The following is a 144179-nucleotide window of genomic DNA, read 5'->3' as shown; positions in this document are numbered from 1 at the left end:
GTTTTTTTTTTTAATATATATGTATCAGAGAAAACAAGGCACTTTGGGAGCGTTACAGCTCACTCTCTTACACATACATCATTTTAGACAGAAAGTAAAAGCTGGTTAGTTTCTCAAATGAGTTAACTGAGTAAAGTTAATACAATAACAAAATTGCTCCCTAGCCCTTCCTGAGGCACGGGATGAGGTGCATCTCTGGGCAACACCTGGTATCCCAGGTCAGCTGGACCCCGGCAGAGCTCAAAGGCTGATGAGCCCAGGGAGCCTGACAGCTCTCCTGAGCAAAAGCCCCTAGCCTTGGGGCACTGCCCTCCTCCCCAAGCAGGTGGGGGGGGGGGAGGCTGCAGTGGGAGGCAGGCAGAGAGCAGAGCTGGGACACGGTGGGAATGCTTAAGCAGGGTCACCAAAGCCACAGAGACCTCAATCTGTCCGAGCTGGCACCGCAGAGCCGGAGGATCGGCGCCACAGCAAGAGATTTTACATTAGCCCTGACAACACCGCCTCAGCTCTGCAGTAACATTGGCCAGGGTCGTTTCTGAGGGGCGTGCGAGCTTCCGTTGGAGGCGAGCTGGAGCTCAGGCCAGTTGCTCTGAGCCTCCAAGGGATCGCTGAGCCTGCCCCCTTCCCATGGCTGTTCCTTTGGAATGTACTCATCTCACAACCAACGCAGAGCCACAAGTCGCTTCTGACACTGCCAACTGGAAGCTGGGCCCCTGGGCCACAGGAATGGGGGCAGGTCCCCTGGGCTGGGCAGAACAGGGAAGGGAGGCAGCTCCTTGCCTTCAGCCCTCAGAGTCCTTAGGGGCCATTGCTCCACACCCTCACCAGCCTCAGCCCAGTTTAAATAATCACTAAACGGCATTCTACAATTACAGAATTCCAAAGACACACAATTACCTGCACAGGGTCCTTTATCATCTTAAAGGCCTCTGGGTTTAAAGAAGCTTTTTTTTTTTTTCCTCAGTGTCAGGAGTTAGAGATGGTCTAGATAAGTATTTTTAAGAGCCCTGGTCTCAAGGCACAGGGAAAGAAAATCAAGTTCTAACAAATGGCGGCATGTCTAAACCACATGGTGGCCAGACAAAGCAAAGTGGCCATCAAAAATCACTACACAGATCACAGAGTTAAAACACACACATATAAACCTGGCAGTCCTCATCAAAGTGAAAGTGAAGTCGCTCAGTCGTATCAGACTGTTTGTGACCTGTGGACTGTAGCCCACCAAGCCTTTTCGTAACATCAAAGATTTTAAGTGAGGAAAGGAAGCCAGGTTGAAAGAAGAAGGGGGAGGAGGCAGGAGAGGGGGCAAAAGGGGTGGCCTTACTGACGTCTCCTGCCACCTACAGATACCCAGGTGTTTCGGGACTTTTCCTTGGGCTTCCAGAGGAGGGAGGACTGGAACTCGGCCCTGCCAGAAATCAGAACCAGAATTCGAGTTCTCTGCCAAGAGGAGGTGATCAGTCTCCAATCCTCAGCTCAGGCTGAGGTCCCTTCGACCAGATTTTTGCATCCAGGACCAGGGGACTAGAAAAACAGGGAAGGATAGGAAGGGTTAAGGAGAGGAAAGAGAGAGGGAAGGAGACAGGGATCAATAAAGTCTCTTGTTTCTTACCGGTCGGGGCACTCTGGCCAGTTGTCTGCATCAGGAGGAGACCAGGGACAAAAGGGTCCCAGTTGCGGCTGCTGGGTCTGGTCCATTGGCAGGCAAGCTGGCCCCTGAGTACCCCAAGTGGTCAGGATGTCAGTCTCGGCTTTTCCACCAATCCTGGCAGGACGTCCACAGAGCCAGCCGCCTCCCCAGCACAATGCCAGGCCTCGGCCTTACGCTGGTCTTAACCAGAAAACAGAGCCAGCCGCCCCCCCCAGCATGATGCTGGGCCTCAGCCTTACGCTGGACTTAACCAGAAAACAGAGCCAGCCACCTCCCCAGCACGATGCTGGGCCTCAGCCTTACGCTGGTCTTAACCAGAAAACAGAGCCAGCCGCCCCCCCCAGCATGATGCTGGGCCTCGGCCTTACGCTGGACTTAACCAGAAAACACCAGTGTTCAGAGATCTCTCCTCCTAGTGAGGAAAGCCCTGCTGCCAGGAGAGTGTTATTCTTCCCAGTTAAAGGGATCCCAGACGAGCCCCCAAATGTTATGCCCAGAGTCCGAGTCCCCAAAACTGAGAGAATAAGACGTCCACAGCAATGCAAAAGCATAAAGGGGTTTATTACTAGCTCGAGCCAGGGCCCAGGTTTCGTCCAGCACAGTGGAATCCGACAAGGGCCCCGAGCTCTGAATCACATATACTTTTCTACAGACGGTTCTTTGTTTCTGTAACAGCATAGCTGATTGGTTAAACCGTATGCGCGCACAGGACTTTTAAACCTCGCATCCCTATCTGGATTGGCTCGGGTCTGGCGCGGGGGGGGGGGGGGGCTACGGGGATTTTTCTGATTGGTCTAGCTACACTGCCTGTGGGAGTTCCCAGAGCCTCAGCTTTCCTCAGGCCTAGCCTACCGCTTAGAGCCTGTCCTGGCTTCAGTTTGGTCCTAACACTGCTAATGTACAGGACACTGCTGCACAGCCCACTTGCAATGCCTACCAGCCCTGCTCTAGGACATGATTTCTCCTGGTTCTGTTCTTCACATACTTTATATCCTGTGCTTGATGGGAGTATGCGACATGCTGCTCCAACACTATTCAATTAGCATTTGTCTTTACACTGGTGCCCTTGCTTACTGTATATGTTGTTTACAGCAGCAGTTTCAGGGTTTCTGTAGGGCTGGAGAAAGCATTCATTCAGGAGGCCTGTGTGCAGTGGATAACAGACCAGTTACATGCCTTATGAGGGTAGTCAGGAGACAGATCTGTAGGTTTGTTTCTCCACATTCTGATACCACAAGCTAAGGGGAACAATGTTTAAGGGGTCTTAGTGTGCTAATGGGCTTCCCAGGTGGCTCAGTATAAAGAACCTGCCTGCAATGCAGGAGATACCAGAGACATGGATTCATTCCTAGGTTGGGAAGATCCCCTTGGAGGAGGGTATGGCAACCCACTACAGTACTCTTACCTGGAAAATCCCATGGACAGAGGAGCCTGGCAGGCTACAGTCTATAGGTCACAAAGAGTCTGACATGACTGAAGTGACTGAGCCCAGCACAGTACTAACTACATAGTTTGTTGACCCTGGGGAAGCAGTTGTGCAACAACAGTAGGATTTATGGTTGATACTGTATTGCCCATATTGGAGAAATTTCTCCCGGTGGGCTTAAGCATAAAATAAAAAATTGGACAGTTGATTCTGCCTTGGAGCACCTTCACTGATTATTCACTTTGTTGTTTTCCTCTCTACTTCCTTAGTTAACACAGACCATTGTTTTTCCTTTATAGAAACTACAAGTGTCTTTAACAAGATTCTCCCTCTTCCAGTGGTTAATGACGGGTGAGTGCACCTAGCTTTTTTTTTTTTTTTTTAAATCTTTAAGCCTATCAATTTGTTCTGATTCTTACTCTGTTTTTATTCTAAGACTCTTTTCAATATGCTCAGCAAAGTGTTTTAAATTAAAGCCCATGTCATATTAAATTAAATCCCATGTCATTGGCTTAAGGCCATGCCCAAAAAGGTAGGAGAGAACTGGATCATATCCACTTAAGAATCTACTAAGATGGGCTTCCCTTGTGGCTCAGGTGGTAAAGAATCCACCTACAATGCTGGAGACCTGGGTTCAATCCCTAGGTAAAAAAGATCCCCTGGAAAAGGGAATGGCTATCCACTCCAGTATTCTTGCCTGGAGAATTCCATGGACAGAGGAGCCTAGCAGGCTACAGTCTATGGGGTCACAAAGAATCAGAGACAACTGAGCGACTAACACACAAGATATTAAAAAGCTGATCCTTGACATCTCAAATTGTACTCATTCTTTCTCTGCTTACAGGACTGAAACAGTCCAGCCTATTTTCACAGGGAACACTTCAGAATAGTCTCCAAAAGAACAGGCACATCTTCTATATAGCTTTTAGAAATTCCTCTAATTTCTTGCACAATCATCTTTTAAGCCACCTCAGTGTCATCTTAGTGTGCCTTTTCCATCCAGTTATTTTGTATCTGAGGTTTCCTCCAAAATTGCCCTATGATGCATTTTAACAATAATGTAAATTTCTTTGCAGATATCTGTCAGTTTCACCTAAACTTCCAAAAGTCTTAAAATAGATCTGAGGTCAAAATGAGATTAGGGAATAAAATCAACCACAAATGATTTTTCCTATTTTCAGTTAAGAGATAAATGGTGTTTGTGGGGTTTCCCAAGAGGGAAGGGGAGCCAACAAGAGACACAGGACAGAGGGAAACGGAGGAGCAGCAAGAGTAGGATGAAGGCCATTAGGTTCTATTGGGATTTGTGAAAATTATGTATGGTTAGTCACTAAGTCGTATCTGGCTCTTTGCAACACCATGGACTGTAGCCTGCTAGGCTCCTCTGTCCGTTTCTGCTTTTCACAATTTTGTTTTATGCTGTGGTCAAGCAAACCCTTCAGGAAGTAATTTTGGGATCTGAATTTCTTTGGGTACTTCTTTATACCAAGCCAAAAACTGAACATTGGATAAATAGAACACTGGATGTTTTAGACTTCGTTCTCTTTTATTCTAAGTGAAAGTGAAAGTGAAGTCACTCAGTCATGTCTGACTCTTCGCGACCCCATGAACTGTAGCCTACAACACTCCTCCGTCCATGGGATTTTCCAGGCAAGAGTACTGGAGTGGGTTGCCATTTCCTTCTCCAGAGGATCTTCCCAACCCAGGGATCAAACCTGGGTCTCCCGCATTGTAGGCAGATGCTTTACCATCTGAGCCACTAGGGAAGTGTTTTATTCTAAAGTATCTCTCAAATGAACAATTTTGTCCACATCAAAGTGTTCCCAAAGTAGCTACTATAATGCTAAATTATCACTGGTGAAATTGTGCATTTAGAAAAATAAGTATACAAGATTATGTTACAGCACAAACATATGTAAAAAGTAGGAATCTGGCTCAAAGAATGTATGAACTCTAATTTAGACCAGAGTGGGCAGCTCATTGGTTATTCATAGAAATAAAGTTTTATTGGAACTTGTCCATTTATGGCTGTACAAATAAGGACAATGGCAGAGTTGAGTAATTAGACGAGAGGGTGCATGGCCCACAAGTCTGTAATATCTGAAACTTGACCTTTTACAGAAAAAGTTAGCAGGTCCTCAGTTTAGACTAAGACAAACCCAGAAGAGCCTGGAAATGGTCAGCTGTTGTTGCAATTAGATCAGCTGACTCTGGCCACACCATTGTGACCCTTAGAACAAGTTACTATATAATGTTTTTGGCTTTGGGGGCCATAGTGTGCCTTTTACCACCAAAGCCACTCAACAAAGGGTGTTTGCTGGACTTGCCACACTTTGTACCATGCACAAGAATCTGGTATTGTTGAGCTTGGAACAACCTTCCTAAAAGTCAGCTCAGAGAGACTGTATCTTCCTCACCTCCTCCTAGTCTCTGAATTCAGCTGTCTCCAGAAAGGAATCTTCATCTCTCAGCGGCTTCCAGGGTAATGGCCAGGATAAAAGGGGTGTGAGTTTATACAAACCCATTTTGATAATCCAGGATTCAACACTGATCCCTGGGCTTGCTTCTTTCTTTCATTCATGACAACCTCAGGTTGGCCTGATGTATACATCTTCCAGGAAAAATGCCCAGCCAGAAAAGAGCCTGGGCATCCAAGCTACTTCTGGTTCAGTCCCCTGGATTCTCCTGTTGGATCAATATTGTCGTACATCATTAGGATAATAATCATTTTGTTGAATACGCTGCTCACTGAATTCTTCCATAGCAGCACAGACGAGTCAAAGTAGGGGATATAACAAGTATCTGTGATTTTTGTTTTTTTTTAACTTTTAGCTCTGCTTGGTCTTCGTTGCTATGTTCAGGCTTTCTCTAGTTGCGGAGAATGGGGGCTACTCTTTGCAGTGACTTCTCTTGTGGAGAATGGGCTGTAGAGTCCTGGGTCAGTAGTTGTGGCGCTGGGGATTAGCTGCTTCGCAGCATGTGGGATCTTCCCGGACCAGAGAACTAACCTTTGTCATCTGCTTTGGCAGGCAGATTCTTAACCACTGGACTACCAGGGAAGCCCTTCTGTGATTTTTATAAAAATCCTTTGTCTGTCTTGTGACTGAGGCTTTCAGACAAAATGTTTGTGTGCAGTGGAGGCCGACTGGGGAAGATGGGAGTGATGTTATAGATACTGGAATAGGTCACACTGGTTTTGTGCTGGTGGAGGGAGAATAGCACCTTGGCCCTTAGGAGGGACCACCTCAGACTCCAGAGTTATGGAGGAGGAGGAGGAGCATTAATGATCTTTGTGTTTTATTAATAGAATCACCCTAGGGGGTCTTCTTCAAAAAGAAAAATGCCCCATTTATAAGCAGGAAAAAATACCATGTTAGAAACGGTTACAAGCACCTTCAATTTAACTTGCTGGAGGCTTTGTCCTCCCTTAACTGATGGCTCTGACAATGATTTGATTGCCATTCCCCTTAACCTTATCAAAAACTTTGTGAGAAAAAGCAGAGGATGACCCCAGATCCTGCATCTCCCATTCAAATTACAAAGTACTTCCTCTGGTGTCTTCCCCATTTCCATTCTGTCATTTTGTATGGTAGACAGATGTCTCCTAGCTGATGGCTGGACAAGCAGAACAGGTTGCACTGATTACCTTCAAATAGTTCCTCGAAAGATAAGGATTAGATTCCATCACTGAAACTAAACTGAGAAATTAGGGCTGGTCAGGTGGTCTGGTATTCTCATCTCTTTCAGAATTTTCCACAGTTTATTGTGATCCACACAGTCAAAGGCTTTGGCATAGTTAATAAAGCAGAAATAGATGTTTTTCTGGAACTCTCTTCCTTTTTCCATGATCCAGCAGATGTTGGGAATTTGATCTCTGGTTCCTCTGCCTTTTCCAAAACCAGCTTGAACATCTGGAAGTTCACGGTTCATGTATTGCTGAAGCCTGGCTTGGAGAATTTTGAGCATTACTTTACTAGCATGTGAGATGAGTGCAATTGTGTGGTAGTTTGAGCATTCCTTGGCATTGCCTTTCTTTGGGTTTGGAATGAAAACTGGCATTTTCCAGTCCGGTGGCCACTGCTGAATTTTCCAAATTTGCTGGCATATTGAGTGCAGCACTTTCACAGCATCATCTTTCAGGATTTGAAATAGCTCAACTGGAATTCCATCACCTCCACTAGCTTTGTTTGTAGTGATGCTTCCTAAGGCCCACTTGACTTCACATTCCAGGATGTCTGGCTCTAGGTGAGTGATCACACCATTGTGATTACCTGGATCATGAAGATCTTTTTGGTACAGTTCTTCTGTGTATTCTTGCCACCTCTTCTTAATATCTTCTGCTTCTGTTAGGTCCTTACCATTTCTGCCCTTTATCGAGCCCATCTTCACATGAAATGTTCCCTTGGTATCTCTAATTTTCTTGAAGAGATCTCTAGTCTTTCCCATTCTGTTGTTCTCCTCTATTTCTTTGCATTGATCGCTGAGGAAGGCTTTCTTATCTCTCCTTGCTATTCTTTGGAACTCTGCATTCAAATGGGTATATCTTTCCTTTTCTCATTTGCTTTTTGCTTCCCTTCTTTTCACAGCTATTTGTAAGGCCTCCTCAGAAACCTGTATGCAGGTTAGGAAGCAACAGTTAGAACTGGACATGGGTCGACAGACTGGTTCCAAATAGGAAAAGGAGTACGTCAAGGCTGTATATTGTCACCCTGCTTATTTAACTTCTATGCAGAGTACATCATGAGAAATGCTCGGCTGGAGGAAGCACAAGCTGGAATCAAGATTGCTGGGAGAAATATCAATAACCGCAGATATGCAGATGACACCACCCTTATGGCAGAAAGTGAAGAAAAACTAAAAAGCCTCTTGATGAAAGTGAGGGAGGAGAGTGAAAAAGTTGGCTTAAATCTCAACATTCAGAAAACTAAGATCACGGCATCTGGTCCTATCACTTCATGGCAAATGGATGGGGAGACAGTGGAAACAGTGGATGACTTTATTTTTCTGGGCTCCAAAATCACTGCAGATGGTGATTGCAGCCATGAAATTAAAAGACGCTTACTCCTTGGAAGGAAAGTTATGACCAACCTAGACAGCATATTAAAAAGCAGAGACATTGCTTTGCCAACAAAGGTCCGTCTAGTCAAGGCTATGGTTTTTCCTGTGGTCATGTATGGATGTGAGAGTTGGACTATAAAGACAGCTGAGTGCAGAAGAATTTTCTCCAACACCACAGTTCAAAAGCACCAATTCTTCTTTTGAACTGTGGTGTTGGAGAAGACTCTTGAGAGTCCCTTGGACTGCAAGGAGATCCAATCAGTTCATCCTAAAGGAGATCAGTCCTGGGTGTTCATTGGAGGGACTGATGTTGAAGCTGAAACTCCAATACTTTGGCCACCTGATGCCAAGAGCTGACTCATTTGAAAAGACCCTGATGCTGGGAAAAATTGAGTGCAGGAGAAGAAGGGGACGACAGAGGATGAGATGGCTGGATGGCATCACCGACTCAATGGACATGGGTTTGGGTGGACTCTGGGAGTTGGTGATGGACAGGGAGGCCTGGTGTGCTGTGATTCATGGGGTTGCAAAGAGTCGGACATGACTGAGGGACTGAACTGAACTGAAGGCTTGTCAGGTGACAGGGACTCTACATGGAGGTGCTGTCACCCTGTGCCCTGGATTGATGTAAGTCTCACTTGAAGAAACCTAACAACGATAAACAATATTTTCCTTCCTCCAGGACTGCAATTCTTGTGCAGGAGCCAGGCATTAACTTGCCTCTCAAAATCAGGATGACTTTGCTCCTGAGGGTGGTCATAAGACACCTTCAGGTTTTTAAGGAAACGTCCCCACTTAATCATGTAGCCTTCAGATGATTATGAAGATCAGTCCAAAAAGAGGCTGCCCTGGATTACTGGGAGGGGTCTCCCAGGGAGTCAACAGACTCATTATTTATGTGCATCCTTGCAGGTGTTATCCCTATAAGGGATATCACTGAATTAGAAAAGGCTGTGTAAAATTTGTCCTAGAATTTAGCCACATGATCAATGACATGCTGGGGTTGAAACTGAGCTGTAGTTTCAGGTGGACCTCTATGGCCTGTGCTCTTTCTATGTAGAATGCTGCTGCTGACCTTGCTGGCATGAGGTTGTATGCTAGGCAGTCTGACCTTATTATGGCAGGTCTGGGATAACATCACAACAGGTTAATGTAGGAAGTCCAGGTGTGCATAGAGAGAGCTGGAGGTACAGGTTCACAAAGTTGGCCAACTAGTAATGGTCCAGGGCACTTCCTTGAGGATCCAGTGGTTAAGAATCCACCTTGCTATGCAGGGGATGCAGGTCCAATCCCTGGTCACGGATGCAAGATCCCACATGCCTCTGAGCAATTAAGCAAGCCCATATGCTGCAAATAAGACCTGATTCAGCCAAATAAATAATTTTTTTAAAAAAGAAAAAACTAGTAATGAGCCCAGGACTCTTTCTTTTGCCTTGTAGCAAGGCCAAGCACAATGAATATGTTGAAACCTTGCCCCCTGACCTGGCTGTCCTCCTGCAGACTGTGTTTACATGCTAAGGAGAATAGCTCCCTGAGTCTGCCTTTAGGTATTTGCAGATATGCAACTTATCACAGTACTGGTCAGTGGCTGGACACTTGAGAAAAGAGACTAGAAGCATAGGAATGCAATCTATAGTTCTAGTAAAGGGATTTGTTCTAAGGTATAGAGAGAATCACAGTTAGATAGTGGGTGAATTCAACTGGCCAGGAAGTAAGGAGGAGTACACAGGCATTCCTCTGGTATGTGGTTAAATCCATTTGTCTACAGCAACTGGACTGGAGGAGTTATGGTAAAACAGTAGACATGTATTGGGGAAAACTTGAAACTGATCTCCAAAACATGGCTACAAATTAGAGATCCTGGTCTGAGATGATGGACTTGGGGAAACCAGTGAGTTGGAAGATCTTTAATGAGATCCATCTGTGTTATCGAGAAGTTATAGGGATCTTAAGCAATAGAGAGTCCCTTGGACTGCAAGGAGATCCAACCAGTCCATTCTAAAGGAGATCAGCCCTAGGATTTCTTTGGAAGGAATGATGCTAAAGCTGAAACTCCAACACTTTGGCCACCTGATGTGAAGAGTTGACTCACTGGAAAAGACTCTGATGCTGGGAGGAATTGGGGGCAGGAGGAAAGGGGGACGACAGAGGATGAGATGGCTGGATGGCATCACCAACTCGATGGATGTGAGTTTGAGTGAACTCCGGGATTTGGTGATGGACAGGGAGGCCTGGCATGCTGCGATTCATGGGGTCTCAAAGAGTTGGACACGACTGAGCGACTGAACTGAACTGAACTGAACTGAAGCAATAGATGTGGCCATTTGGATGCTATTAACCAAGACCAGGTTGGCACTGTGGCCCTGGCCTGGGCAAAGTGAACAGATTATACTTGTTTTCTTCTTCTCTCTGGAAATCTGTTGGAAGGTCACCTCAGAAAGTTCTCATCACCAAGGAAGTCAACACAGTAGAAATTAGTAGGCAGAAAGTAAAATCTGACAGAATACTTACTGGAAGCCCCCATCCCACACCCAAGAGTGCTATGAAAAAACTTCTGAACGTTATTATTTCCAAGCAGGGAGCTGGAAGTGAGAGCAGGTGAGCCTGCCATGGGTCATGTGTTGCATGGTGAGGAGACCATATAGCTAAGGCTGCAAAGGGCAGGCCCAAACCCAGGACCAGGCTGAAGTACGAGAAGGGCCGGGGCTGCCTAGTTGGCTGAGGAAAACTGACAGCCTCCCCTTAAATAGTCTTGCTGCATTGTCAAGGTTGAAGACACAGACAAGTATACAAGCAGTCACTTCAGTTGTGTCTGACTCTTTGCGATCCTATGGAATATAGCCCACCAACTTCCTCAGTCCATGGGCTTTCCAGGCAATAATATTGGAGTAGGTTGCCATACCCTCCTCCAGGGGATCTTCCCAACCCAGGGATTGAACCCACGTCACTTTTGTCTCCTGCACTGCAGGCAATTCTTTTCTTCTTAGCCAACAGGGAAGCCTTTCTTGGCCACCCTGATCATCCTGTTTAAAACCAAGGTCCTCCCATCCCCTGAACCCCTGACATGCTTCAGCCTGCTCTAGCTTTTCTCTGGCAGTTTTCACCTTCTAACATACTATGTCATCTACTTCTTTATGGGGAATATGATTAACAGTCCATCTGCTCACTCCCCTAGAGCAGGAAACTATTTTTTTCCTGATGTATCCAAAATACCTGGTACATCAGTTCAGTTCAGTTCAGTTCAGTCGCTCAGTCGTGTCCAGCTCTTTGCAACCCCATGAACTGCAGCACGCTATGCCTCCCTGTCCATCACCAACTCCCGGGGTTCACTCAAACTCACGTCCATCGAGTCGGTAATGCCATCCAGCCATCTCATCCTCTGTCGTCCCCTTCTCCTCCTGCCCCCAATCCCTCCCATCATCAGGGTCTTTTCCAGTGAGTCAACTCTTCACATGAGGTGGCCAAAGTAATGGAGTTTCAGCCTCAGCATCAGTCCTTCCAATGAACACCCAGGACTGACCTCCTTTAGGATGGACTGGTTGGATCTCCTTGCAGTCCGAGGGACTCTCAAGAGTTTTCTCCAACACCACAGTTCAAAAGCATCAATTCTTCGGTGCTCAGCTTTCTTCACGGTCCATCTCTCACATCCATACATGACTACTGGAAAAACCATAATCTTGACTAGATGGACCTTTTTTGGCAAAGTAACATCTCTGCTTTTGAATATGCTATCTAGGTTGGTCATAACTTTCCTTCCAAGAGTAAGCGTCTTTTAATTTCATGGCTGCAATCACCTTCTGTAGTGATTTTGGAGCCCCCAAAAATAAAGTCAGCTACTGTTTCCACTGTTTCCCTATCTATTTCCCATGAAGTGATGGGACCAGATGCCATGATCTTCATAGGTGCTTTAAAAATATCTGTTGAACAAGTAAAGAACTTAAAAAAAAAAAAATACTTGACTTGTCCACGTCCATCCAGGGTGCTGTAACAAAATATCACAGACTAAGTTGGTTATAAACAACAGAAATTTATTGTTCACAGTTCTGGGGGCTAGAAGCCTGAGACCAGAGTGCCAGTATGTTTCGGTAAGGGCCTTCTTCTGATGACAGAATTGTAGTTGTGTCCTACACGGCCTTAGGGACAAGGGCGCTCTCTCAGGCCTTTTTTATATGGGTATTAATTTCATTCACAAGGGCTCTGCCTTCGGGATATACTCACCTCCCAAATGCCCCAACTCCTAATACTATCACTTTGGGGGTTTGGCATTTCAACATATGAAGTGAGGGGTGGCAGGGAACACAAACGTTCATGCCATTTGTTGTTCAATGCTAGTCGTGTCCGACTTTGTGACCCTGTGGACTGCAGCATGCCAGGCTCCTCCGTCCGCCGCTTTCTCCCTTTGCTCATGTTCATGTTCACTGAGTTGGTAATGCTATCTAACCATCTCCTCCTCTGCCACCCCATTCTCCTTTTGCCTTCCATCTTCCCTGGCATCAGGGTTGTCAGTGCTATATAAGTGTTAGTTCTCAAGGGAAAGAAAGTTCTAGATGAAAAGAAAGAAGAAAGTTCTAGAGGAAAAGTAAGAAGAAAAAAAGAAATTTTGAACACAAATATAAAATTCTTGTTGTTAAATTAGCAAACCTAACCCTTCCTTAATTCACTTTAATTTAGGAGAAGCCAGTTGGTAAAGTTACACTTTCACACAATCGAAAAGAGTTTTGTTTCTTACAACCGTAAACAGCAATTCATTTAACAGAATGTCTAGACAGCAGTTCCTCTGGATCTGCCTTAATAACATACTTTAATTAGTAGATACTGGCATATAAACAAGAACAGAGTCAAAGCCGTTCATCACATTCCTTTTCAGATATAGAGAGAAAGCTGATACCTTAAAAACATCATCTCTATAGCAACACAAATTGTGTTAGTTTGCTAGGGCTGCCATAACAATGCACCACAGATTGAGTGGCTTAAACAGCAATGACTTTTCTCACAATTCTGGAAGCCAAAAGTCTGAGATCAAGGTGTCATCCAGGTTAGTTTCTTTTGAGGCTTTTCTTCTTGGCTTGTAGGTGGCTGTCTTCTCCCTGTCTTCACATGATCTTTCTTCATGTATGTCTGGTTTCAGATTTCCTCTTATAAGGATACCAGTCATACTAGATTAGGGCCCACTCTCATTTTAACTTAATTATCCACTTAAAAGACTATCTCCAGGTACATTCTATTCTGAGGTACTGCAGGTTAGGGATTCAACATATAAATTTGGGAAAGGCATCGCTCCTAACACTAGTAAAATTTAAAAAGAAAAATATTTGTATTGACAAAGGATAAAATTAAGCAAGATCTTTCCTTAGCTAAGCTTAATTGGACAAAGAATATAAGGTATCATGCAGGTCTCTTTTGAAATCTGTTCAAGGTAGTCAACTTCAAAGTACATATTTGGAACAAACTGAAAATTTCTTCAATGTTTTTTGCCTATAACTGTACACTGTACCTAGGCAATGCTAATTTTTAGGAGCATTATTTGAGCAGCTTCTGAAATTTTAAAGAAAAGACTGTTATTTGAGGAAGAGAATGCTTTTTGTAAATGCCATAAAGTTTTTTCTCTATTAAAACAATAAAGAAAATAGATGATTTTAAAATATCTTTGTTTCCAGAATTTATACACTTTCATAGATATCAGACATTTTTTTGATTCAAGAAGTGTGGTTGTCTTTTTAAAGTCATTATTAGTAAGTAACATATATTTAGCTCTCTAACCATTAGAGGTCTGTGATCTCTAGAGTAATTGTGTATACCTCCCAATGATAGAAGGAAATAACATAATAACTATACAATGGTAGTAAATCTCTATTTGATCTGTCTGCCCTATCCAGTCCCCTCTCTGGGAATTGTCCTTTTCCCCATTTCATATGGTTACATAGGGAGCAACTGCCAATGTTGCTCCATCATCTGAAAAATTGACACCTGTGTAAACTGACCCAGTGACCCAGTGATCTGGCATCCAGATCACAGTCTATTCAGGTGTTAAGAAACAAAAAGACAATCCCAGCGTGGGAGAAAATATTCGCAAATCATATATCTGACATAAGAGGCTTGTATCCAAAATATATAAGGAGCTCTTATACTCAACAAATGTCCCATGGGAAATAGATCTGAATAGAAATTTCTTCAAAGAAGTTATTCAAATAGCCAATAAGCACATGAAAAACTATCAAACATCATTAGTCATCAGGGAAATGCAAGTCAAAACCACAAAGAAATGCTGTTTCACATCCACTAGTATGACTGTAATAAAAAAAGACAACAAATAATAAGAGTTGGCAGGGATGTGGAGAAATTGGAACCCTCGTAAATTGCTGGTGGGATTTGAAAAATGGTGCAGCCACTCAGGAAAACATGGATGAACCTCGAAAACATGATACTAACTGGAAGAACCAAGACATAAAAGGTCATATATGATTCTGTTTATATGAAACATCCAGAATAGGCAGATTTTAGAGACAGAAACATATTAGTGGTTGCAAGGAGCTGGGCGTAAAGAGGAATGACTACTAATGGGTATAGGGTTTCTTTTTGGAATTATGAGAATGTTCTGCAATTAGATATTGGTGATTGAGGTATAATTTCGTGAATACACAATAGATTCTTCTTTTTTGTAGTAGTTCTATTCTGTAAAGTTGCCACAAATGCTGAATTAGTGACTACTACAATTGAGTTCCCAAAGTTTCTGATCATAACATTTGCATCTATCAGTCTTACAAAAGCTTGTTTTGTGTGTGTTTCTGTTTAAAGACACCTTACTTAATATAGATTTCTTATAATTAATTTTATTTAATATTACTTTATACTAAAACACTGGCCAGGAAGAGTTCAACATTTTCTTCACCCTGGATAATGTGACAGACCATTTCTTTGGCTTTCCATGTCACAACTATGCTACCTAATATAGTTTGTGCTTTTTTTTAAAGTTGGTTATCATCTCATGAATCTACCAATTTAGCCGCTTTTCCATCACCTCATCACACACTATAAGTGTACCATCAGTACTTGGCAGATTTCTTCTTTCTTTGTCTGGAGGTACAACATTGTTGTTTAATTAACATTGACCTCATAACCAAGAGCACTATAACGCATGCCTGAAAAACAATTATCAAACATGTGTTTTCTCTGTCATATCCCTCCCAGCCTTCCTGTGTTTAGAAACACTAGACAGCACTTCAGCACTTTGAGCACTCCATAGTTGAAGACCATTCTAAATAGCAATTATCACTAACAAAAAGCACAAAAGTGTTAAAAATGTGCCCTCAATAGACTACAGGAAGGGTACTTGGCTTCTAGTATCAGAGTGTGTGTTCAGCAATTCAGATTTTTCACCATTCTGCTCAGACCCATGAATGAGCAACTAGATCAAAAACCACTGAGTTTTACACTTTAAAAGTGAACTTTATAATATTGTTGAACCCAAGTTTACATGCCTGAAGTATGGTAAACCCAAATAAACCAAGGCATCAGAGTTTGGAGCAGAGAAAGTTTCATTGCAGGGCCAAACAAGAAGACTGGCTAGGTCAGGCTCAAAAAGCCCAAACTCCCCAGTGGTTTTCAGGGGAGTTTTTATAGGGAAAACTTGTGGGGAGGTCTGCAGGATGTGTTATCTTTCTCTGATTGGTTGGCTGATGAGGAGGTAACAGGGCCATATTCCAGGAATCTCTATCATCAGCCTTCTGGTTCCTAGCAGTCTGGGGTCCAAAACTTGCTTCTGTTCAGCCTGAGGTTACAATCCTCAATCTGGGTGGGGGCCTTAGTTCCTATAGAAGAACTCAAAGATACATATCAGATTATTATGTGCATTTCTTGAGGAAGAATCAGGACCCTGCCTCATCATTGTACTATTGTGTCGTGTATGGATGTGAGAGTTGGACCATGAAGAAGACTGAGCCCCAAAGAACTGATGCTTTCAAACTGCAGTGCTGGAGAAGACTCCTGAGAGTCCCTTGGACTGCAAGGAGATCCAACCAGTCCGTCCTATATCAGTCCTGAGTGTTCATTGGAAGGATTGATGCTGAAGCTGAAATGCCAATACTTTGGCCACCTGATGCGAAGAGCTGACTCATTTGAAAAGACCCTGATGCTGGGAAAGATTGAAGGTGAGAGGAGAAGGGGACAAGAGAAGATGAGATGGTTGGATGGCATCACTGACTCAATGGACATGGGTTTGGGTGGACTCCAAGAGATAGGGAAGGACAGGGAAGCCTGGCATGCTGCAGTCCATGGGGTTGCAAAGAGTCAGACATGACTTAGTCACTGAACAACAACAAGAAATTGTTTCTTGACTACCTTTCCTTTGTTTTTGCATTTCCTCACTCCCCTAATTACTAACTTCTTGAATCTGCCTTTGGAACTCAGGAAGGTTGAAGCCTTTCCCTACAAACGAATAACAGGGAATATGAAAAGGCTTTTGTACAGTAAGTCCCCTACATACAAATAAGTTCCATTCCAAGAGTGAATTCATAGGTTCAATTTGTTTGTAAATCCTTCGAAGTTAGTCTAGGTACTCAACTAACACAATTGGCTATATAGTACTGTACTGTAGTAGGTTTATAATATTTTCACACATATAATACATAAAAAACAAATAAATACAAAAAATAAAGAAAACATTTTTAACCTCACAGTACAATACCTTGAAAAGTACAGTAGCACAGTACAACAGCTGGTATACAGGAGCTAGCATCTAGTGAACAGGAAAGAAGAGCTACTGACTGACTGAGGGAGAGGAGTTGGGAGATGGTAGAGTTGAAGGATTGTCAGCAATAGAAGATGAAAGACAGACTGCAATTTCACTCATACCTGATGCTGATGGAATGCATGTTCATATCTTTGAAAGTTTGCAACTTGAAGTTTCATGTGTAGGGGACTCACTGTACCTGGGAGGGCCCAATATGGTCCTACTCAGCTTCAATAATATGTGAATTTTAAAATTATGTCTCACTGAAGCTGTTTTGTCTTGATTTTTTTACCTAAAAAATATCAAGTATGTCAGTGGGCAATTCTACACATAACACATAGCACTCATGATATATAGCTTTTTTTTTCTCCCATGTATCCTGTGAAACAGAAAAATACCATTCTATTCCATGAAAAAAAAAGAATGAGATTGACTAGCAGAGAGAAATAGACAAAAAAGAAACCCAGCAAGAGGACTTTCTGGGATCTTTACAGTGCTCCAGACCCTGATTTCTATCCTTTGGAGGCCTGCTTGCCCAGTTCTTTCTTTGATCCCACTGTAACCAATGCTCCCTTCTTCCTTAAGCTGGCTCAGGTAGATTCTATTTCTTGCAACCAAAATAATTCAAATTAATATGATAACTTCTTTTAGAGTTTATATATATAGTTTATTGTTCTTGCTCAATCACTAAGTTGTGTCCAACTCTGTGACCCCATGAACTGCAGCATGCCAGGCTTCCGTCCTTCACTATCTCCTGGAGTTTGCTCAAGCTCATGTCCTTTGAGTTGGTGATGCCATCCAACCATCTCATCCTCTGTTGCCCCCTTCTCCTCCTGCCCTCAATCTTTCCCAGCAACAGGGTCTTTTCCAATGAGTCAACTCTTCATATTAGGTGGCCAAATTATTGGAGCTTCAGCTTCAGCATCAGTCCTTCCAATGAATATTCAGGGTTGATTTCCTTTAGGACTGACTGGTTTGATCTCCTTTCTGTTCAAGGGACTCTCAAGAGTCTATATAGCATATATATAAAGTTTTTTAGAGTTTATATATAGTATTAGAGTTTATATATATATGATATAATATTATTTATAAATAATTTTTCTAGAATCTTTTGATCAAATGATGAGTGAGTTTAATTAGGTCAACTAGAACTTGAATGAATATTGAGATGGCTGTGAACCATAAGACTGAATTTCTTGAGAGCAAGCTGGCATCTTGGTTTGGTCTATTCAGTCTAGTCCTACCATCCATTCCCTGTATGAGAAATGTTGAGTGCTGTAAGGTATTCCTGGCACCGCAGTGTATTAGGATCCCTAGAACAAGCTCTCTTCAGGATAAGTAACAACTTGATTTGTGGTCCTGACTCTATCACAGTGAGACGTCTGTAAAAGGAGGAGATCAGAAAAACAATCAGTCCTTAAGGCCTCTTGCAGCTCTGATATTTTTTGTTATATAAATTAAACATACTTCTTAAAATAGTTCATACACTATAGATTATCTTACTAAACCCTCCTTAATGGCCATCATAGAAGATAAAGGTCAACTCAGGCTGACTCAGCCCAGTGTCTCCAGATCAAGTTACAGTGTCCAAACAAGCTCTATTCCAGCTCTCAGCTGAGTTAGCGAATCCCTATAAAAGATTATAATTGATAATTTAAGTGCTATTTTTGCAGAGAGACCTTGGGGCATTTTAATCTTGATAATACAGGAAAGGGATTGTAAGCCTCTTTTTCCCTCTCTCCTCACAAATATTCAAACTCTTCACTGTCCAAGAGCCCAAATGAGATTTCCCAAGTGATTTGAGCCATTGGTATACAGCGACCTGGGAGGGTCTGGGTGGAGCAGTGGTTCTCAGACTTTCAGTTCAGTTCAGTTACTCAGTCGTGTCCAACTCTGTGTGACCCCATGGACTGCAGCACGCCAGGCCTCCCTGTCCATCACCAACTCCCGGAGTTCACCCAAACTCATGTCCATTAAGTCAGTGATGCCATTCAACCATCTCATCCTCTGTTGTTCCTTTTTCTCCCACCCTCAATCTTTCCCAGCATCAGTATCTTTTCAAATGAGTCAGCTATTGGCATCAGGTGGCCAAAGTATTGGAGTTTCAGCTTCAACATCAATCCTTCCAATGAACACTCAGGACTGATTTCCTTTAGGATGAACTGATTGGATCTCCTTGTAGTCTAAAGGACTCTCAAGAGTCTTCTCCAACACCACAGTTCAAAGCATCAACTCTTCGGCACTCAGCTTTCTTTATAGTCCAACTCTCACATCCATACATGACCACTGGAGAAACCATAGCCTTGACTAGATGGACCTTTGTTGACAAAGTAATGTCTCTGCTTTTTAATATGCTGTCTAGGTTAGTCATAGCTTTCCTGCCAAGGAGCAAGCATCTTTTAATTTCATGGCTGCAGTCACCATCTGCAGTGATTTTGGAGCCCCCCAAAATTAAGTCTGTTGATGTTTTCACTGTTTCCCCATCTATTTGCCATGAAGTGATGGGACTGGATGCTGTGATCTTAGTTTTCTGAATGTTGAGCTTTAAGCCAACTTTTTCACTCTCCTTTTTCACTTTCATCAAGAGACTCTTTAGTTCTTTACTTTCTGCTGTAAGGGTGGTGTCATCTGCATATCTGAGGTTATTGATATTTCTCCCAGCAATCTTGATTCCAGCTTGTGCTTCCTCCAGCGTTTCTCATGATGTACTCTGCATATAAGTTAAATAAGCAGAGTGACAATATATAGCCTTGATGTACTCTTTTCCCTATTTGGAACCAGTCTGTTGTTCCATGTCCAGTTCTAACTGTTGCTTCCTGACCTGCATACAGGTTTCTCAAGAAGCAGGTCAGATAGTCTGGTATTCTCATCTCTTTCAGAATTTTCCACAGTTTATTGTGATGCACACAGTTAAAGGCTTTGGCATAGTCAATAAAGCAGAAATAGATGTTTTTCTGGAACTTTCTTGCTTTTTCGATGATCCAGCAGATGTTGGTAATTTGATCTGTGGTTCCTCTGCCTTTTCTACATACAGCTTGAATATCTGGAAGTTCACGGTTCACGTATTGCTGAAGCCTGGCTTGGAGAATTTTGAGCATTACTTTGCTAGCGTGTGAGATGAGTGCAATTGTGCAGTAGTTTCAGCATTCTTTGGCATTGACTTTCTCGCAGCTCTCAGAGTTTAGCCTGTAGCAGAATACCCTGGAGAGCTTGTTAAAAAACAGATTGCTAGGCTCCACCCGAGTCTCTGATTCAGCAGGTCCCAGAAGGGTCAGAAATTTTACATTTCTAGCTGGTTCCCAAGCAACATGGACTCTAGGTTATTAGTTCAGAAACAAACTTTGAGAACCATGGAGGGGAAAATTCTCAAAGAGTCAATGTTTGGAGTCAGGTGTTTTTGCCCCTGAGAGGTTGTCAATTTGGAGAATTGTTGTAACAGACATCTCAGAGCCTCCATGTTGGTTTTCACTTGACCTTCATCTTTCCTGTTTTTAGCTTTCCTTGTGGCTCAGCTGTTAAAGAATCTGCCCCCAGTGTGGGAGACCTGGGTTCGATCCCTGGGTTGGGAAGATACCCTGGAGAAGGGAAAGGCTAACCACTCCAGTATTCTGGCCTAGAGAATTCCATGGTCTGTATAGTCCATGGAGTTGCAAAGAGTCAGACACAACTAAGCAACTTTCACTTCACTTCATCTTTCCTATTCTTAGCTTTCCTAGAGAGATAGGGAGCTTCTCTTAAGAGCTTTCTAAAGCATTTGGTATATCTCCTTTCAAAGTCCCATGAAATGACATTCCTGAAGCATCTGCCTGATTGATATGTAATGTGAGAATAGTTGCTTAATGAAACTGGTACATTCAAGCCTTACATGAATATTTTATGCTGTATTCTTTACCAAGGGTGACTCCCATCCCTTTAGGTTAATCTTAGAGATGCAATTTTCTGATACTCTTTGATGAGTGCCTAATATGCACAAGGTACCAGATTAAGGGCTATGAATGCATGCCTACATATACTGGCCACAATGTACTTATCATGGCGCTATAGAACTCAGGGTATAAAGTAGAAGATGGGTTGTGGCATTAGCAGGGCCTGGGCAAAATTCTGTCAAGGTCTAGAAGTGATCTCAACTGGTTTTGGCTTAAGGTTGTGCACTTCTGGAAATCTGGCACTCTGTCACTTCAGTGCTTTTATGTCTAGTGCTTTTATGCTACTATGAGGGCTTCCCAGGTGGCTCAGTGGGTGATGAATCCATCTGCAATGTAGGAGATATGAATTCAATCCCTGGGTTGGGAAGATCCCCTGGAGGAGGGCATGGCAACGCAGTATTCTTGCCTGGAGAATCCCATGGACAGAGGAGCCTGGTGGTCTACAGTCATAAGGTTGCAAAGAATTGGACCCGACTGAAGCAACTGAGCACACACGTACATGGTACTGTGAATGACTACTCTAACATTTAGTGGTATAACATTGTCTCTCTAAAAAATATAAAGAGAGTTAGCAGCATAGAACCAAAGAAAACAAAGGGCCACTTATGGAATAAGAACCAGGAAGTGACAGTAAGGTGACTGGCCACCCTTAGCGGTTCAGTGGAACTCCCTTCCCTAAACTTGTCTCTTCTTCTTCCATCTCTCTCTCACACACCTCAGACCACACTGTCCCTTTTCAGCCTATCCATGGACTAACCAAGCTGGACAATTTGCAGTTTTAGAAAGGACAGAGAAAAAGAGCACGAAAATAGCTCACTCACCTTATCATTTGCAGCTGTTGGAACAAACATCTTTGCAATTCCACTGGGATCTGCATTTATTTTTAGTCTTAGAATCAGGTGGTCTGGTATTCCAATCTCTTTCAGAATTTTCCACAGTTTATTGTGATCCACACAGTCAAAGGCTTTGGCATAGTCAATAAAGCAGAAATAGATGTTTTTCTGGAACTCTCTTGCTTTTTTGATGATCCAGCAGATGTTGGCAATTTGATCTCTGGTTCCTCTGCCTTTTCTAAACACAGCTTGAATATCTGGAAGTTCATGGTTCAAGTATTGCTGAAGCCTGGCTTGAAGAATTTTGAGCATTGCTTTGTTAGCATGTGCTGCTGCTGCTGCTGCTGCTAAGTAGCTTCAGTTGTGTCCGACTCTGTTCCACCCCATAGACAGCAGCCCACCAGGCCCCTCTGTCCATGGGATTTTCCAAGCAAAAGTACTGGAGTGGGGTGCCATTGCCTTCTCTGGCTAGTGTGTGAGATGAGTGCAATTGTGCAGTAGTTTGAGCATTCTTTGGCATTGCCTTTCTTTGGGATTGGAATGAAAACTGACCTTTTCCAGTCCTGTGGCCACTGCTGAGTTTTCCAAATTTGCTGACATATGTGGATCACAATAAACTATGGAAAATTCTGAAAGAGATGGGAATACCAGACCACCTGACCTGCCTTTTGAGAAACCTGTATTCAGGACAGGAAGCAACAGTTAGAACTGGACATGGAACAACAGACTGGTTCCAAATAGGAAAAGAAGTACGTCAAGGCTATATATTGTCACTCTGCTTATTTAACTTCTATGCAGAGTACGTCATGAGAAATGCTGGACTGGATAAAAGCACAAGCTGGAATCAAGATTGCTGGGAGAAATATCAATAACCTCAGATATGCAGATGACACCACCCTTATGGCAGAAGGTGAAGAGGAACTAAAGAGCCTCTTGATGAGAGTGAAAAAGGAGAGTGAAAAGTTGGCTTAAAACTCAACATTCAGAAAACGAAGATCATGGCATCTGGTCCCATCGCTTCAGGCAAATAGATGGGGAAACAGTGGAAACAGTGGCTGACTTTTTCTGGGCTCCAAAATCACTGCAGATGGTGACTGCAGCCATGAAATTAAAAGATGCTTACTCCTTGAAAGGAAAGTTATGACCAACCTAGACAGCATTTTAAATAGCAGAGACATCACTTCGTCAACAAAGGTCCATCTAGTCAACGCTATGGTTTTTCCAGTGGTCATGTATAGATGTGAGAGTTGGACTATAAAGAAAGCTGAATACCAAAGAATTGATGCTTTTGAACTGTGGTGTTGGAGAAGACTCTTGAGAGTCCCTTGGACTGCAAGGAGATCCAACCAGTCTATCCTAAAGGAAATCAGTCCTGGGTGTTCATTGGAAGGACTGATGTTGAGGCTGAAACTGCAGTATTTGGCCACCTGATGCAAAGAGCTGACTCATTTGAAAAGACCCTGATGCTGGGAAAGATTGAGGACAGGAGGAGAAGGGGATGACAGAGGATGAGATGACTGGATGGCATCACTGACTCAATGGACATGGGTTTGGGTGAACTCCGGGAGTTGGTGATGGACAGGGAGGCCTGACATGCTGCAGTTCATGGGGTTGCGAAGAGTCGGACACAACTGAGCGACTGAGCTTAACTGAACTTAAACAACTTTATGCATACCAATCTCTAGAGTATTTCAAAACAGATATAAATGAGAATGTGTGTGAAATCCAAACTGTGACATAACTTTCTACTCAATATATATTTAGTTAGGTTAGATACAAGTTTCTGCTCATACTTAAAATTGAGTTGGAAGATATCTTAATCCTTTAAAATTAAGATATAACTGACATTAAATTGTCTTAGTTTCAGGTATCCAAATAATGATTCAGTGTAGGTATATGCTGCAAAATGATCATGGCAGTAAGTCTAGTTAATACACATCATCGCACATCTTTTTTCTTGTGTTGAGAACTTTAAAGACTTTCTTAGCTACTTTCAAATATACAATACAGCATTATTAACTATAGTCACCATGCTATACATTACATCCCCAGCATTTACTTATTTTGTAACTGGAATTTTATACCTTTGACCCTCTTCACCTCTTTTGCCCATCCCCGACTCCTACCTCCAGAAACCATCGATCTGTCCTCTATAATCTAAGAGTTAGTTGGGGTTTTTTTTTGTTTCTTCAGATTCCACATAAAAGTAAGATCATATGGAATCTGCCTTTCTTTTTCTGACTTACTTCATGAAAAGTATCTTAAATTTTTAGCAGCAAGTGGGGGGAAAAAATGTACCTATATCCAAATTATTATAATAATAAAGAAAAATGTAAATGTACTCTCAATACATGTGCATGCATGCTCAGTCATGTCCAATTCTTTGTGACCCCATGAACTGTAGCCCACCAGGTTCCTCTGTCCAGGAGAGTTTCCAGGCAAGAATGCTGGAGTGGGTTGCCATTTCCTTCTCCACTCAATACACAATGCTATGATTTTTTTTCTAAAAAAGATCTATTCTAAGTATATTTCTTTTCAATAGTCAGAGCAAAAGAGACTGTGATAAATACTGTTAGTTCTTTTTTTTTTTTTCCAGCCATGCCTGCAGCTGGTGGGATCTTTTTTCCTAGATTAGGGATTGAACCCAGGTCCGAGAAGTGGAAGTGCCAAGTCCTAATGCCTGGACTGTCAGAGAATTCTCTATTTTATTTTTTAAACCAAGTGCATGATCTTTCAGTTTCATTTTAATTCTAAATCCTGAGAGACTGCACCAACACACCCCTAACCTTTTATCTAAATGATTTTTTGAGGCATTTATGATCTTACCTCTTAACTGCTGCTGTTGATTAGGCATACTGTTCCATTCAGAGCTAAGCTTCCCTCTTATACAAGATCTGAGAAAAAATATTTTGAAGTTACTTATAGAGCAGTGTCAATGGAGCTGAGGCTATAGTAACATTAACTGAAATATGTGTGATATAATAGAAAGCACAATAGTAAGTTCTGGCATTAACTAGCTGTAAGACTTTGAATAGCAAGCTTACTTCAAATCTCTGGGTTTTAGTCTCTTCATCTATGAAATAGAGTGACTGGACTTGATAAGTAGCTCTGAACTAGAATCACCTGGGAGCTTCTCAAAAGCATCCAAGCCCAACCCCCATACCTAAGCTCTTATACTCCAGACCACCCCAGCCAAAGCCCAGCAGGTATGTTCTGAAAAAGCTTTCCAGGTCATTCGGGATGGTCTTCTGGATCCTCCCTCTTCTAAAGATTCTCCAAGGCTATGAAATATATCTTTATTTTTTTAATCACTTTATCTCTAAGGGAAGCCAAGTAAGAGAAACACTTAAAGCCCCTCAATAAAAGTTTGGATATTTATTAATATTTTTAAAAGATGACTGGACTGGACTTATTTTGATTGAAACCTTAGAATTTCAAGCTCCCAGAAACCATTATAAATGTAGCTATCCCCAAAGCTTTAAAAATAAGACTGGATTCTATATTGTTCTAAAACTGCCCAAACTTTATTGACCTCAACATTTGGCTTATTTTCATACTGGAAAGTCCTCTCTCCCTCTTTTTTTTCTTAACTTTGTTAGGAAAAATGGAAAAAAGAAGTATCCTTTCTAGCTTAGAGTTATTTAATTATAATCAAAACATTTGTTAAGTACCTTTTGTGTCTGATACAATGCTAGAAGATACATAAAGCAAGTTAAAAAGAAATCATTGCTGCTCTCTGAAAATCCATTCCAAAATCAGTAGCATTAAAAGCAAACTGTTAAGGTTTATGGTTTCATGACTCGAGGTATAGAATATTCTCTTGATCCATCATGTACTTCTTATTTTCTAAAATACTTGCGTCTTTTTTCCCACATACTCAGAATGCATTTTTATTCTGATTCAATAAACAAACTAAAAAACAGATTGGATCCCTTGTCTTCTGAAGCACCTTGAGTCCAGGAAATGTGGATAATCATTGTAGCTTCAATGCCTAGCACCCTGCCAAGCACAAAGTAGGTGCCCAATAAATGCTGGACACGTGAATAAATGGGTGTGTTAACCCCTTCCTCTGGCCAATTCTCCAAGGCAAAGGCAGAAAAAGCAACTGAGGTGGCAGGTTGCCTCAGCTACTCTGAATCTTCACACAGGGCACTGGGAGAGTGAGCGGCCATCTTTCCTGGATCTAAGTTTCTCATTTCTGAAGTTTCCTTCCTAGGAGTGATGCGGTGAGAAGAGCCTGAGAGACGCTGTGGCTACACAACCACATGACTGATTATTTTCATTGACTTTGTCTTTTAATTCTTCAATTAATTGCCTCCTGATTTCTGAGGCTGCCCCCAACCTTGCTTATTTTGGTTTTTTTTAGATACTGATGTTTATTTATTATTATGAGATTTAAAAAAATAATTCTAGGGGTTACTTTACAATGTTGTGTTAGTTTCTGCTATACTCAGCCATAGAAAAGAATGAAAATTGAGTCATTTGTAGAGACATGGATGGACCTAGAATCCATCATATGGAGTGAAGTAAGTCAGAGAAACAATTAATCATATATTAATGCATATATGCTATATATATGAAATCTAGAAAAATGGTGTTGATGAACCTATTTGCAAGGCAGGAATAGAAACATGGATGTAGAGACCAGGGTGTGGACACAAGGGTGGGGAAAGGGAAATGAATGGGGAGATTGGGGTTGACATATACACACTGCTGCTGCTGCTAAGTCGCTTCAGTCGTGTCCGACTCTGTGCGACCCTATAGATGGCAGCCACCAGGCTCCCCTATCCCTGGGATTCTCCAGGCAAGAATACTGCCATGGGTAAAATAGATAGCTAGTGGGAACTTGCTATATAGAACAGGGAGCTCAGCCTGGTGCTCTGTGGTAAACGTGCTTAGTTTTATAGCAACTGCAGTGGTGACAGCCTCCAAACAGTTCACCGCTGCTAACTGCTGTTCACACTTACTCAGCTTTGTATACTTGGTATCTCACAGAGCACCTGGATTGAGGATCAGTAGGGTTCATTGCAGAGGCTGCTATATCTAAAAAATACACATGTTTGGGTCCCAATTAAATCAGGTTCTAATTGAACTGGTCTTGAGAGCCACCTCACATCAGAATGTCTAAAATTTTGACAGTTGATCAGAAGGTGCAGCCAAGCACCTATGGGACAGACTTCACACACTTATTAAGAGGGAGATGAGTTGTTCATCAGAAGCCATGAGGTGGCTAGGATTTTTCCTAGCTTCCTTTTAGGATATTTCCCTTTGATGGAGTCAGAATTCAAAGTGTAGAAATAGGGGTTGCTACAGAGAGAAATGGGCTTCTCTTGTGGCCCAGATGGTAAAGAATCTGCCAGGATTGCAGGAGACCTGGGTTTGATCCTTGGGTCAAGAAGATCCCTGGAGAAGGGATGGCAACCCACTCCAGTATTCTTGCCTGGAGAATTCCATGGACAGAGGAGCATGGTGGGCTATAGTCCATGAGGTCGCAAAGTGTCAGACACAACTGAGTGACTAACACAAAGAGAAATGGGCATCACGGTCACCCCTTTATGCACACCTCTCAATGGCTCACGTTGATCCTGAAGTAAGATTCAAAATTCTTATACTGTCTTGCAAATCCCTATCAGGACCCCACCCTGGCTTTCTCACCTCAACTGGTGCTCCCTCACCTTCTCTAGAGCAGCCTTCTTTCAGCTCTCAACTGCCATGCCTCTCCTCACTTCAGACCGTCCCAGCTGTTGTACCTTCTTCCTTGAATACTGCCCACTCCTCATCCTGACTCCCAGCCAAGCCATTTGCTCATCCATTTGCCTCAATAACTCATATGCAGTGTTGAGGCCCACGATTAAATGTTCCTTGGTCAGGGGAGAATGTTTTCTTTGACCTTCAGACTAGGGGCTATGTTCTCAGCACATAGGATGACACTCTTAAGGCTATCATCAATTATTTATTTGGTTAATTGTTCAATTTCTGTCTTCTCTCTGCAGGGGTGGGATGGAATCTGTCTGGCTCACCCTTCGGGGGCTCTGTGGTCAAATCATTCTGTAACCCTTGGCATATTATTTAACCTTGCCAAGCTTCAAGTTTCTAATTGGTGAAGTGTTCATGTCAATAGCGCCCATGTCATAGGACTGTGTAGGAATTAAATGAGGTCGTTCATGCAGAGGCTAGTGATTTGATGCCAATCACATAATAAATGATAAGAAAATTGTTAAGTATGTTTATTTTGTGGGGAAGATGTGGGGCTTCCCTGGTTGCTCAGATGGTAAAGAATCTGCGTGCAATGAGGGAGACCAAGGTTCGATCCCTGGGTTGGGAAGATCCCCTGGAAAGGGAATGGCTACCCACTTTAGTATTCTTGCCTGGAGAATTCCATGGAGAGAGGAGCCTGGTGGGCAGGAGTCTGGCAGACTACAGTCCATGGGATCACAAAGAGTCAGACACAACTGAGTGACTTTCACACTTTTTAGCTTAGATATGGTTCCACATGACCTCTTGGGGTTCCTTCCGAATCTCCTCTTACAATTGTGTGATATCACACGGTTTTGGAGTTTGTGCTGTGCTGTGCTAAGTTGATTCAGTCATGTCCATCTCTGTTGGACTCTGGACTGTAGTCCGCCAGGCTCCTCTATGGGATTCTCCAGGTAAGAATACTGGAGTGGGTTGCCATTCCCTACTTCAGGGGATCTTCCTGACCCAGGGATAGAACCCACGTCTCTTACATCTCCCGCATTGGCAGGCGGGTTCTTTACCACTAGCGCCACCTGGGAAGCCCCGTTGGCATTTAGGGACTAAATAAACAAGAGCTCTTTTCCTCCTTTCCAAAATCTGCAACCAAATAAGAAAGAAAACGTGAGAGAGAAAAATAAACACCTGTTAACTTAATAACAGGCAAAGCAGATGGGACAAGGTGATTATAGCTGTGAAGCCAAAGGAGTTTATAAGACCCTTCCCAAAATCCATTCATGCCAACTCTGAAATAGCAGACCTCATCTTAGGTGCAGAGCTGCCTCAGTGAGCAGACCACAGAGAAGAGCAGAAGATATCGGTGTCCCAGAGACAGACTGGCCCAGAAAGATAAAACCCCAAAGGGCCAGAGCCAAGCCCAGTCACCAATCAGGTTAAGCTATCCAATCTCCCTGGGAGAGGGGAGGATGGGGGACAAAGATAAAAGGAGTCCTGATGTGCCTATTCCTCCTGACAAGGAAATGGACCAACCATCCCTGAGTGGAAACATGAGGAATGGGAAATAAATACTGTCTCTTTCACAACATAGAATTTTTTAAAGCTCTTTTTAAAAATAAATATTTATTTTTATTTACTTATTTATTTGGCTGTTCTAGGTCTTAGTTGTGGTGTGCAGAATCTTTTCTTTTTTTCCTTTGGTAACTTTAAATGTTTTATTTTGTATTGGGTTATAGCCAATTAACAATGTCGTGGTAGTTTTAGGTGAACAGTGAAGGGACTCAGCCATACATACACATGTATCCATTCCCCCAAACCCCTCCCAGGCATTTTTTTTTTTCACTTGCGGTGTGAAAACTCTTAGTTGCAGCATGGAGGCTACAGTTCCTTGACCAGGGATCGAACCTATGCCTCCTGCATTAGCAGCACAAAGTCTTAAACCACTGAACCACCAGGGAGGTCCTGAGTGCCAGTTGAATGACATTTTCCACAAAATAACTGGAAACTTTACTTTGAAAAAAGTCAGTTCCTAGCGCACTACAGGAGGCATGTAAAAAGAAGTTTGGTGAATAACTGGTTATATCTATAGATATAACAGAATTTGAAGACAGCATCAAAAGTCTAAAGTTGAGGACTTTCATGAAGTTCAGGCCCAAGCCGATGCTGAGTCCTTACTCTTGCCCCTTCTTTGAGAGAGAACCTGATTTTCAGATGAATGCAGGTCTCTGACAAGGTTTTCACCTGTTAATATCAAAATAAGAAAAATAAGTTATATAACTGGTTTTCTACTAAAATTAAATGCTTGTGAGACCTTATCAAGACTTATCACATAGTTTTGAAAATCATGGACTCTGAAGAAATGAATTCAATCTGTACCCTTACTGTGTTACTTTGGACATATTACCTCTTTGTACCTCAATATCCTCATCCATAAAATGGGGATAATAATCGTATCTATCTCACAAGGTTGTATGAACAAAATAGTACAGTCAAATGGCTTAAAACAGTACCTTGCATATAATATGTTCAATAGCTTCATTGACTGTTATTCATTTTGAAAGATCAGTCTTTATTCTGAAATTATATCTACTCTTTTATTTTGGTATTCAAATGTCTTTATTCATGAAATGATAGCAATAGTTTGTAGTCAATCTCTTTTTCAATTTCCTTACTTGACAAATAGGCAAAAAAGTTGGCAATCTTATATTAGTCCTTCCAATCTTGTTTTTAAATTTAACTGACTCATGAAAAAAAATCTAGAAATCACTAAACTTTAGTACCCTGACTCCACTTTCTTTTTTTGAAGACCTTTAAGGTAAAAGGACAGAGAAATATATTTTTAAATTAAATAACAGAATATTACCAACTCTCTTGCCCCTTTATCTACATAACTTATCTTTGTTGCAAATTACCAAAGATCCATTTGGGTATTACCCAAAGGTCTGTGAAATTGTCTGTGTGTTTAACAGGCTTAACTCATAGACAATTATTTTGCCTGTCTGTCTTGCTTGGCAACACACAGAGGTGAATTTATGATAAACACTACTCAGTGTTGATGATGTTGTTTCTGTCACCCAATTTGAGGCAGTGGAGGCACTGAATGAACAAACTACTCATACACAAATTGACTGAATGACAGCAGAAGATACCAAGTGAAAACAAACCTCATTTCTCTCCAGGCCTGACTTTATGAAATTGCCATCACTGTAATGCTCACTAGTGGGAGGTAAACTCTTTTTTTGTTTGTTTGTTTTTCCTCCAGTATTATTGAGATATAATTGACATACAACACTGTATAAGTTTAAGAGGTACAGCATAATGATCTGATTTACATACATCAAGAAGTGATTATCCCAGTAAGGTTCAATTCAGTTCAGCAACAGCAGCAGCAGCAGCAGCAGTTCAGTTCAGTTTAGTTGCTCAGTCATGTCCGACTCTTTGCGACCCCATGAATCGCAGCACGCCAGGCCTTCCTGTCCATCACCAACTCCCGGAGTTCACCCAAACTTACGTCCATCAAGTCGGTGATGCCATCCAGCCATCTCATCCTCGGTCGTCCCCTTCTCCTCCTGCCCCCAATCCCTCCCAGCATCAGAGTCTTTTCCAATGAGTCAACTCTTCGCATGAGGTGGCCAAAGTATTGGAGTTTCAGCTTTAGCATCATTCCTTCCAAAGAACACCCAGGCCTGATCTCCTTTAGAATGGACTGGTTGGATGTCTTTGCAGTCCAAGGGACTCTCAGGAGTCTTCTGCAACATGACAGTTCAAAAGCATCAATTCTTCAGCACTCAGCTTTCTTCACAGTCCAACTCTCACATCCATACATGACCACAGGAAAAACCATAGCCTTGACTAGACGGACCTTTGTTGGCAAAATAATGTCTCTGCTTTTCAATATGCTATCTAGGTTGGTCATAGCTTTCCTGCCAAGGAGTAAGCGTCTTTTAATTTCATGGCTGCAGTCACCATCTGCACTGATTTTGGAGCCCCAAAAAAACAAAGTCTGGCACTGTTTCCACTGTTTCCCCATCTATTTCCCATGAAGTGATGGGACCAGATTCCATGATCTTCGTTTTCTGAATGTTGAGCTTTAAGCCAACTTTTCACTCTCCTTTTTCACTTTCATCAAGAGGCTCTTTAGTTCCTCTTCACTTTCTGTCATAAGGGTGGTGTCATCTTCATATCTGAGGTTATTGATATTTCTCCTGGAAATCTTGATTCCAGCTTGTGCTTCCTCCAGCCCAGCATTTCTCATGATGTACTCTGCATATAAGTTAAATAAGCAGGGTGACAATATACAGCTTTGACATACTCCTTTTCTTATTTGGAACCAGTCTGTTGTTCCATGTCCAGTTCTAACTGTTTCTTCCTGACCTGCATACAGGTTTCTCAAGAGGCAGGTCAGGTGGTCTGGTATTCTCATCTCTTTCAGAATTTTCCACAGTTTATTGTGATCCATACAGTCAAAGGCTTTGGCATAGTCAATAAAGCAGAAATAAATGTTTTTCTGGAACTCTCTTGCTTTTTCGATGATCCAGCAGATGTTGGCAATTTGATCTCTATAAGGTTAATGAACATCTATCATCTCATATAGGTATAAAATTAAAGAAATAGAAAAAAGGTTTTTTCTTTTGGGATGAGAACTCAGGGTTCACACTCTTAACAACGGTCATATGTAACACACAGTTGTGTTTATATTTATCATGGATATTACAGAATTTCTTATCTTATTGGGAGTCAGTGAAATTATTGAATCTATAAATTAGTATCTCTCAATAATTCTGAAATATCTTAGCCATTATCTCTGAAATTTTGCCTCTGATGCATTCTTTTTCTCTTCTAAGGGATTGTTGTTGTTCAGTCACTAAGTTGTGTCTGATTACTTGCAACCCCATAGACTACAGCATGCCAAGGTTCTCTGTCCTTCATTATCTCTTGCAGTTTACTCAAACTCATGTCCATTGACTTGGTGATGCCATCCAACCATCTCAACCTCTATCCCCCTTCTCCTCCTGCCCTCAGTCCTTCCCAGCATCAGGGTCTTTTCCAGTGAGTTGGCTCTTCACATCAGGTGGCCAAAGTATTAGAGCTTCAGCATCAGTACATTCAATGAGTATTCAGCATTGATTTCCTTTAGGCTTGGCTTGCTTGATCTCCTTGCTGTCCAAGTGACTCTCAAGAGTCTTCTCCAGCACCACAATTCAAAAGCATCAATTCTTTGGGACTCAGCCTTCTTTATGGTCCAACTCTCACATCATATATGACTACTAGAAAAACCATAGCTTTAGGGAAAACCCCATCAAAAATTTAGATCACACAAAAAGACAAATATTGTATGATTCCACAATGTGCATGCATGCATGCTAAACTGCTTCAGTTGTGCCCAACTCTTTGCGACCCTATGGACTGTAGCCTGCCAAGCTCATCTGTCCATGGGATTCTCTGGGCAAGAATACTGGAGAGGGTTGCCATGTCCTCCTCCAGGGGATCTTCCCAACCTAAGGATTGAACCCGTGTCTCTTACGTCTCCTGCATTGGCAGGTGTGTTCTTTACCACTGCTGCCACTTGGAAGCCCATGATTCCACAATAGAGGTAGTCAAGTTCATAGAGACTAAACTCTTATTTTGAAATAAGTTGGTAATTAAATAAGGGAATGAGAACCTATTTAGTATGGAAGTGAAAATCCATGTCAGCAATAACACCCAGGAGTTCTAGAAATTCTCTTGAAATAAATTTGCAAAGTTCAGGACACTTTCTCAAGACCCCCTATTTGCTTACACTGCAGCAATGCAGATTAAAACTGTGATTGATCCTAGCCATAACTACACTTAAGCGGTAATGTTTACTACAAACATAGAAGCCTTTCCTCAAAACCAATGTGTGGAAGTTTGCATTTGTATGAAAATAAGCTGGTTTCCTCCAGCGAACTCTGGGCATCTGGCACATCTTCACCAGTGGGCAGAGGATGATGCCAAAGCAGCAGCCTCTTATCGGAACTCTTGATCTGCCTCCCCAGACAGCCTTCTTGGAGAGGACTGGAGAGATAAGGGAGATGCCTGACTTCTGAGAATGTGACAAGTGACAGTTTCTATCAGCATTTACTGCTACTTGGCAAAATAAGGGAAGTCTAAATGCAGGCTTCTGCGAAACATGCTGGCAATCATAGACCATTCTGAGCTGTGCCTTTGAATCCAGGAATGTAAGCATTTCATCTCTCATAGACAGATAACAAGCCTTATGAGCTACTGGAATCTGAACCTTCCTTCCCTGAAATAAGGACTTCCCTGCTGGCTCAGTCAGTAAAGAATTTGCCTGTAATGTGGGAGACCCGGGTTCAATCCCTGGGTGGGGAAGATGCCCTGGAGAAGGGAAAGGCTACTCACTCCAGTATTTTGAACTGGAGAATCCCATGGACAGAGCCTGGTAGGCTACAGTCCATGGGGTCGCAAAGAGCTGAACATGACTAAGTGACTAACACTTCACTAAAATAAAAGCTATCGTTTATTGACCAAACGATTTATATGCATTGTCTTTAACTGTTACAAGTACCTCTCAGATGAGTATTGCTACCCCTGTTTTCTGTCTGAAGGAAACCAGCTGAGGAAGATTGGGTCATCTTGCATAAGAGCACACAGCTGGTAAACAGAGGGCTCAAAGCTTCAACTCAGGGGTTTCTGGCTCCAAGCCTCAGGCTCTGGCCGCTGAGCTAATGGACTGCTTGCTGTCTTAGCAAGTCTGCGTAAAGTAAGGTTGCTCTCTGCAAGACTGGACCTGGACCATGTTTGTGAACCTTTCTAATTAACCTCTTTTCTGAAATGTTTCTCAGAAAGGACAACACCATTCTTAAGCATTTGGCCAGCTTGTTTCTTCCTGTCATTTTTCCAAAATCTAAAGCTTGCAATGATGTGTTTTTATTTCCATTTCCTCTTTGAAGTTGATTCATCTTAACTCTCACAAAAGTGAGTGATAGAGTGACTTACTTGGGAGAGCCTTCCAAGCAAGTTTTGTCAGTTTTCAGTCAATAACGTTTTTGCTAATAATTCTTAAGAAGCACCTAATTCTAAATGTGTGTTCTTCTGACAGTCACCTAGAAAAATGGAGGTGAAAAAAAATTGTTTTATTTCAATGAACTAAGCATCAGTGATGTGTGTGTGCTCGGTCATGTCCTAATCTTTGCGACCCCATGGACTGGAGCCTGCCAGGCTCCTCTGTCCATGAGACTTCCCAGGCAAGAATACTGGAGTGGGTTGCCATTTTCTACTCCAAGGGATCTTCCTGGCCCAGGGATTTAATGTGTGTCTCCTGCATTTCCTGCATTGGCAGGCAGATTCTTTACCACAGCACCACCTGGGAAGCCCAACCATCAGTAATGACAGGACTACAAATAAACTATTGAAAAGAGGTTTTTATAGAATTACAATTAGCACCCCAAATATAGCATTTTTTTCAATAAATAAAGACAAGTAGAGGAAATTCAATTAGCTTAAATGTCTTTATTTGGTTTCTACCCTCAAAGCTGACCTCCATCACTTTAACAAACTCAATCAAGGTCCTTGTGTCTGGAAAACAATATATCAAAGGGAGGTCCTAGGGCTCAGCAAATGCATCCAGAATCTGACCAAAGGTAAAGACATGAGATCAGGAAAGCTGATCTCAGAGATTGGTGCCAAAGTTCAGAATAATAGCCAATCGGCTGAGGGTTGACTAAGCCAATGCAGAGGCATTGGGACAAGCTAAGTCTCATAAGGAGACACTAATCAGGTGTAGGCAGATCAGGCAAAACAATGGGAGCCTGAGAACATTCTAGGTGTGTGCTGAGAACATTCCCTGGGTACTGACCCTGACCCAAGAAACTGGGCCAAAGCTTGAATAGAAGGATCTAACTATGATGGAAGATCTTAGAGGTAAGACTGTGTCCTGGACTGAATGTTTATGTCCCCCTAAAATTCATATGTTGAGATCCTGACCCCTGACGTGATCATATTAGGAGATGGTGGTGAGTGATTAGGTCATGAAGGTAGAGCCCTTGTGAGTGGGATTAGTGCCCTTATAAAAGAGGCCCAAGAGGGACTTCCCTCGTGGTCCAATGCAGTGCACAAGATGCAGTTTCAAACCTTGATCAGGGAACTAAGACTCCACAGGCCTCAGAGGAACCAAGCCCAAGAGCTGCAACTAGAGAGTCTGCGAGCCCCAGTGAGAGATCCCACATGATGCAACTGAGTTCCCTCATGTCTCAACTAAGACTTGACACAGCCAAATTAATTAATTAATTACTTTTTAAAAAAAGAAACAAGAAAATAGGGCACAAGTTTCAGAAGGATAGAAGCAAAAATTGAGAGCCTCTGCCTTATGACACATAAGTCACATGGGCTTGGATGCCATGTAGAAGAACCGTCTTTTGGGACCCCAGTACCAGGAACTCCTGCTGGGGCAGCGCTCCCTACCCTTATCCTCCAGAGGCTTTGCCAATGTGAATTGATGCATGAAGTTGGCCAGGATTGTATTTCATTTAGCAAGAGCTACAATATGACATTTCTTTCAGACTCTTAAATTCTGAAAATTCCTTTTCAAGAACACTAAAGCCTGAACACTGGAAAGGACAGAGTCAGAGCAGCTGGAAGGGGAATATAAAACACAGTAAGATAAGAGAAGAAGGGAAAAATGAGAGAAGCATAGAGATAACAATTAAGATCATGCAAGCAGTCACTAAGCCATATCCAATGTCTCCCTAACCCTCAGGACACTCTGTTTCAATAGCTTTAGTTCCCTCTGGGTTAACATAACAAATCAGTTTAATTGCTTACATCGTGGTTAGTGCTAACAATGGCATGCCAGATGCCCTCTATTTGGCAAGAGTCAAAAATCTTACATAGTCACAGATATCAAATTTGGGAGTAGGTAAATTAATCACAGAGGATCATAGCTAGACACAACCTTAGCTCATTTTCCTCCTATTGCAGATGAGAAAAGTCAGACCCTGCGAGACTGAAAGGGTTGCCAGAGGTCACGAGTCTAGTTAGTGGCAGATCTGAGTCTAAAATCCCAGTTTTCTAATTTCTTGTCCCATACTTATTCCACTCTGTCAGTCCCACATGCTACCATTCACTCCACATCTTGGAATACACATGCTTTCCCTGATCTCTGGCAGTTGTACCAACTTTTATCCTTCCATTTCTGTGAAGGACCCTGCTAAGGACTGCTGGGATCCACAAGGCCGACTGCTGCTGCAGCTAAGTCACTTCAGTCATGTCTGACTCTGCGCGACCCCATAGACGGCAGCCCACCAGGCTCACCCGTCCCTGGGACTCTCCAGGCAAGAGTACTGGAGTGGGTTGCCATTTCCTTCTCCAAAGCATGAAAGTGAAAAGTGAAAGTGAAGTCGCTCAGTTTTGTCCAACCCTCAGCGACCCCATGGGCTGCAGCCCACCAGGCTCCTCCGTCCATGGGATTTTCCAGGCAAGAGAACTGGAGTGGGGTGCCACCACCTTCTCCTAAGGCCGACTGCACCCACCTACAAAAAGAAAGAGGAAGTTGCTGTAGCCCAAATACTACTTTTGCACACCTAGCGCTCTGCCTGGAAAAGTTCTGTAAAATACTTCCATATAAGAGTAATAAACAATAATAATAAAACAGCCAATTAGCTCTCTAGTCATCTGAGTACAGCTGACGGGCCAGACGACAGCAGGGTAAAGGGTAAGCCATCATTGCATAACCACGTCCATGGTATGCTGTAGAGAACATGGTTAAAGCATAGGAAGTAAACAGAAGAAATCTGAGCAGGAAAATGGGGCTTTGCTCAATATTATTGCCAATCAAATTGAATTGCTTTTCAGTTATTTCTGTGAAAGAAAGAACAATATTTACGTTCATTTGGGGAAAGTCATCTAAGAGGTTGCAATATCTTTAAAAATATGTATCTGAAAACTCTTTGTTCTTGGAGTAAAGCCAAACTTCAGGAACTCTCATTAAGGTAGGCTATCTTTGCAACGAAGCAGGACCATTAAAAATGGATAGCATTGACATTTTAAGGAGGCTGAGAAAAATTGTTCCTCATGGGTCATAAACATTGAGAAAAAATTAAAGCAAAGCACTTTCTGAAAATGGAAATGCCCTAATTCTTGATGCTGGTGCCTCCTAGCTTTTGTGGAAAGACAACATTTCTGTAGAAGGACACCTCTGCTCAATTTGAGAAATGTGCTCAGGGCTGGTCTTGTGTGATATCCACTTACACAGATCCTCATGATACATTAGCATCACTTATCAAGCAGCGTGGTCTACTGAGAGATGGTATAATGGATGGAAGCAGGTGGTACATAATTCAGTCCTTCCTCATGGGTTTTTCCAAAGTTAGATTTCCAACAACATGCCTGCACAGACCATCTTTGGAACTGTTCCCTTGTCTTTACAATTGTTGTAGACAATCTCATCTTCTTTAATCCATCCTTTTCCCCATTGACTAATTAATCTCCCTTTTAAAAAGAGGGAGAGGGCTGAGATGATGTTACTGCTAAAAAAAAATATTCTATCAGTGTGTTCCTAGTATTACAGAATAAATTCTAGCTGCACGAGGACAGTACTTGAGCGCCTCTATGATCTAGCACAAACAAACTTTGCTTGACACAAGTGGAAAGTAGTTATTGTTTTACCTTATATTTGGTTTTGTTAATGTGCCAAATGAAACTTTTATCCAATTCTTTTAATCATTTTTAAGCTTTCATTCCCCCTTCAGCTAATTTTCTGTTCGTAGATTTTGCCCAGTGTTTTTGATGGGAGCTTATTAGCTTTTCCAATCTACAAATAGGAACTCTTTATCTATGTGATTTATAATTCATGTCAGTCATCTTTATGACAACTTTTCCAGTTTGTTGATATTAACTTATGGGTGAATTTAGAGAGTCAAAGCATTTACTGCTTAATTGATAGGGCCAGAGTTTGTCTTCCACACAACTCATGTCTAGAATCTCTTTTGGGAAGCTTCCTCTCTCACCTTCTGTCCTTCCTGTTTTCTACCAGATTCATATGGAACCATTATGGAGCATTTTTTGGCTCCAGACCTTTCATACACTGACATTGATTGGTCTTATGAGTTTCAACTCTTTGTGCCTTTACCAATTTGATAAACTATTGTAAATTTATAGAGTTAATGGGGGAAAGGTCATCTTTTTTTCCTTCTGGATGGTAGAGCTTCCTCTGTGCCCACAATGCCCTAGCTGAGCCTGGGTCCTACTATTTTTCAACCCTGGATTAGTGTGATATAGTAGAAAATATGGTCTCTGCCCACTCTCCCCCTTGCTCCCCGCCTCAGTTCCTGGCACTGAGCTCCTGAAACACTTGTAATCTCCTGGGTGATAGGAGTGCCTTTTGCTTTAATAAAGAGATTCTGATTCAGCTTCTGGGTGTCTTCTGGATGAGGGCTGGCTGCCCTAAAAACTGAGCCTTAATTAGAAGCTTAGTGTTTTCAGACCTGCCCCTACCCCTTCATTCTCTTGGGAAGGGAGAAGGAATGAAAATGGAGTTAGTGATTGATCTTGCCTCTGTGATGAGGTCTCCATAAAATCCCAAATGTACAGGATTAAGAGAGCTTCTCAGTTGGTGAAAACGTGGAGATGCCGGGAGAGGACCTGGGAGCTCCAGGCCCCTTGCCACATCCCTTGCCCTTCGTATCTCTTCATCTGACTGTTCACTTGTATCCTTTGTCATATCCTTTAATAAACTGGTAAACATTTCCTTGAGATCTATGAGCCATTCAAGCAAATCAATCAAAATCTAGGGGGAACTTCCCTGGTGGTCCAGTAGTTAAGAATTCACCTTGCAGTGCAGAAGACTCAGGATCATTCCTTGGTCAGGGAACTAAGATCTCACATGCTGCAGAGCAACTAAGCCCATGCATCGTGACTACTGAGTCTGCAAGCTCCAGATCCCAACTAGAGAGTCTGTGCACCGCAAGGAAAAATCCTGCATAATGCAAGGAAGATCCCATGTGCTGCAACTAAGACTCAACAAGGCCAAAATAAAATAAATAAATAAATATTTTAAAAAACATTGTAAGAATCTCAGATTTGAAGCCAAATTAGTCAGAAGTGGTGAATGCCCTGGAGACCTGCTTCTTGCAGTCCGCATCTGAAATGTGGGGGTTGGGACAGCTTGCGGGATGGAGCTCTTAACTTACAGGATCTGACACCATCTCCAGGTAGAGAGTGTCAGAACTGAGTTAAAGTGTCACCCAACTGATGTCATGGAGAATTTCTTGGTGTGGGGGAAACCTCCATACATTCAGGGGCCAGAAGTGCCTGAAGTGAAGTTTCTGTGTGAAGATAAAGGGGACACAGTGGGGAGAAAGGCAGTAGGGAAGAACTGGGTTTTTCCCTACATAAGAGGAAGGGGCAAGTTGAGGGCTTTCCTATGTGGTGAGAAAGTTGTCATTTAAGAGTTGCAGTTTCTCTTGTACCCAGAAGTGAGGCTTCTTTCTTTGCCTTTGTAGAAGACTATTCCTTTGTTCTTGGGAGAAACCATTAAGATACTTGACCTTTTTCATATATTAACTTGACCACAGATGCTAGATGTTCTGATCACATACTGTTCTATGCTAGTGGATTCCAAGCTTTATCTTCCTCTTTTATGTTGGGAAGGGGAAAGACACAGAGAAGAGAAGAGCTGACAGTTGTCCTTGGGGACTGCAAATTGAAGGGAGAGGATGAAGGGGAAGCTTTGTGACTCTAGGCAGAGTCTTTAAGTTGCAGGTGGATGATGTAGCTTAGAGCCCAGAATAGGGCTGATATCTCCTCCCCCTAATTCAGCCTGGCGCTGTTCTCAGACCTGAATGGTGGAGGCTCTGGAAGAGTCCAAAGACAATGACTTGGTAAACCTACCACCAATAATCAGGAAGGGACAGAACATTAGCAAGGTGACAATAAGGTCCCTTCAAGATTCTTGGAGGTCAGTAAGGGCATGTGGGTAGACACAGTGTTACCAGAGTGGGAGAAATGGAAAGTGGTGGGCGAGGATGATTATTGCAGTGGACAGAACAAATTGTAAGCAGATGTAAGCTATCCTTCTGGGGGTAACAGGAAACACAGGAGAAATGACTGACTAAAGGTTAAGTCAGTAGGAGCTCAAGTTATAATTTGGGCATTAAAAACTTAATATGACCTCATTTATGCTTAGTCCAAAGCCTGACCATACCAGTTGTATACATTTTAAGGATACATATACAAGAATAATACTCCTACCTTTATTATATAACTCAAGAAAGTGCTTCAAATTATGGGCATATATCAGACAAGATAGGAAAGGAGAACCCACCACAGCAGGCCATTGAAGAAATATTTTGAATCAGTTTGAGCTTTGCAATGTCCTTCCCATCAAAATTGAACAAAGAGGATAAGCCCCTGGTGGGACATTATGAAAAAGATGATAATATCTGTAGAATATTTTTAAATTATGCAGGTAACATACAAATGTATGCTTATATAAAGTTCAATTAATATAGAACTTAAAGTCCAACTTCATTTTCTCTCCACCACACAGAAGTAACAATATGGGTAATTTACAGCTTATCCTTTTAAACTTTTCCAATTATTTACACATATGTAGGTGAATATATGGTTTCCCAGGTGACCCAGTGGTAAAGAATCTGCCTGCCAATTCAGGAGACAAGAGTTTGATCCCTGGGTTGGGAAGATCCCCTGGAGGAGGAAATGGCAACCCACTCCAATATTCTTGCCTGGGAAATCCTATGGACAGAGAAGCCTGGTGGGCTACAGTGCATGGGGTTGCAAAAGTATCAGACAAAACTTAGCAATAAAACAACAACAAAGGTGAATATATACAAACATGTATCTATATACACATATATAGAGTGTGGGTTTATTTGTGTGTTTAATGTAAAAATGCAATCAAACCATAGGTCATTCTTCTGTAACTCATTATTTTCACTTAGTAATATGACTTAGAGATCTTTCTGTGCCAGTACCTTCTTTTTAATTGCTGTTTGCTTAATATTCTATAGTTTCACAGGTGCACAATAGATTATTTAACTATTCTTCTACTTTTATTTCAATACCAAAATACTTCCTATTCTGGGTTGCTTTTTTGTTTTGCTTGTTCTTACTGTGTTGTTTTCAAAACAGAGATAATATACTATGTCTCTGTTTGTAAGCGTTTAGAAAAGATAATCTCTCTCCCATCTCTCCCATCCCCCCACAAAAGCTCTGTAGAAAACCTGTGACTTCTCTGAGAAGTTTCAGAAAAGACTATCCAAGTAAAGTATTACAAAAATATATTTATCATCTAAAATTCTAAAGATGAAAATAAGTAATTCCCTTTGCTAAATAATGTTCTATTTCCTGGTTTACATATAAAGAAACATCAATAACTGTTCATTTTACCAAGACCATGGACCATGTAACTAATCTACTGGAAAGTTCAGAGCCAAATTGTGGTTCGTCTCTGTTTCACAAATATATCAGATTTAATCTAGTTTTAGTTCCTGACTTCTTATTTTTCTAAACTCACTTTTCCCCTTTATCTAATTTTTTAACTTATACTCATTGTTTTGAATGCACTTTTAGAAATCACTTTAAATTCTTGTTGAATAGGTGAGAGGATGAACAGATTATTGGAAGGGTGGAGAACGGAAACAGTTGAATGGGTCAAAAACCACTTTTTTGAGCTGCCTCTGCAGATATCATTTTTGTTTTCTAACAAATAACTGCCCTTACTGTAGTAAACATTTTGCAAAGTCTCCTTGGTACCATATGCTTTTTAGTATTTGGAATGTTGAACTCCTGAATCTGTATTTATGATTTTACATTTACCATTTTCATTTAAATATACAAGAGTTGTCCAAGTAAAAATTCATCTAGACATTGTTTATATATATATGTTCAACAAAGTTGTTTAAACACTTGATTGCATACTCACTGTCTGTAGTGGGTTGAATAGTGTCTCCTCTAAAATTCTTGTCCACCTGAAACATTAGAATGTGACCTTTCTTGGAAATAGAGTCTTTGCAGATACAATGATTTAAGATGAGGTCATACTGGATTAGAGTGGGACCTAAATCCAAAGACTAGTGTCCTTATAAAAAGAGGAGAGGACACACAGCAACAGACACACACAAGGGAGAGGCCCACATGAAGATGGAGTGATTGAATTGATGCAGCTATAAACCCAAAGACTGCCAGCAACCGGTGGGAGCTAGGAGAGGCATGGAACAGTTTCTTCCTTAGAGCTTCCAGAAGGAAGCTGCCCTGATGAGACCCTGACTTTGAACTTCTAGAATTCGAAATTAGGAGAGAATAAGTTTCTATTGTTTCAAGCCACACAGTTTGTGAAATTAATTACAGCAGCTCTAGGAAATGAATTGGAGAAGGGAATGGCACCCAACTCCAGAACTCTTGCCTGGAGAATTCCATGGACAGAGGAGCCTGGCAGGCTACAGTCCATGGGGTCTCAAAGAGTCAGACACAACTGAGTGACTAACACAACACTTTAGGAAATGAATACACAATCCTTCTATACCTTCATTAAAATTATCTCAAGAGCACCTGTGGATTATAGTTTCTAACCTGGAAATACAGTAATATGAGTGCCAAGGTTTACAATTTCCAATTTGAGAAGTGTGGTGATACAAATAACCTGATGAAGAACTTTTTGTTCACCATCACTGCTAATTAAGTACTAGGTTGAATCCGAAGTGCCAAACATAAGAAGTGAAGAAAGAAAGAATATAATGACAAGGCCATTGTCATGCATTTCTTTTTTTTTTTAATTATCTCATTGCACTAAGTCTTTGTTGCTGTGCACGGGCTTCCTCTAGTTGCCTCAAGCGGGGGCTCCTCTTCCTTGTAGCTTGTGGGCTTCTCTTACTGCAGAGCACAGGCTCTATCTAGGGTGCAGGTTTCTGTAGTTGCAGCACACAGGCTCAGTAGTTGAAGTTCCTGGGCTCTAGAACACACAGGCTTCGGTAACTGCAGCAGACAGGCTCTGTAGCTGTGGCTTGCAGGCTCTACAGCACAGGGCTCAGACGCTATGGTACAGGAGCTTAGTTGCTCCACAGCAATATGGGATCTTCCTGGACCAGGGATAGAATCTGTGTCCCCTGCATTGGCAGACAGATTCTTATCCACTGCACCGTGAGAGAAGTCCTATACTCATTTCTTGTATTTAAAATAGAGGTTGTTAATCTTGAAGTTTATATTTCTGAAGAAATTTGCTTTTTTACCATCCTATTTTATTAATGACCTCACACTAGCAACTATTTAGCATGTTTCAAAAAGCCAATAGGAAAGCTGTGAAAGAGCTTGAGTCTAGAATTATATATTGTTCAAACTGAAACCTTATATGTTAAGTGCTGATAAATATACTTTCTTAAGCAGCAGTGGCAAAAACAGTGAATTGATTCTGCCATTCAGTCCTTTAAAAACTCAGCAAATCACCCAGAGTTACTCTAATGGAAATCTCTATTGAAACATAGTTTCTTTCTTCTCTCCTTTTTCTCTTGTCCTATGAAAACCAGAATAAACTGGACGCATACAAGATTCTGCTTTAAGATTAGGCTGATTCTTTCTCAGCCTAATAGTATGCCTATTCATTATTTTGCATTGAATACCCACATGAGTTATATACTATATACTTTGTGAATATATAACTAAGTCCTTTCAGTTTAGCCTCAGGGTGAGCTAGGAAAGAATCCTAAAGCACCAAAGTCATCAAATGCATCTATAATGGATACATAATGTGGACCTCACAGCAGCCTATGGTTATAGTCCAACTCACTTTTATATAATGAAAGATCAGGGAGATAGCCAATCTCCTCTTTCTGATATAAATAAGTTGATGATGATTTTTGTGGCTGCCACCATTAAGTATGCAATACTGTATTGATCTACTGTATTGATCTACCTTTTCTTTCATTTGGATACATACCTTCAATATAAACTTTTTCATTTTAATATATACCTTCAATACCATTGACCTTTATGTCCAGAAGAAATATTTTTTAAATGTATGAGGTTTTGATAAGTATAGTTTTGCGGGAAGACCTCTTACAAATCTTTAAGTAAATGGATTTAGTAATTCTACATCTTAAGTGTGACTTCAATTAAACATAAAAACAACAAACCATCAGTAAAATAGCTCTAGATAAATATTTATTGAATGAATAAACAAAAGGATGAATGACTTTATTCATTATGTATTTTTGTTATTTCTGCTTGCCTAGCTGCCTTTTGATTGTAACTCAGCTTCCTATATTGATTTGCCTTTAAGGAAATAGTGACTCTTGTGGTCATTCTGGAATTACAGTAATTTTCCTCACAGGAACTAAAGAGTTGGCATTCTGGGTTTATCTAAAGATACCTCTATATGTTGCAATGTGGCTGCAGTCTGAATCTGCCTGCAATGTGGGAGACCCAGGTTCAATCCCTGGGTTGGGAAGATCCCCTGGAGAAGTGAATGGCAATCCACTCCAGTATCCTTGCCTGGAGAATCCCATGGACAGAGAAACCTGGCGGGCTGAAGTCCATGGGGTTGTAGAGTCAGACATGACTGAGCGACTAACACTTTATAGATGTTGACTTCTTCACTGTAGGGTCTAACACAGTGCCTGAAACTCTATAGACATCTTATACAGGTTCAATGAGTATTTCCTGCTTCAGGCTAGTTATCATTGCATTTAGTCTGTGACCAAAGAAACTCTCTGCTATGGTCTTAATGTTTGTGTCTCTCCAAAATTTATGTGTTGAAATCCTAATCCCCAAGGTGATGATGTTAGGATGTGGGATCTTTGAAAGGTGACTAGGTCATGAAAACCTTTATAAAGAAGCCTCACAGAGCTCCTCAGCCTCTTCCAAAAGTGAAAACCTGGTGAAAAGACAACCATCTATGAACCAGGAAACTCTCACCAGACACAGTATCTGTCAGCATCATGATCTTGAATTTACCAGCCTCCTGATCTATAAGAAATAAATGTTATTTATAAGCCACTAGTTTATTATATTTTGTCATAGCACCCTGATGGGACGAAGACACTCACATTTTAAGGAATTAAATGAATTCTAATCCTAAAAATAAAAAATAAAATATAAATTTTAATGTAGCAGATGGCTTATCAAATAGGAAATACAGAAGTTGAAGGGTACGGTTATATCACTTTCTTCACTCTAAATATTCTGTCATATACTTTGGACAAAGTTATTTCAAGTGAAAGTGTGGGTTGTTGACTCAATAAATTATATGGTATAAGTCTAACTCTAATAATTTTACACAGATGAAAATGAATTAAAATGGACAATAGGGACAACCTTTAAGAGAGAAGAAAAGGAGCATGGCCATGAAATTGCACATGTAACTTCTGAGAAGTGGTGAGGGGCAGATGGCTGTTATTGCAAGATAGCCCCTGCCCTGTGCCCAACAGTGAAGGGAGGATGGCAGGATGTGCAGAGGAGATGCTTCAGTCTCTTATACTACAAACCAGCTGGCTCTTCCTCTTTTTCTTTCCCCTACCGAAAGAACTTTCCAGACTTGGCTCCACATCTGCCCGGTCACTGTGGCACCATGGGTCCACAAATGCCGAAAGTCTGAATCAATCGTATTTATTTGGCTTATGTGAAGAAGCTGTGGTCTTGGGTAATTATTAAAATAAAATAGAATGCTTTACATACAACAATGGAAGTTCAGATACTGTTGTGCGAATCACATACACTAATAAGGTAGAATAGTAAGGAGTCACCTGACACCTGTTTCAACAGGTGGGGACTGGAATAGAGGAACACTTCCCCCTCAAGATTATATGATCTGAAAAGATAGTCTAGAAAGCAAAGGTAGGATAGTGGTAGCAGGTAGAATCAGATAGAAGATGACTTCTTAAAGCAGAAAACGTTGAATAGAGCATCTTTGTGGCTTTGGCCTCAATATGGCTAAGGAATAACAATGAAATAAACACATACAGTTATGTGAAATTAGATATTACACTTTCAAATATCTTTTACTCACTGTCAGCCTGAAGTTGACTACATGGTTCTTTCCTAGAACCAGCTCATTTCCAAAGGGCAGAGGCAATCTCAATTCCCACAAATACTGGTTGACAAGTGCCTTCACCAAAGTCTAAATCAAAATAGTGAGGTCAGGAAATAACCTGAGGTTCCCTGTTCCTGCCAATTGGATTGTGATTTTTTTCATCATCTCTGAGGATCAACATCTTTAAGAAATATCATGCACCCTAAAGGAGTGTGGCCTTATGCAATGAACCCCAACAGGATAGTATAACCTATACTATCAATATACTATCAATATAACCTAAAAAGCACAACACTGAAACAATAGAAACATTCATTTAATACAGAGGAGGGAATATTTTTCTGCCGGGGTCCAGCCCCCGCAGGATCCAGGGAAACCTGAAGGAGAAATGGCGTCAGCGATTGATTGAGAGAGAGATAAGGAAAGAATGTTGAAGATAAGAAAATAGAGGAGAGAAAGAGGCTGATATTCCTTGGTTTACATAGAAAGCCAATAAATCTCCGAGACAAGGACTTTGCCCTGTTCATGGAGGCCACAGGTGCCCTCCCGGACTCCCAAGGGAGTGAAGACGCAGAACATCTTCCCGTTCAGGTCTTAGAAACCCAGGCAGATAAGTGAACACAGGGAGCCTCTATGCTCCAAGGGATCAGCCTGAAAAAGAGAGGGAGAGGGAGAGAGAGAGAATGATTGACACAGGGAGACCAAGCTGCTTCGGTGAGTGAGGCTCCTTTACTTTAATTCAAAAGGGTCTTTTCTACCTTCACTTGTACATAGAGGGAAATGAAAGATGCAAGGTCATACAGAGTCAGCCCAAATATTCCAGCAGTTTTGCCCTTATCGAAACCAGGATTTTTTCTGCATACCTTTCCCACAAATGATGTTGTGTACAGTATCTACTGGCCTTGGAGGCCTGTGAACATTTTATGTCCCTCTTTTGATAAAGGCTGCTCAACCAGAAAACTTACTTTCCCTCAAAGTGTTTTTTCTTTATATTTCTAATCTATGTCAGCCTCAGAAAATGCTAAACAGAGTTACATTTTTCACAGAGCAAAGGTGCAGTGAGTTACAAGAAAGAACCAATTAGCTCAAAAGTCTGATGTGGTTAATTTCAAGGCTACACTTGTTTTTCTTACTTTCCAACTATGTTAACTAATGCACTCCCAGGTGCACAGTGGATAAGAGATATGGGAACTTAGCAACAAGCATTGGCCCAGGAATGAAATCCTACACCAGCTCTACTCTAATAACTTTTAACTCTTTGAAAGGCTCTGTGTTTTAGGCTTTCCATGCCTCTCACAGTTGGGAGGCTGTAAATAATCATATGCATAGGTGCAAGAGTGTGGATAGACCTGCCAAGCAAGCTAGAATGCTAACAGAGGGGATTTGATTTGAAATATTCCTCTCATGTCCAGGAGACTTATTAACTATAGCCCTAAGTTGATTTTCTCCAGAGAAAGGTGGTCAGGGATAGCTAGCTCCCTGTTAATGTCAGAGGAGTTGGTGAAAGTCACGAAATAGTAAAACAGACAGATTCTGGTTTTGGGGTAGATGCTCAAGAAAGCCTAGGGAGCACCTTGAGTCCTGAAGCCTTGCTTAACAGTTCTCTTCCACATGACCTTGTCATGGATGAGATCTCCCGTGGTGGCTCCTGGCAATTTTCTTTCTTTCTTTTCCCAGAGGATAATACACTAGTGGGAACTGTGCTGTCCTCAAGAGCTAGACTTGGATACTCTGATCAGAGTGCCGTACAGGTAGTCCATCAAGAAACCTAAAGATGGGGGCTGTGCTTCTGGTGGTCCATTGGTTAAGAATCCACCTGCCAATGCAGGGAACATAGATTTGATCCCTGCTGTGGGACGATCCCAATGGTGCATGTCAACTAAGCCTGTGTGCCACAGCTACTGAAGCCTAAATGCCTAGAGTTCATGCTCCACAAAAGAATCCAAGAGAAGCCTGTGCACAGTAGCTCTCACTCACTGCAACTAGAGAAAGCCCGTGCACAGCAACAAAGAACCAGAGCGACCAACATTAAATAAATAAAAACATAAGTAAGTGGTTTTATAAAAAAAGAAAGGAAATCAAAGAGGATAGGGATATTTTAAATGTTGTGATATGCCTTATAATAAATGACCTTTATAGTACTTTGCTCAAACAAACCTTGTCCACACCAGGACTCAGAGACCCCACAGAGACTGAGACAGAACTGTGTTTGAATGTCTCCTGCAGAGGTACAGGTCAGCAGTGGACTGCTGCAGGGGCAAGGGCTCTGGGTGCAATAGACCTGAGGATGGCATAAGCCCTCATGGAGGAGGTTGCCATTAACCCCACCACAGAACCACCAGAACTTACACAGGACTGGGGAAACAGACTCTTGGAGGGCACAAACAAAACTTTGTGTGCACCGGCACCCAGGAGAAAGGAGCAGTGACCCCACAAGAGACTAACCTAGACTTGCTCATTAGTGTACAGGAGTCTCTAGCAGAGGCATGGGTCAGCGGTGGTCTGCTGCAGGGTTGGGGGCACTGAGAACACAGCCCTGCCCAAGAACAGAAAACTGGACTAAAGATTTACTGAGCATGCCCCCGCCCATCCAAATAAGACCGAGTTTCCCCCTCAGTCTCTCTGATCAGGAAGCTTCCATAAGCCTCTTATCCTTTTCCATCAGAGGGCAGACAGAATGAAAACCACAATCACAGAAAACTAACCAATATCACATGGACCACAGCCTTGTCTAACTCAATACAACCATTAAAGCCATGAAGCCATGCCATGTAGGGCCATCCAAGACAGACAAGTCATGGACAGGTCAAAGTTCTAACAAAATGTGGTCCACTGGAGAAGGGAATGGCAAACCACTTCAGTATCCTTGCCTTGAGAACCCCATAACAGCATGAAAGGCAAAAAGATATGACACTGAAAGATGAACTCCTCAGGTCGGTAGGTGCCCAATATGCTATTGGAGATCAGTGGAGAAATAACGCCAGAAAGAATGAAGAGACAGAGCCAAAGCAGAAACAACATGCAGGTGTGGATGTAACTAGTGGTGGAAGGAAAGTCCAATGCTGTAAAGAGCAATATTGCATAGGAACCTGGAATGTTAGGTCCATGATCAAGGCAAATTGGAAGTGGTCAAACAGGAGATGGCAAGAATGAACGTCAATATTTTAGGAATCAGTGAACTAAAATGGACTGGAATGAGTGAATTTAACTCAGATGACCATTATAGCTACTACTGTGGGCAAGAATCCCTTTGAAGAAATGGAGTAACCATCATAGTCAACAAGAGTCAAAAATGCAGTACTTGGATGCAATCTCAAAAACCACAGAATGATCTCTGTTCATTTCCAAGGCAAACCATTCAATATCACAGTAATGCAAGTCTATGTCCCAACCAGTAATGCTGAAGAAGCTGAAGTTGAACAGTTCTATGACCTTCTAGAACTAACACACAAGAAAGATGTCCTTTTCATTATAGGGGACTGGAATACAAGAGTAGGAAGTCAAGAAATACCTGGAGTAACAGACAAATTTGGCTTTGGAGTACAGAATGAAGCAGGGCAGAGGCTAATAGAGTTTTGCCAAGAGAATGCACTGGTCACAGCAAACACCCTCTTTCAATAACACAAGAGAAGACTATACACATGGACATCACCAGATGGTCAATACCAAAATTAGATTGATTATATTCTTTGCAGCCAAAGATGGAGAAGCTGTATACAGTCAGCAAAAACAAGACTGGGAGCTGACTGTGGCTCAGATCATGAACTCCTTATTGCCAAATTCAGACTTGAAGAAACTAGGGAAAACCACTAGACCATTCAGGTATGACCTAAATCAAATCCCTTATAATAATACAATTAGTAGAAGAGACAAATAGATTCAAGGAATTAGATCTAATAGACAGAGTGCCTGAAGAACTATGGATGGAGGTTCATAACACTGTACAAGAGACAGGGATCAAGACCATCCCCAAGAAGAAGAAACGCAAAAAGGCAAAATGGTTGTCTGAGGAGGCCTTACAAATAGCTGAGAAAAGAAGAGAAGTGAAAGGCAAAGGAGGAAAGGAAAGATATACCCATTTGAATGCAGAGTTCCAAAGAATAGCAAGGAGAGATAAGAAAGCCTTCCCCTGCAATCAATGCAAAGAAATAGAGAAAAGCAATAGAATGGGAAAGAGTAGAGATCTCTTCAAGAAAATTAGAGATATCAAAGGAATATTTCATGCAAAGATGGGCTCAATAAAGGACAGAAATGGTATGCACCTAACAGAAGCAGAAGATATTAAGATGAGGTGGCAACAATACACAGAAGAATTATGCAAAAAAGACCTTCATGAGCCAGATAAACCACAATGATGTGATCACTCACCTAGAGCCAGATATCCTGGAATTCGAAGTCAAGTGGGCCTTAGGAAGCATCACTACAAGCAAAGGTAGTGGAGATGATGGAATTCCAGCTGAGCTATTTCAAATCCTAAAAGATGACATTGTGAAAGTGCTCCACTCAATATACCAGAAACTTTGGAAAACTCAGCAATGACCACAGTACTGGAAAAGGTCAGTTTTCATCCAATCCCTGAAAAAGCAATACCAAAGAATGCTCAAACTACTGCACAATTGCACTCATCTCACACGCTAGCAAAGTAATTCTCAAAATTCTCCAAGCCAGGCTTCAATAGTACGTGAACCATGAACATCCAGATGTTCAAGCTGGATTTAGAAAAGGCAGAGGAACCAGAGATCAAATTGCCAACACCCACTGGATCATCGAAAAAGCAAGAGAGTTCCAGAAAAATGTCTATTTCTGCTTTATTGACTATGCCAAAGCCTTTGACTGTGTGGATCATAAAAAACTGCGGAAAATTCTGAAAGAGATGGATATACCAGATCACCTGACCTGCCTCCTGAGAAATCTGTATGCAGGTCAGGAAGCAGCAGTTAGAACTGGACATGGAACAACAGACTGGTTCTATATAGGAAAAGGAGTGTATATTGTCACCTTGCTTATTTAACTTATATGCAGAGTACATCATGAGAAATGCTGGAATGGATAAAGTACAAGCTGGAATCAAGATTGCCGGGAGAAATATCAATAACCTCAGATATGCAGATGATACCACTCTTATAGCAGAAAGTGAAGAGGAACTAAAGAGCCTCTTGATGAAAGTGAAGAGGAGAGTGAAAAAGTTGGCTTAAAACTCAACATCCAAATCAGTTCTAATGAGGTGGATGAAACTGGAGCCTATTATACAGAGTGAAGTAAGCCAGAAAGAAAAACACCAATACAGTATACTAACACATATATATGGAATTTAGAAAGATGGTAATGATAACCCTGTATGCGAGACAGCAAAAGAGACACAGATGTATAGAGTAGTCTTTTGAACTCTGTGGGAGAGGGAGAGGGTGGGATGATTTGGGAGAATGGCACTGAAACATGCATATCATATATGAAATGAATCGCCAGTCCAGGTTCGATGCATGATACTGGATGCTTGGGGCTGGTGCACTGAGATGACCCAGAGGGATGGTATGGGAAGGGAGAAGGGAGGGGTGTTCAGGATGGCGAACACGTGTATACCTGTGGTGGATTCATGTTGATGTATGGCAAAACCAATACAATATTGTAAAGTAATTAACCTCCAATTAAAATAAATACATTTACATTTTTTAAAAAACTCAACATCCAGAAAACTAAGATCAAAGCACCTGGTCCCATCACTTCATGGCAAATAGATGGGAAAACAATGGAAACAGTGAGTGACTTTATTTTTCTGGGCTCCAAAATCACTGCAGATGGTGACTGCAGCCATTAAATTAAAAGACACTTGCTCCTTGGAAGAAAAGTTACAACCAACCTAGGAAGCATATTAAAAAGCAGAGACATTACTTTGCCAACAAAGGTCCATCTAGCCAAAACTATGGTTTTTCCAGTAGTCCTGTATGGATGTGAGGGTTGGACTGTAAAGAAAGCTGTGCAAAGAATTGATCCTTTGAACTGTGGTATTGGAAGAGACTCTTTAGAGTCCCTTGGATTACTAGGAGATCAAACCAGTCCATCCTGAAGGAAATCAGTCCTGAATATTCAGTGAAAGGTCTGATGTTGAAGCTGAAACTCCAATACTTTGGCCACCTGATGTGAAGAAGTGACTCACTGGAAAAGATCCTAATGCTGGGAAAGACTGAAGGCGGGAGGAGAATGGGACAACAGAGGATGAGATGGTTGGATGCCATCACTGACTCAATCGACATGAGTTTGAGTAAGCTCTGGAAGTTGGTGATGGACAGGGAGGCCTGGCGTGCTTCAGTCCAATGGGTGACAAAGAGTCGGACACAACTGAGTGACTGAACTGAACTTATAGTACTTTGCACAGGCTTCCCAGGTGGCACTAGCAGTAAAGAACACACCTGCCAGTGCAGGAGATGTAACAGACTTGGATTCAATCCCTGGATCAGGAAGATCCCCTGGAGGAGGGCATGGCAACCCACTCCAGTACTCTTGCCTGGAGAATCCCTTGGACAGAGGAGCTTGGTGGGCTGCAGTCCATTGGGTGGCAAAAAGTCAGACACAACTGAAGCAACTTAGCGTGCACACACACACACACACACACACACACACACACACACAGTACTTTGCACTCTACTATACCATATATGTTTACTTGTATGTATCCCCCACTGGGCAGTAAGATCCTTGAAGGAACTGAGTCTCTCCCATTCTCTTTGAATTAGAATCTAGCACATTTAGATTCTGCTGCATGGGTGACATCAAAACACTGTAGAATTAATGCTATAATGGATAACAAATAGATCAAAGGTAGGACCTTATTTCAGATTCTGAAAATTGTCAATAGAAAAGACTGGGGAAGAAATTGACACACAAGGGTACTCAGAAAGCAACATAAACAGAAACAAGTGCTCTGATCTTACATGCTCTGAGTCAGGGCTGCAATGTCCAGCTGGTTTTTCATTGTGCAAGATTATCCAGCCAAGGGCACAAATTGGAGCAGATACCGTACCTAAGTTCTACTTACCAAGCCATGAACCTCAATAGTACTTTGTATCTGCCCATGGGAAACAATGCCATTTTAAAAGAGAATTTAAATTATCTTTTAAATAATTAAAATGTCCTTTAAATAATGACAGGTTAGATCTTGAGAGAAAGGAAAAATTCTCTATCAGTCTGATTCCACCACAGATGGGGATGGGGGGGGGAGAAACTGAATATTGGGACTTCCCTGGCAATCCAGTGGTTAGGACTTCACCTTCCAATGCACGGGGTGCAGGTTCAATTCCTGGTCAGGGAACTAAGATCCCACATGCCTCAGGGCCAAAAAACCAAAACATAAAATAGGAGTAATGAGTAACTACTTCCATCAATGGTGCACATCAAAAAATCTTAAAAACAAAAAGCTGAATATTGTCTGATCTTGAGAATACTGATGTTAGAGATTGTTTTTCTCTGGATTCTCAACATAGGGTAATTGGATTTATAAGCTTTTTTTTTTTTTTTTTTTTTTTTTAGTGTCATTTTTTTTCTTTAGTGTCAAAGAATCACATAGGGGAGCTTCAGCATTTAGCCTGTTCCAGAAAAGGAGCCACAGAACCAGAGATGCATAGAGAACAGGAAGAAAACTTGAAGGTTACAGAATCACATTGCTATGAGACTTTTTTCAAGAGATCACCTAGTTCAATAATTAATTTTACAGATGAGGAAACCAGAAAGATGGAGGTTAAGTAACTAGCCGTAGCTAGTTATCAAAACTAATTCTAGAACCTGATTTTCTGGTTTTCGATTTAGTAATCTATCATAACTGGCTGGACTTGACGTTATTATAATCAACATTGACTGTGCATCCACTGTGGGAGAGATTGAGACATACAGACTCGGTCTCCAACAGGGGCCTCACGACGTTGAGAAAACAGGAAATAAGTATTGAAAGACAAACAATAATACCAGACGGCATATGAACGCAGATCTAGACCTGGGTTTGAGTGGGAGTGGAGACGCCACATTAGGAATCAGTGGGCAAGGAGTGGAGTGTCCTCGGGTGGGCCAATTCTAAAAGGACTGGAGCCAGGTGGCTGATAAGGTCCACCCAGGGCTGCAGGCAGGCCTAAGGTCACAGAAGCAGTGTCAGGAGAATCCAATTTCCCGGGGCCCTCTCGAAGGGTAGCTTAAGCCTTGGCTCGTGACCCAGATTGCAAGAATGAATCCGGTAAAGCCTCTCCACACCTGGGCTCTGACCCTCAGTAGGGCGGGGGCCGAGGCAGCAGCGCCGCAGGGAAATGGGAGCGGAGGCGAGGAGAACTGAAAAATCCTGGGCTGATCGGGATGTCGCGGCGGGAGAAGCAACGGGCGCCACGCCCGCGCTACGCGGGTTGAGAAGGGGTTTCCGGGACGGCGCGCGCGGCCGGCGGGGCGGGGCCCAGGGGCAAGCACCGCCTACGTCGGGCTGCGTGACAATGGGGCGGGCGGCGGCACGCGGCTGCGGCGGCTGGGGGCCTCAGGGGGGGCGGAGCCGCCGCTGCCGCTACCGCCGCAGCCCCCTTCGGGATTTGAAAGATTAAAAACTCCAGGTGGAGAGGGCCGCGACGTTGAATGTGTGGCGGAAGCGCTGGGGACCACGGCTCAGCGCCGAGCCGGGCGGCCGGCGGCGTCTCCACAGCATGAATTACCCGGGCCACGGGTCTTCGCGGAGCTCCGAGCGTAACGGCGGCCGGGGCGGCGACGGCGCCGCCTGGGAGCTGGGCTCGGACACGGAACCGGCGTTCGGGGGCAGCGTCTGCCGCTTCGACCACCTGCCCGCCGGGGACCCTGGCGATGACGAGGTGCCCCTGGCCCTGCTGCGCGGGGAGCCGGGGCTGCACTTGGCGCCGGGAGCGGAGGATCACAGCCATCACCTGGCGCTGGACCCCTGCCTCAGTGACGATAACTATGACTTCAGCTCGGCCGAGTCGGGCTCCTCGCTGCGCTACTACAGCGAGGGCGAGAGTGGAGGCGGCGGCAGCTCCTCGTCGCTGCACCCGCCTCAGCAGCCGCCGCTGGTCCCGTCGAACTCGGGGGGCGGCGGGGCGGCTGGAGGAGGCCCCGGGGAGAGGAAGCGCACCCGGCCCGGCGGCGCGGCCGCCCGGCACAGATACGAGGTGGTGACGGAGCTGGGCCCGGAGGAGGTGCGCTGGTTCTACAAGGAGGACAAGAAGACCTGGAAGCCCTTCATCGGCTACGACTCGCTCCGCATCGAGCTCGCCTTCCGAACACTGCTGCAGGCCACGGGGGCCCGAGCCCGGGCCCAAGACCCGGACGGCGACCATGTGTGCGGCCCGGCCTCCCCCGTGGGTCCGGCCTCCAGCTCGGTGGAGGACGAAGACGAGGACCGCGTCTGCGGCTTCTGCCGGCGCATTGCGGGGCACGGGCGCGAGATGGAGGAGCTGGTGAACATCGAGCGGGTGTGTGTGCGGGGCGGCCTCTACGAGGTGGATGTGACCCAAGGAGAATGCTACCCGGTGTACTGGAACCGTGAGTAGCCGGCCGGGGGAGGGAGCGGGACGGGCTGCCTCTGCAGGGGCCGACACGCACCCGGGTGGGTTTGGAACTTAACTGCGGGGAGAGCGAGGCGCGTGAGGCCTGGCGATTGGTCCGAGCAGGATGGAGACCGTGCAGGCAAGCTCCGGCAGGTGAAGGGTAAAGCGAGCAGACGGCAAAAGCCCAGTCGCCCGGGGTCAGGAGGAGAGGATACTGCCGAGGTAGCGCCTCCTGGGTAAGCCGGGTGCTGCAGCCACCCCCTGGGGGTGATCCAGGAATGGATGGCCAACCCGAAAGGTTTAATTTCGTGATTCCTACCTGAGCTTTGTCCATCCAGGGATCTGATTCGGTCTCGTTTACCCTGCACTGCTTATGGTTTAAATACCGGTTTGGCTTCTGGACTGGAAATGTTTGAGAGAATCTGAATAACGGTTCCGTTATGGATTTGGGGGAAGAAAATTAATCCCTGGCGGGAAGGGAAGGGATAGAGGTTGTCCTCACCGGTGCGTTCAGGAGAGGTGGAAAAGCACTTCTCGAAGCAGTTGTGACAAGTGGGTCCGCTCACACTATGTGGAATGCTCATATTTCTCTCTCCGGTCCTTGCTTACATATTTTCATTTTTGCCTCTTAACGTTGAAAAGTTTCAAGGCCCGGGCCTTGGTTTTCTCATCTGTAAAACAGGGATAATTGTATCTATGTCGTAGGGTTGTTACGGAAATTAAATGAGGTAATATGCTTAAGGGCCTGGGAGCTGTGTTTGGCACACATGTAAGTCCTTATTCGTAGATAACAATGCAGTTAGGTTTGTAATTAGATTAAGGAGGAAGGCTGTCAGAAATATCTGCCATTGCATGTAACAGACGTTTTATATGTAAAATAAATATTCGATGGTACATAAGCTATTGGCGCCCAGTAATTTGTAATATATAGCTGTAATTTTTATGGGCCCAGTGCCCTAGCTCAGATGTCTTCTTTTATTGTCACTAGCCTTAGGTCTTCCATACACCTTATAACATTCTGCCTTGTATTAATTACATGTATTGATGACTTAGCTTCCTTTCTGTATGTTTAGCATCTAATGGGAAAATCCATCATCTTTATCTTCATGTTTTCATTGGGCCTAGTGCAGAAAATTTTTTAAAAACAGGTATTGAATTGTATATGTGATTCTAATAATGTTAAAACATTCACATGTTAAGCATGGGTCACTAAGACAGCAATTACAACACGTATCAAATCACCGAATAAAACAAGCATAGCAGGAAATTCAGTTTCTTACTTCCCTTTAAGATGACATTGAAGGCATTTGTTACCACTTTCATAAAGCCAGATTCATCTAGGACCCACCATGTCACTCACTTTTTTTGATTATAAGCTCACAAAGGACAAGATATGCTTGCATTCACTCATTCATTCATCTTTTTCCTTTTTGCCAGTATTTGTGCATCACAGAGTACTCTTGTGAAGGCAGTAGGAAAGGTGGAGGAAAGGACAGTCCTTACCTTTGAGGAGCTTCCCACGAAGTCTTTTTCTTCAGATGACCTAGACATCATGATAGATTTTTATCTTTTGAAGACAGAAGGACAAGGACTTATTGGAGTCAGAAAGTGGGATAAAATGCAGGGCATTCTTGGAGAGGGGGCTGGAAACCAAGAGATGAATCTTACCCTTTTAGGTTAACTAAAGTATAGTTACCAAGAATACTGTGTGCTCTTTTGATTTATGATAAGATTGTTAATGCTTGCATAGTGCTTGACTGTCTACAAAGCGACTTTTCGCATTCATTATTTCATAGTGATAGCAAATGAGTGCTAATGTTCTTTATATGAAGAAGCAGGGTTCAGCGAAGTTAATGAACTTGCCCAAGGTCACCCAGCTGGAAAGTGGTAAAACAGAAAGGCATATGCAATGATACAGAAGCATGAAACTGCATGGCATTTTGAAGAAACTAGGGCTGTACCTGCAGGGGTCAAAACACAGAGCTAAGCTTTGGAGTTTGACCACCACAGAGATAGAGGTGTTTGATCAGAGACAAGAGATTGTGAAGGAAGCCCCTGCCTTGTGAGTGCTACGCTTAGGAGAGTAGCTAGAAAAGGAGGAGCGCGGGTATGCAGTGCTAGGGAATTTGGACTTTACCCTGCTGAGCGTCAGGGAACCAAACGCTTGAAGGCTGTCTATTACTTAAGTGACTAGGGACAACACAAAGGCTGAATTGGACAGGTAGAGAAGATCATTAGAATGCTAGTGTCATGAATCAAGCAACAGTAAGGGCCTACAAAAATTAACCTGGAAGGAAAAGTGGTCTTAGTCCTCTCAAATCATCTTTCCTAAATCAGACCACCAGTAGACTAGTTATAGCTAATTTTTGTTTTGTTTGGCATAACAGCAACACCTATTTTGACTCCATTTTTGCATTTTCTAGATAGCTTTCTGTAAGATACAATCCAGTATGTGGATTGTATCCCAAGGCTTAATATTAGTTACGATGAAAATGCAATAGTGCTTTTTGTCCATGATTTACTACTTCTCACAAAATCCCATGTAACTCCCTTCTAATTGGTTTTTCAGGTCTCAGTGTATTATTATGTAAGTTTTCACACTGTCTAAGGAGAGTTCAATCCCAGTATGGTTTCTTCAGTCTTTTCAAATGGAAAAATTTATAAATTTTGCCGCTTCTGACCTTTCTCTTATTTTACTTTTTAAAACTTTCTGGAAATTTTCTGACTACTGATAAAAGTTTTGAAAAAGCCCAGTAAGTTCCTGCATACCATGGTGATAGGATTCCAGTGACTTTTGTGACCTAATTGAGTCCACTTTATCTGGGTATTGAAGCCAATAAGTTAGCTATAAAGAAAGCTGTTAATTTATTTTTACTCTTTCTTTCTAATAGGTAAAATTTTAACCAATTTGGAGTACGTGAATTGGAAGGGGAACAGAACTTTTGTCTACCATAGCTTAGAAGCCAATATTATTACATATGAAAAGAAGTATTAATTATAGGAAGCTTATTTTTGTTTTATTGACTGTTTAGATGTTTTTCTGACTGCATGTGGACCTTTTAGATAAAAATTGATCATTGCTGAGTAATGGCTGAGTAAACTCCCTCACTCCCCATGTTTCAACTAAGCTCTTTGTAGCCTCTTTATAGGCTTGTTTTGAGAATTATTAGCATTATAACATGCTTAGAACAATGGTGGCGCAAGCACTAGGTGTTAACTATATCTGTGTGGATCTCAGAAAGCAATATACCTTACTTGTAGAAACTCACATGAAGGTTAGTAAGACTGGGTATTCAAATTGGTAGGTTTGTTTTCACTGGTCTTTACCTCATCACAGGTGAAAAATTTTTCTAATTTAAAAATCATTTATTGTTAGTCAGCTACCACAATATAAAATAAAAAGTTTAAGGAAAAAAATCATGTGAATGCTAATCTTCAGATTATCTGGAAAAAGAAAGATGTAAGTTGCTATGAACCTGGCATCCCCATTAAATTCTGATTATTTTTTCATTTTTATTGGAGTATAACTGCTTTAGCATGTTGTGTTAGTTTCTACTACACAGCAAAGTGAGTCAGCTGTATATATATGTATATGTATATCCTATAAATGTTTGTCAGGAATAATAGCAAGAAAGTGGCCAAAGCATTTAGTAGTATTTTTGGGAATGCATTTAGAACATCATAGAGATTTTTGATGAGTTAAGAATAGTTTTAAAGCAATTCTGGTAGCAGTGATGTGTGCAGCATGCACTAGGGAATATATATTACTAATTTCCATTCACTAAATAAAGTTATTTTAATTGACCAAATGTTTATATGACTGTGTAGTTTCCAGAAGCAGTTATTAATTATAAGCCACAGCTTCCCTTACCCCACCCTCCCCTCTTTTTCTGTACTTATAAGACCTACATGCATTATTATCCTAAACCATTTGCAGTTTCAGATACTTCAGAAATTAATCAGTCTTTATGATACATTGAAGAGAAAATATTATCCCAATAAAAAGGTAGAAAAATTAGGGCTTTTTCTGCAGGTACCCAAATTATATGATGTTTATTAATTTGGCACAGCTGTAACGTCTCTTAGGTCTTTTTTATTTAACGGTTAATAACCTTGATAAGCGGAGAAGGCAATGGCACCCCACTCTAGTACTCTTGCCTGGAAAATCCCATGGACGGAGGAGCTTAGTAGGCTGCAGGTCATGGGGTCGCTGAGTCGGACACAACTGAGCGACTTCCCTTTCACTTTTCACTTTCATGCATTGGAGAAGGAAATGGCAACCCACTCCAGTGTTCTTGCCTGGAGAATCCCAGGGACAGGGGAGCCTGGTGGGCTGCCGTCTCTAGGGTCGCACAGTCAGACATGACTGAAGCGACTTAGCAGCAGCAGCAGCAACCTTGATAAGTAATAATCCTTTATAAATCACAGGGTATCATGGGAAATTAATAGAGTCCAAGCTGTTAGAAGGTAATCTTTCTTGATCAGTTTCTGCCTCCAGTAAAGCAGAACTATACAGACTAGAGACACCTGATGCCGGGGTCCAGCCCTGGTGGATCCAGGGAATTCAAAGCAGGGACAGAGTCGGCGTCTAGAGGAAAATTGTTTAATTAAAGATATGGAAAGAGATTAGAAAAGAATAATGTAGTAGGAAAATTAGTGGAGAAAAGAGGCTTAATAACTTTGTTTACGTGGAGAACCAATAAAACCCCGAGACAAGGGGTTTGCACCACCTACGTAGGCCACAGGCGTCTTCCCGGTCTCCCGAAGGAGTGGAAACACAAAGTGCCCCTCCGTTCAGATCTTAGAAGCCCAGGCAAAATTAGTAGGCTTGGCGAGCCTCCGCGCTCCAGATGGGAATTCAGCCAGAAAAGAAGAGAATGAGAAAAGACCACACGGGGGAAACCAGTCTTTCCAGGAACTGGTCCCGTTTCTTTATTTTCCAGGGCCACTTTTATACTTTTAGTTATACATAGAGATAAATGGAAAATACAAAGTCACGCGGGGTCAGCAGTCCTGACCCTTACTGAAACCACGCTTTCTTTCTGCGTTCCTTCCGATATACAAAGTTCTCAGGTTATTTACATCATCTTCTGGCCAAGAGGCCTGCTAACATTTTATGACCCTTTCTGATGCTTACTCCTTGGAAGAAAAGTTATGACCAACCTAGATAGCATATTGAAAAGCAGAGACATTACTTTGCCAACAAAGGTCCGTCTAGTCAAGGCTATGGTTTTTCCAGTAGTTATGTATGGATGTGAGAGTTGGACTGTAAGAAGGCTGAGCACCGAAGAATTGATTCTTTTGAACTGTGGTGTTGGAGAAGACTGGAGAGTCCCTTGGACTGCAAGGACATCCAACCAGTCCGTTCTGAAGGAGATCAACCCTGGGATTTCTTTGGAAGGAATGATGCTAAAGCTGAAACTCCAGTACTTTGGCCACCTCATGAGAAGAGTTGACTCATTGGAAAAGACTCTGATGCTGGGAGGGATTGGGGGCAGGAGGAGAAGGGGAGGATAGAGGATGAGATAGCTGGATGGCATCACTGACTCGATGAACATGAGTCTGAGTGAACTCCGGGAGTTGGTGATGGACAGGGAGGTCTGGTGTGCTGCGATTCATGGGGTCGCAAAGAGTTGGACACGACTGAGCGACTGAACTGAACTGATGATGATTAGTCAACCAGAAAACTTATTTTCTCCAAAGGTGATTTTTCTTAAGTTAGGCACCACCCTCCTAAGGCACCAGATAAAGTTGCATTTCTACAGGGTAAAGGTGCAGTGAGCTATAATCAAGAAAAGAATTTACTTAGCCTAAGGTCTAATGTGATTAATATCAAGGTTAATACTTATTTCTCCTGTATGCTAGTTATATTCCTGTGTATAAGGGGCAAGGGATATGGACACTTAGCAGCAAATATTGGCTCAACAATGAAAACCCTCCACCAGTATAATTTCTAACTAACTCACTAATACTATACTAATAATTTTCTAACTTCTCAAAAGAATTTGTTTTAGAAAGTTTAGAGCATCTCGTGCCTCTCACGGTTGGGAGGCTGTGAACAATCACATGTGGCCAGACAAACCTGTCAGGTAGGCTAGAGAGCCATCAGAGGAGCTTGTGGACTGAAACACTCTTGTCACACCCAGGAGATTTATTAATTGGAGCTCTAAGTTAACTCCTCTTCAGAGAGAGGTGGTGGGGGACAGCCCCCCATAATGTCAGCAGTGTAGGTGAAAGCATAATGCAGTAAGGTAGGCAGGCTCTGGTTTTGGGGGTAGATGCTCGAGAATGTCCAGGGGCACTTCTGAGGCTTGATCCTGCTTTGCGTAATGTCAGGCCTCCTTCCTCATGACCTTTGCCACCGGCAGGATTCCTCACGCTGGCGCCCGGCAGCCTGACTCTGAAAAACTGTTGGAGAATTGCATTATCTCCCACTCGTTCAGCCTGGAAAGCAGCCTTGGGTATCATTGGAATTCTATTTGTTCAGGTTTTTAGAACCCTGGCAAAAGTCTTCTGAGAGCTCCATTCCAGATTAAGCCTGCTTTAGACTATTTTTCAGTGACCTACTGAAGCAGCACAAAGATAATGAATGAATAGTGGGTGACTTGTACGGAGGGCAGGAGTTGGCACTATCCAATGGAGGCATTCAGGACTTTTCTTTCCCTTTGCATTGTGCCATTAGTTTAAAAACTGATATCAGTTATTGATCCGCCTTGTTTGTGTACAGCTCAAATGTGATATTGCATGTTGTGCAAGTTACTTTATATAAATGTTCAGAGTGATTAGTATGTTTTTCTTTCTTCCATCTGTCATCACCATCTTCTCTTCTTTCTTCCTTTACTATTTTGCCTTTAAAAAGACTTTTTGTACTCTTCGTTCTCCCAAATTATATCTTCCCTAGTGGCTCAAACAGTAAAGACTCTGCCTGTGATGCAGGAGATGCAAGTTCAGTCCCTGGGTCAGGAAGATCCCCTGGAGAAGGACATGGCAGCCCTCTCCAGTATTCTTGCCTGGAGAACCCATGGACAGAAGAGCCTGGTGGGCTACAGTCCGTGGGGTCACAAATCTCTTCAAAATTGTATTTCCTGGGTCTTTTATCCTCACATCACACCCTCTAATTTCTGTTTTGCTAAGATCTTTGATGTCTGAAACCCTAGGGCTGATTCTTCTCTGTAGAGAACAAGGAAAAGCTGGATATGCTGTGGTGATCATGAAATCCTCTGAGAAGTACGGTCACTGGGTGAGAAGAGTAGGGGGATTAAAAGGAGAGAGGGAAATGCAGCATATGTTCACAGGAAGCCTAAGATGAAGATTACTGGCAGAAGAGATGTGGAGGGTAGGCAGTTCTTGAATCCCTGGTTGTTGGGGAATCTGACCCAAGACCTTTATCTTTTCATGAGTCTGATGAAATTTAAACTGTGCATGTTATCAAGAAGAACTTCAACACTGACAAAAGGTGTAGATACAGTTTCTTCTTTTTTTCCCACAATATATTCCTAAAAGCTCAGTTAAAAAGTAAAGCAGGGGAAAACATTTTTATAGCCACTGTATATAACCTACAATTCTACTTTTTGGAGTTTGCCTTGGTAAAGGGAGATTGTGCTTAAAAAAAGATGTTGAATCACTGACGGAAGAGTGGATTAATAGGATGAAAAGCATAATGCAGATACTTTTTGATATCCCTGATTTAGGGGACAGGTGAAATTCAAAGTGGTGAAAAGTAGAAATTGCTTGTGCCAGAGAACTAAGGGAAATTGGTAGAAATATTGATATAGGCATATAAAATTCTGTATTGCTTTATTCTATATTGCTTTCTAATTTTTGCCAGATTACCATACATCAGAATAAACTATACAATCATTAATATTTGTTCTAAGTGCCTGTTACATTTAGTTATATCTAGGTAATCTTTATATTCATTACACTTATATATTCAAATAAACTCTCTTGACTGACTATTGGAGGCAAGGCCAACCTTTGGAAATTATAATGTTAGTAGTATTTCTGTACCCTGCTGCTGCTGCTGCTGCTGCTGCTGCTAAGTCGCTTCAGTCTTGTCTGATTCTGTGCAACCCCACAGACGGCAGCCCACCAGGCTCTGGCATCCCTGGGATTCTCCAGGCAAGAACACTGGAGTGGGTTGCCATTTCCTTCTCCAGTGCATTAAATAGGACCTCAGATATCTGGACTCTTTAAGAAATATAATAGCCATCTATTGAGAGTTAAGCTTTTATTTCCGTATAATTTTAACTGTGTGAATGGAAAACTCTAATATCACTCTTCCCTCTTTGGCTACTTCTTAGAGAACCATCATTCTGAACATCGATGCAGATAGTCCTTGGGAAACATGATACAGGACAAAGAACTGGATGAACTGTGCTAAAACATAAAATTCTAAATCACATGTCATAGAAGGAGCTGCAAAAATAACTTTAGGTGAAGTACAAGGAACAGAGTCGAAATTACTTCTGAGCCTTGATATACATAGATAAATGCAATCTCGCATTGTATTTTACTACTTACTACAGATGATCAACTTTCAGTTAATATTTTAGACACGAGTACATTATTTTCTTATTCTATAGAACTGCTAATAGGCAGGCCCCTCAGGTGTATCTCATTTCTACCTGATTCACCTAGGATAGATTGTCAGGAAAGTTTGCATTTTAACAACTAACGCATTTTAATGTTAAGTACCCCCTGGTGGCTCAGATGGTAAAGAATCTGCCTACAATGCGGGAGATCCCTGGTTTAATCCCTATGTTGGGAAGATCCCCTGGAAAAGAGAATGGCAACCCACTCCAGTATTCTTGCCTGGAGAATCCCATGGACAGAGGAGCCTGGTGGGCTACAGTCCATAGTGTTGAAAAGAGTCGGACACAACTGAGCAACTAACACACACAAACCATTTATTCAACTGAACTCTGGGAGTTGGCGATGGACCGGGAGGCCTGGCGTGCTGCAGTCCGTGGGGCTGCAAAGAGTCAGACACAACTGAGCAACTGAACTGAACTATTCAACTTTACAGTTATACTAATTAAGACATAAGAAATGTCTTATATTTAAAGAAATATATTCTTTAAAACCCCTATGGCCTTGTTTCTTAAAAGAAGTGAATAGTTTTTAAGGTATAATTATATTGTCCAGAGTTTCTTACCTCTATGAAATGGATTTAAACTCAGTGAGTCATAAATATTAACAGTAGCTTTTGCCTAAATCAAGTTAGTATTTTTAATGTAATTGTTACTTTCAGGTGGGATTCCCCAATGTGTTTTGAGGTATAGGTACTTCTTTCATAAGGTGGAATTTTTTATGATTGCTCACAACTAATGAAATTTTGGAGTTGTAACATTTGTAGCCAAGCTAAATGATGATTAGGACAGTGACTATTTAGATACCTTTGTCCTACAGTATTCCTCTAGAACATAGTTCCTGTCTAGTAAATGAGCGAGTGTTCAGGTATTAGAATGGAAGGCAGCGTTTTGTTATCTACTTCTTAATTTACTACCTTTCACTCTATTTACCAATTAAACATAATTAGTTTCATACATAAAGTTTTTACTCTGTCACTCATGTTTTGAGAAAGTTTGTTAACTTTAATATTGATTTTAATGTGAATTATCCCATATATGCACAAAAGTCTAGATTACATAACCAACAATCAGTATTCTCCCTTGCTTAGCTTATTAAACATTAAAGATGTAATCAAAATCTCCTCTGTGACATCTCCCATTCCCTCTTCTTCAGTCCAAAAATAACCCCTCTCCCAAATTTGTGGTTTATTCTTGATGAAACATCAGAAATAGCAGATGCAGGTAGCAGCCACCATCCCTAGGACTGAGATAGAGTACCCAAGGAAAAGGCTGTTACCTCTCAGTGCTGAGATTCTGACCCAGAGGGTGTGGCAGCGGTTTCAGGTGCTGCCCCTCTGGGACTGCTGGAAATCACCAGTGCTGGGGGAAGGCTTCCTTTGGAACTCACCACAGGCTGCCTGTAGGGGTGTAGGAGAAGTAGTTCAAGGGGAGGTGCCTGGCAGGTGATATTCCACTGTGAAACCTGGAGAGTTGTGGTCCTGGCTGAAGCTGACCATGGGAAGGTGCCACTGCTGTTAGCACCTGGGTGCTGCTAAAAAATACAATTCACACACTGCAAGAATTCAAAAGGTGAGCACACTGGAACCAGAGAGAAACCCCTTCTTCTTCTGTTACAAAGGACAGTTTGGTAGAAGTAGTTCATCAATATGTTAGCCACATAATGGTTTAAGTGGGCCTCTGTGGGGTTGATCTGGCACCCTAGCCATCATTTACAGCATTAATTCTATGAAAAGTATATTCAGAGTGTGTAGTACTGGATAGTAGCTTTACAACAAGCTGTACTAAATGACAACGTATTTTTCTTAATCTTCCACCTCTTCGTTTTCTAGCCTCGTCTCTCATATCTCCTTCACTTTTCCTTGTGTCTTCTGCTTTTCTTATGTCTCTCATCCTTGCTTATCTCTTCTTCCACTGAATAGCAGCACTCTGCCATTCCTATTTTCCCTTACTCTGTGACCTCCTTCCTCTTTAAGTTCTGTGTGGTCAAATTTTCCCTGGAAGTTTCTAGAGTCGTGAATTATAGGCATGCTTTGGACCCTAAGTGGGTGAACCTGTAAGGACATACCTAAGCTGGAGGAAAAGTGCCAAGACTTTCTCTCTGTGCATATCATACCATACGGGTTTAAATAGTTCTTGAAAATAGTCCTTTAGGAATCTTATAACTGTTCCCTCTGCCTTCTGGTATAAGTGTAGCTTTTTAATACATAAAATGTTTATTGCCAGAATTCCTCTACCCACACATAAGAGAGCCACTCAGGCTTGCTTAATAAAGTGTTCATAGTGGAAAATGCACCTTGCAATGGTTTTCTTGTCAAGAAAGACCCACATTTTTTCTTTAGGGTCCAGTAAAGACCTACCTTTTATCATGATTTACCTAAGAGTTATAATTACCTGGTTGTTTTCTTCCAGGCAAGTAGTCATGATAAGTACTAGTCTTTATATTTAGTTTAAATTGACTCTTGATAAGTATTGTTATAAATGAAACATAATACCTTTGTTAATAGCCTATTAATCCATTAACCCTTTGAAAAATTTGTCTCTGGCCCCTGGCTATGTATCTAGGTCTTTCTATTCCATTAACTACAAAGTGAAGTGACATTTCAAGTATATATCTATGCAAGTCCCTATCAGCATGAGGTTCTACTGCTTATAATTTTTAAAAGCCAGAATAACAGTGACTTTAAACACAAAAGGGTCTGTTTCTCTAAAACAGAGGCTTTAGCTAAAAGAAGTATAGATATCTCAAGTTCGGAGCTATGTGGCAGCTCCACTGTAATCGGGAATGGAGGTCCCTTCTGCTATTCAGCTTTTCATTTGTGACTTGATCTAAGAGCTTCAAGAGCTCAAGACATAGGAAGCAGAAAAGGTAAGAGGGGAGGGTCAAAGAGCTATACCACCAGTAAACTCTGCTGTATCCTATCACCCAGATTCAATCACATGACCAAACCTAGTTGCCCAAGAAGACTAGAAATGGTCTTTCTATTGAGCATACTACTGCCCTGGATAAATTGGTGTTCTGCTATAAGAAAGAGAGAGAAAATAAATATAGGATAGGCATCTAGCAGTTTCTTCCAAAATATGTGATCTTTTTTTTTTTTTTTGCTGAATATATAAGGATTCTCCTGAGAATAAAAGAGATTATAAGGAATCAGTTCATGTAATTAGGGAAGTTGGCAAGTCTAGAATCTGCAGAGATGTCCCAATTCAAATCCATAGGCCAACCGGCCACTGTTAAAATCAGGAAGAGCCAGTATCCCTGTTCAAAGATCACCAAAAAGAACAACTTAATATTCCAGCTTGGTGGCTGTCAGATAGAATTCCTTCTTATTTGAGGGAGCGTGAGCCTTTTGTTCTAGTCAGGCCTTCAACTGACTGGATGAGGCTGCCTACCCACATTATGAAGGTCAGTCTCCTTTCCTCAAGTCTGTGGATTTAAATGTCAATCTCACCCAAAAACATCCTCACATTGACATGTACACACTGCTGTATTTAAGACAGACAACCAGCAAGGACCTACTGTATAGCACAGGGAAATCTACTCAATATTCTGTAATAGCCTAAATGGGAAAGGAATTTATAAAAGGATAGATGTGTATGTATAACTGATTCACTTTGTTGTATACCTGAAACTATCACAACATTGCTAACAGACTGTACTCAAATATGAAATATAAATAAATAAAACTAAAACACTGTCAAGAAACACCCAGAACATTTGACCAAATATCTGGGTACCTTTTGGCCCAGTCAAGTTGATACATAAGATTAACCACACCAGGACTTCCCTAGTGGTCCAGTGGTTAAGAATCCTCCTGTCAATGTGGGGGACATAGGTTCAATCCCTGGTCCGGGAAGATTCCACATGATATGGGGCGACTATGCCCATATGTCACAACTACTGAACTCAAACTGTAGAGCTTGCATGTTGCAACTACTGAGCCTAAGTGCCCTAGAGCCCATGCTCTGCAATGAGAAGCCTAAACACCACAACTAGGGTAGCTAGCCCCTGCTTGCTGCAACTAGAGAAAGCCCATAAACAGCAACAAAGACCCAGCACAGCCAAAGATAAATATAAATACATAAATTTTTTTAAAAATTTAAAAAGATTAATCACACTGAATATAAAACTGTGCATGCTCAATTGTGTCCAGCTTGGCAGCCCCATGGACTGTAGCCCACCAGGCTCCTCTGGCCATGGAATTCCCAGGCAAGAACACTGAAGTGGGATTCCTACTCCAGGAGATCTTCCCAACCCAGGGATTGAACCCACATCTTTGCATCTGCTGCATTGGCAAGTGTATTCTTTACCACTAGCACCATCTGGGAAGCCCCGGTATAAAACTAAAACCATGTATATATAGAAATGCCAAACATTATCAGTTCATTTCAGCCGCTCACTTGTGTCTGACTCTTTGCGACCCCATGAACTGCAGCACACCAGGCTTCCCTGTCCATCACCAACTTCCAGAGCTTGCTCAAACTCATATCTATCGAGTCGATGATGCCATCCATCTCATCCTCTGTCGTCCCCTTCTCCTCCTGTCTTCAATCTTTCCCAGCATCAGGGTCTTTTCCAGTGAGTCAGTTCTTTGCATCAGGTAGCCAAAGTGTTGGAGTTTCAGCTTAAGCATCAGTCCTTCCAATGAATATTCAAGACTGATTTCTTCAAGATTGACTAGTTTGATCTCCTTGCAGTCCAAGGGACTCTCAAGAGTCTTCTCCAACACCACAGTTCAAAAGCATCAATTCTTCGGCATTCAGCTCTCTTTATAGTCCAACTCTCACATCCATACATGACCACTGGAAAAACCATAGCTTTGACTATACAGACCTTTGTTGGCAAAGTATTGCCTCTGCTTTATAAATGCTGTCGAGATTGGTCATAGCTTTTCTTCCAAGGAGCAAACATCTTTTAATTTCATGGCTGCTATCACCATCTGCAGTGATTTTTTGTTTGGAGCCCCCCAAAATAAAGTCTGTCACTGTTTCCATTGTTTCATTTGTTTGCCATGAAGCGATCAGACTGGATGCCATGATCTTCGTTTTTTGACTGTTGAGTTCTAAGCCAGCTTTTTATTCTCCTCTTTCACTTTCATCAAGAGGCTCTTTAGTTCTGCTAAGTGTTCTGCCATAAGGGTGGTGTCATCTGCATATCTGACGCCAAACATATAGACATTTATAATGTAGAAGGAGAAAGCTCCTTATAGTCCCACCTCCCCAAGATACCTGTTAATAATAGCATAGGGTATTTTTCTCCACTTATTTTCAGTACATATACCAATGTATACTTTTATAAAACAGGATTATACTATTTATAACTGTATATGCACATGCACAAATATATATGCATGTAATATTATGATTTAATTTTTCATTTTAATTTTAGACATTATTCCATGTCTTCTGAATATTATTTCACTGTGGATTACTATCCACTCATATTTTGATGTATTTAATGAATATTTTTAATACCTATTGGGCCAAGCATCATTTATATATTCAATCATCTCTTGGTAGAAATTATAGGTCATTTTGTTTGATTTTATTTGTTTTCTATTATAAAATGAGATAAATGCCTTTGTAGTATATCTTTAGGCATTTTTGTAAGAGTTTCTATAAAGCGTATTTCTAGAATTGATCTATAAAAGATACATGTGTTTTTAGGTTTTAAAAAGTACTGCTAGGCCAGAGTTTCTCAGTCTCAGCATTATTGAAATTTTGGGCCAGATAATTCATTGCTGTAGCTTGGGTTGGGGGTAGCTGTTCTCTTTAGCAACATCCCCTGGCCTAGATACCAGTAGTGCCACATCCCAAAACCTGATGAGTAAGGGGTGAATTTGAGGGTGACTTAGAAGATAAATAGTACTCATTGTGTGTCCAGTCATAGTTGTAAGGCACATATAAAGAGGAGACATCTTGGATGATCCCAGATTTCTGTCTTGAGTGACCTGCTAAATACTGTCAGTACACCACTTGTCATGATACAGATGGAATAACAGATTTGTATTCTGTTTCTTCCAGGAACTTCGTGTGTCCCATGGCTTTTTGTGATTCTGGTAGCTATTAATTGTTCGGCTGCTGCTGCTGCTAAGTCGCTCTACTAGGAGTCGTTTAATTGGCAGTTGAATGTTTGGGTTTAGAGTTTGAGACAGAGGCCTGAACCAAAAAGATGTAGTACTTGACCACATATTGGTGGAATTTAATGGTTAGGTGTAAAGCTCCCAGAATATCCATCGAAAAGAATAAATGCTTAGATTTATTAGACTTAAGAGGAGAAAAGTTTTGGGAGTATAGATGTGTGATAAAATTTGTTTTACTCTTTTTGACTCTGCTTTTTCACTTCCATGGTTTTTCTGGAGAAGCATGCTTGGCTCTGGTTTGTAAGTCTCATTATAGCCTAGCAGTGTAAAATTTCCCAAATTATTTCTTTTAAAATTACAACTGAATAGACTGTATTTCTTAGGGAGAGAGCTAAAAAGGGACTTCTCCTGTTTAAGAATATAGGTTGATTGTATGGTAGAGAGTTTGAATGAACTTTGGAGTCAAACTTTGGTTGGAATCTTGGTTCTCGTAATACTTAACAGTGTGCCTCTAAACAAATTATTTAGGTTCACTAAGACTCATTTTACGCATTTGTAAAACGGGGCGTCATTGCTATCTTGAAGATTAAATGAGATGAGCTTTTGGATCTAGAGGATAATGGAAGCTATCCAAATGTTAATCTCCACACATTTTCCCCAAAAGCCACATACATTTAAACCATACATAGGTGACACATCCAACGTTACTACAGGGCGGACAATACCATAAACTTTAAGTTAGCTGTAAGTAAAGAAACAGCAAGTTACAGCAGCTCTTGTTACTGCTGTAAACCTCTGAATCTGGAGAGTGCGGCAAGGAGAGGCTTAGTTCAGTTCAGTCTCTCTGTCATGTCCATCTTTTGTGTTTGCTGCATTGGCAAGTAGATTCTTTACCACTAGCGCCATCTGGGAAGCCCCAATATAAAATTAAAACCATGTATATATAGACATGCCAAACATTATCAGTTCAGTTCAGTCGCTCAGTTGTGTCTAACTCTTTGTGGCCCCATGGACTGCAGCACGCCAGGCTTCCCTGTCCATCACCAACTCCCGGAGCTTGCTCAAACTCGTGTCCATTGAGTCAACCATCTCATCCTCTGTCATCCCCTTCTCCTGTCTTCAGTCTTTCCCAGCATCAGGGTCTTCTCAAATGAGTCAGCTCTTCTCATCAGGTGGCCAAAGTATTGGAGTTTCAGCTTCAACATCAGTCCTTCCAATGAACACCCAGGACTAATCTCCTTTAAGATGGACTGGTTTGATCTCCTTGCAGTCCAAGGGACTCTCAAGAGTCTTCTCCAACACCACAGTTCAAAAGCACCAATTCTTTGGCGTTCAGCTTTCTTTACAATCCAACTCTCACTTCCATACATGACTACTGGAAAAACCATGGCTTTGACTATACAGACCTTTGTTGGCAAAGTCTCTGCTTTTTAAGAGACAGTGAAAGAAGAGAGATCAGAGGTTAAAATGAAGCAGAAAACCACTCACAGAAAGAAAATGTCACCCACACAACAAGCAAACTATGGCCATAGACTTGAAGCTTGGTAATTAATAACACTAACTGTGAAGAAAGCTGAGCGCCGAAGAACTGATGCTTTTGAACTGTGGTGTTGGAGAAGACTCTTGAGAGTCCCTTGGACTACAAGGAGATCCAACCAATCCATTCTAAAGGAGATCACCCCTGGGTGTTCTTTGGAGGGAATGAAGCTAAAGCTGAAACTCCAGTACTTTGGCCACCTCATGCGAAGAGTTGACTCATTGGAAAAGACTCTGATGCTGGGAGGGATTGGGGGCAGGAGGAGAAGGGGACGGCAGAGGATGAGATGGCTGGATGGCATCATGGACTCGATGGACATGAGTTTGAGTAAGCTCCAGGAGTTGGTGATGGACAAGGAGGCTTGGCGTGCTGCGATTCATGGGGTCGCAAAGAGTTGGACACGACTGAGCTACTGAACTGTAGGGAGGGTGTGTGAAAGTGAGAGGGACAGAAATAGCAGCATCAGAGAAACATTGCTGGTGGGAGAGGAGAAAAGGATACTGCTCTTTGGAGCGGTGACAGTAAGAGGAAAGAAGTAAGGAGAAAATGAAGGGTCCTGGAGAAATGAAAGAAAAACAAGGAACACCAGCCCAGTCTTCACTTAACCACTGCCACCCCTACCACCACTACAGGAGCTTCTCTTAATAATGTGCAGCAGCAGACACTCTGAAACTAAGAAGTCTGTCCCTAAAATACTCATGAACAGAAATAAATGCCATACAAAGCTACTGCAAGAGGAATGCAGAAAGTGTGAATCAGTACATTTCCACTGATTATAGTTCTTCCCCAAAAAGCAAACACAAAACAAGAGAAACTGTACATGTAACACAACAACCAAGTATTCTGAAATTTATGGGCATACTAATAGGGACATTGATGAAAGTAATGTTAATGTAAGGGGCACCGATAAAAGAAAGGAAAACAACCAAAAGAATGAAAATGAGATGAAAGAAGTGAAAAGCTTCAGAGAGAAAGTGCTTAAAATACAATATAGACAAAGGAAGCCCCAATGTATTTATAACTGGATTGACTACAGGAGAAATCAGTGAAACAGAACTAAATATTAAACCATAGTCCAGGGAAACTTTTAAGAAATAAGAGGAAAACTGAAATCTACAAATTAAAAGGACCCGCCCACCTTGGCAGATAGATCCAAAAAATGAACTCTGAGACATAGACTGTTAGAGTTTAGAGACTAGAAAAACTGTTTTAGATTTTGAAGGTAAATTTTTTTCTGGACCCTTGGTGGGGGAAAAAAAACTCATTACTAATTAAAAAATTAGATTTGCATCTGACTTCTCTAGACATGATATACAAAGGAAAGCTGCAGTGAAACAGCATTTTTTAAAACTCAGGGAAGCCCAGTTCAAGCTTGCCAACCTGTCCTTCAAGTATCAAGGCTATAGAAAAACAATGAGAATTTAACAGATTATAGATCCAAGACTAAAACAGTGGTGGGGATATGGGTACAATTGTTATATGTGAGTCAGGAGACAAAGGAAAAATAGAATAAGATCATTCCCTATTGTAAATAGTAAGTGGGAATTTTGGGTACCATTTAAAATGGTACCACATAGTAAAAGTTTAAGTAAACAAAAAAGAGATTTAGGACGCTTTAAAATACATAAAAACACACATGAATGTGTAAAAGTCATCACTAGAACCAAAAATGCAAATATTCCTAAATACCAAAGGAAGACTTTTTTGAAAAGCAAAATCATCAACTGGAGGAAGAGTAGGAATAATAAAAACAGTGATTATAGAAGAATATTTCAAACATACCAGTTATATCAGTAACATAAGTGGGTTTAACTCACGTGTCAAAAGAAAAACACATCTAAAATAGTGAAAAAGGTTAAAAATAAAGAGATGTGCAAAAACATCACAGGAATATGGAAACAATAAGAAAGCAGTTGTTGTAATCTTGATAGACAAAGTAGAATCTAGTAAAAAAAAAAATCAAACACAGCAGTGTGCTTTATGTTAAAACCCCGTAATTCTCAATGAATTTATAGTTTTGAATTTCCACCAAATACAGCAAACACCTGACTATCGCAGAATTGCTACAGGAGAATAAAGGATAATGCAAGAAAAAATAGAAACACATAATAGATTTTAAATACATCAGTACAAGTCTGGTATAAGTGATTCATGATCATCTAATAAATTTTCTGTTTCAAAGTAGGAATTGGCCATTGGTTTCTTTTAATGCGAATGGGAAATGATATTTAGAGATCACAATCTTTATATCATGATTGCTCACTTACACAGGGTTGGTCTGTCTTTCTAGGTCTTTTCAGTACACAAAGCTTAGGATATATATTTTTTTTTAAGAGAAAATATACATCATTATTTCATGCTGACATTTTTAGTTGAAATTTAAAATACAGGTTTATTTCTTTGACTTTTATATTTGTATCTCTTTTTACTTGTGCTAAAAAGTAAAATCTTAGTTTCTAATGATATTAACAAAATTAATTATTCATCTTAATACTTGTACTTTGAAATTAACAATACCAATATTATTACAATCATTAACAATTAGTATAGCTACTGCAAAAGGTTAAGATGTATTTGCAGTTCCTTCTGTCCATAGGGTATATCCTAGTATATATATACAAATTACTGTCTTTTGAATCCGAACTTGAAGTAATTTCTCTATGTGTAGCTAAACCACCAACTCTGTTTATTTTTAGGCTTTTGTTGTTTTGCTTTGCTTTATGGGTTGTTTTTTTTTTTTAAAGAATTCAGGATAACTTAGATGACAGTCGTGGTTTATAAATAACAACTAAAAGTATTAAGTTTTGGAGATAGTGTTTAATCAAAAAAGCATTCAGTTTTTTCAAAAAAAATTTTCTTAATTTTTTCCTGAAATGGGTGAGTAATCTACTGTAATTAAAGGTTTCACTTGTTTCTGTATGCTCACTGGGAGCCCTTGATCTCTAAAGCAGCCCTAAAGAATGTACCACACTACTACAATATACTATTTCTAAACTATTTGTGGGAATTTATCTCAGTATTTTCTAAGACATTCGAATTATCAATAGAGTCTTGCATGAAGTTTATCAACCACTTAGCCTACTGATTTGGTTACTTGGGGCCTCAGTTATATAGATAACTGCTCCTCTCCCTTTCTAACCTCAGGTAACTTTTATGTGTAATATTTAATGCAAGTAAAATTATATGTTGTAAAAAAAATTATATACTATGGCTTGAAATCTGAAATTTAAAACTTTAAATGATTCTATTGGGTCACAAAAGTCTGTTTTTGTCATAGCAGTAGCAAAATATAAACTTGTAGTTAGTATGTCACTTCTTGGGAGGTTGGATCATAAAACATAATTCTGTGGTTTCTCTTTTCAGAGTCTGATAAAATACCAGTAATGCGTGGACAGTGGTTTATTGATGGTACCTGGCAGCCACTAGAAGAAGAAGAAAGTAATTTAATTGAGCAAGAACATCTTAGCCGTTTTAGAGGTCAGCAGATGCAGGAAAGTTTTGATATTGAAGTGTCGAAACCCATAGATGGAAAAGATGGTAAGACCAATTAATACATTTAATATGTTTTATAAACAAGTAAGTTATTGATAAAACTTAGAGTGGCTCCTAAGTTTGAAATAGTAATTCAGAAGTGTTAAAAATTTATACGATTTCTGATTATTTCAAACATTTGATTGTTGTTTTAGAACTTAAAAACTGTTATAAATTTCTGAACTATTTCCATTTTTATTTTACTTAACGTGTACTTTCACTGATATAACACTAACATGATTTACCATAAATGTACAAATTGTTGTAATATGCTTTATGAATTAGTCCTTTTGAGTAGCTTTTTAGTTATCAAAGAAAATTGAACTTATTAAAAAATCCCTTGTTATTCTATTGAAAGAGTTTTGCTAATATTTTAATGTTGGTTCTCCTGAAGTTTTTTAAAAAAGCTTTAATTTCCTTTGTGTAAGTCCTGTCTAGCTGTCTTGATATTGATAACCATATCAATTTTTAATTTGAAACAATCTACTCCTTGTATTTCCTTATTCAGCATTTGGATTTTCTTTTCTTTTTTTTTTTTTTGGCAATAGTTTAAAATATTTACATACTAGCCAAGATGATCGTGTTTCATTATGTGTCTGATCTTGAGTAAAATTCAAACTGTGTGGTCAAGTTAAAAATACTTCTATTGTTCATTTACTGCAGGCAGTGGGATCAACTATTCTGGTGAGTATAACAGTATAGGTAGATTAGAATTTGTAGATTTCTCTTTTTTTTCCTAAAAGTGTTTCTTCATCCATGTTTGCCTTTGTATGGGAAGTTTCTTGGCAAGACCTACTTAAGCGAGTGAATTAGAATATAAATTAGTGATTTTTCTCCCTCCCCTTGTAAAACATCTATAAAGCAGAAAAATTCAATTATTGATCAAGAAATTCAAAAGTCCAGCTTGGAAGAAATGAATTATGTAGTTGGAAGTAATTGTTTATATTACATCAGTTCAGTTCAGTCACTCAGTCATGTCCAACTCTTTGCAACCCCATGGACTGCAGCACACCAAGCTTCCCTGTCTTTCACCATCTCCCAGAGCTTGCTCAAACTCATGTCCATTAACAATAAGCTTAAAATCAGGTGTGTTTTATATCTTTAAAACTCTACATAACTGAGGAAAATGGAGGCTTCTAAGTAAATCGGTAATTAAATCTAAGAAATGTCTATTATATGCCAGATACCATACTCTAGGAATTTTAAGTATTTCATTTTCCTAATCCCTAGAGTCAAATATGTTCTTATTTCACTGTAAAATTCAAGCTCAAGGTTCTTAAATATCAATATATAAGGACAGCTCAGTGTCTATAAGGCAGAGCTGTGTCTACATTTAAAGACTGCCATAAAAACAATTCTTTGATTAAAGCACAAATATCAAATTTTGTATATGTCTGATCTTTCATTGGTGACTGACATGTTTTAGAACTTCTCATCACCATTCTAAATAATCACAAAAACCTACTTCATAGTATTTGAAAGGCTGAACTTTTTTCACAATTTCATCTCTATTGGAAAAGACTGAATTCTAGATTTTTTCCTTTCTATTAATTCTCCTTAAGTCTTCTCTCAAAAATAGCAATTCACCTTAACAAACCCAGTTTATACTCCCAGATTCTTTACTGTTAATGCATGGGAAAAACCCAAGAGCTTCAAGGGGGAAAAGGATGAGTATGAAAAATAAAAATGAGTATATTGTCCCCCTTTCTCATACCATATTCAAAGCATTTCTTTTCCACTTGCTAATTCGCCCTGTAGAAGTTAGTCATTAGCTCTGTTTCATCTCTAGATCCCATCTGCTTGGAATCTGAAATGGTAAATGGAGCAGCATACTCAAATTTTCTTCAAAGTGCTCTAATTTTATGAGCCAGTCATTTAAATAAGTCTGATAAAAGAACATGGTTTATTTGTATGAGAAAATTTTTCAGCATGTCTTTGAGCTTGTCAGTCTAGGATATTACGGTAATTTTTGATAGCTTTAAAGATACAGATTGGGTGGTAAAATTCTAATTAGTGATAATAGAAAATCGTTAAAATATAGAACACTTTTGTATTGTAATCTTTCAAATTGATGATCTTTTGAGGTTCATTAGAAGAAAAATTGATTTTTTAAAATATATTGTGGCATAAAACATCAGGATGTTTTATTATCAACAAAGTTCAATTCAGTGTATGTACTGTTGTCATGAATTTCCAGCCATTTTGTTATTCAGTATTACACAGAACATACGTTTATGTATTAAAATGTGATTTTTGACTTTGAAGATTATGGGAAATTCTGTAGTACATTTGCAAATTATCACTGGTCTTGAAGAAAGAACATTTGCTGTCCAAAAAGCTAGGTTGTTGGAAAAATAACTCAAATTTGCAATACAAAAATAAAAAAGTATTATCTTTTGATTATTTAACTTCTTACGTTTAAGCTTCTGAAATTCCTATTTTATTAATTTTAGGGGAAAAATAGTTTTTCCACTTAAATTTTCTTATTGTATCTAGGTAAAGCCTTGACTGTTCATATTGCTAGAAGATTTTGAGTATTCTTTGTGCAAATAGTACTGTGCTCATTACTTTCATGAAAGAAACACAGGTTTTTGTCCTTCAAGGAGTTTTAAGCCATTGGGGATGACAAAGCCTGCAGATGAGAAGTTACAGAGAATAAATACAAGATAACAAAGTAGACAGTGCATATTACACATTCTTGAAAAAGAGATATAAAATAGAATTGGCAATCACAGTGCAGTGGAGTTACTCAAATGAGGCTTTCTGAGAAATTGTCATATTTAATCATTTAAAATTTAAAAAAAACTTATTCAGGAACTCTTTTTAAGTTCTCTGGGGAATTCCTAAGAAACTTAGAGTTCATGCCTTGAAGTGAAAGTCGCTCAGTCGTGTCCAGCTCTTTTCGACCCCATGGACTATACAGTCGATGGAATTCTCCAGGCCAGAATACTGGAGTGAGTAGCCTTTCCCTTCTCCAGGGGATCTTTCCAACCCAGGGATCGAACCCAGGTCTCTCCGCATAAAGCAGATTCTTTAACAGCTGAGCCACAAGGAAAGTCCCCCTGCCTTGAAGGACATTCAAATAAAATCCTAATTCCTTTTCCTTCTGACCTTATCTGTATCTTGGTTAGTGTAGTTATTGACACAAATACACTGAATATATTTATTATTTTCTTATTAATTATCCTACTAATCTCAGAGTAAACACTGAATTAAATTGATTGAAATTTAGCATAACTTATTTATCTTTCAAAGAAAGATAAACCCCCCCAAAATATAATCGTATTTTGTGATTTAAATTTCATTTTCTCTGAGTTAAAAAATGATTCTCTTCCAACCTCACCTTCCTAGGCTAGGATACATTTATCTGGCAGCCTAACAAATGAAAGCTAGAAGTTCACTGGGGATTAAAGTTATTGTAGAGCTAGTGTTAGTCGCTCAGTTATGTCCATCTCTTTGCAACCCCATGGACTGTAGCCCACCAGGCTCCTCTGCCTGTGGAATTGCCAGGCAAGAATACTGGAATGGATTACCATTTCCTTCTGGGGATCTTCCCAACCCAGGGATTGAACCCTGGTCTCCTGCCTTGCAGGCAGATTCTTTACCATCTGAGCCACCAGGGAAGCACTTGAGTCTAAAATAAAGGCAGGGCTTCGAATAAGTTACTTTGTAAATACTTAAAAGTCCTAGAGCAGTATCTCACTCATTTTATAATTTATCTATCCAAGCAGTAATCAGTAAAAAATGGTTGAACTAAATGAATTAGTCCTACAACTGCTCTGGTCAAAAACTGTATAACCTCAATCCAATTACAAGAAAACATCAGACAAACCCAAATTGAGGGACATTTTACAAAATAACTCACCAGTATTCTTTGGAAATGTCAAGGTCATAATTAACCAGATGGAGTCAGGATCCTTTTAATAGTGTTATCAAATCACCATAATGTAAACTTTAAATTTCTTATAATTTTGTCAGTTGTACCTTAGTAAAGCTGAAAAAAAATTTTTTTTAAGTGTCAAAGCCATGGAAGACAAGGAAAGATTAAAGAATTCATCATAATTTAGAGGAAACTAAGGAAACATAGCATCAAAATGCAACATGGTACCTTGGATTGGATCCAAAGACAGAAAAGGACTTTAGTAGAAAAGCTGGAAAATTCTGAATAAAGTCAGTATTTTAGCTGATAGTATTATACCAACCTTAATTTCTTAGTTTTGATCATTGTACTATATAATTATGCTAACATTAGGAGAAGCTGGATGAAGGATATATATGATAGTGATAACTCTCTGTACTATTTTTGCAGCTTTTCTGTAGGTTGAAATTATTCCACAGTAAAAAGATGTTATTTGTTTTTCTTCAGACCAGTAGAGAAATTAAAATAGTAAAAAAAAAAATATATATATATATATATGTAAACAAAAGGAGAAACAAGAAATACAGATAAAACAAAGAAAATGAATGGGAAATGATAGACCTAAATTCACCCATATCAAAAACTATAGTAAATATAAGTGAAGTAACACTCCAATTGAAAGGCAGAGACTGACAGATTTGTTTGGAATGCACAATCCAACTATATGTGTCTACAAGAGTCATGAAGTGAAAGAGTCATGAAGTCCATGGAATTCTCCAAGCCAGAATACTGGAGTGGGTAGCCATTCCCTCCTCCAGGGAATCTTCCCAACCCAGGGATCAAACCCAGGTGTCCTCTTTGCAGGCAGATTCTTTACCAGCTGAGCCACAAGGGAAGTCCAAGAATACTGGAGTGGGTAGCCTATTCTTTTTCCAGCAGATCTTCCCAACCCAGGAATGGGAAATGGAACCGGGGTCTTCTGCATTGCAGGCAGATTCTTTACCAACTGAGCTAACAGGATTCCTATCTTCTAGCTTTTAATTATTAATCAATTTTTATAAATGTATGTATTTAGTTCTCTGAGATCCAAGAAGATTGACAGGAGTTTTCTCATTCTAGTTGGCAGATTTGAGATGTGCAAACCTCCTTCCCCTGAAGTTGAGATTATCCAGGTTGCCAGCTTTTGCAAAGGGAAAAGTTATATAAAGTTATTCTATTTTAGGGAGTAGTATATCTTCAGCAACCTCCTTTTTGATACTCTGCTTTCAGAATTATATAATCAAGGACATTTCTGTAAGACATGAATTATAGTAAGGATATTTATTGAAGACATTGTGTCTTAGTACTTAAAATCTTTTTCATTGCTGTGTAAGACTTTAATACATAAATGAAAAGTTTTATTAAATGTTAGCATTTAATTAGAATTTTCAGTTGTATTTTGAGTTTGTGCATACTTTAGCTAACAAACACAATGTAAGAATTCTTAACTATAACTTTATTTTAGTGATCCTTGTTGGAAGGATCAAAGGACAAAAAGGATCACCTTTTTGTGTCTGCTTGCAGTGGTACTTAATTCTTTGCGTTGGGTTGAAAAAATGAAACTCTCCATGCTACAGGATGTTGTAACAAAGCAAATGCTTTTCAAGTGAAAATAAGAATTAAATATGAGAAGAAGGTTAATAAGCATGTTTTAAATTTTGTGAAAATGTTTTGAATATGTTCCTCTGATTTTAGTATATTGGGATATTTGTCTTGTTGTTAATCCTTACATTAGTATTCCTTTAGGTAAAAGCTCTCATTTTTATATATTGACTAGCTTTTAGAAAGTGTTTACATAATTTTAAAGTGTGATCGGATGGTCCATATGTTTCCCTCTAGTTATTTCTTAGAGAGGGCATCATTAGTTTTGCTAGTAGACTTGTAAGTCTAGGGTTTGTTCGAGCAGTAAAGTCTCAAGTGTATGTCAGATTTGATCTACTTGGATATGTTAGCTTTTTCCTAATGATTTTTCTTCCTGCAAGTGGTATATCTACCCCTTAGTAAGTGACGAGAAAGCACATGAAAGAAGAAATATGTTCAGTGAAGAAAATTGTTGTGGTTGTCATTTTCCACCCTTCTGTGACAGCAAAATATTTTTATAATCCTGATGTTTTAATTCAGCTTGTAATTATTATCTATACTTTTTTTATAATCACCTAATTACATATAAAGTTATGAAATGCCTTGTAGGCATTTCTCAATTACCTTTATCACATGTATCTTTAAATTTACTTTATATATAAGATTTTTTTTAATTTCTAGTACTATACAGTTGGAATTAAGTATTTTTGTATTTGAGCAGTATTTAATCTTTGAATGTCACATTAATTAATGTAGAAGAGAGTGAGGATGAAAATCAAATGTGTGAAGTATGTAAATTGCTCAGTTGTGTCTGACTCTTTGCGACCCCATGGACTATACACAGTTCATGGAATTCTCCAGGCCAGAATATTGGAGTGAGTAGCCGTTCCCTTCTCCAGGGGATCTTCCCAACCCAGGGATCAAACCCAGGTCTCCCGCATTGCAGGTGGATTCTTAACCAGCTGAACCACCAGGAAAACCCAAGAATACTGGAGTGGGTAACCTGTCCCTTCTCCAGCAGATCTTCCCAACCCAGGAATCGAACCAGAGTCACCTGCATTGCAGGTGGATTCTTTACCAGCTGAGCTATCAGGGAATCAAATTGGAACTAAATCATAAAGATTCTGTGATTCATTAACTGGACTGTAGAGAAATTGATTGTAAGATTTAATTCTTAGTGGATTTTTTAAATAATTGCTTATTTTAAAATGTGAAGAAATTTGTTGATATATAACTAGCAATATTTGACAGGGAAAGTGTTGACTTTAAGGTTATTTACTGATTTGCCAAATATCAAGTCTGTGTCTGGCTTTACTCAGTTATCTGTTTTATACTTGCAAGATGTCACAGCATATATTTTAATAATTTTTTCTTGTAATTCTGTCACTAATAAATCTTTCATTATTTTATCACTAAAAATCAGTTCAAAGTAGAGCTTTCAGTTTAATTTTTTTGAAAAGTTTCATTTTTCATTTTTGAAAATATTTTAACAACTTTGTTGAATAGAGTTGTGAAGAGAATATTTCTACAGGAAGGCTCTATTCAGCAAAGGAAAGCATCTAGTAGAATGTGTACTATGGTATCTTCTCAGGAAAGCTGCATTAGATGTTTAATATTGTTTATTGCATTTTCAATTTGTACATCAGATGTTGGCTGTGTCATAATCACAAATTTGGTGAGAGTAAATAACCTTAGTATTGTAAAGATGGGGTTTTATTAATCTCTTATGCATACAAAAATGCCGTTTTGTTTTTTATTCTATCTATACAAAGATGTTAAAAATGGTGATCATGTAGGTGTCTTTAACTGATATATTTAAATATCATTTGCCTTTTTACTTTCAGTAAAAGTAGAAGCCTATATTTGATAAACATTATTAAACTAATATTTTGCTGCACTGATTTTTTAATTGGAATTTATATAAAACATCTAGAATAATGTTTGTCAAATACAACTAATTTTTTAAAGTTAATACAACAAAAAGGCAAAATGGTAAACCTCATTTAAAATTTACTTTGAAGCTCAGTGTTTTTGCTTTCTTAGTTGTCTACCACCTCCCTCCCTTCTCCCTCCCTTCTCTGTTCAAATGGAGAGGATATAAGGAGAGTACAGAGGCAGCAGGTCTTAAACGAAAGCGTTCCCAAGGTACAGTAATTGTAGTTTTATTTCTCCTTGTAGATATATTCCTGGCTTGTAGCTTTCAGTTGCGTCTATAGCATTCAGTTGTACTTAGAACACAGAAATTCTTAGTTTTATAGAAATGTATCCAGTGTGTTGTTTTGGTTCGTATTAATTATAAGTGGTATAAACATTTGCAAACCATGTATATAGTTCAGCAATGGGATATTTGCCAGTATTAACATGCTTTAAGACAATGTGAATGGTTTAGAGAGACACAAAATTTTGTTGACTTAACACTGTTAATATCTTGGTCTTACAGTTTTAATGTTTTAAGAATGTGTTGCTCAGAACTGTTTTAACAAAAATGCAGTTTTGAAACATTGGATTAAAAGGCTTAAAGTACTGACTTAAGGATCAGACATAGATTTAGGAAAGTAAATAACTTAAACTCTTGCAAAAGATTTTTTAATTTATGGAAAGTTCTTTTAGTTAAAAGACTGAGTTTTTACACTGGGTTTGTGTTTGTTTTGTTTGCCAGAGAAGGTATTATTCAGGTTTGTTATGTTAATTGCATCTTGGTCTTATGTTCAATGTTAGTAGTTATGTAGGTCAGGAAGGTATAAATTGGTTTTTCATAAATTTTTGAAATGGCATTTTTAACCATAACTCCGAAGTACATTTTCTTGACAAGGATTTGCTTTTCTTTGTGTTCTAGTAAGAAATACCTTTTCATAAAATGTGTCTTATGGTCTTAGATTTTGACCAGGACTCTTCCTTATCCTTCAACAGAAGAGTCAGACTCTGTCACTAGCTAGTTTTGTGGCAAGTCACCTAATCCCTTTCTTTATACCTCTGTGTGTTTATATATAATGGGACATAATATTTTGCTCTAAGAGTATTTTAAGGAAATTGGCACAATGATTTGAAGGTGACTGGTTTTATAAAGGTATGTGAATTTTTCTTACCTCTATATAAGAGATAAAGAGAAAAGTTTAAGTCCTTCAGACTATAAGAATTATCAAAAGATGAATTGGTGGACATGTTTTGAGAATTACCTTAATCTGTTACTTCCACAAACATTACTAAATTTGTGATACATGTCAAACAGTATGCTAGGACTGTGTTTGGTGGTAGTGATACAAAGTGATTAAGGTATAGTCCCTGCCTCGCAGAGTTTTTTATTCCCAGAGAATATAGGTTTGGCTATTTTTTTTCTTTAGAGCTCATTTTCACCAAGCATACCTCATTACAGAAATGAAATAACCATACTAATTTGAACATAATAGTAGGAAAAAACTGATTTCTTTTTAAAAACTCTTTCAACTTTGGAGTTCTGTTATGGTGAGCAGTATCCAGTAATAATTGGCTTTAATATCCATTTCCAAAATACCTTATATTCTAATAAATTAGGTTATTATCTTCCCAGTTTAAAGATAATTTTTTTTTCACCTGAGTCTTGTTTTATCTTATGCTGAGTAGTTTCCACAGAACAAAAAGTAAAGTCAACAAAAGAAATGGAGCTTAAGTTTCTATGTCAAAGGTACTGAGGACTTTCATGAAGGTGTATATCCCTTAGACCTAAGGAATGATCACATAACCTGAGAAAGCAGTTCTTTAATAATCAAAGTATATTTCCTAAAGAGGTTAAAATTATGGTAGTTGAGCCAGTTTTATTCCATGTTGTTCTAACAAGTTGCCTTTTCCTATAGCATGTTTAATAATTTATAAAATAAAGTCCCTGTCCGTGACTTGTTTCACATCAATATATGTTTCAATAAAACAGTTTTTTGTTGAACTGAGTTAAAATATTCATTCAAAAAAAATCTGTGTATTATAATTTTCACTTAAATGAAGTTTGTCTTGGAGACCTTCAAATTTTTCCTTTTTGCAACAGCTATTCATAGTTTCAAATTGAGTCGAAACCACGTGGACTGGCACAGTGTGGATGAAGTATATCTTTATAGTGATGCAACAACATCTAAAATTGCAAGAACAGTTACTCAAAAACTGGGATTTTCTAAAGGTATTTGTTAAATATTATTAGAGTTAGTCAAAATGTTGGGACTCTGACTTTTTCTCTTATATTTAAAATAGACAGTTCAGATTTTATCTTCAGTATATTTTAAATATGCATTAAGTTTAATGACAGTTTCTACCCTGTTAAACTAACTTTTATTAAAGTGACTGAGTTGACATGTATTCATTAATAAATAATTATATATTAGGAATGATCTGGCAAGATTATTTTTTTTTTGGCAAGATTATTAAATATGTTTTTTTACTTCTCAAAGCACAAAAGCAGTCAGACCTGAGGCAGTGATGTGAAATAAAACATAGCAATTGAAATTGTGTCAGTTGAAATGACAATTGACAAGCAATTGAAACAGTGTCAGGAAAAGTGAAGACTGGAAATTTTTCTTTGGATTTAGTGAAATGTAGATCATTGGTGACTTAGATGAACTTCTGGGACAGGCAGATGGGTATGAGTTGAAGTTTAAGTAGAACTTGAAGAAATGGAGGCGTTGAGAATAGACAAATCTTTAAACAAAACAAACTTGACTAAAAGGAAGAAAAGAGGGACTGATACCTGGAAAAGATGTGAGTGCATTATCACAAAATATTTTTTCAAAAATTTTTTCTCTTTTTTTACTTTACTATAATTTTTTACTATCTTTTTTAATTCTTTGATAATAGATGTGCTTACACATTTATTTGTTCATTAGTTGTATTTTGCTATTTGGATGATTCATTTCACTTTTTGATTAATAAGTTCTTTAATTAACTTACTGTGTGTCATGTTTTGCAAGATGTTTTCCATTTGTCATTCATCTTTTATCTTTGCTTCATAATATTTTTCTTACAGAAATATTTTTAATTTTTATGCGTTCAGTTCATTTTTTTTCTTTTTGCCTCATTGTTTCTGGCTTCACTCTCATGTCTAGTTCAGTACTTTTTGTTAGAGCTGATCATTCTATATCTTACAAATTTTATCCCCCCTATTTTTTTCAGTGTAGTAAAAATGCTATTTCTGTATAAGTAATAAGCTTAGAACCATGATTTTCCCACAGCATCAAGTAGTGGGACCAGGCTTCATAGAGGTTATGTAGAAGAAGCAACATTAGAAGACAAGCCATCTCAGACTACCCATATCGTATTTGTTGTGCATGGCATTGGACAGAAAATGGACCAAGGAAGAATTATCAAAAATACTGCCATGTGAGTGTTTTGATGACTCTATTCTCCATCTAGTCAGAGTCCAAACTTTTGTCCAGGGTATAATCATTATGCCACATGTTTCTCTGGTGCCAGCTATTCTGTTTCAGTTGTAGATGAAGCTTTTGGACCAAATTTTGAGAATGATTATATCTAGGTGATGATGATGATATTTATTGATTTTTTTTCCCTCTTAACATGGAGAAGTAAAAGGATAAGAAAGCCTTTTTACTTAATGTATTATTAGTTTACGTTAAAGTGAAGTTGAAAGCAAGAAAAAAGTCTAGTTTTAAGTTTCTGTGTTAATCTCTGAATTGCAGAAACTGAGAATACTGTCTAATTCTGAAAAAGCTAAGAATTGTGTAAGTTGCCAGCTAGCAGCTTAACTTGTCCAGTTAATTATAACCAGAGGAAACGGAACCCTAATTTTTACAGAGAACAAACACTGGGTGTTTTGCCAACATGCTAGGCGAGTTATTTACCTCAGTTATTTATATACAGCTTTATTCTAAAAGCTTGTTAAGATGATGTTGGGAGAAGGAATGTTCATATATGAGTTTCAAAAATGTTTAGGACAGTGTGAAAAGGAAATTTTAGAGTTACGGATTCTGCCACAAACTTGGCTCTCAACTTGCAGCCAGTATAAAGGAAAATATGATCAGATTTATAATGTGATGAGAACAAACCAATTGTTGAGAATACAGTTTATCAGGTTCTGAAATTTCAAGTAAATGTGTTTCTTGAGTCCTGGTAAAGCAAATCCTGTATGATACCAGGAACTATGTCCTCAGCAATATCTCTATAATAATACAATGTTGAGTTCTATTTTACTTTTTATTGTAACACCTTTTAATGCCAGCTGATGGGTTAAAATAAAAGTACAGTTCAATCTGAAAAAAAACAAAAAATCTTTGTCAGATACTGCCAGGTCATTCTGATCCTTGTCATTCTCTGTAACTTGTATGACAGAGATCTCTTCCCTCTGATTCTGATTTTCTTTTCTGATGATTTGTACTTCCCACAATATTTACATTCTTGTGGCAAGATGCTAATCTTCTCCTTGGTTACCTAAGGAATCTGAGAAGTAGGTTTAATAACATGTTCTCTCTGGAGCTGTTCATATTTGGAAAGGTACCAGCTTGATTTCTTTGGGTACAAGTGAGGGAAAACTTAACTCAGAAGGAGGATTTAGTAATCCATAAAACTGAGAAGTCTAAGATTTGCCAAAAAGTCATCAGAATCTGGTTTCTATCCACTCCACAAGCCTTTATTTTTTAGCTATTTTCAGACATCTCCTGTGGTTCTAGATATGGTTTATATCATCGTGTATTCGAGTTCAGGAAGAAAAAAATTAGTCTTTTTTTCTGGAAGTCCTTACTAGTCTATGCATTTTAATGACTGGTAGTGTCACCTGCAACTGCCTGAATCTGTACACAGCCATGATCTGATCTGCCAGACTTGTCATCTTTCATGACACCACCCTTAATGGCAGAAAGTGAAGAAGAACTAAAGAGCCTCTTGATGAAGGTGAAAGAGGAGACTGAAAAAGTTGGCTTAAAGCTCAACTTTCAGAAAATGAAGATCATGGCATCCGATCCCATCACTTCATGGGAAATAGATAGGGAAACAGTGGAAACACTGCCAGACTTTATTTTTTTGGGCTCCAAAATCACTGCAGATGGTGATTGCAGCCATGAAATTAAAAGACGCTTACTCCTTGGAAGGAAAGTTATGACCAACCTAGACAGCATATTAAAAAGCAGAGACATTACTTTGCCAACAAAGGTCCATCTAGTCAAGGCTATGGTTTTTCCAGTGGTCATGTATGGATGTGAGAGTTGGACTGTGAAGAAAGCTGAGCGCCAAAGAATTGATGCTTTTGAACTGTGGTGTTGGAGAAGACTCTTGAGAGTCCCTTGGACTGCAAGGACATCCAACCAGTCCATCCTAAAGGAGATCATTCCTGGGTGTTCATTGGAAGGACTGATGCTGAAGCTGAAACTCCAATACTTTGGCCACCTCATGCGAAGAGTTGACTCATTGGAAAAGACTGATGCTGGGAGGGATTGGGGGCAGGAGGAGAAGGGGACGACAGAGGATAACATAGCTGGATGGCATCACCGACTCGATGGACCTGAGTTTGGATAGACTCCAGGAGTTGATGATGGACAGGGAGGCCTGGCATGCTGCAACTCATGGGGTCGCAAAGAGTCGGACACGACTGAGGAACTGAACTGAACAGAAAATAAAAAGCCATAATGGCACCCCACTCCAGTCCTCTTGCCTGGAAAATCCCATGAACGGAGGAGCCTGGTAGGCTGCAGTCCATGTGGTCGCCAAGAGTCGGACACAACTGAGCGACTTCACTTTCACTTTTCACTTTCATGCATTGGAGAAGGAAATGGCGACCCACTCCAGTGTTCTTGCCTGGAGAATCCCAGGGACGGGGGAGCCTGGTAGGCTGCCGTCTATGGGGTCACACAGAGTCGGACACAACTGAAGCGACTTAGCAGCAGCAGCAGCAGCAAGGAACAAAAAGATAAGTTGGGCTTTGTCAAAATTTAAAACTCTTGATTTTCAAATAACACTATCAAGGAAGTTAACGACAACCCATCAAATGGTAGAAATATTTGCAAATCATATCTGATAAGGGTCTAGCATTTAACATATATAAAGAATATCTACAATAATTTAAAAAATAAATACCCCAATTTTTTAAGTGGGTGAATAATTTAAATGAACATTTGTCCAAATAAAATATACAGATGGTCCCTAAACACATGAAAAGATGCTCAGTATTGTTAGTCATTAAGGAATTGCAATTCAAAACCACAGGGAGATGTCACTTCCTATTGACTACAATGACTCTTATCAAAAAGATAGAAAACAGCAAATATTAGCAAGGATGTAAAAAAAAAAAATAGAAAATAAAGTCGCTCAGTCATGTCCAACTCTTTGCGACCCCATGGACTGTAGCCTCCCAGGCTCCTCCATCTGTGGGATTCTCCAGGCAAGAGTACTGGAGTGGGTTGCAATTTCCTTCTCCAGGGGATCTTCCCGGCCCAGGGATCAAACCCGGGTCTCCCACATTGTAGGCAGATGCTTTACCATCTGAGCCACCAGGGAAATCCGGTCACTGGATTTCTTAAAAAAATAAGGACCCTCATATGTTGTTGATGGGATTGTAAAATAGTACAGCTGCTTTGGAAAAACAGTTTGGCACTTTCCTTAGAAAAGTTAAATGTGGAGTTAACATGTGAGCCAGCAATGCTACTTCTAGGTGTATACCCAAGAGAACTGAAAACAGGTATCTGCAGAAAAGCTTCTTAATATTCACTGCAGCATTATTTATAATTGCCCCCCCAAAAAAACTAAATGTCCATCTACTGGTAAATGGATAAACAGAAGTGATATATTTATGCAGTAGAATGTCATTCAGCCTTAAAAAGCAAAGAAAAATTGATTCGTGATACATGGATGAACCTTGAAACATTATGCTAAGTGAAAGAAGCCAGACACAAAAGGCCATAAATTATAGATGTTATTTATCTGAAAAATCCAGAATAGGCAAGTTCATGGAGACAAAGTAGATTAATGGTGTCAGGGCCTAGTGGGAAGAATTATGGGATTTGACTACTCTAGGTAGAGTGTTTCTTATGGGAATAATGAAAGTGTTCTGAACTTAGAGTGGTGTTGGTTATACAATTCAGTGATACTAAAAGCCACTGAATTGTTTTAAAAAAAAGTAAAAGCTACCGAGGTCATGTCTAAAAGACACAGAAGTAAAGTTGAAGAGACTCACTGACCAGAAAGGAAACAATTTAGGGATCAGTAAGGATAATAACTACAATGGGTTAGAACAGTTCACATATGTTTTAAATCTGTGAGTTAGTAGGGAGGGATTGGGGGCAGGAGGAAAAGGGGACGACAGAGGATGAGATGGCTGGATGGCATCGTGACTCGATGGACGTGAATCTGAGTGAACTCTGGGAGTTGGTGATGGACAGGGAGGCCTGGTGTGCTGCGATTCATGGGGTCGCAAAGAGTCGGACATGACTGAGCGACTGAACTGAACTGAACTGAATAATATCAAAAAATATAAAACCTCTTAACAACTCAGTATTTAATTGTTAAATAAAAGAGAAGAATTAACCATTTATCCTGCCTTTTCCCAGTTCATACAGGAACTATTTGATTGTATCACAAGGCAGCAAGTATTTGATGTGGGGAAATTTCTCTTTCCTGAAGTGTAAAGAGTGGTGAGATTTAAAAAGCACTTTTTTGCAACCATAGTAAATTAGTGGAGCTAAGCAGTGATCACAGCATTTGCTAGTATCCCCAGAAAAAAAGAAAACCAGGTATATATATAAATCTATGGAGTCGGAGAAGGCAGTGGCACCCCACTCCAGTACTCCTTCCTGGAAAATCCCATGGATGGAGGACCCTGGTGGGCTGCAGTCCATGGGGTCGCTGAAAGTTGGACACGACTCAGTGAGTTCACTTTCACTTTTCACTTTCATGCATTGGAGAAGGAAATGGCAACCGACTCCAGTGTTCTTGCCTGGAGAATCCCTGGGACGGCGGAGCCTGGTGGGCTGCTGTCTATGGGGTCACACGGAGTCGGACACGATTGAAGCGACTTAGCAGCAGCAGCAGCATGGAGTAGTAGTCTAGCCAAAACAGTAGAACTTGAATCTGATCAGGTCCCTGTATCTCACCACCAAATAGGCAACAAGAAGCACATTAAGGAACTCTATGGGGTTGCAGTCATTAAAAATTAGACTGAGAAACTCTGCAGGACATAAAAAGAATTACAAAGCCAAAAAAGAGAGAGGGATCTATAGATTAAAAGACGCTTAAGAAACATCTACCAGTTTTAGTTCAGTCGCTCAGTCATGTCCAACTCTTTGCGACCCCACGAATTGCAGCACGCCAGGCCTCCCTGTCCATCACCAGCTCCCAGAGTTCACTCAAACTCACGTCCATCGAGTCGGTGATGACATCCAGCCATCTCATCCTCTGTCGTCCCCTTCTCCTCCTGCCCCCAGTCCCTCCCAGCATCAGGGTCTTTTCCAATGAGTCAACTCTTCGCATGAGGTGGCCAAAGTACTGGAGTTTGAGCTTTAGCATCATTCCTTCCAAGGAACACCCAGGACTGATCTCCTTACAATGGACTGGTTGGATGTCCTTGCAGTCCAAGGGACTCTCAAGAGTCTTCTCCAACACCACAGTTGAAAAGCATCAATTCTTCAGCGCGACTTCACTTCACTTCAGAAGTTTAAAAAAGTATTTTGCTGTACCTTAATTTTCAAAGTAGAATTTAAAAACCTATATTTTGTTGGAGAACAAGTAGAGAAATAGATGAAGTAAGACAAGCCACAATGTGCTAATTATTTAGAGGTAGGGTATTTTATTAGGAGGACATAGCAGTCCACTCCAGTATTCTTGCCAGGAGAATACCATGGACAGAGGAGCCTGGCCAGCTACAGCGTATAGGGTCACAGAATTGGACATGACTGAAGCTACTTAACACACACACACAGGGTATTTTATTATATGTTATTCTCTCTAGTAAAGACTTAAAATTATTTAGAATATAGTATCAAATCTTGAAATATTTGCAATCAGAGATGACAAATTTAAGAAAACAGTTTTGAAATGAAGGTGTCCTAGTATTACAGACTATTGCATAATGTAGCAGTAATTTCAACATAATTGGACAGAGTTATAAGCAATTTGGAAGTGTTATGATTGAAGGCATTTTATATCATGTAAATGCATATGTGAAGTTGCTCTAATAGAGTTTTTTTTTGTTTTGGTTTGGTGTTTTTTAAGGATGAGAGAGGCTGCAAGAAAAATAGAAGAAAGGCATTTTTCCAACCATGCAACACATGTTGAATTTCTGCCTGTTGAGTGGCGGTCAAAACTTACTCTGGATGGAGGTACATTTTGTTTCAAAATTAAATGATTTAGTCAATGGGAATGAAATGTTTTTAATTTGTCTTGAGGTATACTCTTTGTTCTAAATTATTTAGGAAAATAAAATCCATTTTTTTAAAATAAATAATTATATTGACTTAACGTCATTTTGGACCACCATATAGATTTCTCTAATAGTACAGTTTTCATGAATGCCCTAAAGTTTTTGACAGAAAAATGACTTGTGAGTACTTTTAAAGCATTCGTTGTCTGCAATTTCATAGGAGCTTACAGTTTCTTCCTGATAATTTTCCTCACTTGTATTTGGAAGATGAAATCTTAGGGTTTTTGTTTTATTGTCATTCCTGCATTCCTTGGGCTGATGAATTTTACTCTAACACAGAGAAATTACATAAAATATGCACTTTCTTTACAATAAGTTTTGCCCTTTGAATATTAAAACCGTTAAAATAGAATGTTTAGGTTGATGCTTTCGAACTGTGGTGCTGGAGAAGACTTTTGAGAGTCCCTTGGACAACAAGGAGATCAAACCAGTCAATCTTAAAGGAAATGAGTCCTGAATATTCATTGAAAGGACTGATGCTAAAGCTGAAGCTCCAATACTTTGGCCACCTGATGCAAGGAGCCGACTCATTGGAAAAGACCCTAATGCTGGGAAAGATTAAGGGCCCAAGGAGAAGGGGATGACTGAGGATGAGATGGTTGGATGGCATGACATGAGTTTGCGCAAACTCTGGGAGATAGTGAAGGACAAGGAAGCCTGGCATGCTACAGTCCAGGAGGTTGCAAATAGTTGGACATGACTGAGCAACTGACAACAGAATAAGAGAAGCTATTTGCAAATGATATGACCAATAAGGGATTAATATCCCACAGCTTATATAACTTGACATCAAGAAAAACAAACAACTCATTTAAAAACTGAGCAGAAGACCTGAAGAATATATACAAATGGCCAAAAGGCATTTGCAAAGATGTTAACATCGTTAATCATTAGAGAAATTCACGCCTGTCAGAATAACTATCATCAATAAGAACACAACAATGGAGGCTTCTCAAAGTACTAAAAATAGAGCTACCATATGATCTAGCAATTCCACTCCTGAGTATATATCGGGAAAAAAAAATCAAAATACTAATTCAGAAAGTTACATGCACCCCAATGTTGATAGCAGCATTATTTATAATAGCAAAGGTATGGAAGTAACCTCACTGTCCATCAACAGGTAAATGGATAAAGATGTATATATACATCATAAAAAACAATGAAATTTTGCCATTTGCACTGACATGAATGGACTTGCAGGATATTATGCTAAATGAAATAAGACAAAGACAAATACTGTATGATATCACTTATATGCTAAGTCGTTTCAGTCGTGTCTGACTCTGTGCAACCCCACAGATGGCAGCCCAGCAGGCTCCCCAATCCCTGGGATTCTCCAGGCAAGAACACTGGAGTGGGTTGCCATTTCCTTCTCCAATGCGTGAAAGTGAAAAGTGAAAGTGAAGTCGCTCAGTCGTGTCCGACTCTTGGCGACCCCATGGACTGCAGCCTACCAGGCTCCTCCGTTCATGGGATTTTCCAGGCAAGAGTATTGGAGTGGGTTGCCATTGCCTTCTCCTTATCACTTATATATGGAATCTTTTTAAAAAAAAGCAAACTTGTGAATATAACAAAAAGACCCAGAACAAACAGGTGGGTTACCAGGAAGAGAGGGACAAGAAAGGGGATTGAGAAGTACAAACTACTGCATATAAAATAAATAAGCTGCAAGGGCATATTGTATAAAATGAGGACGATAGCCAGTAGTTTACAGTAACTAAATGGAGTATAACCATTTAAAAATTTTGAATTACTGTGTTCATCTGAAGCTTATTGTACATCAACTGAACATCAATAAATTTTTTTAATTTAACAAGAAAGATCCTTAGCTTGTTCCTGATTTAAAGGAAATATTTTCAATCTTTCAGCACCAATAAATACATTGATGTTTGTGGTAGTTAAATACCCTTCATCATTTTTCAATTAACAAATAGTAAAATTTCAAGAAGGTAAGTTTCATCAGATTCAAAGGTAGTCTTGAATATTTAAATTTTAATGTAAAACACTTCGGGGATGTATTTTTTTCACTGTTTTTTCCCTAAAATTATCTTCTCTTAGTTCATTTTTTTTTTAACTTGTAGACACTGTTGATTCCATTACTCCAGACAAAGTGCGAGGTTTAAGGGATATGTTAAACAGCAGTGCAATGGACATAATGTATTATACTAGCCCACTGTATAGAGATGAAGTAAGTATCATGATTATCTTGTTGCTATTGGGTATTTTTTAGAGTGATAGCTTATGTGTTCTGAATTTTATGTTCTCTTTTGTTTTATAAGCAAATGAGAAATTATAGCCTCTATTCATAGTACATTTGATAGTCTTAAGCTGCCCATTGGGACCCTTAACGTTGTAACATGAAAACAGTATTGTAACATGATAATCTTGGAAGTGAGAGTTTGGTTAGAAAATAGCTCTGTGAAAATATGTCAGTTTTCATAAATCTGATTAATATCTTTGAATGTTGTCCTCACAAAAGTTTTAGACACTCAAGAGTTTTATATATAATAGGCTTACTTTTATTGTGTCATTTCTATAGTGGATTTGTATAGATCTCAAATGGTAATAGTGCTCATACATCACAAAAGTAACCCTAAAGTGCGTGAGGGAGTGAAAGTTTAATCAGAAGAATGAGAGGATTTCTATGAATGCAATTTGTCACTTCATTGATAAGAGAAAAAGAATTCTGTTTTATGGAAATAGAAGTATTAATTACTTAACATGTATTAACTTGTTTAATTCTTACCTATGAAGTCAGTCTGATTAGTATCTTCATCTGAAGGATGAAGAAACTAGTATAAGGAGTAATTACTAGTAGAGCAGCTATGCTGCTTCAAGCCAGTCCATTGTGGATTTTATTCATTCCCTAACTTTATCCAAGATGTCTTTTATATATCTATAGAAACATGTTTGCTTAGTTGCCATAGTTCCTTCTCTTCCAACTACCATTCCCTTAGGATTTTTCTTTATTTCTCTTTCTATATCCCCCATTGCCATATGCCAGTATCGGGCAAGGTTTGCCTTGATCTATTTGAAAACAGTAAAAGCAGATACGGGCTTCTCAGGTGGTACAGTGATAAAGAATCCACCTGCCAATGCAAGATATTCAGGTTTGATCCCTGGATCAGGAAAATCCCCTGGAATAGGAAATGGCAACCAGTTCCAGTATTCTTGTCTGAAAAATTCCATGGTCAGAGGAGCCTGGCAGGCTACAGTCCATGGAATTGCAAAGAGTTGGACATTGCTGAGCGACTGAGCACACACACACACGAGAGCTGTAAGCAGAACTGCTCTTCTGGACTTTGTTGTTCAGTCACTCAGTCACGTCTGACTCTTTGCAACTTCACAGACTCCAACACTCCAGGCTTCTCTGTCCTTCACTGTCTCCCTGAGCTTGCTCAAACTCATGTCCTTTCAGTCGATGATGCCATCCAACCATCTCATCCTCTGGACTTAATTCTGATCAAAAAGGTAGGCCTAGTCAGTGAAGTAGAATTCTAATAATTTCCATGTTTATAGGCTCAAACTACCGCACAACTGCACTCATCTCACATACTAGTAAAGTAATGCTCAAAATTCTCCAAGCCAGGCTTTAGCAATACGTGAACCGTGAACTTCCAGATGTTCAAGCTGGTTTTAGAAAAGGCAGAGGAACCAGAGATCAAATTGCCAACATCTGCTGGATGATCGAAAAAGCAAGAGAGTTCCAGAAAAACATCTATTTCTGCTTTATTGACTATGCCAAAGCCTTTTACTGTGTGGATCACAATAAAGTGTGGAAAATTCCGAAAGAGATGGGAATATCAGACCATCTGACCTGCCTCTTGAGAAATCTGTATGCAGGTCAGGAAGCAACAGTTAGAACTGGACATGGAACAACAGACTGGTTCCAAATAGGAAAAGGAGTACGTCAAGGCTGTATATTGTCACCCTGCTTATTTAACTTACACGCAGAGTACATCATGAGAAATGCTGGGCTGGAAGAAGCACAAGCTGGAATCAAGATTGCCCGGGAGAAATATCAAAAACCTCAGATATGCAGATGACACCACCCTTATGGCAGAAAGTGAAGAGGAACTAAAAAGCCTCTTGATGAAAGTGAAAGAGGAGAGTGAAAAAGTTGGCTTAAAACTCAACATTCAGAAAACTAAGATCATGGCATCTGGTCCCATCACTTCATGGGAAATAGACGGGGAAACAGTAGAAACAGTGTCAGACTATTTTTTTGAGCTCCAAAATCAGTGCAGATGGTGACTGCAGCCATGAAATTAAAAGACGCTTACTCCTTGGAAGAAAAGTTAAGACCAATCTAGATAGCATGTTGAAAAGCAGAGACATTACTTTGCCAACAAAGGTCCATCTAGTCGAGGCTATGGTTTTTCCAGTGGTCATGTATGGATGTGAGAGTTGGACTGTGAAGAAAGCTGAGCGCCGAAGAATTCATGCTTTTGAACTGTGGTGTTGGAGAAGACTCTTGAGAGTCCCTTGGACTGCAAGGAGATCCAATCAGTCCATTCTGAAGGAGATCCCTGGGATTTCTTTGGAAGGAATGATGCTAAAGCTGAAACTCCAGTACTTTACTTTGGCCACCTCATGCGAAGAGTTGACTCATTGGAAAAGACTCTGATGCTGGGAGGGATTGGGGTCAGGAGGAGAAGGGGATGACAGAGGATGAGATAGCTGGATGACATCACTGACTCGATTGGACATGAGTCTGAGTGAACTCCGGGAGTTGATGATGGACAGGGAGGCCTGGAGTGTTGCGATTCATGGGGTTGCAAAGAGTCGGACGCGACTGAACTGACTGAGGCCTTTATAGTGTACAGTGGGTATTGAACTATAGTATTGCAAGTAAACCAATGAGGGAAGGAAAAGGGAAACAGAAGGGCTGAAAGCATATTACTTTACACATACACACATGCACACAGTTGGTAGTATCCCTAAGAAGGTATCCTGAGTCTTCAAGACTAACATATTCTGAGTCATGCCCTCCAAAAGTAGTATGTGCTTTTTTAAAAGTTGGCATTAATATCCAGAAAAACTAGAAAGGGAAAACTGTCACATTCAAACCTCTGGCCATTGGTGAATGATAACTGAGAAAGTGATCACTTTTTATTTTTCTCTTGTATCTTCAAATATATTCTCCTCAGAATGGAATTGAGTGAAACAGATATTTGGTAGAAGGGAACTGATGTAAGCTAATGTAAGTGAAATGGAAGGAGAACACCCAGGGCTTTAAATTAGTTGGTTTTTTGATCCAGTTGAATTTAATGGAAAAGCACTGAGAACTTGTGTCTGAGATTCATCAGCAATCTTCAGCAGTGTTTCCGAAACATATCTAGTTAGAACAGTCACTTCTGGTGCCTGTTAAAAATACCCCCATGGGGGGCATTGGAGTTAAGGATATTAATGTGAATCTATGACTTTGAAAAGAAGTGGGTGTATGTGGATGACATCTATATATTTAAGCATACATGTTTAAACATATATATATATGTTTATGCATATATTATGCATGTTATGCATATATATATGTGCATGTATTTCCTACCTCTGTCCACTGAAAAGACTAAGAAGCAGACACCCCAACTTAATGAACACACCTAGCACCCAAATCTTTGCCTAGTACTGTTACTCCCCACTAAGAAAAAGTAGAGTTTCTTGGGAAAATGGCTTCCAGGACTAGGGCAGGATAGGTTCAAGTCAAAGCTGGAGGAACTGGCTTTGACAGAAGGTGGAAAACTGCTCAAAAGAATGATGAGGCAAGATGCGTGGACACAGAATGACTTAAAGAAGCAGATCCCACTGACCAAATCTGGAAGAGTTTGAACACCAAAATAATTAAGTAAATATTATTACTTATTGTAGGCTTCCCAAGTGGTTCAGTGATAAAGAATCCACCCGCAATGCAGGTGACTTGGGTTCAGTCCCTGGATTGGGAAGATTCCCTGGAGAAGGAAATAGCAACCCCTCCAGTCTTCTTACCTGGAGAAACCCATGGACAGAGGAGCCTGGTGGGCTCTACAGTCCATGGGGTCACAAAGAGTCAGACACGACTTAGCAACTAAACAGCTATTACTTATTGTAAGGAATTGTTAGTATATTTTATAGAATTATAATAAGGTTAATGTACTTAAGAATTTTAAATCGTTGAAAAATTTGTGAGTCCTTATCTCGCTTATAAATAGATAAACAAATTGGGAAGAAGAGCGGTCTTTGCTTACAGTAGAATGCCCAGTGCTTACTAATAAGTGTGGAAGGAAAGCTGGAGTTGGAAAGGTCTCATTTTGCAGCCATCATGGTAGGATCAGGCAGGAGAGGACTGGGCAGGAGTCATCAGTGAATGCTAAAATGAGGGTAGTTGTTTGATGCAAAACAGAGTATTTGCATAGTCTTAAAGTGTATTCTCTCGACTGCTTTTAGTTTAAAAATAATGAAGGACTTCCCTGGCAGTTTTGTGGTTAAGACTCCATGTTTCCTCTATAAGGGACATGGATTTAATCCCTGGTTGGGGAACTTAAGATCTCACATGCTGCACAACCAAGGGAGAAAAAGATCTTTAAATAGCACTAACTAAATCACTCCCTGGGTTAAAATCTTGGTTGACTTTCATTAGAATAAAACCATAATTAAAGGAAAAAATGGAATGGCTTTTTAAAAAATAAAGCTATACAGTAGAAAAATCAAGCAACACCTTTATGGGTTGTTTCTAAGGGACGTCCAGAGGACACAGCATAATTTATATAGCATTCCAATTAGAAGGAAACATCAGATAAATGTAAAATGAGGAAGTTTTAATTTAAAAGTCGGAATTGAGACTGTATTATTTTAAAATGTTAATACGATAAGGAAAAGAATGGCTGTGGAAAATGTTTCAGATAGAGAAGATTAGAGAGACATGATAGTTAACTTCTCATACTAAACTATATACTGTACTGGATCAGAGGAAACGCTACAAAGGATATTATTAGATCAACTGACAAAATCTGAATGGGACTAGATTGATGAAATATATGAATGTGAATTATAAAGTTGATAATAGCAATGTGCTTATGGAAGTCTTAGGAAATATACACTGGAGTATTTAGGGGTAAAAGACCATGAAATACGTAACATGTCCTTGCTGCTGCTGCTAAGTCGCTTCAGTCGCGTCCGACTCTGTGTGACCCAATACATGGCAGCCCACCAGGCTCCCCTGTCCCTGGGATTCTCCAGGCAAGAACACTGGAATGGGTTGCCATTTCCTTCTCCAATAACATGTCCTTAATGGGTCACAAAAAAGTTCTGTGTGTGTTAATAGAAACAGAAGAAATGATAAGGCAGATAGAAAAATGTTCACACTAGGTGAATCTTTGATAAAGCCTGTGAAGGATCTTTGTACTTTTTTTATTTTGCAGCATTTTATAAATTTGAAATTACTCCCAAATGAAAAGTTATGAAAAAGGAACTAAAAAAATACTTTCGCTGGTTCCTTCTCTGGAGATCCTGACTCAGTGGGTCTGAGATAGAGCCTGGGAATTTGTGTTGTTGACAGTTCCGCAGGTGATACCATCAGAAGAGTTTGACAAACATTGCTTAAGTCATTGTGAAGAAAGAAAGAAAATAAAAAAGACTTAGTGAAAAGTGGGCAAAAATTGTTCTTATTCTTTAAAAAGGAAAGCTGATTCTGCAAATCAGAGTTCATTTAGCACAAGGTTGGTGTTAGGCAGAGCTTCCCTGATAGCTCAGCTGGTAAAGAATCCACCTGCAATGCAGGAGACCTGGGTTCAATCCCTGGTTTGGGAAGATCTCCTGGAGAAGGGAAAGGCTACCCACTCCAGCATTCTGGCCTGGAGAATTCCAGGAACTGTTTGGTCCATGGGGTCGCAAAGAGTCAGACACGACTGAGCAACTTTCACTCCTCGGTGTTAGGTAATATCTAGACTAAATTATTTTTCAGTAGTATATGTTTCCTAAGGGAAGTAATGACAAATAACAGCCAGCAGCGATTCTGTAGGATTAAGGCCTGTCTGGTGAATGAGCCTTGTTAGGTTTATTTGATAGGCATAAGAGCCTTTTTCCTCTTCCTCTCAGCCTTTGTAGTCAATAGATGCGGTTTTAAAATCTGCCACTTAACTAGCTTAAATAAAATTTCTCAATTTCTCAGCTTCCTTACTTAAAATGGACATAAACTACACAATTGATAAAGATTGTCATGGGGCTTCCCCCATGGCTCAGCAATAAATAATTCATCTGCAGTGCAGGAGAAATGGGTTAGATCCCTGGGTCAGGAAGATCCCCTAGAGGAGGGCATGACAACCCACTCCAGTATTCTTGCCTGGAGCATCCCATGGACAGGGGAGCCTGGTGGTCTACGGTCCATAGGGTCACAAAGAGTCAGACACAACTGAAGTGACTTAGTACACAAAGATTGTCATGAGGATCAAAGATATTATGATATAGTTTCCAGTACAATTCTTTGCGCTTAGATTTTCAAGTTGTAATTAAGTATATATCTGTCTTTATGTATTTCAAGGGCTACCATTTTAAAAAAGGAATAGATTTACTCTGTTAATCCTAGAAAGTAAAATAAGGATCTGTGAATTGAAAATACAGAAAGGAACATGTTTGATTATTCAGTGAAGAACTGTATAATAACTAAAGCTGCCTTAAAAATACAGAAGTGTTATAAGGAAAAAAATTGTAGATAATGTAAGCTGATAGATTTTAACTAAACTTACTGTGTAATCATTTCATAGTATATATCAAATCATTTACATTGTACACCTGAAACTCACAAAATGTATATCTCAATTATATCTTGATAAAACTGGGGGGAAAATTTTTCTTTTTTAGTAGAAGTGACTGGCTCTGGATAAAGGTACTCACTGAGGTGGATGCTGAGCTCTTTATCCCTTTACATGGGTGTTATTGAAGGGACTTTTATCTTCACAGGAGTTTGAATTAAGTCATCTCTGAGGCCGCTTTTCACTCAGATGTCTTCAGTGCTCATGGGAGGGCCCTAATTAGTGATTGTGCACTAAAAAGTTGTGCTTCGGGGAAAATTTTTATATACTGAACAGTACTTCTCAGGTCATACTTTCTAAGGAACAGTGTTTGGTTTTTTGTTTTTGTTTTTTAAAGGAACTAACTCCAGTCTATCAAGACATCATTCGAGAGCTTTTAGCTATATTCTTCAACCCTAAATAAAGTAACATGCAAACTCCAGAGAGAACTGTTAACTCTTTTGTGCAACAGAACTCTCTTTTCAACAGCTTTTTAAAAATGAAGCGCTAAAAAGAGAATTGTCATGGTCCTATCTTGCCATTGCTATTTGAAAATTGTTTAATAGATGATTATGACTAAAACTCTAAATTACTTTTTCTCATTAAAATTTCCTGAAGGAGGGAGAAGGACAAATGACTGTGTTCTACAGCCATATTTTAGGTGTTCAGAATCTCTCTTGAAACTGCTGGATTTTTTTCCTTTTTGGTTGACTTTCTTGATAAATTTTAATTTTTGAGCAATGGTTATGAAAATTAGAAACTGTTTTAAACTTTTGAAGAGCCATCTAATGCTTTCTCTGTGTGAGAGGTTAGCTAAATTGATTAGATAATATTGTAGAGTTAATAAAATTAAGATAATAGGGTATATCATTAATCTTGGTTCAGATATCCCAAATGAATATAGTTGGTCACAAAGGAATCCTAGCTGGAGAAATACAAATGAATCAGAAAGGAGAAGGGGAAAAACAAACCCTAATTAGAGTAGACTTTTTAGATATAACATCAAGGTGAATTTCTTCTTTTGCTGCTGAGTGGATGATTTATAAAGACCTTTAGAGGTAGTGCATGGCTGTTTTGCACTAAAAGTTGTCTTTCAAAATCGTAATATATTGACCACAAATGTTCCTATATGTGTAAGCTGCAGACAGAGATTTGAAGTTCTTCTATATCTAGACACATTCTAATAAGGAAACACAAAGATTATTTCTAGTCACATAGAAGATTATTAAAACAGATGAAAACATCAGCTCTTCAGAAACTATACATTCTCTGTTTCAGTCCGTGGTGAAATACTTTAGTGTTGAATAAGACTTTCTCTTTGTTGGATATTTAATTTTTATGATTGCTAGATTAAGGAAGTTATTGGTATAATGAGTGATACTTTAAATTTTTAAAATATGAAATAGCTTAATCACTGGTAGAGGAACTGGTAGATCTTTTCCATTTTTTACTATTTAATTTTAATGGGGGTGGTATTTTAAAAAAACAAAAAGATTGGGTTATCTTTTGCCAAAGTACCTAGGTATTTATCTTTTAGTGTTTCTAGACTTCATGGTAGGAGTTTTAAAATCAAGCCCTTCAAAAGTAAACACTATCAACAAATGTTGCTTTTAAAGAAATGTATTTTATTGGAAAATTAGCTTTTTCAATACCTCCCTTCATGTAGATTATAAATTAAGAAAACTCCAAAGTTTTAAGAGTTGGTTCATATTCTTATCAAAGCCAAGTCCAAAGCATTACATTATAGCTCCCTTTGAACAAAGCATGTACTTTCACATCATACTGCCTATTTTTCAAATTCTGTTGACTAGAATCACCTACAGCCCATGTCTTGGGATATTTTTATATGCATTTACCACTAATGTGTGGTCCCCAGAACTGCTGAATCTGAAACTCTAGGATGGAGCCTAGCAGTCTATTTAACAAGCCCTCCAGACCATGTACATGGTTTCAGTAGCTTTAACAAGGACCTCAGTATTGTACAGTAGAGGTCTGTGAGGTTAGCAACAAGAACATTGCACCTTCATTCATGTGACTGCCAACCCAGCCAAGCATGAATGCTCAAATAATTTCCAGTTTGATTCTGCTAAAGAATATTCAGTGAACCAAATGGAGGCAACTTGTCTCTTGAAACAAAATAACAATATATGGAAGTAATTAATAATTAATGTTTGTATGTCTGAATAACATCTGACTTATTAAAAAGAACTGAAATGAGAAATTGAGTATCAGGATGTTTATAACCAAATAGTAGTAAGCAGTGATAGGAAGAGGAGAGCACTACCTTAAAAATCAGGTCAGGGCCCTGTATGAATGAATTTGAGTAACAAAAGAACCTTGTTCTTCTCACTTCGTAGAATACTTCAGTAATATTTATTAAAGCTAAATTTTAAAGAAAGCAGTTTTATAAAGAAAAATGGCTAAGATACTTCCCACATTATTAACTTCTAAACCTTAAAAAATTCCTACTTTTTTAAAATAGAACTTTTTAAAAGTATTTTAAAATACTTTATATTACCAATATAATGGGAATTTTGGAATATCAAGTACATCAACATAACCATTTTCCTTAGTCATACAGCGACCTTTCATTACATTACTCTTATCTAAATGCAGAAAGTAATAATGTATATAATATGTTGCATATACAATATGTTAGTAACCCTGTTATCATAAACTCAGATATTCTTTTCCTAAACTTACTGCGGCTTAAAAAGTACAAGGTACAAGACTTTAGAATAGCATGTAAGTCCATTACAATGAAGAAAAGATATCCAGAGGCTTTTTGGAAATCTTACTAGAATCTGCATGGAACTTTTTTTTTTAATGCATGAAACTGTTGGCTTAAGTAGTGGGTTTAAGGACTGAAAGAATCTGTGTGGGTAACATCTGTCTTTGTTCTTTAGTGTTGCTATGGATTATAATATTATGTATATCTTTACATTGGGAAGATCCTCTGGAAAAGGGAAAGGCTACCCACTCCAGTATTCTGGCCTGGAGAATTCCATGACTGTATAGTCCATGGGATCACAAAGAGTCGGACGTGGTTCTGAAGCAGCTGAGTTAATTTTAATAACCTAGATATATTTGGCTAGTAATATATTTTTCTTCCTTAGCCTATTTGAGTTTAGAAACCTTTATAGAAGTGATTATTCTAATTTGATGTTTTCTTATTTCAAACAGCTAGTTAAAGGCCTTCAGCAAGAGCTCAATCGATTATATTCCCTTTTCTGTTCCCGGAATCCAAACTTTGAGGAAAAAGGGGGTAAAGTCTCAATAGTGTCACATTCCTTGGGATGTGTGATCACTTATGACATAATGACTGGCTGGAATCCAGTTCGACTCTATGAACAGTTGCTGCAGAAGGAAGAAGAGTTGCCTGATGAACGATGGATGAGCTACGAAGAACGCCATCTTCTTGATGAACTCTATATAACAAAACGACGGTAAAAAATATCTTAAAAAGAAATTAAACATGGAATCACTGGACTTCTTAGTAGAAAACTTCAGATTTTTCATAATAAAGAAAAAATACATTGTTTAGGGTACAGAATAGAATATTCAAAGATTATTGAATAATATGCCTAATCAAGCAAGAGACTGTTAATTTTGATACTAATTACACGTATTTTCCTACAGCATAAAATTACCCTCTTCCTCTTTTTGCTTCTTTTTTTCTTCACAGTTAATTAGAAATGAAATCTAAAACTTATTCCATGCTGAGTCACTGTGTAGAATCTGATGGGCCTCCACCTTTGTTAGTATTGTGAAAATAATTTTAAAGCCCTTTTTTCTTGGCAAATATATTTTAGACAGATTTTATAATTATTTAATCATTTACATCCTTTCTAATACTATCTTTTTTAGTTGGATGCATTATCTATTTTTTTTCTTCTGATACAACTGGTAGGTTAATTGAACAAAATATAAAACGTAAATCAGGTAGAAAGAAGAGTATAAAAATCATGCATAATCTCATGTGAGAACTGTTAATGTGTTAGAATATTTTCTTAAAAAAATAGTAAATATATATACTATTGTATCAGACGCACTCGAGATTATAAGTATCCATTAAGTTAATAAGCCCCTGATTCTCTTAATCCTAGAATATGCCTGATACTGTCTTTTAATTCTTTGCTACATTCCTACCTTCATCTCTAATTACATGCTCTTGTTCTCTTGATGATCATTCAGTTGACTCTAATAAAAGTCACTCATTTTGATAGCATTATATAAAACAGCCAATTTAGTTAACTTAAACTTTTACTCAGGAAGCACTGAATTTATTTTCGTCGTACAGAAATTGTCTAAGGATTTCATTAGAATTTTATTAACAAGTACCATAGGGAAAATACATAACTTTTATAATATCAAAATAGCTAATAGTTTTTAAAGAAAATGTCATGTTGCAAACTTTAGCACTGTATTTTTTGTTTGTTTTTTGTTTTTGTAATGCTATATTTTAGACAAATTCAAGTAAAATGTTTTTAAAAGGTTTAGAAAATGAACTGAACCTTCTTAAGTTTGTTCCATTGTTTATTAAATGTAAGTGCATACAGAACATTGCATTAGGAAAAAGTTGAAATAACCCATGTTCATCAACAGAGAAAGGCTAAACTGGGTTTATCTATACGCTGGGCAATTAAACAGTTGTTATAAAGACTGCAGATAGGTTAGGAGGCAATGAGGTGAAAAGATTGCTAAAATTCACTATTAACTGTAGAAAAAGGAAAGCCATAGAAAAGGGTGTGGTATGAACATTTGGTGTGGTTTTTTTAAAGTGTGCATATGCTTGTATGTGCCTCATATTTTACTAAAGATCCCCCCCAAAAAACATATTAACAGCATGTATTGGAAGAATAGGGTACTTTTACTAATTATTTCATAAACTTTTATAGACTTTCTGTACTACAGCAAGTTCATTTATTAAATGCTATCAAGGATTAATTTGAGGAATTGGATGATTTCTTTATGCTTAGTGAACTACTGAGCATCTAATACTTATGAAATTATGAATATGAATGTGTATGTAATCTCATACTCCTCCCTAGGCTGCGAGAAATTGAAGAACGGCTACATGGATTGAAAGCATCATCTATGACACAAACACCTGCCTTAAAATTTAAGGTAAGGAAAGACAGATCAGATTTTCATTGTTTATCTCAATTTTTTTTCAAGCATCATTTGAAGCATGACGTTAGGGATCAAATGAAATCCTAATTATTCTTTGAAGTGAGTCTTTTTTTGAACCCTTACAGTGTGTTGGACCCTGCTGGTTTTTAGATTCTACTAAGAAAAAAATGGACAAGACTCAAAATACATAACACGGCATTACTGGGGCTATTACACAGAATAATATATAGGCACAAGAAGGAGGTTTAATTTTGCCTATAAAGGTTTATAAATGAATGACATTTGTACTTAATCTCTGTAAACTGGATATTGCCAAGTAGAGGAAAGAAGAAATGCTCTGTTCTTAAAAGAAGCAGCATAAACAAAGTTGTGAAGGGATATAACCCAACATCCAAAAATAGAGACAGATCTGGGAAATATCTAGTATTTAAAATTAAATGTTTGTGACCAACTAGTTGTATATGGTAAGAAAAATAGCTGGAAGTATATCAGTGATGATTCCATGGATGGAAAGCTGGTGTGTCAGCTGAAGGGCGTGACCGAAGCACAAGATGTACATGTGATGCGGTTAGTTTGGAGCAAGGTGAGCAAACCAGTTCAGCTGGAATATACAAGATGTGGGGCATGGGGGCTGTGGGAAAGGAGGAAGAGAACTTAGATTTGATGGGAGAGTGGAAAGCTTTTCAGGGTTTTTGAGCATCAGAATAGATCTGTCTTAGCAGTGGTTTAAAGAATAAAAAGTAGCAGAGACATTGACATTGGCCTATTGGAAAGGACACAGCTTTATAGCTGAATAACAGCTTATTTGCACTGTTAAATGGAGCATGACAAAAGTCTCCTAATACTCATTTCCAGTTGAATATATGCACATGTCTAGTGTACTGTGTTATCTCTTCTTGATACCTGTTTCTTTTATCATAGGAACTTAACATATGTGTTACATGCTAGAGTGATGCAGACATACTTATTCAATCTATTTCTCTGACTTCTAAAGTTTTTTTTTTAACTTTTACAAGCTGTATAATAAAGTTATAAGATACATCAAAACCCGTAAAAGCATGGTCTTTGGAGTCACCCCCACCTGGAATTTGAATTCCATGTCTACCACCATTATTATATATAATCAGTGTTAAATATGTAGAATTGCTCTGATAGAACAAATAAACTCTTCTATTTCATGTCCTGGGTTTTGTTGACTATGATCCACTATGTATATTAGAATCTCAAAATTTAATTATCACCTTACTAGAATTTATGCCCTTGTCAACCACAAATTGGCACTTGCCATCTACCTCCGTAAGGATTAAATCGTGCTGCTGCAGCTGCTAACCTTCAGCAGTCCCCTGAAAGGAGTTCGGGGTGGAGAGTGGGGGGCAGTTCGGGGGTGGGGGGTTGGGAAGACTGGCAGGACAGGTCTTCAGATAGCTAGGTATTTTCCAGAGCCAATTTTATGAGCACAATTCTTGTATCTCCTCATGTCTTTAAAAACACTAAAATCATTCATAGTGATGACTGTTCCTCATGACTAGCAGAAACCTTCTGGAAAAATATATGCTTGATTACATGTATTCCTCCTTTACCAAAATCACACATATACTGACCTTCCCCCCTGCACCTTTGGAACAGTTTCTCAGAGCTACCTGAGGTGCTGTCTCCCAGGATGCAGTCCTCATATTGCCCCAAATGAAACTTAACTCACAACTTTCCTGTTGCATGTTTTTTTAAGTCGACACCCTATAGTTGGTATATCTTTCTAATACATGGTTATGTAGTCTAATAATAGGAATTTTTAATTATATAATTACTTATAGAGAAAAATATATAGATAACTGAAATTTAAAATTCCCAGGTGGCACTAGTGGTAAAGAACCCATCTGCCAATGCAGGAGATGTAAGAGATGATGGTTTGATCTCTGGGTCAGGAAAACCCCCTGGAGAACGAAATGGCCACCCACTCCAGTATTTCATGCCTGGAGAATCCCATGGACAGGAGAGCCTGGCAGGCTACAGTCCATGGGGTTGCAAAGAGTCAGACACAAATGACTTAGCATGCACGCACAAAAAGGAATATGTAATAATTGGCAAATTTATTTAGAATTCCAGAGTTCTAAAAGAAACAGAAGTCTTATATGCCTGTTAACTGGCAGATGGCTTTGCTTTCAGAATAAAATATTAGATTTGTCACATGTGACCACTGAACTTTAAAAAGAGCAAAAGAAGTATCAACAAACATTGGTCTGGAGAGTAGAAGACTTCGGTTGTGATCATGAGGCTTTGCCACTAACTAGTTATGTAATATTAGCCAGATTACTTAACATCTCTGAATTCCTCTGTTCATTGATCTCTAGACAGAGTACTTAGACTAAACGTCTAAAGCATTTCTTGACCCACAGAATTCTTTGGACAGCTGTAGATAACACTAAAGCAATCATTACTCTTACTGGAGAGATAAGTAATTCCTTTGTGTTTGTCAACCAAACTGCATCAATCATAAACTAAGCAAAGTTGTTTAATCCATGGGTTTAGCAAGTTAACAGACGTTTATGAAGTGCCTGACCAATGTATAAACCATTTTGCTGGGGTGTACGTGTGTGCACACATGCATGTGTATATCAAGCAGAAAGGATTTACAGACCTTTCTCTTCTATCTTAACTATTTTCGTATCTTTATCTTTTATTCTTTTCTCACTTTATAGAAGAAGTAATGAGAGTAATCCTTTCAGAATTGGTGCCTTCATCCCTGTCACTATTATTCCAGATGCTTTTTCTTATATTTTTAATTTTTCTTAATGCAGTTCTTCAGCCTTCAAACATCTTTAAGTTACTCCATTCTTTAAAAACAAAAATTTCTTAAACTTTATTTAGCTTAAAGCTACCATTTCAAAATATATATTCATTCATAAATTTTTTTTACTTGGAAAAAAAATCTCCAAGGGCATGGGAAGAGATTAAATGTGTGTAAGATTGGAGGCAGGGACACTGTTACAGTATAGTCCAGAGGAGAAGTGATGAAGTGAAATGTTAGAATCTGTTGAAATGACTTCTTAGATGTTGGAGATAAGAGGGAGAAATGAATTTGTGATATCTTGAATCAAGATATGGAACATTGAGAGGGGTAAAGTGGGTTTAGGAGGGAAAGCTGTCATGTTCTGTTTGTGCTGCTGCTGCTAAGTCACTTCAGTCCTGTCCGACTCTGTGTGACCCCATAGACGGCAGCCCACCAGGCTCCCCCGTCCCTGGGATTCTCCAGGCAAAAACACTGGAGTGGGTTGCCATTTCCTTCCCCAGTGCATGAAAGTGAAAAGTGAAAGGGAAGTCACTCAGTCATGTCCGACTCTTGGCAACCCCATGGACTGCAGCCCACCAGGCTCCTCCAACCATGGGATTTTCCAGGCAGGAGTACTGGAGTGGGGTGCCATCGCCTTCTCCATGTAATCCAGTACTAATGACTACCTTCTTTTTCTTGAAGCCTTCTCCTCCCTTGACTTCCATGCTGCTGCATTGTCCTGTTTCTGTTTCTTCTTTAACCCTCTCTTCTATAGTTTTACCTTCTCATCAGATGCAGACGTTCCTTGTAATTCTGTCTAAAGCCATTTTATTCTATGTGATTCCTAAGCAGTTTTATCCATTCTCTCAGTGTTATACATCACTTCTATGATGGTGACACATAGACTTAGATGATGACATATTCAATTCTGTATCTCCTGTCCTAAATTCTCAGTTACCTGTTAGGTATGTTACAGATACCTCAAACTAATTATGAACAAAAACATGGTTTACTTAGAGTTTCCTGTGAACTAATATCTTCCCAGTCAATCAGACCCAGATCTTACCAATTGCCTCTGACTCCTTCTTTATCCCTATCTCCATTCAAATAATCATGTTGATTCTATCTTAATCTCTCAAATTTCCATTTTTGAATGGAACAACTTGTCCTCCTAGGTTCAGATTGTCTTTTGCCTAACCTCTTTCAGTAGTTTCCTAACTTGTCTCCAAAGTCTTCTAGCCTCTTAATTTTCCAGTTCATTCAGAAGCTACTACGAGATTTACTCACCACCTAAAACAGCCAAATCCTGTTCTCTTTCACTACATGTGAAATAAATTATGCCCTGTTTTCTTAGTCAAACAGTCAAGGTTCTGTACGTTTCTCATTCCAGTTACATTTTCCCCATAGCCAGTCTTCAACCTTATCAGATTGTTTCTCTCCTCTAAACTACGCCAGAGTCTTCCCTGCCTCTGCTTTAGTTCATGTGGTTCTGTCAGTATGGATTATCTTTCCAGCCCCAGTGTATCCCAACCCCAACTTTGGAAATCCTCTTCATCTCTTATGGCCAGTGCACATCCTTTATCTACTCACCTGTAGCACACTTACCCTCTATTATGCACTATTTTACTCTGTCTCGTCCGCAGGATTATAGACTCTTGGGTGTAGAAGCTCAGCCTTATTGGTCTATATATGTTTCAGAATACCTACTATTACTTTACGCAAAATAGTAGCTTAATAAGTCTTCCTTCTCCTTATTCTCATTCTTCATTTTCTATTAGATTTAAAGGTACTGAAGCTGCTCCTGGATAGTTTAAAATAATTAATGGTTGTTATATATTTAATAAGTAATGCAAATACAATCTAGATACAACTCATTTAAAATGATATATATTTGGAGATAACTTTATTATTTGTACTTTACCATTAATTATGTCCAAATTCTTTGAAAAACAGTTCACCATTTTTTAAATTTAGGGTGACTTTATCATTGTAGGTTGAAAATTTCTTCTGTATGGGATCCCCACTAGCAGTTTTTTTGGCATTACGTGGCATCCGCCCAGGAAACACTGGAAGTCAAGACCATATTTTGCCCAGAGAGATTTGTAACCGATTACTAAACATTTTTCATCCAACAGATCCAGTGGTGAGTTGTAAATATGGATATCTGTGTCTCAGTATTAAATTTTTCCTAAGAGAATCTGTAAGAAACCTTGCAAGGTACTGCTGAATTGATGAGAAAGTATTCATTTACAGACATCTCTTATTTTATTGCACTTCACAGATAATACAGTTTTGTTTGTTTATTTTTTATAAACAAGTTTTGTGGCAACCCTGCATTGAGTAAGTCTATTGATACCATTTTTCCAACAGCATTAATTCTTAATTAAGGTATATATTTTGCTATTTAGACATAATGTTGTGGCATATTTAATAGACTTTTAAGTATAGTGGAAACTTAACTTTTATATGCATTGGGAAACCAAAAAATTGTGTCATTCACTGTATTGCAGTGATCGGGAAGCAAGCATGCAGTATCTCCAAGGTATGCTTTATCTATTACACTTGATAAGTTCATATTTTAAGAATATTTTTCTTTGGTTAGTTTAGGGATTAGGAAGTAAAATACCTTAAAGATGTTCTGTTTATGTTGTATTTATAGAATGAAAGCATAATGTAAAAATACTATCCAGCTAATGGATCCAGTTAATCCAAAGGACAGGAGTCTTCTGAACTTTCAAACCTTAACCAGTTGTAATTCCAATAATGTAGTAGCCATAAAATTATAAAATCCCACTTTAAATACTTTGTTCTCTAAAGCATGTTGCAACATTGAAATGTGTGTGGTAGATCCTCTTAAAATTGAGAATATTTAAATACTGTGTATTAAACATGGAAAAGTGGAAGAATTTATTTTAGACTGGTAGAATTACAACATTTTGGATTTTTGCATTCTCATATCAGAGAGAATGCAAAAATGGATTAACTGGATCCATTAACTGGATAGTATTTTTACATTATGCTTTCATTTTACAAATACAATATAAACAGAACATCTTTAAGGTATTTTACTTCCTAATCCCTAAACTAACCAAAGAAAAATATTTTAAAAATATGAACTTATCAAGTGTAATAGATAAAGCATACCTCGGAGATACTGCACGCTTGCTTCCAGATCACTGCAGTAAAGTGAATCACACAATTGTTTTGGTTTCGCAATGCATATAAAAGTTGTTTCCACTATACTTAAAAGTCTATTAAATTTTTTAATTAAATTTTTCTAATGTAAATAAATTTAAATTTTTGTAAATAAAAATAAATATTTCTTATGTAAATAAGGACCTTACATCCAGGTGAACAGTTTAATGCGAAGTAAGATTTCTGGATGAGAAAAATTCATTAAATCGTATTGGGGACAAGTATTAAATATAACTAAATTTAAGACAAACTATTTTAAATAACATTTATTTTCTGAAAAACAGCTTTATATGACTCTGTAAAGCCTTTTAAAAGGTCTTCGGCTAGTACCAAATAAATATAACATTAACTAAACACTAGAATTTTAGAAAACTTTCCATACGTTAGAAAAATCAAAACTGCTATATTTAAGAAATAAATTTCACTGAAATGGAATCTAGTATTAAATTCAAATACTGATTGTACAGTCTTGGCCAGGTCACTCTGAAACTATCTATTTTTTATCTATATGAGGTAGATGATAATATTTACCTCAAGGCTGTTAGGATTAAGTAAAACATGTGCAAAACAGCTAGTTAGACCTTGAGTATATTGTTATATGCATTCATTTTACTGGTTTCCCTATAACTTGAAAGTGAACTTAAGATTGTAGGTGAACTGTGAGCTCTATTTTGTATAATCTTAAACTTTGTTATACAGTTGACCCTTGAACAGCTCTGGGGTTGGGGTACCAACCTTGTGCTCAGTCAACAATTGGGGTGTAATCTTATAGTCAGCTCTCCATATCTACAGTTTCGTATCCACAGATTCAACCAATTGCAAACCATGTTGTGCTTTAACATCTATTTATGGAAAAAAAACACACACGTATAAGTGGACCCATGCAGTTCACTCCTGTATTGTTTAAGGGTCAGCTGTATTATGGAGGATTACAAATTCATTATTACAGATTATTTTTTATTATTCATTTTATAGTTTTTCTGTGATTTTTTTTTAAATAGTTATGTCAGAACTGTGTTAGGCAGTTTTTCTAAACTTATCTATTCTTCCCAACATCCTTCTGAGGTAGTAGAAATTAGGAAGTATTATTTCTTTTCTACAGCTTAGGAAACTGAGGCTCTGAGACTTTGTGACTTGGTGAGTGTCGTATAGCTAATAAGTGACAGAGGCCAGAATATGAATGCAGGGAATTGTATGCCAAGTCCATTGCCTTTTCTGCTATATCGTCCCTATTTCACCTTAGACAAATGGTCTTATATCATCATCTCATGTACTACATTAATCTGCTTGAAAATAGAGTCAACTGAGAGCTTAGATGTTAAAAATTGAGCTTATTTACTGCGCTCCAAGTTACTGTTTACTGCTTTAGTTTTGTTTTTGAGACTTAATATTAATCTAATTGCTAGATGTTATATAAAAATGGATATTCCTCTGAAAAACAAGGTCTTCCCTATAGTTCAAACTTCCCTGTAGGCAGGAGACTGGGGTTCAATCCCTGGGAAGATCCTCTGGAGAAGGGAGTGGCAACCCACTCCCAGTATTCTTGCTTGGAGAATCCCATGGAGAGAGGAGACTTGCAGGCTACAGCCCGTGGGGTCGCAAAGAGTCAGACACGACTGAGCAACTAATATTACTGAAAAACTAATTAAAGGGCACTATTAGCCTAGACCTAACTCGAATTTTTTTATAGTCTCATCATTAAGGATATATAATTAGACAAACTACGTATTATTAACAGTGAAGAAATAGGAATACATGTTAGGAATGTCAGGTTTTTAATCATTTCCTAAGGTCCTCTGAGCACACAGTAGAATCAGAATGAACAGTTTACTAAAACCTAAGCATTGTGCCTTAATGTTTTGTTTCTTTGAATTTTTTTACATCAAGGCTTACAGATTAGAACCGTTAATACTGAAACACTACAGCAACATTTCACCTGTGCAGATCCACTGGTATAATACATCCAATCCTCTACCTTATGAGTATATGAAGCCAAGCTTTCTTCACCCAGCAAAAGATCCTACCTCAATTTCAGAGAATGAAGGCATCTCAACAATACCAAGCCCTGTGACTTCGCCAGTCTTGTCTCGCCGACACTATGGGGAATCTATAACAAATATAGGCAAAGCAAGCATATTAGGTAATTTCTCTTTGGTATTCCTCATCAATGAACTTAAGCAATTTTATATAGTCATTAAATTTTAGGTACCTGGAAATACTCTATATATTACAAAACATCTGAGAGTTAATGTTTACAGTTAATTACTCTCACTTCTTATATTTGAAGGCAAAAGCCCTAAATTCTCTAGTTAGATCAGATTCTGTAGTTAGAGAATATAAGATAGCTTGATGCACACACACAAAAAAAGGTGGAGACATCAAGTCCCTCATTTTAACCTTGGCCCCATCACTTGCTGTGAAATCTGAAGAAGTCACATAGTTTTTAATTTTCATCTCCCTCATTTGTGAAATGAGGGGGTGCTTGAGTACTAAGGGTGTCCTTGCCAATCCGTTCTCTGATCTGTGTCCTAAAAGTCTCTCAAATCATGTCCTTCTTGAGAGCAACAAGGATATTGAATTTCTCTTTGCGTGGTCTCCAGTTCCACCCACGGTGTTTGGTGTGGCGCTGGAGCTCCATTGTGTGCCACTTAATTTGTCCTTTGCTTTTGGTTACAAGTTGCCTTAATATAAAATGCCACAAGATGGCACTGTAAACAGGCTCTATCTGCTGGATTCATTGATATTCATCATAGAGATTGTTTATTCACAGCTTTTTATAACAGATCCACTTCACTTCAGGAGTAGGCATACCAATAGTAAATATATGCCCATGTGAATGGCGTGGTTCTTTTTATTAACATTTTTAATGTTATAAAATACTTTAAAAAACAAAGATCACTTGAATAAAATAGAATCTTTTTTTCTTTGTAAGCTGTATTCCTGCAGTTTGTACAACTCTCCTTCTGTTCAACACCATTTTTATTTAGAAACCTACAATATAAATTGCAGTTTTTTTGTGTTCCCACCCTGGAAAAACATGACTAGGGCTTAGTCTCTCTGCCAACTGACTGTAATTACGGGTGGTGCTCTTTAGCCTGGTATGTGGTGTAATTCAGCAGAATGACTGGCCTGTTTTGTGAAATGCAGGGGCTGCAAGCATTGGAAAGGGACTTGGAGGAATGTTGTTCTCAAGATTTGGACGTTCATCTGCATCACAGCCATCTGAGACATCAAGGGACTCCATAGAAGACGAGAAGAAGCCAGTTGCCTCACCACCCATGACCACCGTGGCAACACAGACCCTCCCACACAGCAGTTCTGGCTTTCTTGACTCTGCATGTTAGTTCATACTCTTCTTTGCAGGTTTATACTGTGTCCTTTTTAAAACTGGAGGAAGACAAAGCATTAAGATACCAACACTAGCAGTCCACTCTAATCTAAAGTATGCCCTAGCTTTTAAAGAAAAAAATGCTTTTCCTCTACTTACATTTTCAGGAATAATTTGCAGGTAAATGCAGTTTTGCTCTCTGCACGGGTGAATTAAGTTAAGAACATTAATAAGTGCCTTGTCACACAGAGATCTTACACATCAAGCATAAAACAAATCTCTTTGTGGTAAGCACTCCCTGATTTTTATAAAGTAGTTTTTTGGTTTTTGTTTTTAAACATGGTCTTCTCAGGTTTAAAAATTCATTTAGTTGCTGCAGATCTATGCTGTATCTACTCTTGATACCGTTTTTAAAATGCTCTGCCAAAACCATCCTGGTACTAATCCCATAGCTCCCTTCATCAACTTAATTATAAAGCCTTCAAAACTTTAATTGTATTGGATCCACTCTATGGCTTCCCATCCTGTCCCTACTACCTTGCGTAAAATAGATACTCAAGAAATGAATGAAACGATGGATAATTCTACTGGACTTAGCAATAGAATGATGCTTTACTTAATTTTTTCCAGTGGATTTATAAGGTCTAAAATCTTAAATAGTTGTGAAACACTAAAACACTTAGTGTATATTTACTTCTGAGGGTCTAAACTTAAAGTTTATTTATAAATGTCCAGTGAAATAAAACTAGTAAGTCCTAGTTTCCATTGACTTACATAAGGAAATGTAGATTCTGAAACTAGTTACTTCCTTTCCGTAACTATAGCAAGAAGAAAATTTTATTTTCTTTCTCTAAAAATGTTTAAACAGTTCATTTCAGATGCTTAGCTTTGTTTTCTTACCATATCTGCTGCTCTGAATTTTAAAATGACCAGCATTCATTGCCGTTCATAAAAAATTAAAAAGGAAGTTGAGATGTGACGGTCCTAGAGGCTGGATCTTTCTCCATAGTCAGCCCCACTCCACGATGAATTATCCTAGCCATTGCTAAGTTGGACATTCGTATTTGGGCCAATTCCATTTTTTAAACTTAATCCTATGCCTGACTCTGAATACTAGAAATTTTATAATTTCAAGCCTTTTGAACACTGCCTAGAAAATTCATTTTAGATTTTGATGTTTGTACAAAACTCATATTTTTAATGAGTTACTCTACGATTTATTGCTTAATAACAGAAATGAGATTGTAAAAATATAAAATTTTGTCGTAACATGCAGGTCAAAAGAAAACTATAAACTTCTGAAGAAAAATAACTTTAAAGAATTTTGTAAGATGGCAGGTAAAAAGCCACAATTCCTTGTAATGTTAATGCACAGCAATGATGCTAGTAAGCATTAGGGTGAATAAGGGAACAAGAAGAGCAGGGTCGAATTTGAGCCCCAGAGAAAAGGGGTAAGGAAGACACAGAATTCTATAGGATCTGAGGGGAAAAACTGTCTTTTAGTGTTTTTGCTATTTAACATAGAAATTTCGAAGTGATAATGATAATAAATAAGAAACTTATTTCTTCTTCCAGGACATGTGAAGGTAGAAATGCTTAGTTTTATTGCATTATAATATTTTAACAAAGTACGTTTTCTGTCATTCTTGCATATAAATTCTTTGTTGGTTCTAACGGTAAATTACTTACCAACTATAAACTCAGCTAACTGAGCTAACGTGATTTCTTAGTTTCGTGTTTTCATCTCTAGATATAGATTTTAAAAGTCCAACTTTTAACATTGGACAACTCCTGTAGAAGAATTATGCCTTTTAAATCAAATCCTCTAGATTTACCTTTGACTTGCTTCAGTAATATACTCTTCTCTGTAATCCTGATTTAGATAAATTTCTTAAATCATAATTGCTATTTTGGCTGTATCTTGCAAATCATAAAACCTTTCTTCCTTAAATCTTTCTGGAATTTGATCACTGTGATTAGGTGATTCTGGCTTCCTTTTTCTTGCTCACATTGATTGCCTCAGTTCTTCTGGATAACCTTCATTCTAAGGCTACCGACTTTGATTCTCCTGCTTTTTGAGGGTAAGGTGGACACAGACTGAATTCGTGATCAATCAGGGTTTCTGTCTTTGAAGAGTTAGTGTTGTCAATTGAAACTACTTTGCTGACATTGAGTTGAAGCATCTTATATAGCTGCTCTTCATTTCTTTTGAAAAGTATAGGCTTATTTCTGGTGGTTTTACTGTTTCTTTTCGTGTATTCCCTTGTGTTTGTAACATATCATGAAAAGAATTTGTTTCTTTTAGCACTGTTTTGCCTCTAGGTTAGAACTTAAATGAACTATAAATTTGGGGGATGTTTAAGTTTTAACAGATTATGACATTGTATTTCGAAGTTAATTATGCTTACATTTTCCATGACAGAGCTCTTCACAGAAACCTAATTGTGTACTTCTTTCTGTTTGCTAGGTTTAATCAGCTTATTTGGGAGTATTCTAACTTTTGGCCACTGCATCACTGAAGGCCATTTGTAACCATCAGCCAACACTTTACAGCATCTTGTGTTTTTTTTTTCCCCACAGATTTCAGACTTCAAGAATCGTTCTTTAATCTCCCACAACTTCTTTTTCCGGAAAATGTAATACAGAATAAAGATAATACCCTCGGTATGGTATATGTCAGGAATAGCATTCAGAATGCTGTGAAAACGGTCTACTTAGATTTCTTTTGCTCACTGAAAACTTGATCAATTTTTCTATGAGAGCAGCTTGAATGTTACCATTAACAGACTATTTTAAATGTATTCTCTTCCTGTATTTCCTAATCTTAAATGGTAGTAGTCCTGAAACTCGAGTATTCATTAGTTACTTAGTGTGCTAAAATATATCATATTCCTATATGCTTCTCCAAAGAAGGAACTGTTTAGAGAGAAGAAAAGCATTAGGCCATTTTCTTTCTTTTCTGTTGCCCTCCAGCCTTCAGAGAGCTTCAGTGTTCTTTTCATGTAATATATTTAAATATAAAAGTATTTCATAGTATAAAGAGTTCAATCATTCCTAGTTATTTCAGATATTAATAACACTATCCCTAGGGCTGTTAGTATGCCACAGATGATACCTGGTTTCAACACAAATATTTAATGGTCTTTAGAGGTATAGGCTTGCTTTGAAAAAAATTATTGGCTACAAGAGATATTTTCAGTCTCCTGATTTTCAGCAGATTCAAAATGTATTAGTAAAAATTAATCTTAGCAGTTTAAAATTTTTATCTTAACTTCTCATTCCTTTTTTTCTGTATCTCCTTTCTCTTTCCTTTTTTAAAAATAATGGATTTTGTCTTTAACCAAAAAAGTAAGTTACAGGTTTCTCCTTGTATTTTCAAACTGTATCTAATTTTGTAATTTCCATGTTTATAATTGCTAATTTTCATGCATTTTTTTCTTCTTTCAAAAAAAATATCTTAACTAGGTATAGCTTCCAAAACAGGGTGTCAGCATAACAAGCTGATTTGGGTTTTTGGCTCCGTGACAGTAGTTTGTGATGATCTAATTCAGTGAACTCCTCTCAAGAAATGATTTTTATAACTGCTGTCTCTAGTCCCTGCTCATGTAATAGTCACTTTGAATATTTAGAGAAAGGATAATTAATCCATTAATCTATTTGTCCTACATTCAAGTAGTCCTTTTATCCACTTCCTTAAAGCCATCCCAGCTACCTAAGCAGTTAGACCACTCGTCACAACTACACCATGCTTCAGATGGTAATATGTATATGGCTTCTATTCTTTCTTCTCCTGTTTTTATTCATTCAACAATTTTACCATGAGGCAAGTAGATAGTCACTAGAAAAGAGACACCAAGATGAACCAGTTTCAGTGCTGCCCATAAAGATGTTAATTGCTTAGGTGGAAACTTAAGTATATTTTAGAGGGCATATATTCTTGTAGGGAAGGTGGATAACTACAGAAATAATATAATATATGTTAGAATGTGATGAACCTCATGACAGAGATTCTAAGGAGAGAGAAAATGTTTTCACCTGGAGAAATGAAAAAAAAAGGTTTTGTGGAAGTAGTACTTAAATAAGCAGAGATGAAGAGACATTGCAGAGAAAAGAAACAGCACAGCACAAGCGAAAACAGAGATGGGAAGCACAGGTTATGTAGAGATCTAGAAGTGAGTTCTGAGAAGACCAAGGATGAGTAGAAGGGAGTAGTTCCGAATACGCTGAGGAACGTTTCTCCAACCAGGTGGTAGAGGATCCAGTGGATTTGGCCATCCCCAGAAGTTCCTTTGTATTCTTAGGAGCCTGTGCTTCCCCAGATAGCCCATCTGTTGTCAAATGTTAGGTGTCTGAATGTCTTTCAGAGTAGATTAGTGTTGGGAAATTTGGGGATCAGAAAATGGCAATGATAAAGCTCATTACGGAGTTTTTGCTATTTTTTTAAAATAAAGGATGTTTAGAGAGTGTTTTTAAATATATTTGGAGCTATGATAAGTCACAAAATGTAAATATTCCTTGGCTATCAAACATCTAACTACATAAAATATATGGTTGCTCTGAGGCAGAGGAAAAATAAGATATAATTTATCAAGAACTCTGAGCATATGTTGCAAATGACTCTTTCATCAGTCATTTGGAAACCCAGTTTCCTTTACTAGTACTTTAAGTGGTTTTCTTGGTATCTACCTAAAGCCTAAAATCATGCAATTATAATTGTAATTGCTATTTATAAATAAGATAATTTTTTAAGATTCATCAAGTTTTTGAAAATTTCTCTCCAGGATGTTAAGACAGTCCCTTTAAATAGAAGAAACCTGTCCAGTTGGTACACATTATAATACTAAAATGGTTACTTTCTATTCATGTACTTTACTTTTTAACACCATATCCAGGTTACAAGCCCTGCGCACAAAAGAACACTCTACTGAAAGCAGAGTGCTGGGGAGACTCTGCCTTCACCCTGGGTGCATGGCAGGCATTTGCTTGGAGAATAAGGAAGGAAGTGTGCCCATATGCATGACTCCCCCAAAAAGAAAGTAAAAGGTGAAAGTGAAGTCGCTCAGGCGTGTCCCACTCTTTGTGACCCCGTGGACTGTAGCCTACCAGGTTCCTCTGTCCATGGGATTTTCCAGTCAAGAATACTGGAGTGGGTTGCCATTTCCTTCAACCCATGTTTTAAAACAGTGAAAGCAAATTATTGATGATTGTTAAAAGCCAACAATTTTTTTTTTTTCATTTTTACCTCTCCTCAACTTGCAGAAATCTTAAATTCTCTTTTTGTAGATACAGGAATATTCAATATTCACTCCAGAGAAAAGGATTAAGTGATTTTATGTTCTCCTTTTTCTTGACCTAATTCAGTGAAAGAAACTAGGAAAATACTAACCTGTCTAGTGCCACCCCTTCTTGATACAATAATAGTGAGAAGGCAGGTCCAAGGCAGCTCCGTGTAGATTTGGGCCAACTTTGGCCAAGAGCACATCTCACAGCACATGTAGAATAGTACTACCATGTAGTGACCTCACACCGTTGGGAATTCTGTGATCTACATAAAGAAAAAAGATGAGGCATTGGCCCACCTACATCCATCCATCCACCCACCTGTAAAACCAACGCAAATATGGTGTCAGCTGCAAACCAGACTGCCTGGGGTAAACCGTTCAAGGAAGATGAGACTGTAAAATAGGTTCATCAAGTACAAGCTGGTTACCTAATTTCCATTTTGATGGTGACAACCTACAGATAAATAGAAAGGGAGGGGATAGGGTAAGCCAATCTAGTTAATGACACTTATTAAAAATCCCCTAGGTGATAAGGACAGGGACACATAATGGGGCAATAAATTCATCATTTGAGTTTGTAATATATGAAAGGCAGTGTTGCACAGTGATAGCACATTAAGAGTACATTTCAGGGACATGAAATCAAAGTGGAGCCGAGTAACACTCATTGTAACAGGAAAAATCTCCCTTTAACTTTAGAATAACAGTTGTTTAAGACTGTTGGACTAGGAAGGCATTCTACAGTGGCCTTTAAAAGGAATTCTTAGAAATAACATGGTATGGGCTTCACCAGTTTTAATGTATGTTTCCCATCTCTTCATTTTTCCTCTTACTTCTCCTTTTCATAACTGACTTCAGCTTGACTCTTCTTCATTGTGTTTGAGAATTCATTTCTTCTTTTCATCTTCTTGTCTGTTGTGCCAGAATGTACCTACGAATTTTAACACAGATGTCCCATGGAATACGAAAGATAAAAGATTAACATCCCTATCCCGCAGTTCAACATGTGGATTTCAACTATTTCTGACTTCTTATGGACTAGCTTATAATTTAAATGAGAAAAATAGCAGTTTTGTGGAAGGTCTATGTCAATATATTTCATAGTGCTTTATAACCTGATTGGGTATTTATACTGTCTAAGTGTAAATAAACCTTATATAAAAATTTTTAGATAAGATCCATATATTCTTTGTCAGAAAAGCACAATTGAGAAAAATAACTATAAATGCATTTTTAAATCACCAAATGGTATTGTTTAAACATTAGCTAAACGGTTATATGAAATCATGCTCTAAAATGATGTGATTTCCTCTATGTGATTTCCAAACTTCCTGGGTAAAGCAAAACCCCACTTTTTCCCCAACCTCCCTAATTTTTGCCAGTTTTTACTTTTTATACCTGCTAGCACGCTGAACAAAAGAGCAGATTTTGAGTCTGAATGGTAGTGATTTTTATTTTTAAGGCAGACCCTTCAAAATACTGTATGGCTTATTGACAGCTTTTGAGAAATTCCTGAAGATGAAATTATCATTGGTCTAAGTGTTTTATCTCTTAAGGATTTGTTAGATAAACCAATTACAGTCTTATAGCCTTGGATTTGGTAAGGTGATTTTTCTCACATGTTACAAGGACTTTCTGTGTGTTTTAGAAAAAACTTAATTGAATTTACTGAACTATTTGAGGACAGCACTGTTGTAAATGAAGTCCTTCCTCTCAAGGGTTACCACTGTTCCTCCCAATTTCACTTTCCCAGCCAGTGGATTCTTGAGCACGGGTATGTCCTAGGTGCATGTTTGGCCCAGCTGACAGGATAGAGACTAGAGTAAGTTGTGGCCCTTTGAGGAATTCGGCATAGTGGGGAAGAAAACACTGTAGGACTGTAGTAGATGTTATCTTCCAACATGTTCTCTGAGCCAGTTGATGTAAAGAGCCTCCCCTGTGAAGGAGCCTTTGAGTGCACTGTTGCACTCCTGCTGACATTATTGCATGTAAGGCTGACCCGTCATTCTGCAAGAAGACTATTTGCTGTATCTTTCAGGTTAGGCACAAGTTATAAATAGGAAAGCCAGGATTTGAGGCCAGTTTCTTTATTCCAAATATACTGTATGGTACCAAGTGAGATTTTTGTTTTCTTACTTTATTATTCCATACTGACCTGAGCATACAAAGGAGAGGGTTCACAGACAGAATTGTGAGCTACTGAGGCTCTTGAGTGTTTTCTTCCCATAAGATGAGAGCGGAAAATCACTTTTTAAAAAATAGTAATAATAATTAGAGTCACTTCTGTTTGGTAAATTTTTATTCTCCAAGTCTAGTAAGTCTGTGTAGAAACAATCTTACTGTTAAACTTACTGATTTGTTTGACTTCTTTTTAGTGGAACTGGATCACAGAATTGACTTTGAACTCAGAGAAGGCCTTGTGGAGAGCCGCTATTGGTCAGCTGTCACGTCGCATACTGCCTATTGGTCATCCTTGGATGTTGCCCTCTTCCTGTTAACCTTCATGTACAAACACGAGCACGATAATAATGTGAAACCAAGTTTAGATCCAGTCTGAACCCTTGAAGGACATTAATGGCCCAAAACTGATTTTTTCTTGTTAAATATGTGTGTCAAGATATGAAAGCTTCAGGTTTAAGTATGTTTCAGTTTTGTTTAGGGCAAGAAATATTTGAATTTGAAAGCACTTTATTTTATTTAAAAAAGCAAAACAAATGTTCAGTTCGAAAGAAGTTTATATAATTCTCATCATTTTAATTATGAGTCTGACAGAACCCCCTGCAGAGAATCAAGGAAGACCTGGGATTGAGGAAGATTACGGTAACCTGCAAGTTTATAAATCACAATCTAATTTCTCCCAAATATAAAGGCATATTAATGGGTTGAATCTAATGTATTAACCAAAGTATGTTATAAATCTAAAATGATCAAGGTCCAGGATACTCTATGTAAAGATCACAAGGTGGTATCATTGTTTTAGATTTGTATGAAAACTTCCATTTCCACAATTTCTTTGAAACATGAGTATAACAAGTTTAAAATGTTTTGAATTTAACTTGTTTAGAAAACCTAATGCTGAGAGAAACGTTTGAACTACTGTATTTATAGTTTATTACCTCTGACTAATTGCTTTATGTCAATGTATGAAACATTACATTTTTTAAAAATTTCTTTGAACAATTTAAGAACCACATTTATTTTCTATAGTGTTAAGACCCTTTTTTCTCAGAACTCCATCTTTGTACTCTTCAGATGAATATATAGACACTGTGGCATAATTTCAGTATTTTTTCCATTAAAAACTTGTAGTTTCACACAAATAACACTAGTTCAATTATTTTGAAAAAGAAAGTGAACTTTTTATTATGTTACATGCACCTCAAAGAAAACTGAAGTTTTCTACTTGACACAGAATACTCCAGAATAGGTACGTTTAGTAAACTTTATTGGAAAATTAGTCAACTTCTTTGGAGTAGGGACTATAACTATTTTAATTAAGTATATAAGCATCTGTGTGCCAAACAATTAACCTATAAAAAGGGGATAGAGTGCCCTAACAAATTTTTTAGGTGTTTTGAGGAATTGTAGTTGCAACATAGACACAATAGTTCAGGATTCTGAGGCATTGAAAGAGTTCCCTTGGCTGTCATTTTTTCCACAGTGCTTTTCATCTGAGGAGCTCAAAGTGCTTTGCGATTCAATAATCTATGTAGAAGCTCCTTGAGGTAAGTGAATGAGTGTTATTCTCATGTTACATGTTAACACACTAAGGCACCAAAATATATAAAGTGCCTTGAATTAGATGACAGAGCAAACCAGGAGAGCTCAGACTGAAGACAGGCCATATTCTTTTATGTGCTGTTCATTGACTAATAATTCACACATGACCTCTTATTTTGCAAATAATAACAGAAGTTGCAATTCATAATGTGGAGAAATGACTGAAACCAGTCCTTCACCCTACTGGTTGTATACATTTTGGGGTTCTCACGGACAAAGGAGGAGTTACTTAGAAGGAATCAGTAGCCATTTCTGCCACAGCCAACCCTCACTTCTGAGAGGCTTCCACTGGGTTCTCCTTAAGGTGCTGTCTTTGCTTATCTTAGCTTCACAGAAATCATCATCAAACTAGGAGCAAAGTTGGTCAGTTATACATCTCACCTTCTTTCTTTAGAGGATATAGAATCTTTGGCTTACTTGTAGGCTTTACTCGGTTGGCCTTTCATTGAATTTGCACAGCATAAAGCACTTCTTAGTGCTTAAAAAGATCCTAAGGCTCCATGGCCAAATATGTGACTCACTAAGAAACTCTTGCTATAAAAGGCTTTTGAAGCTCTCTTAGCAAAGCCGAAGCAATGTCTTTCAAATTTAGAGATTCCTGTGAACTCAGGTCATTCTCGTACCCTGTTTATTTCATAGTTCTATTTAGTTTTCAGGAGAATTAAACTTCCATCTCATATACTGTTTCATTAACGGTACATGAGCCTTTGGGTCTTAAGACATTCAAATGCCTCAGAGCTTTAAGGGATTCATTCTTAACCACTAGAATGTTAAGAGCCCCTTTCACCTGAGGGGAGTGAAAACCTATCAAACCTTTTAATTTGATATTCAGTAAAAGGAAAAGTATACTCCCATAGCTATAGGAATATATCAGCTTCCATTTTTTCATGTTAGGGAAAAAAATCCAATTTAGCCACATGGAAATTATTTGAATTCTTGAAAAGAGCAATATTCAAAACCACCTTTTCGAAATGAGATATTCTGGATTATTGGACAGGTGTTTTGTTTTCAATTCATTATTTCATAAACATGGCAATTTTTATTTCACAGTACTCTTCTTGTTTCCATGTCTCTGCATGTTATCATGGAATGTACTTGTATATACTCAAGTAATATACAGAGTATGTGTAATTCTAGCTTGATTTAGAAGCTAAGTCAGTTACTGAGTAACATTTTGCAACTTTATTCCTGCAAGTACTAAATTGGCCAAAAAGTTCTGTTTTTGATACATTAAAATTTTATTCTCTACTTTGTGTACCTGCTATGATGATTCTTCTGAGTACTGGTCAGACCATTCAAACAATGTTAATCCAGTTAGGCCCCCAAGAATTATTTACACTTAGAATAAGGAGGATGTTTTGTTAGTTCATAACTTTATTTTTGACAGTAATTATACTTGTGTTATAATCCAGTGTTACAGTATATTAGCACTTATTACAAAATATTCTCGGTTTCCTGGTAACTAATTTATACTCCGGAAGTAAGCCTTAGGAATCTTTTATTTTACTTCTGTTAGGTAGCATCTGTCAGCCTTTGGGAATTCTCACACTGAACATGTTCTTTAGAAGGTCTCAAGATGGTGACATGTAAACTTTCATCTCATTTTCTCTGTTTCCTCATTGGGGCTGAAGTATTCTGATCTTATTCTGGCTTTGCCTTCCCATAAAGACTAAACAGGAAAAGAAACCATCAGTGGAATGTCACAGCCAATTCCACGACTCCTTGCAGTGATGACATTTTGAGCCCCTTAAGGTAGAACTAGACCAAACCTAGAGAGTTTGCTGTAAGGCCTACAGTAGAGAGAAAATAATTGAGTTGCTTTCTGATTAACTAGGTGGTTAATATTTCTGTCTTCTCAGCCACAGTGAGTAGGGCATTTGGACAGTTGAGAAAACTAATTTGAGTGCATGTCTTAGAACTGTTTGAATAATCTTTTGTTAGCTTGGAAATGAGGCTAAGGAAGATATGTGATATTAAAGAAGGATCAAGGCAGAGCTATAAAGAGGATATAGCAGTCCTTCACTGGAGAAAGAACTAGAACTTGACCAGACAAGTCTGAGTGTTGGATAGTTGACTTCTGTGGTTATTCTCAGGTTTCTTTTATCCGGATTCTGCTTGTCATCCTGCTTGAATACTTCTGCCTCAGGCCTCTGCCAGCAACCTGCTGGTCCTCTGAATTTGAAACACATGCAGGGACTTCCCTGGCAGTCCAGTGGTTAAGGCTCCATGCTTCCAATGCAGTGGTGTGGGTTTGATTAAGATTGCCACCAAAAAAAAAAAGCATTAAGTATTTTTATGGCTCAGTTCAGTTCAGTCGCTCAGTCGTGTCTGACTCTTTGCGACCCCATGAATCGCAGCACTCCAGGCCTCCCTGTCCATCACCAACTCCCAGAGTTCACTCAGACTCACGTCCATCAAGTCAGTGATGCCATCCAGCCATCTCATCCTCTGTCGTCCCCTTCTCCTCCTGCCCCCAATTCCTCCCAGCATCAGAGTCTTTTCCAATGAGTCAACTCTTCGAATGAGGTGGCCAAAATACTGGAGTTTCAGCTTTAGCATCATTCCCTCCAAAGAAATCCCAGGGCTGATCTCCTTCAGAATGGACTGGTTGGATCTCCTTGCAGTCCAAGGGACTCTCAAGAGTCTTCTCCAACACCACACTTCAAAAGCATCAATTCTTTGGCGCTCACCCTTCTTCACAGTCCAACTCTCACATCCATACATGACCACAGGAAAAACCATAGCCTTGACTAGACAGACCTTTGTTGGCTAGGTATGGGCAATACATAGTGTTTCCTGACATTTTATAATAACTTACTGCATAGAAAAACTTTTGCTGTATCTACAGCAGATTTGGCAGGAAACACCCCCACTGAACTCTTAACTCTGTTAATTCTGCTGCTACTGCTAAGTCTGCTAAGTCCCTTCAGTCGTGTCCGACTCTGTGCGACCCCATAGAAGGCAGCCCACCAGGCTCCCCCGTCCCTGGGATTCTCCAGGCAAGAACACTGGAGTGGGTTGCCATTTCCTTCTGTTAATTCTAGGATGGGTCTAAGAACCTTGCAACCCACGCTGTCTCCATTTTCATTAGTCAAGGGGAAAGAAAATTGCCAAGGAAATATTTGTAGTACTGAGCTTGGAACAGTGTACAGGATGGCAGGATATAAAATTTCATCTCGAAGCTCTCATTTAGTAAATGTTAGTACTGACGTGATAACAGCCTTGATTATATGCATCCTGTTTTAGTCATTGGATATTTGCAGTAATTTTCAGAGGATCTTAAAATTTCAGTGTTTATACAGGTTTTAGAGGTCATCTTATCCAATCATGTTTTAGTTTGATGTGAGCATTTAAATAGCATAAAGGTCTTGAAAAATAAAGGTGAGGGACAGCATGTTAGGTTCAGCCCAAAGACATTGAAAGACTAAATACTTGGCAGTAGAGGAGGAAGGTTATGGTCTCTCTACAGAAAAATGTCATTGACCATAGTGGAATTCTGAAGCCAGAAGGGGTGTAGAAACCATCATTTTCCAAAATATGTTATGCAGACTTTAATAGATGTTGGTTCAGAAAATAAGTTTGGGAAATGCCAGGTTTAGAAAACTTTTACAGCAGGACTTCAGAAGCCTTCAGTGTATTAAATGCAATATGAATCTGGTGCTGAGGGGTGGAGAAGGGAAGTTTTTCCAAACTTACTTAACCATAGTTAATGGCAACCCATTCCAGTATTCTTGCCTGGAGAATTCCATGGACAGAGGAGCCTGGCAGGCTACAGTCCACAGGGTCACACAGAGTCAGACATGACTGAAGCAACTTAATATTCAGCAGAGCATTTATATGAATATACTTAGGAAAATGCTGTCACACTTAATTCCTACAGAGATGTATCCTTTTGTTTGACAAGGGAGACTCTAAGATCAGATGGCCAGCCAGTGATAAGAGTCAGCACCTGTTTCCTTCCCATAATTCATCAGGAGCCCCTAAAGGGCAGAATCCTCCCACCTTCCCAACCCCCTGGGCTGAGTGGGGGAGGGGGGGGGATGCCTCTTCCTCATCCCTCTTCCTCATCCCCTCCCCCAGCTCCAGCTGTAACCTGATGCTGATACTTTAGGAACTGCAAGCTCTCTATGGAGGACTATAGGCTTGAGTTCACCAGTTGGTCTCCTTTGTTCCCAGGCTCTTGTGAAAGAGTGCCTTACCTGGGCTGGATATACTTCCTTTCATGTGTCAGATTCAAAATACCCAGGAAAAAAATAAAAAGCAAAATAATGAAAAAATTAAGGAAAAAAAATGCCCAGGAAACATAGTTTTTTACATTCTGGTGATAAATGCCAACTTGGTAGGGAAACAAGTTGCACACTGTTAAATAATATTTAATATTGCTTTTGTGTCTTTTTCAAACTGCATATATTGACCTTTTATCAAGTCGATATATCAAGTAGAGCCCTTCTAAAACTGCCCCATCGTAGGTTAACTAATAGAAATTTTTAAATTCAAGTATTATATTTTTGGGAGACTAGGAGATGAGTTTCTGGTATGTGTGTCTTTTCCCCCAAAATAGTCTTCTTGGCAGGTAGTTAGCATGTACTTTTCCTTGGCCTTTGTGTTGGATTACAAGTGGAAGTGCACTTAGTATTGTCCATTGCCTTATGGTTTTTCATTTATGTGTCACAGGGGGCAACTTGCTTCCTTCCCATCCTACCATTGTCAGGCTATGTTGGGAAGCTATTCTTTAGGGAGATTACATCTGGTCTTCTGCTGGAGTAAGATAAAAAAACAAGTATGTTAATACCTGACCTTTAATCCTTTCTCCTAGAAGACATCAAATATCTATATGCATCATTCATCTTCCCTTGACAACACCCCACACTACTGTCTCTGATCTCCAAAAATATTTGATTCCCTGTGAGCTTTGTGATAAACAAAAATATAACCATTTTGGGGGTCTAAGGCTATCATAATAAATCCAAACTCTGCCAACAAGAATCTGGGTTTGGTTTTTTTTTCTTTTTTTTACTTTTGCCAGTAGGCATTCCCTGGTGGCTCAGGTGGTAAAGAATCTGCCTGCAATGTGGGAGACCTGGGTTTGATCTCTGGATTGGGAAGATCTCCTAGAGAAGGGAATGGCTACCCACTCCAGTATCCTGGCCTGGTGAATTCAATGGAATGTATGGTCCATGGAGTTACAAAGAGTCACACCCGACTGAGCGACTTTCACATTTCTCAATGGGAGGTAACACTATGACCCTTGGAACTCTTAGGTTGTTGCCTTTCAGCTTCTGTGACTCTTCTTGTGTTCACCCTCCCTAAGTGCTGTCAGTGACTGCAGTAACAACTCACAGAAGGTGGGCTTTTTCATTTTGTTTTCTTCATTGCCTCTCATTTTCAGTAGTCAAGGCAGGTTAGTTTTCTCAGTGTTCAGTTTTACTGAAGCATTTTTCTTGTTTGATCTGAGCAGTGCCAGTTCGGATGGCAAAAAGTACATAACTTTCATTTTAGAATTGTTTGATCTGAGCAGTGCCAGTTCGGATGGCAAAAAGTACATAACTTTCATTTTAGAATTTTTCCAGTCTTGATTTTTCTCATTTGGAACTTGTGCATTCACCTTTGATAATTTCAAGGAAGTGAGAGGTAAGTAGTAGAACTCTCCCCTGGATTATACTTTTTCTCTAGATGAATTGATGTATTCATTATCTCATTCACCAAGCACAAGTCATTGTGCCCTCTATTAGACAACCTCAAAGAGTAGGCTGTTCTAAGCATTCTTGGGAACATGGTCTTCCTCATCTTTGTTTATGGTAATCCAGAAAGTTCATAAAGAGTGCAAATATTAAAATCTACCTACTCATGAAATGATTTATGACAAACAATGTCAGGGAATATATAGTAAAAAAAAAAAAAAAATCTGTTGGTGAACAATGGCCACCACCCCACCTCTTACTAGGAGGGTTAATAGCCACTATGGCACACTGGCTCCCTCAAACATGAGAGGGAAAAGTTGGTTTGTTTTGATCCTGTAAAATCTGTTCACAGCTTCTCAATCCAGGGTCAAAAGATGACCATAGTTCTCAAGCTTTTGGGCTGACCTGAATATGTGATAACTGATAGAAGATTAATGCCAAGAAGCCATGAAGATTGGGATCAACCACTACAACATTTCCAGTTAACTTCCCATTTCCTCACACTTTAGTTCATGCCAGACTGATTGAAAAATAGGGTTTGAGGTATAAGAATCCAGGAATTTCCGTGCTAGACAGAAGTAATTCCCTCGAGTGGTATTCACCTTAGATTGGGAAATAAAAGGGCCAAGATGAATGGACTACGTATATTAATAGAATCGAGATGGGACAGTGTTCAAACTGAAGAAAAAGCAAATGTGGGGAAAGAAAGCTACTTGATGCCTGGTCAAAATAGTCTTGACAGCTTAGACATTTCATTTTCTGAGAAAGGTGGATGATACAGTGGCATGGATCTGATCACAACATTTCTTGAACTGAAGACCTTTGCTGGCTCCATTTCTCTTTGGAGGCTCCCTGTGACCTAGCTCAAGCTGCATCTCCTTCCTGAGTTCTATCTTTAGCAGCATTTCTGTCACAGCAACTATATAGCATTCACCTAAGAATGCATGTGTTTTAGTTATTGTAGTGGTTACTTGGTGTTTTGATCTACCCAACATCCTATTTCTCCTCCTTTGGGGTAGGCACTTGCCATCTATCTCTACAAGGATTAAATCACGTGCTGCTACAGCTGCTGGTTTTCAGCACCCCCTGAAAGAGTTCAGGGTGGAGAGCAGAAACGAAGCATTCTGTGCTCCAGGAAAAACTGGCAGGACAGATCTTTAGAAAGATATTTTCAGGAGCTAATTTTATGAGCCCAATTCTCGTATCTTCTTAGATCTAGAAAACACTAAAATCCTTCATGGTGATACCTATTCCTTGTGACTAGCAAATGCTTCACAAAACTAGCAGAAACCTTCTGGAAAAATACATGTTTGAGTGTATGTATGCTCCCTTCACCAAAATCACATATATACTGGCCTTCTCCCCTCCCTCTTTGAAGCAGTTTCTTAGAGCTATCTCCTGGGCTGCAGTCCTCATTTTACCCCAAATAAAACGACTTGCAACTCTCACGTTATACATTTTTGTAAGTCGACAAGGTCCTCTCTTCCCCATCTCTCTATGAATTACTGCCCTAGGCCAGCCCACTCTGTGGTTCTAAGTGGCTAATCCTAGTAAAGTATTGCAACCTTTCCCACCCTTAGTTAAAATTATTTTCTGTTTCGCCTGAATCCCTATTATTAAAACAGCTTAAAGCACTGACCGTAACCATGCCAGGTGATCGGTATATGTCTCAGGTAAGACTGTACTTCCCATCTCATAAGCCATGCTGATTATCCCAGAGTTAGGCACATACCCCCAAATGACTGAAAAGAGGCTTTCTATCATATCGAATTGCTGGCCTGTATTGCAGGCCTTCTGTGGCAATTCAGTAGTCTGGTGGGCATGGCATGATGTGAACATGGAGTCACCTGTAGTCAGACTCCACGTCTCCCTCCTACAACATGGGTTATGTCCATATGCTATGGGAGAGAAGCAAGTGGAGAACTGAAGCAAATGCTACCCCTGGTTTTCCTGATTCCACTTGAATTTACTTAAGCTATTTTCCTTGGGTCCAGAAGAGTTCAAATTAATAATAATTTAACCAAAAATAAGCTCCTCCTCCCTAATAGAAATTCTGTCTTCTGAAGACCTCCCTCAATCCTCCGAAATTAATAACTACTTGTGAGTCCCTGTCACAGTCCATTTTGGCTACATAGCAAAAAATACCATAAACTGGGTGGCTTGTAAACAATAAACACTCCTCTCCACTCTGGAGACTGGGCAATCCAAGATCACAGCACCACAGACTCAATGTCTGGTGAGAGACCACTTCCTCATTGATTGCCATCTTACTGCAATCTTACATGACAGAGGGACAAGGGATTTCTCTGGGCTCACTAATCCCATTCATAAAGTCTCTACCCACATGGCCTAATCACCTCTCAAAGACCCACCTCTAAACACTAACACTGGGGATTAGGTCTCAACACATGACTAGGGGAGACATTCAGTCCTTAGCATCCCCTATTAACAATATGTTTGTTGCACTGATTTCATTTTGCCTTGATTTGGGGTTTGATCACCAGTCTCTTTTTCACTTGTTGACAGGCTTCTTAAAGGTAGGGAGGGACTTCCCTGGTGTCCAGTTGTTAAGACTTCGCCTTCCAATGCCATGGGTGTAGATATGATCCTTGACCAGGGAGCTAAGACCCCACAAACCTCACAGCCAAAAAACCAAGATATAAAGCAGAAGCATTATTGTAACAAATTCAATAAAGACTTTTAAAATGGTCCACATTTTAGGGAGCATCAGTGGACTCTCCATAGGGCACTACATTGTAGGGTCTTAAATTTATTGAATTATATCTAGACTGGTAGTGTGTTAAGTACTAGGAATAACCATGAATTTAAAAATATGAAAATCCATGCTTTCATGGAGTATATTTTCTAGTAGGAAAATTATTTGACCAAAATTCATGGGAATTGCTAAACTGGAAGAAGCCTTGAGAAGAGGCAAACCCTACCTGGAAACAAGAGGCTCTGGAAGAAGGGATCTTGCATTTTCCACAACCAAAGAAAGCAAAATTAGTAGCTTCTGGGATGTAGCAAAAAATGAGTAGGAAGTACATGTCAGGGTGAACTTGAAAATAGAACTTGGATTTTGTTTTCTATTCTGTTAAAAGACTGACCATTGTATTTACCTGTGCAGAATAAAAATGTCTAACTAGGTGTTCACAGTTACTCCCCAACTTGTGCTCCATAGTAACTCAGTGGTGTTTCCTACAGGGACCAAAGAGATTTCTTTCTTGCTGTATACTGTTCCCTAAACGCAACAGTGCATGTTCACTTCTCTCTACCTTTGCACTCACTGTCCTCTCACCCTAGAGTGTGTACTGCTTCCTTCCCATGTACTGAAAACCTTATTTTGAAGTTGGTAATCACTGCATTCATGATTAGAAAAAAAAAATTCCCAGTGCTTTCCCAATTCCTTCCAGATGCTGAATAGTTTCTCTCTATACCAGGCAGTAATTAATGATTTACCCTCTCTGCAACTGAAACATAAAGAGAAAACAAGCAAAGGAGGAAAAGGTGGGGTTCGTGGGAAATGGTAGTTAGTCAATTAATTTGCATTTGTGGAAGACATTATAATGTTCTGTTGTGTTTTGTTTATAAAGAAGTGAATGTATTCCAACTTTCATGTGAACAGCTGTCAGCTTTAGGATCACGATATTTTTGGAGGGTAAGGACCCCAGTTTGTACATGGACATAAACGCACAAAGTTTTGTGTCAGTTCTTACACAAAACTTTTGCCTCTGATGGTGGACTGACCGTGTGCAGTACTAAAGATGACCTGTGTGGGGAAAGGATGCCACAGCATGAGGCAGGGGAAGGACTGCTCCCACAATCAGTGACAGTGGAAAGTTGACCCAGCCAGTGAGGCTGTCTAACTGGCTCCTTGTCATAACCCCAAGTTGAAGGACACTCAGTTTGACTCATCAAAGCTGGGTGCCAGGAGCCAGCACGAGGAGTCCAACCGTGGCAAAGGTCATGAGGTTAAGGGGCCCGACAGGCAAAGGCGAGTCGGGCCTTAAGGGAGCCTCACTGGATCTGCTCATGCATCTGCCCCAAAACCAGAGTCTGCCTGCTTTACTGTGTTATGCTTTCCACCTACTCTTCTGACATTAACAGGGGGCTGTCCCCCCACCACCTTTTTCTGGTAAAAGTTAATTTAGAGCTTTTAGATAATAAATCTCCTGGGCATAATAAGAGTGTTTCAATCCAAAAACCCCTCTGATGGCTTTCTAGCCTGCCTGCCAGACTCTTACAGCTGCGCATGTGATTGTTTGCGGCCTCCCAACCACAAAAGGCACAGGAAGATTAAAACATCCTAGGAATGTAGGGGCTTCTGAGGAGTCAAAATCATTAGAATAGGACTGATTAAGGGTTTCATTTGTTGAGCCAATACTTGCTGCCAAGTTTTCATATCTTTTATTTGTAGATATAGTTGGTATGTAGAAAAACCAGGTAGTAGCCCTGGTATTAGCAACATTAGATCTTTGAGTTAAGTACTTTCTTTGTTATAACCCACTGTCCTTTGTTCTACAGGAATGTAACTTTACTTGGTACTTTGAGGGTGATGCAGATTAAGAAAAAACACTTCAAGGTAAAATGAGTTTTCTGGTTGATAGACATTTATCTAGGAAAAGAGCCATAAAAATGTTAACAGGCCCCCTGGCCAGAAGATGATGTAAAACCACCTAAGACCTTTTGTATATGGGAAGGTATGCAAGAGGAAAGCCTGGTCTCAATAAGGGTCAGGACTGCTGCCCCTGCATAACTCTGCATATTCCATTATTTCTTTATGTACAACTTGGGGTATATAAGCTGCTTTTGAAAATAAAACTGTGGGTCTGGCACTGATGCTTGGCTCCCCCATGTCGTTCTTTTCTCCCTTTTCTGGCTGAATTCCCATCTGGAGCATGGAGGCTCACCGTGTCTACTTATTTGCCCTGGCTCCTAAGACCCTCGCGAGAGGGAGCCCAAGGCGTGGCACCCTCCGCTATTCAAGCAGGCGCTGGTGGCCTACGTAGACAGTGCAAACTCCTTGTCTCGGAGGTTTATTGGTTCTCCACGTAAACCAAGTTATTCAGCCTCTTTTCTCCACTAATTTTCCTACTACACTATTCTTTCCTAATCTCTCTTTATATCTCTGAGTAAATAAGTCTTTCCCCGCCGACTCCATCCCCGCTTCGAATTCCCTGAATCCACTGGGGCTGGACCCTGGAAGCTGGAAAATTAATCTCAACTAGATCTGTGGTTGTGAAGATTTGCTGCCACTACCTGTCTGAGAGATTCTCTCCTCGTTTTTCACATTCAAGGATATGTCTCTATGCATGGATGGGGAGGGGGAGCTTACTAGCTTGCCAGATATATTAAATCCTCAATCATGTGACTTTTATAGAAATCACTGTTAACATTTACTGGCACTGTTCTAGATGCTCTAGATGAATCCCTCGCCTCATGTTTGCAGTGCCCTCCTGAGGCAAACACTGTTGTCAGGCCTTATTTTTCTACAAGGAAACCAGGATAGATAGGAAACCAGGATAGATAGAAAGATTGAGGTAGCCACCGCACAGCTACAACGTGACGGTGGAGCTGCAGCGTGTGATGCTCAAGCCTGTGCCGTGCAGCCTCTCCCAGTGCAAGTGAGGGAAGCAGTCCACGTGGGGCTTCAGGCCAGACTCCACCTCCCTAACTGTAGGCAAAAGTCTGAGGATGGTAACTCAGTCACAACTCTTAGCTCACTCCCCTGCTTGCGTTCTCGATTGCTGGTTAAAGTAACCATGGTGCTCGCAAGCAGGATAGAAATAAGGCTATTTCATGAAAAGCACAAACCAAGGTGATCACATCCTGCCTTGTCTCCTTCAGAGTTAAGAGCAGAATGGCTGATGTCTTGACCAATGGATATAATCTTACCTATACTCCTCTGAGTACATAACCTAAATATTATCACCCAGGAATAAAATAATCTCAAGAATGTGTTAATTCACATTCCCCTAGGTTTTGAAAGGCTGAAAAATATTCCATTTTGTCATCTGTCATGATTATCCTAGAACCACATTTTTAATGGTGTGAAGTCTATTGCAGAATTCACATTCTGAAATCTTTCAGACAATTCTCTAGCATGCCACATCTACATAAAGGCAATCAGGTTCTCAGCTGTACAGAGGTCCCTCAGGAATCCATAAATCCTAAATGAAAAAATATCATCAAAAGAAACTAGAATTCCCTTTAGTTTAATTCACATTTTACATTTCTCTAAAAGGTCTGTCAGACCCAAATTTCCACTTATATGAGATTTCTTTAGTCCTATAACCACAGAATTTAGGAATACTTAAGGCAAATTTCAAGACTTTGGAGCACAGTCATGTTTGTAAAATGTTTTCCTCATAGGACTTGTTTGACACAAGCTCTATTAGTATAAGGAGAATCATGATATTTGTGTTATGCTGTTTTCTTAGATTTGAAAATGCTCTCCTAACTTTATATGACCTTTACCTAATTTACTGTAACAATTCCCTTTTGAAGCCCATTTTGCCTCACCTTCCATTAATTTCTCATGTATAAATAGTTAATATTTATAATCTAAGGAGTTACCATTACAGTGGGAAGAAAAGACAAGTGATATAAGCCACCATCTCACCATCACCATTCTCTGTTCAGAGTGGTCTAATTTCACAATTCTGGCAACACTCTTAATGCTCAGCAAACTATGAGATCACTGAATCAAGCAGCTATCCCATTCACAGCCCATCTTTATACTTTTATTTTAGCTAGATTTTACAACCTGGTCTCTGCATTGATAATTAAACATTTCACCATCCATACGCCTTTAACGTCATTGCTGAAAACTTGCCCCACGTTTTTGCTTTAAGCCTTTGTCCTGCTTTTTGGTATGTCACTAAACAGGCTGAGCATTCAGTAAACTGTACGCTATTCAGATTCTCACATAACATTCTAGTTTAGAACACAGTAGCTTTTTGTTGCAGAGGGACCAGCTAAAGAATGTTCTTATTTATGCGAGTGGTGGTAAAAAGCCCCAGAGGTTACCTAGGTAAGTGTATTACACTGCTGTACTTTCTAAAAATATTTCACCTGAGTCAGCTTTTAATTATACCTAACATTGAGGAGAAAAGTGTTGACTAAAACAAAATTATGAAAACCGTACTTATTTTGAAAATGTAATCCAGAAATATACTCAGCTATATGTCAACACATATTTGTGTCCTAAGTAATTCAGTAACTAACGTAGGTGCTTTCTCAGCTCTTTCCATGTTACCTGAACTAGGATGATGGTAGGCAGTGCCCAGTTTACCACAGATAAGCACCTGTTTATCAAGTCTTGGCTGACCTTTAGCAAGTGGCATTTGTCAAGGATAGCATTAAAGAGAGCTCTGAAATACATTAGATATTTATTTAAAAACTTGACGACCCTCCAGCTGGAACACCAGTGCGCTCAGTATGCAACTTAATACTCTTCACGGTACAATACTCTCTCACAAGATCTTTGCCTTCCATTAACAATTCACAAGCTGCCCTTCCTGTTCACACCCTCATGCCAGGGTTTTCTGAGAACAAGCTCAGTAAAGAACTTACTTAACAACAGCGGTTTATCTAAAAATTTTACTCCAAACCCCCTTGGGCAAACACATGTCACTGATCCCAAGGTAGCATTCAGGAAGTCCCTGATCCAAGCACCAGATTCAGCAAATTCCCAGGCATGACCAAACTTGCTAGAAAACCAAAAAGGGAAAATCTGGGAAGTAAGCCAAGACCCTGGGTGTCATTTGTATAGCATTCAAGCCAACTCTGGTTTCAAAATTCTTTTGAGATTGTTACTCCATGATGGGAATGCATTCCACAGTGCTTGGCCACAGATCACCACACAAGAGACACCCTGTAGAATTGTGCTTTCATAATGTTCAGTTTTTGCAATAGGAACATTTAATTGTGGGTACAAAAGTTTGTTTGGTTTTTGAATTTTCTTAAAATCTACTGGGAGGCATTACCAAAGAGTAGATATAAAACTGGGCTAAGATTTTCTATCATATATCTTAGACTAACCCCATAGCTTCTATCTTCCTGGCCTGTTTCCAAAGATGCTGTGAAGAATGAACAAGAAAATATTTTATTTAAAACATTGTTATAAGCACAAGGAAGATGTTACTCAAAAGATATGGACAAGAAATAGTAAGCATTCAATGTAAGCTTTAACAAGTGAGTAGTGATATCCCTAAGTAATCTATTGATTTGATTGCAACCTCAGTAAAAATGCAGCAGGATTTTATTTGACAAACTATTTTTCAAACTTATATTGGAAAAATAAACAAGAATAACCAGTAATTTCTTAGAGGAAAGAAGGATAATTAGACCTACTGTAGAGTAAAACATAGTATAAAACCACTATGATGAGAACTCTATAGTGTATGAAAAGACAAGGGAGACCAACAGAATAAACTAAAAAGCCCAGAAAGGCATCAAATAGATAAATTTAGTCTGTGATAAAGTTGACATTTTAAATCACCCAGTGAGAAGAATCTAAATTAAAAGTATGAGATCCTACTTTTCTCCTGTAAGGTTGACAAAGTTCAAAAAGCTTGATAGCATGCACTCTTGCTTAGGTCTGCTGCTGCTGCTGCTGCTGGTAAGTTGCTTCAGTCGTGTCCAACTCTGCAACCCCATAGACGGCAGCCCACCAGGCTCCCCTGTCCCTGGGATTCTCCAGGCAAGAACACTGGAGTGGGTTGCCATTTCCCTCTCCAATGCATGAAAGTGAAAAGTGAAAGTGAAGTCGCTCAGTCATGTCTGACTCCTAGCGACCCCATGGACTGCAGCCTACCAGGCTCCTCGTCCTAGGAAACAGATATTCTCAAATATTTGCCAGTATTAACATGAATAGGGACAACCTCTTTGGTGGGCAATTTGGTGATGACTGCTTCCCAGGTGGCGCAGTGGTGAAAAATCCATCTGCCAAGCAAGAGATGTGGGTTTAAGCCGTGCATTGGTAAGATCCCCTGGAGTAGGAAATGGCAACCCACTCCAATATCCTTAACTGGAACCTGGCAGCCTACAGATCATGGGGTCACAAAGAGTTATATATGAGTGAGCACACACACACATCAAAATTAAAATGCCCATCTCCTTTTACTCAGCAATTCTGCTTCTACAAATGCATCCTTCAAATGTCCTCATACGTGCAAAATGAGCTACATATGCAGTAATTCACTGCAGAAATGCTAGTGACAGCAAAAGATTAGCATCAGTGTAAATGTTCATTGATTGGGATTGGTTAAATAAATGATGGTACCTCCATAAATTGGAATGGTGTGTAGCTTAAAGATTTAAAAAATGATAAGATAAGGCAGTCCTGGATGTACAGGTATAAAACAATCCTCAACCTACACGGTTAAGTGAAAACCAAAATGCAGAACTGTATATATAGAATGTAATCTATTGTGAAGGGGGTTTGGGAGTATGAAATACTTGGAAAGATAAGAAAATAGTTCTAGTGGTTTCTTCTGCAAGAGAGTCTAAGAGTTTTTAATTGCAAAATCAATCCTTTCCCTATTTAATTAACATATTACTCTTATCATGCCAAAAGTCTTCACATATAAGTCTACCTCTGTATTCTGGAATCTATTCCATTGACTTCATTCACAAAGCACACACTGTTTAGATTACTGCAGTTTTATAATGTTATACTATCTTGTTAGAATGGCCTTCTTTCATTATTCTTTTTTAATGTAAGATCCTTGGCTTTTTTTTTTTTCCAGTAAGAACTTTAAAATCAGTTTTTCTACTTAAAACTTTTTTTCTTTTGGTTTTTTCATTGAGATTGTGTTAATATTCTAAATTAATCTGGATGAAGCAGACATCTTATTAACATTGAAGCCTCCTATCTTAGAAAAGGATGTGTTTTTCCACTCAAGTTTGATTTTGTGTTCTTTAAAGAAATGTTTAAGTTTTCTTTGTTTGGATTGTGAACATTTCTTTATTTTATGCTGTACCAAAGTATTTTTTTTTGTGATCATTGTAAATGGCTTCTTATCCGTTATCTTTTCTCAGTGGTTGCTATTTGTGTGTACTAGGTTAAGCCATGTGGTATTGTCACATTTATGAGTCTAAAAAAGTTAAATATTGGCAATTTCATATAGATTTCCTAATAGGAAGGCTAATGATATTGTGTTCATTCGCTAAGTCGCATCTGATTTTGCAACCTCGTGGACTTCAGCATCCCTGTCCATCACTATCTCCTGGAGATTGCTCAAATTCACATCCACTACTTTGTTCCTAATTTCAAGTGATTTTCTTTCTTGAGTTTTTCAGACATGTAATCATATTATCTATTAATAAGGATTAATCTTAATTCTATCTTTGTGATTCAATTTTTATTCCTCTTATTTATTTTTGTTGTCTAATTATGCAGGCTATTACCTCCAGACTGATGATAGTTATAATGGTGAGGGTAGACATTCTAGTATTTCCCTATACAGCAGTCTTTCTGGTTGGGATATATATATGAATGATATAACATCATTATTCCTATTTTACTAAGTATTTTAATCAAGAACTGTTGAAATTTTAAAAATGCTTTCTAAAATAACTTATGAAGATGGTCATATGATTTTTCTCTTTTTAACACTAATAGGGTGAATTATGTAGACACATATTTTTTCAGATGGAAGCATCTTTGCATGTCTTATATGAATCATGCTTTGCTAAGTTATGCTATTCTTCTTAATGTGTTGTTGAATCCATTTGCTAATACATTCTTTGGAGTCTTAGAATTGATACTCATGAGTGCTTTTAGTCTGTGATTTTTATTTTATGTTACCTTTGTCAGGTTTTGGTATCAGTTTTAGTTTGGCTTCATCATGAGAATCTGGAAGATTTTCATCTTTTCTACATACTCAAGGATGTTTGATGTTATTTGTTATTTAAAAGTTGGTAGAATTTACTAGTAAAATCACTTGTGAGTAGGGTATTATTTATTTGTTTATTTTGAGTAGGAAATTTGACAACTTTTCACATTTCTTTCATAGTAATTGCTATGTTTTGATTGTTATCTCTTCTGAGGACAACTTGGCAATTAATATTTTACTAGGAAATAATCTATTTTCTTCATTTAAAAAATGTATTTTCATACAGCTGAGCAAAATCAGCTTTTAGAAGGCTTTTCATCCCTTATGTCTGTCTGTGGTTTTTAATTAACTTTCAATTTCTATTTTTAGTATGTATACTTTCTCCATTTAAAAAATATAGTTAAAAAGGGATTTCCCTAGTGGTCCAGTGACTAAGACTCAGGGCCAAGGTTTGATCCCTGGTCAGGGAATTAGATCCCTCATGCAGCAACTAAGACCCAGCAACCCAGCACAGCCAAATAAATAAATAATTTTTAATGTAATTAATAATCAGTTTTGTTGGGTTTTGGATTTATTTACAAGTATTGCCATTTTTCTGTTTTCTAATTCTTTAATGTCTACTTTCATCTTTATGCATTCTTTCCTTTTGCTATACTAGATGTAATAATGGCAGTTCATGTCTAACAGCATTTTGGAAATTGTTTAAACAAATAAAAAATAGTATTTCATTTCTATTGCCCTCCATATGAGAATTTTTTTAAAGAGAGAGAATTAAATTTTAGTGAGGAGAAATGAAATAAAGTCCTTAATTTTTTCCTTTGTTTCAGGTAAATGTAAATTTAACTGTCCTGTGATTTTTTTATTTTGGAATTGTTGACAATTTCTCCTAAGCAACAAACCTAATATGACAATAGGAGTAAAAAATATGCTGTTCTTTTTGGCTTTCTTTAAAATGGCCTTCTTCTGTTCCCTTGTGTCTTAATAAATTATTATACAATGGGTCAAACTATAATATGAAGATCAAGAAAAAATATACTTCCAGCTTCTCTCCCTGCCAAAACATTGCTTTATCTATTAATTTAATTGTTTGGCTACCTACCAAGTATCCCTTGTTTGTGTGTGGTTTTGATATTATGGGTCAGTTAGTTTCACTTCTTTTAGCTCAATTCAGTCTAATCATCCTTTACCACCTGCTTGCCACTGTCCTCAGGTGCAGGAGAGAGAAAACTAAGCCAAGCCACCATCTCGCCACGCTTCCCTATCCCCACCCCAAGGAACTCACAGTCTGTTCTGTTGGTACAGATTGTTCTTTAAGCCTTAATCAGACTTTGCCAAAATACCCGTCACAAGACAGGACAAGGAGAAGAGGAGATCGCTTAACTCAGATCATTTCCATAACTGTAAAAGCAAGAAACAAAAGTTAAGCTGGTTAATATGCATGCTCAGTAGTCAGAAGGATCCTCACAGCAAATTGCTTGTAGCAGCCCTCACAAGCCTGAATGAAGCTCTTGTTTGACTCTCTAAATTCTGAGGGTATTGAATCCCTAGACTGTATTTTCCCTGGAAAAGCCTTGGTCCTCTATGCTTTGCCAAGGAGAGTGAAGGTAAGGAGGCCTTCGTTTCCCCACAGCTTTTCTCCATTCTTGATCTACTCAGGATCCTGAGAGTGGTAGAACCAGTTCATATACGAGCTAGCCAAAGAGTTCAATTACCTTCAGAGATTTTTATTTCTTGCAAGTGTAAAATAACTTCAATTAACTCAATTCTTACATTTCACATAAAAGAAGAAATATGCAAGTAATACATGTATATCTAAGGTACATTTATCATTTCTTATTTAAAACAGTTAATTCAAAAAAAAACGTCCAGAGTAGGCAAATCCATAGGGATAGGAATTTGATTAGTAGTTGTTTGGAGAAGGGACACTGGGAAGTGACTATTAATGGGTATGGGCTGATAAAAATGTTCTGGAATTTTGGCTGACAATTGTACAACTTTGTGAATATACTAAAAACCCTGAACTGTATGCTCTGAAAGGGTAAATTTTTTGTTATGTGTATTGCATCTCAATAAACCTACTATAAAAAAAGAAAAAAATAAAATAAAATAAAAATAAATAAATAAAACAGTTAATTCAAAATAATCAACATTAGGTCTTCTCTGGCAGTCCAGTCTAAGACTCCGTGCTTCCATTGCAGGGGGCATGGTTTAGTTTCTGGTCAGGGAACTAAGATCCCACATGCCTCACAGTGGGGAAAAAAATTAAAACAAATTTAGTGGCTTAGAGCAACACAAGTTTAAAAGTAATAACAATAATCAACATTTTCCTCAGGGACACTCTGATGATGGAAGTGGCCTTAGATTTATTATGAAGTTACAAGGAAAGAACAAGATTTGGGGCTTATTACTCACTTGAACATGCTAGAAACCAGAAGGCAACATGAGAATATGATAGTATATAGTCGTATACCTTTTTCAGTATAATTTCAGTAAATTTAGATCTTGTATTTCTTTTATGATGGTAAAGGTGAATTATCCGGAGCCTCTGGACTCCAGCTATTTAGTTATTTAGGAACATTTCCTGGGAGGAAGATATTTGCATTCCATGAACAAGGGCCCCAAAAGAAAACTGTTTGGAACCCAGGAAATGGCTCCTCCAGGCTCACTCTACTAGTGATAGAAGTTAGTTGTTCAAACAACACACATCCCTCATGTTGTCTCATCTCATAGCCTCATCTGAAAAGTTTCATCTCCCATTTTCTCTCACGTTTTGTAATATCTCCTCAGATCAATATCTGTGTGGAGGGGATGTTGTTTTATTTTCAAAGACATATTTCATCTGTCTTTGTACCATTACATTTTTATACAGTTATCTCAGTGGTAACATAATTTAACAGAATCATAGACTGTCTTCCTTGTGGCTTTTCTAAAAAAATTTCTCCATTTCT

At 39.1% G+C, this 144179-nt stretch overlaps 1 protein-coding gene across 1 annotated transcript; it reads left to right on the top strand.

Annotated features, from left to right (window-relative positions):
* Positions 1–55003: 55003 nt before the first annotated feature.
* On the top strand, positions 55004–123787 carry DDHD1 (DDHD domain containing 1). Its single transcript, XM_052647025.1, has 15 exons — positions 55004–55853; positions 75433–75606; positions 76264–76284; positions 83123–83224; positions 85095–85223; positions 86269–86416; positions 92249–92355; positions 94541–94647; positions 104408–104670; positions 106276–106351; positions 111118–111267; positions 114207–114459; positions 115467–115658; positions 118228–118311; positions 123305–123787. The coding sequence occupies exons 1-15, from the start codon at positions 55004–55006 to the stop codon at positions 123484–123486; spliced, it is 2838 nt and encodes a 945-aa protein (XP_052502985.1). The 3' UTR covers positions 123487–123787.
* The last annotated feature ends 20392 nt before the right edge of the window (positions 123788–144179 follow it).

Source organism: Budorcas taxicolor, chromosome 10, assembly GCF_023091745.1.
Source record: "Budorcas taxicolor isolate Tak-1 chromosome 10, Takin1.1, whole genome shotgun sequence".
In the NCBI taxonomy this organism is placed as follows: Eukaryota; Metazoa; Chordata; class Mammalia; order Artiodactyla; family Bovidae; genus Budorcas; species Budorcas taxicolor.
The sequence above is the reverse complement of the archived record's forward strand: the minus strand, read 5'-3'. Positions and strand labels throughout refer to the sequence as shown.

Bases quoted from the DNA above. Each gene is read 5' to 3' on its own strand.
- DDHD1 (XM_052647025.1), top strand. From the start codon at position 55,004: ATGAATTACCCGGGCCACGGGTCTTCGCGGAGCTCCGAGCGTAACGGC. The intron at 94,648-104,407 runs GTAAGTATCATG...TATTTCAAACAG, and splicing joins GCCCACTGTATAGAGATGAA to CTAGTTAAAGGCCTTCAGCA. The intron at 111,268-114,206 runs GTGAGTTGTAAA...TTTTACATCAAG, and splicing joins TTCATCCAACAGATCCAGTG to GCTTACAGATTAGAACCGTT.